The following is a 102,225-nucleotide window of genomic DNA, read 5'->3' as shown; positions in this document are numbered from 1 at the left end:
TTTCTGTGTTTCAAGTGTTATTTGAAAGCTTCCTCAGGATCTGTTGAAAATCCCCTTCTATGTTTGGAGCTACTGAGATACTGGCGCCGCGCTACCCCAAGCCATTAGGCCTACAGAACCAGTGGCCCTCCTCTGCCTGCTCAGAACTCCGCAGTTCCAGACAAGCTGGGCCTCAGGGACACTGTGCGCCCACCTGCCCCTTGGAAGCTCCACAGTTCTTCAATTGCAGCCGGGTTAGGGTACTCACCACAGGCCGCAGTGCTTCAGGAACCTGTGGACCCTCCCTGGTTGCAGAGATATCCACAGTCCTCCAGACACATGGAGAGGCCGATGCAGGCACCCCAAATCTGCCCAGCTCCTCCTCTGCAGACCAATGGCCAGGCGCGGCAGCTAAACAGGCTGGGCTAGGCTGGTAGTGTGGGCCAGCCCACCTATCGGGAGCTCAGCAGGTCTCCAAATGAAGCCGGGAATGGGGAGGCTGATGTGGAAGCCTCAAACCCACCTCTCCCCTTCACTGCACCTGGAAGCCTGAGGGAACTCCAGCAGTCTGGGTGCAGATATCCAGAGTCCTCCAGACACGCAAAGAGGCCGGTGAGGGCACCTCAGATCTGCCCAGCTCCTCCTCTGCAGGCCGATGGCCAGGCGTGGCAGCTAAACAGGCTGGGCTAGGCTGGTAGTGTGGGCCAGCCCACCTATGGGGAGCTCAGCAGGTCTCCAAGTGAAGCCAGGAATGGGGAGGCTGATGTGGAAGCCTCAAACCCACCTCTCTCCTTCACTGCACCTGGAAGCCTGAGGGAACTCCAGCAATCTGGGCGCAGATATCCAGAGTCCTCCAGACACGCAGAGAGGCCAGTGAGGGCACCCCAGATCTGCCCAGCTCCTCCTCTGCAGACCTATGGCCAGGCGCGGCAGCTAAACAGGCTGGGCTAGGCTGGTAGTGTGGGCCAGCCCACCTATCGGGAGCTCAGCAGGTCTCCAAATGAAGCCGGGAATGGGGAGGCTGATGTGGAAGCCTCAAACCCACCTCTCTCCTTCACTGCACCTGGAAGCCTGAGGGAACTCCAGCAGTCTGGGCGCAGATATCCAGAGTCCTCCAGACACGCAGAGAGGCCAGTGAGGGCACCCCAGATCTGCCCAGCTCCTCCTCTGCCTCTAACGCTATCTTGATGTGCAGAAGAATGAAACTAGGTCAGCATCTTTCATCATGTATTAAAATCAAATCAAAATGGATCAGAGATCTAGATATAAAAACAGAAATGATGAAACTGCTGGAAGATAACATAGGAGAAACACTTGAATACATAGGTAGAGGATTTTGTGAACAGAACTGCAGTAGCACAAGGACTAAAACCAAAAATCAACAAATGATATATTTTAAAAGTTTCTGCACAGGAAAGGAACATTAAACAGAGTAAAAAGACAATGGTTAAAATTTTTTGCAAGCTACTTCTGTATTAGAGAATTAATACCTAAAATTATATCCTGCAGTGTAATCACCCAATTTAAAAATGGGCCAAAAAACCAAGTGTGGTAGCTCATGCCTGTAATCCCAGCACTTGGGAGGCTGAGGCAGGAGGATGACCATGAGTTTGAGGCCAGCCTGGGCTGCATAGTGAGTTCAAGGCCAACATGAGCTAAAGTGAAACCCTGTGTTTAAAAAATAAATGGACCAAAGAAATGAATAGACACTTTCAAAAGAAGTATAAATATCCTGTCTGTACGTGAAAAAGTGCTCAACATCTTTAGTCATTAGGGAAATGCAAACTGAAACAAGTCCAGGGTTCTGTCACTACAGGAAGGCTATCAAGAACATAAAAAAGCAACAAGTGCTGGTGAGGTATGAGGGAAAGGAACTCTTCTACATATTGATAGGAATGGAAACTAGTGCTATGTTAAATAGAAGTTCAGAAACACCTTGTTTCATGAATGCTTCTGTTTGCAAACAATTTGCTTCCCAGTCAAAAGCATTCAGCAAGATTTTCCTTCCTTTCCTTTGCTAACTCCGCATCTAGTGACAAACAGGACCACAGCCATCTTCCCCAAAATCATAAACCGAAGTGTCACTGTAGATAAGAATTGGCATCTTTGTCTTACTCCTGCTTTGAAAGAATAGTTTACTTTTCTCCCCTGAGTCCAGCATCAGTTGTGGGTTTATCATATCTAGTCTGTATTATGTTGAAGTATGTTCTTACTGTACCTAATTTCTTTAGAATTTGTACCATGGAAGTATATTGAATATTGTCAAATTGTTATACCTGTATTGAGATGATCTTCTAGGATTTTTTTGGAGGGGTTCATTATTCTGTTAACTTTTTTGTCTCATTCTATTAATTTGTGTTACCACAATACAGTTGAGTATGTTAAATCATCCCTGCATTGCAAGGAAAAATCCTATTTCATCAAGAAGAATGATCCTTTCAATTTACATTGTTGAATTCAGTGTGCTGGTGTTTTGTTGAGTATTTTTTTTTTTTTTTAATCTGTGTTCATCAGGAGTATGGGTCTGTAACTTTCTTGTAGTATCCTTATCTGGGTTTGATATCAAGATGATGCTGGCCTCATGAGTTTGTATTTCCTCTTTAGTTTTTTTTGGAGTTGAGAAGCATTGAAATTCTTAAAATGTTTGGGAGAATTTCAGACATGAAACCATCAGGTCATGGACTGTTTTTTTTTTTTTTTGTTTTTTTTTTTTGGAACAGGGTGTCTCATAGTCCAGGCTGGCCTTGAATTCACTGTGTAGTCCTACTGGCCTTGAGCTCAGAGCAGTCCTCTTGCCTCAGTCTCCTAAGTGCTGGGATTATAGGCATGTGCCACACCACCAAACTTTCTGAGCTTTTCTTTTTTCTTTCTTTTTTTCTGAGCTTTTCTTTAATGGGAAAATTTATTATTGATCTAGTCTCTTATTTGTTACTGGTTCATTCTAATTCTGTTTCTTCATGATTGAGTCTTGGTAGGTTGCATCTAGGAATCTATCCATTTCTTTTAGGCTGTCTAGCTAGTTAGCATATATTTTTTCTCTTATTTTGTTTCTCTTATTTGATGTGTTTTTAAGATGTGTCTTTAGCCAGGTAAGGTGGCGTATTTCTATAATCCCAACTCAGGAGGTTGAGGCAGGATTGTTGCAAGTGTGTGGCCAGCCTGGGCTACAAAGTAAGTTCAAGACCAGCCTGAACTGCATAGGGAGACCCCATCTCAAAAAAGACAAAGGAAAAAAAAAAGATAGTTTCGCTGTGTAGTTCAGGGTGTCCTTGAACTCACTGTGTGGCCCAGGCTGGCCTCAACTTGCAGCAATTCTCCTGCCTCAGTCTTTTCAGGTTCTGGGATTACAAGCACGCACCACCAAGCTGGCTCTCATTTGATTATACTTGAGCCTTCTGTTGAGCTAAAGTTTTGTCAGTTTTGTTTATGTTCTCAAAAAACCATTAGTTCTGTTAATATATTTTTTCTAGTCTTTATTTCTGCTTTGATCTTTTTTATTGTATCTAATGTGCCTACTTTTCCTCACTTCTTAAGGAGTAACATTGGATTGCTTCCAGTCTTTCTTCATTTTTGATGTGTTAAAATGAAGGGGGATAAACTTGCAGAATCATTTTTTGTTATATGCCGTAAGTTCTAGTGTATAGCAACATCTATTTTTATTTGTGTCAAGACACATTCTGAGGGGCTGGGGCTGTGTAAGTGCCTGCCTGGAAAGCATGAGTTCATGAGTTCAATCCCTGGCACTGAAAAAAAAAAGACATTCTAAATTTCCCTTTTTGTTTCTTTAGCTGTTTAGAAACATGTTAATGTATATGTACATTTTAAATGCCTCCAGTTATAGAGTTATAGTTTGTATTACTGTGACTGGAAAACATACTTAATTTCAATTTTCTTAAATTTGTTGAGGCTTGTTTTATGACCCATCAAATGATCTGTCCTTGATAATGTTCTGTGGATGCTTGAGAAGAATACGTGTTCTGCTGGGCGTGGGGCAGGAGGGTCACTGTGAGTTCAGAGACAGCCTCGTGAGTTCAGAACCAGCCTGAACTACACAGACTTCCGGAAAGAATAATATAGAAAGGAGGTGTGTTCCATGACTGATGGGTGTGGGATGTCTCATAAATGTCTGATGAGCCCATTGGTCTACACAGTAGTTTTTAAGTCTGTTTCCTTTCTGATTTTCTATCTGGGTGCTCTATTCCATGTCTAACTTTTTTTTTTACTTAAAAGTCTTTTTAATATAAATACAGCTAAGCTACTCTTGTTGTCTTTTGTTTTCCATTATTTATAATTTCACTTATTATAGCAGTGTGAACAGACTAAGACAGCAGTAATAAGGAAACATTTTCTGTAGGTATGACTTCTGAATTGGGCTCTCTTCATGTCTGGACTCCCTTCCTCTGCCTGCAAATATATCTTGCATACTTTTTTGTTTATTTGGCCAGGGTCCCATCCTGGCCCACAGCAAAACTGAATAAATCTCTTTACCTGGCTCCTCAAGCCACTATTAATCTTCAAATTAAAAATATTCTACCATTGCTGGCTCCTCCTTTCTCTATATGGCATTTGTTATTGGGCTTTTCAAACTATTACTGCCTAATCGTGCCTGTGGAAACAGAGGCATTCCTTGACTTGTATCTTTGATTGCGAGATGGACTTCGTGTGTGTGTATGTATACATAATTTTTATATGACAAAGAATAATACCTAGGAGAATATATTAGTCATGATGGTCTCAATTATGGTTTTAAAAGCTCAAGTCAAACCAGTTTAAGCAAAAAATAAAAAAAACAAACTACTTCCTGTAACTTGTCAGTGTCTTGGGCTCCGCCCCCTTTTCCACTCAGCTTACCTTCTGTTTGTCACCTATAATGCATTCCTCTAAGCCCCTCCATGTGCCAGTGATATGACCACCACTAGCTGTGGAGTGTCACTTAGTAATTTGTCATCTCAGTCGGGCATGGTGGCACACACCTGTTACCCCAGTACTTGGGAGACTGAGGCAGGATTGCTGTGAGGTCAAGGTCAGCCTAAATGACATAGACTTTGTCTCAAAAAATAGTAATTTGTCATCTCAGAAATTATATACTGAGAACTAGTCGCTCAAATGACATTTTGGCACTGTTTCTTTTCCGGGAGGCACCTGGAATATGGAATACCCCACCTGGTTATAAAAACCAAGATTCCATTGGCTTAGGCAATTGTTAAATATCATTGTCACATTGAAGGGTGTGTAGTGCACCACAGCTCCTCTGCTGCTCACCAAGATCATCAACTCTGTACCAGTAAAGGATTAAAGATACGACGTTTAAGGAAAGGAAGACATTTTACTTGTCAATTTATTGGAAAGGGGGGGAAAGGAGATATATAGATACCCTGATGAATTAGAATGGGCTCCAATGAGACAGGGGACCTGCAGGCCCTTGGTTTTCAGGTGCTTTTATTGGATGGCAGAAAGAACGTTTCCCTCAGAGCTTGTCACAACCTGATTGGCTGCTCTGGGCCCTAATACCCTCCAGTCCAGTATCATCACTGAGTAATGTGCAGATTCCTAAGTAGGCTTTATTTGATTTGGGTTTTTTTTGGTCCTGTCGGGCCCTATCTCTGAAACTTACAAACTAATTAGAAGGCATCATACATACAATCGTTGAGTTAGCAGTTAAGGGAAATATAGTGAGGGGTGTGTGTGTGTGTCTAAGTGTGGGAATATATTTCAAATACTAAATAAAGGATGTCTTAGCCAGGGATGGTGCTGTAATCTCTGCAGTCAGGAGGCTGAGACAGGAAGATCACCACGAGTTTTAAAGCCAGACTCAACTATATAATGAGTTCACAACCAACCCAAACTTACCAGGCACTGTCTCAAAAAAAAACAAAAAAGAGCTATCTTTTTGGTTTATCAGCTATCTCATAAATTGCTCTGAGTTTTAACTCCTTCTGGTCAGGATTAGCCAGAAAGTACAATGAGATCCTTATTTTATATTTTTTAATGTCTAGATTCTTCTGCATCATGATCACAAACAGAATTTAAACTCAACTCATTTTTTTCACTTAAGCAAGTTACCATAAAGGTATAGCTAATATTTTTATTAATAGTTTTTAAAGTTTGCATCCCAAGAGCTGAGTCCTACATATTTAAAAACAGATTTGTGTAGTAAGTTTTATTTTATGGTATAATAAAACAAGTTACTGACATGACGGTAAAGTTTACAGTCCAATGTGATTCTGGTTATTTGGTCAGTATCCAGACTGGATGCCTGCTACTGTGCTGCTGCTTCAGGATGTTAAAATGTTACATGACTAGAAGCATGTCAGAATATATCTGTTTGGGAACCATTCAGTGTGTGTTACCTCTGCAGAATCTTACCTATATTATAGAGTGCTTTCTTCAGAGACTCACAGCACCCTGTTCATGGGACAGGCTTAGAGCTGGCCTCTAACTGGCTTGTTATTTGAAATTCAGTTAATACTTCAGTATCTTCAGGGAAGCAGTCAGTTTACTCATCTTGGTGCACAATCAGGCCTTTAAATTAAAAGACTTCTCATTGCAAGGTGAAACATCAGTGCTGCACTGGCCAAACCATGCGAGTACTAAAATCTACAGTTGTAGAGTAAGTTTTATCTGAACCACCTTAAGAACTTCAAAAAGGGCTGGCACTCTGCTAGGATGCTCTAACAAGAGATGGACATGGCCCACGGAGATCTACCAGCTGGTCTTCACATGTAGACATCAAGAAATACAATGACCAGTGTCTGGACATCAGTCAAAACCTGTCTCTTCATTCAGAATATATTAACCAAATGTCTTTTCTATTTCAAGGTCCATGCCTGACAATGACTTGACACCATATACCAGTTCAACAAGTGCTAAGTTTTTATTCTTTCAGCTTTAGTTTGCTTTCTTCCATGGGCTAAGAGAATTATTTACTTTTATCTAAATTAAATCATTTAAATAACTGAGGTTTTTCTCTTTTGAAATACATTTCCAGTAGATGTTTTATACTTTATATTGATATTCTTAAGGGGCCTCAAAGAAAATCATGTATCAAGAGGTAGGAAAAATCAGCTCTAAAACTTATGTAAATCCATTTTATTGCATGTTATGAATACGTTACCATTATCAAGCAACTACTGTATATCATGTATTTTTCTTACATTCTTTGAATTTTTAAAAGCCCTTCTGTTTTACAGATGAAGAAAACAAATAGAATTTAGGTAACTGGTAATTTTCTCTGGCTACTGGCCAGCAATATTGCTCATCAGATCAAGCAGAAATAAGGTGACTATAATCCGGAGATCAATGGGGTAACTGTTGTCCAGGGTTAACTGGTTGAGTAAAGGTGGCTCCAAATTGCCTTTAGATGTAAATAGGTCTTACTTGAAAGAGGTTATATTTGTTGAACATGAGATTAATATTCTAGGATCTCTGTAGCTTTTTTGATTAGGCCACTGATGGTCCTAATGCATTACAAACAACTAATCTGAATCTGTTCTAGGAAGAAGCTTAACTTGCTATTAAGCATGCAGATTAGAGATTCTTCTCCAAACTGAACTTAAAGTACTTTGGTCTGATGAAAATAACAAAACTCAAGACACTCATCTCGATGAGAGGAAAACCCCAAACTAAGCTCTCTGAAGCATCAGCAAATGTGTTAAGTAGAAAAGACAGCCAAATTAAACCACCTCATCGGTACCATCCCAGGAGCTAACTGAGAACAGTCTAAGCATTAAACACCAACTACTACTGGAAAATGGCTTGAGAGGACTATGGAAATGGTAGGTTAAGAACCAAACCAACAGAGAAGAGTTAAAACAAAATAAAAGAACAAAACTTCAGGACGTGCCGTGCCCTAATAAAAGCTGACTACTATAGTGTTATGATTACTGTGCTACACACTGTTATGAAGAAAACATGAGTATACATAACATATATGCTGATATAGTGAGTTATCTACACTTCATTTATCAGCAAAGAGGAACCAAAAAGAAGGGGAAGAATCAGGAGAGAATAAGCCAAAGGACAGTTCAAAAAAGGAATACAACAGGCTCAAAGTGGTAAAGAGACCAAATAAAGTACCAAGAAGTGTCAATAGCTACCAATCTTTGGTAGTTGAAAAGAACTATTTCAGTAGATTATTAAGGGCAAAACAGTGTATAATAGCTTTAGGAAGGAAAGAAGAAAAAACTTCAACTTTCAGTTCCTGCTAACATGTACTGAGTAACTATTATGTTTACTGGCAATTGGACAGGAGTATAGAGACAATTTTAAATTTTTCTTCAAGTACTGTGAGTTCTGTTGCCTTATAAAGTATTCAGTGCCACAATTCACTAGCATGCTTTGTATGTGCTACAGTACATGCTGTTTAAAACAAAGAGTGGCATAAAAGAGTTAACATAAATACTCAATACAGTATCAGCCTTATGGAAAATATTTTCACGAAGATAACAAGTAATCCATGGTTGTATCCACCGACTTATTTCTTTATTCCAAGTTATCAGTCCTGTAGCTAAAGAATGTAAGGTCATTTAGACATTTCTGTAGCATCAAATTCTATCTTCTTGAAAGGAAAGGCCTTCCACCTTGGGTACTGTTTCTGAAGTCCAGTGACAATATCCTCCACCACAAAACTTTCAATCTTTATGACTGGAATCTCAAATGTCTTGTACCTCACATGTATTCCCCAGTCATGTCCACAGTTTTGTCTGGCACAAAATATCTTTTCTTTCTTTTCAAAATTTCCATAGCTCAATGGTTTGGGGTGTGGTTTACTTACAAAGTGCTCCTTAAAAGCATCTCCAATCACAGTATAATGAGATTCCTAAGATGAAAAGATTAGACAACATAAAATGTTAGAAGTAATCTATAGGGGCTGGGGATTTAGCTCAGCGGCATAAGCGCCTGCCTTGCAAGCAGGCAGTCATGAGTTCAATCCCCGGTACCGATAAAAATGAAAAAGAAAAAGACAAAAAAAAAAAAAGAAGTAGTGCATAATTGTAACTTTAAAACATCTCACAGTAATCGGAATTGAAGAGCAAGTAGAATCCTTATTTTACAGTAAAGTAAATAATGGAGGCACCTGTAGTCAGATTAGGATCCATTTATAGTAAGTTCCCAACTTATGAATATTTGAGTTGCAAACTTTCACAAACACAAACAGACCTCGTATTACTAGCATTCATAGCTTCAAACATCACAAAGGTGACTCACATGTTGCAGAAGTAGCTCACATGTCTGCGGAACTGTCACACCTTTGCTGCTGTATGCTTAGTGCACAGTGTGTGTGTTTGGAATTTTTTTATGTTTTTCATTGTATGTTTGTGTCAAAGGTGTATAAGATACTTCATTGAACTTACAAAGGAACCCTTGTGACCTCTTATGCAGCAGGGAAAGGTAGTATTTATATACATTTGACTCAGTTTGCCAAAATACCAATGTCATACATGCCTTCGTATATTTGTTAAAACTACGAAGATAATATCTGTACATTACTAGCAACTAAATTACTGATTTTTCCACTAAAATATGTCTGTTGTAGGACCTAATCAAGGATACTACATTGCATACAGCATAACCATTATTTTTAATAATAATTTAAGTGGCAGCATTTTGTTTTGTTTTGTTTTATTGAGACAGGGTCTCACTATATAGTGCAAGCTGACCTTCAACTAAGTATCCCAGGCTGGCCTTGAACTCACACCGTTCCTCTTGCCTCAGCTTACCAAGTGCTAGGGTTACAGGCATGGGCTATCACACCCGGCTCATGGCAGTGTTTGTAAACTTTTTTTACTTATATCTTTAATTGACAAACAATTGTATTAAAGAATAGGGCATAATGTGATAATCTGGTATATGTATCCAGGAGGTGATGCTCAGAGTAATTAACACTTCCATTTCTTTAAACCTTTGTCATTTCTTTGTATGGTAAGTCTTCAAGCTCCTCATAGTACAGTTAGAGACAAAGGAGTTAAGGAAGTCACTCCCTTTCACCCATTTAATTTTAGCACCCTAGGGCCAGTCTTACTTCACTGTCCTGAGAGACAGAGCATCAGAGAACAGAAACCCAGGTTATCTCAGATCTTGTAGGTTAGCGCACGTAACCTAGCCTAGGTCTGGATCCTCTAGCCAGACCTTCAGTCACCTTCACCCTGCCTCAACCTTACTAAAAGCTTATGAATATGTATGGCCACTCATATATCTCATTAAGATCAGAGTGGATTCTGGGATAACAAGTGTGTTGAGAATCTGGAGATGACACAGCATGTTGTCAGTCAATAACACCTGGAGATTCAGGGGAGGCACCTAAGCACGCACTTTAAATTCCATCTGGAAGTGGGTGCTGGGCACGGGATCTGTATGCAGACTTACGTTTTCCAGTCATAGCAGCACCACTTCTCTTCATGCCACACTTTGATGATACGGACTTGCCCTATGCACACCTTTCCATGACCCTCAATACATGTAGCTGCCTTCTGCCTGCCATCTGGTGTGCGGGCAGTGGATTACTCATCATACGTAAGAGCCTGGGTTATACCTGCTAAATTCATCACATGATAATGTTCTCATTTAATGCTGCATAAAATATGTAAAAATTGTTGTGAACTACAGTTATCCACTGTGCTCAATAACTCCTAATAGTATTTTGGTACCTGTTATCTGGTCACTCTACTCCTTTCCTCACTACCATTTCTGGCCTCTAATGACCAATAGTCTATTCACTACTTCTGTAAGACCAACTTGCCTAGCTTCCATGTATCAGCAAGAACGTGGCACTTTTTAGGTAGACGGACCAGGGCCACAGTAAGTAATACTATTCTTATGTTTCACCAATAGACAGTAACAGTGCTAATAAGAAAAAAACAGGTATTCTGTATCAAAAGGCTGCTTACCTCTATCACCCGTATATCAGCTGTGTAGCATGCCAAGACTTTGCACTTCGCACAGAGCAGTCTTTTGTTTTCCTTATCAGGGACAAACTTTGATTTGGGCTGACTATCTCTGATGAATTTTTCTTGATTCTGTATATGGTAAATCTACATGCCAAAAGAAAAGCCTCAAAAGTAACTCAAGTAAAACCAGCATATACATTGATAAATGCATGCATACACACATATATACATACATAATCATTCATATATAACTTATGACCATATGATATCTATTTGTATTGTTTGTAAATATCTCATAGATAATTTTACTGGTTCTCCTAACTCATTATTCAATGCTTCTAATTAGTCTTGAATTGAACTCAGGACCTCATATTTTCAAGCAAGCACTGTGCCACTGAGCTATATCCCCAGCCCCTCCAATGAAGTCTTTCAATACCTTCCTCAAAGATGTCTATAACAAGACAGAAGGTGTTCATTAAACAGTTACATATGCTTTCTACAGTTGGCAAAACTTTAGAAATCCTTCACAAATAGCTACATAGTATGGACTATTTCAGGAATAATTATACCCACTGCAGGCATAAATCAAATGAGTGGAACAGGAAAAAAAAAGCCCCTACCATCTAAAATATTTTCTTTCTCCCTTTCAACCAAAAAAATACTGCTGAGTTCTTTATATATATATATATATATATATGCATATATTGTGACTTTTCTAAATCAAAATTTAGGCACTTGGCTAAGAACACCCAAGAACCCTGGAAATTATATATAAAAGACTTCAAGGGTGAAGCAGGGAAGGCAGGCCAGCCAGGAGACTTATAGTCCTGGGAATAAAACAGTGGTCACCTCCCTGGGTTTTCTCTTCACCTGATATATCCTAGACTTGGACATGAAGAACTTGGTGGCTTGAAATACTATACGTAAAGACAAAAAAGTTTCAACAAAAGCCTGCTTTTTCTTACCAAAGGACCAGAATAGTGGACAGCTTAGTGGACAGAAAACTTAAAAGACAATAACTGTTTTACTCCACAGGAAAAAAGAAAAGAAACCTGCCCAACCTCCCCCCACACATCAAGTGGGAACTTGATTTTCTACCTCTCCAAGCTGCAGTAAGGTAACCCAATATCTGGACATACAGGAAGCCAGGGCGTGCAGTGGGTTGACCAGTAGTGTAGCCCCCTTCGCCCTTCATCCATGGTGCCAGTAAGACCATCTAGGGAGATCAACTCCAGCCAGCAGTGACCAGCAGAATGCCCCACCTGCTGGTATCTGTAGGAGGCTGAGTAGAAACCTAGATTCCTACCTCTGTGTGCATGCAGTGATGATGTGTTTAAAAAAAAAAAAACAAAACAAAACCTAGTTAACACAGAAGATTAAATAGTATCTAGAGTCTTATAAAAAGTCTGGATTTTTTTTTAAATCAACACTCATAACAAGAAACATTAAGATCTAAAACTGAATGAAACAATGCAATCAATGGATGTCAGTACCAAAATGACCAAGATGTAAGTCTGAAAACGATGTTAAAACAGCCATAATAACACTTCAATGAGCAATCAAATATTCTTAAAACATGAAAAAGTATAAATGGTCTCAATAACCAAAATAAAAAGCTCAGTGGATCAGCTCACCAGAACAATGGAGGGGACAAGAAAAAATCAAATAGAAATGATCCAACCTGAATGAGAGAAGAAAAAAAAAGACTGAAAAAAAAGACAGAACTTTAGGGCCTATCAGACTATATAAAAAACAAACCAGTCTGGGCTTAGAGTGTACATCTATAATCCAGAGTATACAGCTATAATGCAGAAGGACTGCAAATTCTAGTCTAGAATGGGCAATTTAGGACCTTGTCTCAAAATAAAAAGATAAAGATCAATGGGGATGCGGCCAAGGGGCAGAGCACTTTGTTAGCATGCGTGAGGACCTCAGTCCAATCCTCAGGACCAGAAAGAAAAAAGCTAAGCCATGGGGACTGCAAGCTTGAGAACAGTTTAGGCGATTTAGTGAGACCCTATATCAAAATACAGAGGTGGGGATGCAGCTCACTGCAAAGGGTATTGTTTTAGTATTTCTGATTTCATGCTTCTGTGTTACAAAAGAAATTACAATATGATTAAGGTCGCCATGGAGCAGATAAGCCACTCAAGTAAACATTCTAGCACCTGTTCTGCGACCTGGGAGCTTTTCTCTGCCAACAGAGATTTAAGAAAAAGATGAAGAGCTGTGTCTTGCAGTACCACAGAGTGGTCCTCAAGATGAATTGTCAAATTAACAGCAAATATCTAGCTCAGTTTGACCATTAGATATAAAAACAGAACTTCATGTAATAGCCCTAAAATGTATTTTAATCCCATTAACACTTAAAATACTAATTTTAGCTAGAGTCATATAGCTCAATGGTCGATTGCTTATCTAACATGTGAAGCCCTGAGTTCAATTCCAGTACCACAGACAGACAGACAGACAGACACACACACACACACACACACACACACACAGAGTCAACAAATTTAAAATGTTCACTACAGCACAAAACTGTAAATATAAAGTTACTGTTCTAATACATTCTAAACAATATGCTAAAGTATACTAACCATGCTCATGTTCCCTATTCATGTTTATGATCAGATCCTAAAGGAGTAACAGACAGACTTACTCTTTTTTGAAATGTTACTTCATCCCACGTCTGAAGTCTTGAAATGGAGTCATTCATCATTTTCTCCTTGATTATGTTTATATGTTCTTTTTCAATTACATCAGCATTACTGCTCAGAAGATAGCATTTGCTGCCTTTTGCTCTTCCTCTGCCTACCAGGAAATAAATATTTTGTTTTTGACTTAAACTTGATACAATAAAAGAATAGATGAAAGAGATATTCCTAAAATTTAATTATGGTCAATGAATCCTGCTTCTTAGAGAAGTCAAACTGCTAAAAGGGTAGATCAAATGCAGGCATGTACCTGTATGCCACACACACAGATAAAGGAGCAGCCCACCTAAGGCTAACTTTCTTGGGCTATCCAGCATACGTAATCCACGTACTTGTGGCTCCTACTTGTGCCTCTACCATAAATAAAGACAAAAATGACAGACACACCGACACACGAAATGGGAGCCATGTCAGAAGGGCATCAAAGCTTCTCACCTCTAGTCTGGATCATTCGGATGACATTGCCTACATACTCGTACAGGATAACCAGATTGCACTGTGCAATGTCAATGCCTTCATCAGCAACGGAAGTAGCAATCAGAATGTTGTCTCCATTCGATCTGAATGTATCCAGTACACACTTCTGTGCTGGGAGGGTCATTCCTGTGTCAGAGTTAAGGGCATTAAACAACTCACCAGAGAAGGGAACTTCCCCTTGGAAAACCTGGCTATAATTATGGAATGCTTATCACAGGCTAGGTACTAGTGACTGCTTTACATTCATGATCTTCCAATAACCCTAGGCAGTAGAGTCCTTTCCTGTGGCTGTTTATCTTTAACAGCTGGGACTCGGTCATAATACCACCCTGAGCTCCAGTCTCAGTTCTGACACCTACTAGCAGCGTGTTTTTGGCCCTGTCATTCCAAAACAAATATTGAAATATTGACCATTTCATAAAAATATCAACATGATAATAGTGTAAATGTGTATGGGAGTTTACAGCTGACAGAACCTTTTCACAGCTGCTCAGTGCAACTTCACAAAGTCTTACGAGGTCAATGAGGCAAGTGTTTTGACTCCCCTTTATAAATAAGGGGCTTTAGATTCTGGAGGTGAGGTAAACTGACAAGCTAACAAGTGGAAGAATTGAGCCTTGAACTTAAGTCTATGACCCAAATAGTGTGTACTACTAGAGTATCTTCCCATCCTAGCCTATCCCAACATCCCTGCCTTTTTAAGTATCAGTGCTTGCCACACTCTCTGGGGTAAAACTAAGGGTGAATAAGGGCATGCAGTATTATGTTCTCTATCAAAGAACTGATACTATCTCTATTCGAAAAAACCCTATTTCTTTCTGCCCCTGGGAACAAAGCTGAGTTATAAATCCTAGCTTCTCCTGCGCTTAGATGGGGCAGAAATAATCCATGTTTCTTCCAAACCTGACCTGACCCTAGAATATTCTTATTCCTTATCTGTGGGTTAGAAAAAGTTACAGTAGAGGATCAGAACCCACTGAAATAACAAAGCCATCACAAAGAAGGAGCCTGAGTGCACAAATAAGAGGAGGTGCATGGAGCAAAGGTCCACACTCACTCCTCTAGTCTTGGACTATAATGGAAGCAAGCAGTCACTTGTATTGTTACATTCTTGGGGTTTGTTGGAGCATCAGATTACTCTGACTTAACTAAAGTCTGTTCGCCTGGCGAGAGCTACTGGGTTAAAACAAGCACTTGAACCACACTTAGTCTATCAGAGTTTCCCTCATAGAACCTGGAATTGAGATTTTGAGACAGGTAGTAAATCTGGAAGGTATGGGGAGTACATGAATGAAGAATCAGAGACAGCAACTTATAAAGGGAAAAGAGTGAAACAGATGAACAAATTCAGACAACCTCCCAATCTCAGTTGCAACTGTCCACAAAGCCCAAGTACAATTCCTGAGAGCAGGTTCTATGCAAATCTGACCAAATCTGAGCAGCTGGCTCTCCTTACTTGGATCAGGCCAAGTGGTTTCTGTTAATTGGAGGAAAGGACCTTGCATAAGATAGTCAGAAACTACTTTCTAATACCATATGATCCTGGAGATAATTTAAGTCATTCAAACATAGAGTGAAGTTAGGATGTAGTAATCTTCCAGTTCATTTGATTATGGCAGTACCCACAATGGTAACTCAAAGACACAGCTACATTTAAATATTTGTTGAATCACCTTATGATCTCCACTCTCCAAAGAGAAGACCTACCTTGGGCAGGAAGAGAGATTATATTACCTTCCTTTGCCTAGCTGGCAATGGGATCCCAGTTTTTTAAAAGACTCTTCCAAGTTTATAAAAATTCAAGTGCAGTCAGTTTTATTTTTAGAACGTTTCTTAAAAATAAATACTTGTATATTATTAATTTTACTTTGGAGTGTTCTTTAAAATTTGTGAAAGATGCAGATCTAGATTTCTTTTTGTTAAAGATGCGTACCTAGCATTCATTTCTTTTAAGTCCATGTATTCTCAGTAAAACCAAAATCAAACAACTGAATCACAGATACCATGTAAAAACTCTATATGTGACTAATGGCTAATGTTTAGCTTATATTGAGTACTCACCATGTGCCAGGCACTATTCTAGACTAGGAGTTGGCAAACTTTTCTTTAAAGGCTGGGCATTAAATACTTTTTGTTTTGTGAATTGGGCTGTCATAACTACTCAACACTGCCTTTGCAGCATGAAAGCAACCAGAAAACACATAAATGAATAAGCATAATTATGTCCCAACAAGACATTTAAATTAGAACTTCATGTATCATTCATATATCATAAAATATAATTTGCTTTTTTGAACCACTTAAAATGGAAAAATTCTTCTTAACTAGTAGGTCATGCAAAAGCACAGAGAAAGCTGAATTTTGCTATGCATTCACATTAGCCCTAGGAGCTAGATACTGTTACTATTTTTCCATTTTACAGATGAAGAAAATGAGGCACCGAGATTAGATAACTTGATTATTCACAAAACAGGAAACCTAAAGATGGCAACAGAAATAGGAATTTAAGAATGTTCAGATTTAGCAACTTTTGCATATTTGTTTGCAGCTTTTTGTAAAACTTCTCAGGGTTTTTTTTTTTGTTTTTTTTTTTTTTTTTTTTGTAAACATGAGATTAACATGATGTGAAAGGAAGAGGAATAGGCCAGAAAAAAAATTCAGGCAAAATTATTTTACTGCATCTATTCATGACCAAACATTTATTCAGCAACTGTAGATTACGGTTTGTCAGCTAACAATATTATACTTAAAGAACCCACTTTTACCCCAGCTCCTATTTTGTGAAAGAAATGGACTGGAGACCATGGCAGTGCGGAGAGTTCACAGAAGATGGCTGTTTGGAAGAGGCCTGTGCTGACCCAGAGAAGTCCCAAGTACATGTTGGATGTACAGGTGAACAAAGAAAGAAGAAAAATGTTTTCTGAATGCTCATTTGTAGGAAAATAACAAAGTCAGAAATCTAGTTGGACTCAACAGTGGAGTAAGATTCCGGAGAACTCTGAATTCTAATCATACCAACATGGTATTGAGCTTCATGTGGTAAAGCACATTTTCAGAAATCTGAGTCTGGAATTCATACTCATAAAGTTTATAGATTCTATGTGGGGAGGTACAGGTATGATGCCGCGGGCTAGGAGGGCAGGAAGAGGCAGGTGACCATTATAAATCAAACCAAGTAAGAGCAGCATGAGGCCCTGCATTGCAGGGCATAGATTACAGCATGAAATATTCTTCTTACGGGGTGGGGAACACAGCCATGTGGAAGTATGGATGAGGGCTGACCAAGGATCCTCCCAAATCTCAAGATTCTTTAATCATTCTAGCCAGATTTCAGAATTGTTTGTTTACACTTTTTAAACTGTATAATTTATATACTATACAGAAGAGTTGTGTATGTGCAGTTTAATAAAGAATAACAATACAATAGAAATAGAATGTTTCTATTTCCAGTTAATCTTACATCACTAGGTAGGTATAATCTATTCAGCTGAGCTTTTTAAAGATTTGGCTTTTCCTGAGCTCAGAGATTTCTAACAGCTCATGCTTGTAGGGTCCATCCTATTACTGATCTTTCCTTCCTCATTCCTTGCCCTACAGGTCTCAGGCTGCTTTGCGAGCCAAACTCTGTAAGTCAATATCTTTTAAGAAATCTCTGTGCACTCATGAATGTAGAAACATGTATAAATACCATATTTAGGCACAATATCTTACTGATTTTATTTCTCTGGGTTAAACCCTAACTGATAGAAGCATTTAATAAAGAATCTGACTATATTATATATTTATACATATTATACTAAATCTAATTAACTATATATAGTACCTGTTTTATTACTTGTTTTGCCACGTCCAGTTAATATGCCAGGCTTTAGAAAGTTAAGTGCAGAATTTTCTTCAATCCATTTTTTTAAAGCCTAAAAATGAAAAGTAATTATCAGTTTGCCACTACTTGTAAATCCTTCATATTAATTCAATATTGAAATATATATATAAAAGGGGCTGGGGATTTAGCTCAGCAGCATAAGCGCCTGCCTTGCAAGCAGGCAGTCGTGAGTTCGATCCCCGGTACCGATAAAAAGGAAAAAGACAAAAAAAAGAAGAAGAAGAAGAAGAAGAAATATATATAAAAAAGCAGTATTAATAAACAGATGGATTTTATACTGACAAACCTTGAACTTCAGACAATAATTAACTCTATGGTGTATATACCTTTGTGGCTCATTATGATTTAAATTTCAAGATATAGTGTAAATAAAAAAGCAAAGTTCATAGGAGTAAGTACAGAGAATTAGTAAGTCTGTTCAGCAAGGCTTCAGGAAACAGATCTGCAATGCAAAATCAACTGTATTTCTATGTATCAGCAACAAACAAATGCAATTTTAAAAGTACCATTCATAATAATGTTGGAAAAATTAAAATGTAGATATAAGCTTAAAAAATATAAAATCCCGGGGCTGGGGATTTAGCTCAGCGGCATAAGTGCCTGCCTTGCAAGCAAGCAGTCGTGAGTTCGATCCCTGGTACCGATAAAAAGGAAAAAGACAAAAAATATATATATATATATAAAATCCCTATGCTAAAAATTATGCAACATTTACAAAAGAAACTGAAGATGTGGTAGGTAGCCTCTAATGTAGCTTTCAAAGATCCCTACCTCTTGTATTCAAGTCACCATGCAATTCTCTCTCCTTGAATATAAACTGAACTTAGTAGCTTGCTTCTATTACAAACATTATGGAACATCAGTTGTGGGATGAAGTTATAAAATGTGTCTGGTTTCCAAGTTACACAATCTTTCACTCATCTCTCTTGAATCACTTACTGTAAGGAAATCTACCTGCCATGCTGGGAAGGAAAAGTTCACATCAGTGAACTTGGAAGCACATCTTATGAAGCCTCTCAATAGTCATGTTAAGGAAGCTTGGAAGTTAATCTTCCCCAACAGTCCCTAGGATGACTACAACCATGGCCAACACTTTGATTGCAGCCTCATAAGAAACCTCAAACCAGAAAAGCCCAGTTTAGTTATTTCCAGATTCCTGATGCTTGGATATTATAATATAGTAAATGTTTGTTGTCTTCTGACACTAAGTTTTGGGATAATCTGTTACTCAACAAGAGCTTAATTATATAGAAGCCCCATATAAAAGAAGATATATCCTGCAGTAATGGATGAGAAAACTCAATATTGTTAAGATGTTATTTCTCCCCAAATTAGTCTATAGATTCAAGGCAAACCCAAATATTAAGCAGATTTTTTTCACAAATATGAATATCTGATTTGAAAATGTATACAGGAAGGCAAGGGAACATGGCTAAAACAGCATAATAAAAAAGTTAAAGACCTCACACTACCTCATTTCAAGATTTCTACCTAAAAAGAGAAGATAACACAGTACTGGAAGAGAGTACAAAATCCTGATTTTTCATCTCTGTTCCCTAACTATAAATTGTGTGACTCTGGATCATGAACAATGGATGTAATATTACTAGTTTTTCTCAAATAGTCAAAACAAAAGACTATAAGTCACAGTAATCAAAACAGTATAGTATGGGCTGAAGGACAGATGTGTAGGTCAAAGGAACACAGTGAAAAATACAGAAAGAGTCATGCAAATATGGTCAAATGATTTTCTTTTTTAAAAATTACTAAGGTAGTTTCATTGAGAAAGAATAGTCTCGGCAACATATGATGCTATAAGAATTAGATGTGGATATTAAAAAAACAGCATCTCAATTCATCTGTCATACCAAAATTAATTCAAAATGAATTGTAGGCCTAAATATAAATTGTAAAATTATGAAATTTCTAAGTTGTTTAGAGAATACAAACTCGTAAAAAAAAAAAAAAAAAAGAAAGAAAGAAAGAAAGAAATTTCTAAGTCGTAACACAGAAAAATCTTTGTGACCTTAGGTAAGTAAAGGGCTCTGAGATGTAAAAATTACTGACACAATACAGAAAAAATTTATAAACTACAGTTTATCAAAACTTAACATCTTTCAATTTACAAAAGATACTGCTAAAATCACAGAAAACAGGCATGCCATGGCATGTAAGAAAATGTTTACAAATCACAGGGCTCACAAGACTTTTTAACAGAATAGAAAAAGAATATCCAGTGGGGGAAAGGGGAAAGGAAGAAAGGGAAATGGATAAAACATATGTGTACACAAGGGAGTTAAGATAGTTACATAGCTGGCTTCTCTTAGTCCCTTGAAAAGAAAGTTTGTGCAGTGAGACATGCTTTCTTGACCCATATAAGTGTTTTCAAGTTGTATTTTCATTTCAACTATCAAGCAAAGTTACAAACACTAAGCAGACTTTTTTTCCCAAACTTTGCTGTTGAAGTAGTGGAAAGTTTGAGCTTGGAGCTGTTTGACAACGGAGGTCTCGCTGTATGAGAAAATGAAGCAACAAAATGCCTCCAAAAACTCCCATTTTCTCCCAGCTGACTGATAGGACACTGATGAGGAAATCAAAAGTCAAATGGCTGAATTATAAAACTAGATAAATAGAACACAAAAACATACCCCAGATCAATAAGGTGCTCAGGGAGCTCACAGATGATACAACTATATAGAAAAAGGACAACGCAATGATCCAAACACTTAAATGACACCCTAATAAAAAGCTAGCTGAGCTTTAAAAATTGATATAAAACATGAATGAACAGTTCAGCAAAGAATTAGAAACCATGAAAGAGCACCGATTAAAAATTTTGTTGAAAGTATGCTCAGCGTAAGTGATCAACAGGAGGAAACAGTGTGAAAGACAGATCTCATACAGGTAATGCTATAGTCATAGATACCATAAAATTAACAAAAGATATGGAAAATGGACCCAGCTGCTGAAAGACAATGCAAAGAATGCAAAGAAGACTAACCTAAGATAAAATGGAGTTAGTAAAATCCTGGAAGATGGCATGAATGGCATAAAAAACATGTTTGTAGAAACTACAGCAGAAAACTTTCCAAGTATAGCAAAAGAATACAATATACAGATAAGTGACATATAAAGAACACCAAATAACCACAATCAGAAAAGAATATCCCCACATCATACTCAAACTCCCAGAAATCCAACACGATGATAGAATCTTTCTGTTAGAGAAAAAGAAAAACTCACAGACATAAAACTATAAGAATTACATTAGACTTTTAAAAACAAACTTTTACAGCCTGTAGAGCTTGTTGTAATAATGTGTTTCAAGCCCTAAAAGTAAACAGCTTCCAACCCAGATTATTATATCCTGTACAACAATATCAAGATTTATGGAGAAATAAGGCATTTTATAGCAAAGAACACCTAAAAAAAGTCAGGACCTGCAAACCACCTCTATAAAAAATTGTCATGGATATTTTAGAAAGACACAATAAAATCAATAATGCCAAAAAGTCTAGTGGAATGAATATATCTGGTAAGACGAATAGTTAAGCAGAATGGAGAAAAAGGGGAGCAACAGGAAAATAATACAAGTACAAGAGTAAGTCAGTAGCTTTCAGTAATACTTCTAAGTGAATGGTCTCAATTCCCCAATCAAAACACCTTTTGGCAAATTAATTAAAAAACAAAAACCAATACTACATAGAAATAAAATGTAATTATAAAAGAAATACACAGACAAAAAAAGCAAAGAATGGAAAACAGTATGTCATGCATGGAGAACCTAAAAAAAAAGCAGGAGTAATTATTAACTTTTAGAAAAAGTAGACAGTAAGGGAAAACTGTTCAAAAGAAGCAAATAAGGTCATCACATATTGGTTAAAGAAACATTTCAACAGGAAATTAATTATAAACATTAGTGTACCAAACTTCAAACAACAATGAGCAGATAAACATAATTGAGCAGATAAGTGAGAAAATAAACATAAACACAATTGTAATGGGGGACCTCAGAACCCCACAGCCACAAAAAGATCAATTAGATAAAAAAATCAGTAAATATACATCAGAGTTGAATCAAACCTTCCAGCTTAATAGACAGCTACATAATGTTCTACCCAATCATAACAGAATACACATTTTTTCTTAGCAGTGTAATGTAACTTTCTCCAAAATAGACCACATACTAGCCCATAAAGCATGTTTAGGTAAATACAAAATAATCAAAATTATCCTGAAAATATTATCAGATCATAGTTCCATGAAACTAGAAGTCAATAGCAAAAAAAAAAAAAAAAAACCCAAGGAAATTATGCAAACACATGGATAATAAACAATACACTTTATATAACAACCAGTTACAGAAGAAATTAAGAAAAAATTACTAGTTCCTAGATCAAATGATAATTCAAGTACAACATAGCAGAAATTATGGAACAATGAAACAAGTCCTAAGAGGGAAGTTTATAGCTGTGAATGCCCACATCAGGAAAAAAATGTAAATCCAAATAAATAACCTAATGATATACCTCTAAGGCCTAGAAAAACAAGAACAATCCAAATTCCAAGCTAGTACAAAGGAAGAAAGCATAAAGATCGAGCAGAAATTAATGAAATTGAGATAAAAAAAGGAATAAATGAAACAAGGAGCTGACTCCTTAAGACTAAACGAATAGAAAATTTCTATTCAGTCTTACCAAAAGAAAGAAAAGACCCATATCAATGCAATTAGAAATGAAAAAGGCAAAATCATATGAGACACTGCCAAAATTCATTAATATTACTAGTAATTATTTTGCAAATCTATACTCCAATAAACTAGAAAATCCAGAAGAAATGGGTATTTCCTAGGTACATATGAATTGCCAAAATTGAATTGAGAAGACACGAAAACCCTGAATTATTCAATAATAGGTAGTGAAACAGAAGCAGTAATTTATAAAAAAAAAAAACTTACCAACTAAGAAAAACTCAGGTCCAGATGCATTCATTTAGAGATCTAATACCAATACTCAAACGCTTTTAATGAAATTGAAAGGGAAGGAGTACTCCCCACATCCTTCTGAAAGATAGCATTACTTTGATTCTAAAACCAGACAAGGACTCAGCTAAAAACAAAACAAAATAAAACAAAACAAAAAACCAAAACTATAGGCCAATCTCTTTAACAGCTGTAGATAAAAAGCTCCTCACAAAATACTAGCAAATAATGCAACAAATCATTGCATTAAAAAGTTCATACATCAAGACTAAGTAGGCTTCATTCCGAGGAAGCAAGGATGGCTCAGAAATAAATGAATGTAATACATTACATTAAACAGAAGCAGAGACAGCAAGTATGTGATCATCTCAATACATAGAAAAAGTCCTTAACAAAATCCAACATATATTCATGATAAAAAGCCTGACGGGAGGAAGACCTTCTCTTAATCTGAATAAAGACATTTATGACAAATATATTGGCCACATCACATTAAATGGGGAAAACCCAAAAATTTTTCCTCAAAAATCTGGAATAAGAAAAGGATGTCCATTATCATCGCTCCTATTCAATATAGTACTCAACACTTTAGTCAGAGCAATCAAGTAAGAGAGATAAAACATAGATACAGGAAAAGAAGAAATCAACTATATTCACAGACATGACTCTTTACCTAGAAAACCGAAAAACTTCCACCAAAAGACTCCTAGAGGTAATACACAAAGTCAGCAAGATAGAAGGTTACAAAGTCAACACACAGAAGTCAAAAGTATTTCACTATACCAATAATGAATCCACCAAGAAAGAAATTTAAAAAACAATATCATTCTCAATAGTTTCAAGAAAAATTGAGTATCAGAATTAACTTAACCAAAGAAATGAAGGTCCTCTACAGCAAAAACTACAGTACTCTAAGAAAGAAGATTGATAGAACCAATATTGTTCTGGATAGGCAAAAGTAATATTGTCAAAATGGCAATACTATCAAAATTAATACATAGATTTAATGTAATCTCAATCAAAATAACAGTAAACAAACAAAAACCAACAGCATTCCATTTCCAAAACTAGAAAAAACAATATAGAACACAAGAGACCCAGAATAACAAAACTAATTCTGGACAATAAGAACAAAACAAAGGGCATCATTTTTTATTGTTGTTTTTTGGTTTTGTTTTGTTTTTGGTACCGGGGATCAAACTCACGACCTCCTGTTCACCAGGCCGACACTTATGCCACTGAGCCAAATCCCTAGCCTTCCAAGGGCATCATTATCCAATATTTCAAGCAGTATTACAAAACTTCAGTGATTAAAAACAGAATGGTACTGGCATAAAAACAGTCAGGTGAATCACTGGAACATAATAAATAATGCAGAAACAACATCAGGTATTTCAGCTATCTGACTTGACAAAGGAGTCAAAAACATACGTGGGGAAAAGGACAGCCTTTTTACCAAATGGTGCTGGAAAAACTGGCAGTCTATATTCAGAAGATTGAATTTAGATCTATATTTCTCACAGTGTAGCAAATTAAAACAAAAATGGATCAAAGAACATGTCAGAAACAATTTGCTAGAAGATAAAACTCTTAAACACATAGGCATAGGCAAGGACTTCTTGAACAAAACCCCAATTATACAAGAGTCAACAAATGGGATTATATCAAATTTGAAAAGAGTAAAGAGAAAACTGATAGAATATGAAAAAAATTGCAACTTACTACTCCTCGGCTAGAGAAACAATATCTAGAATATATAAAGAATTCAAATAATTAGAACTCCAAAATAAAAAGAACTAATCAAAAAATAGGCAACTGAAATGAACAGATTATTTCTCAGAAGTACGCATGGCCATTAAAAGTTCAACATCTCTTATCATTAGCAAATTAATACAAAAATGCAATTCCACCTACTCCAGAAAGAATGGCCATTATCAATAAGTCAAATAATAACAAATGCTAACAAGGCTTCAGGGAAGCAGGAACCCTCCTTTACTGTTGGTGGGAATACAAATTCATACAACTACTATGAATGTGAATATGAAGAATCCTCAAAAAACTAAAAACAAAAATTCTAGTCAACCTTCTAGATATCTTCCTGAAAGAAGTAAACACATATTATAATGATACATGCACACTCATGCTTATAGCAGTTCAACCCATGATAGCTAAATACATCCCCTTCAATAGTTGAATGGGCAAAGAAAATGTGGTATTTATATATAATGTAATACTGTCTATATTATTTTTAATGTAATATATATAATGCTCTGCCACAAATAAAGATAAATTTGAGTCGATATACCTTGAGACCATAATGTTAACAGAAATAACTGCATGGTTTGTTTTATGTGAGAAACTCAGAGCACAATAAAAGACTCTAATAGGAAACAGATAAGTCCTTTGCAAATAGGTAGGGACCAAGAAATTGAAGGAGGGTAGAGAAAGGGGAGGAGAAGGGAAGAAAAAAAAATTAAGATGTATATATAAAAATTTACACAAAAAAGTTTGACTAAAGTTTATAAAAGCATGAAGCACTTACTTTAAAAGTATCAAGATTTACAATCTGAGGCAATTAAGACAGTAAGTTATTATGTAACAATAAATAGATAACTAAAACAGAATAGAGAACCCAGGAAAAGTCCCACGTACGTAGGAATGCTTCGATTGCAAAGAAGTGAGGAAAGAAGAATCTTTGAAATAAATGGTACTGGGTCAAATTCTATCTACAAGAAAAAAGCAGCTTACATCCACAAGCGCTCTAGTTTTCACAAAAAGAATGGTTCTTGTCTCTGGGTTTAGGTGGTACTCCTCTTGTAAGATTAAGTGGAGTTCTCTGAGTTTAGGGTTCTCATTGCTGGGATCCATGGAAACACGTTCTAGTTCCGGCAACTTTTCTGTAAAAGGGAAACACTTTACAAATGACTTATAAATTCTAAAAATGTAGAACAAATACACGGTGATCCTTAATTCAAATAATCAATCTCAATCTTTGGCCAGAATTTTCTGAACCATAACTACCATTTTAAATTGGTACAATCTTTTAGGAGTATATAGTTGGCATTATATATCAAAACATAAAACTGATGCATCCTTTGATAACAGATTTTATATCTAAGAATTTGAGATATGGTTTTATTTACAAAACTAGGGAAGAGATATCCAGGGATATTCACAGTACTATGGTTTAGAATATAAAAGAAAAGCAGAAAATGACCTAAGTAGCACAAATGGGAGCCTTTATAAGTTATACATTTGTCTTTACTATGATTGTTAAATTAATAAGGAGTAATATATATGTTTATATGGAAAGATCTTAGACATATTTTAAGTTAAAAAAAATCAAAGTACAAGACAGTATGTCTAGTATTACACATAGTATTACCTCCATTCACATACACTTCTGTTTTTCTGTTTGCAAACAATTCAAATGAAAGCATTTGGTAAGATTGTGCTGCCATTTGTAAACTCTGCATTGAGTGACAAACACAACACAGCCATCTTCCCCACACAAACACAAACACAGTCATCTCCCCAAAATCACAAAACAAGTTCATAAGCATATATATGGTGTGTGTGTGTGTGCACGCACATCAGGTGTGCATGAGCCACAACACACCAGACTAGTGATAATGAACAACTATGAAATTTTTGAATTATATGAGCCTGTTTTAAAAACAATCACTATTAAAAAATCAATTTTATAAATTTTCAACATATATTACAAGCAAAAGTAACAAATAGTTCACACTCATTTCCTACTCATTTCATTATTTTTTTACTATTACCTAGTCTCTTGAGTTATTTACATCTCTTATATTTGTATGGTAGAAATACAGAATCATGAGTTACTGTTCATCTTTTTACAATAGTTCAATGGCGCTATATTGGTGGCTTGAAACTAATTATAATGGAAATATTTATGTCAAGGAAATTGAGCAGATATTAAAAATAAGTTGTATCTATTGTTTGATGACAGTTTAAACTTACATAAAAAAGTAACGCAGCTCAAATTTAGCCATTAAATTGTAAATAGCAACCAAAAAGAGAGGAAATAGTCTTCAGGTATTTGAAAAACTATCAGCCAGTTTAGCAAACAAAGCTGCCTGCCTCATTTACAAACAAATAAAGCTCCACTATACATCTCTGTGGTTTCACTTTTACCTTACTCTGACTTTAGTAAAAAGTATATACTGACATTCATATTAGTTCATATCAGAACTATGGTTGTTTGTTCACTACAATTACTGATTGGCTATAGACACAATATTCTGCAAAATCACTAACGCATTCTATACAAGCCAATTATATAGAATTTACAATAAATAATCCTGTATTTACTATTATTTGTAACTTGTGTACTATAGGAATTATGAACATCCAAAAAAAATCAGTAAAACTTATAATACACTACTGCATATGTATGTATACATTTTTCCTACAGAACTAATTGTTTAAATGTTTACCAGTACACAACTAGTTACACATGTGTATACTAAATAGTGGCACAGATCAAAAAAATTTTAACATTCCGTTAAAGGAACTGAAAAGATAGAGGACAAAACTTACTTTTAATGTCTTTTTGTATTTTTGGTAATAATATCAGAACAATAGACAGTAAGTCATTTTGATTTACTCTTTATATCTTCTTAAACCCAAGACAACTGCCTGAGCATGACTCCAAAGGCTTCCTGTTCTGAAAACATCCCTCACCTTCAAACCTCCGAGTGAGATCTTGCTCAATGTCATCAAAAGCTGCTGTTCGGACATTGCTAAAGAAATCCTTCAGGTAATTCAAAGCGTCTTTCATTTGTGCATCCTCGCTGATAATGAGGGTATCATTATATTTCTGTTTAAATGAAAACTGAATTTCAGTATGTTTTCAACATCCTACTCATTATCTGTACCTGATAAGTAATTACTTTAAGAAAATGTTCAAGTGTATTTCAACTGAGTTTTTTAAGATGAATGACCCCTATTGGTTCTACAATAAAACTTTTGAGCTCTATAGTACTCTTTTTAAAAGTCTCAGTTAGGTAGAAACATTAATGAGAATCACTTTTTAGAATTTCAACTTGGAAATAAGAAAACTTCATGAAAAACATAATATAAAAAGCAGTAACAAAGCAGATGAACTTCTACCATAAAACTGTGTGATAATTAAGCCATTGAACTAAATTTCCAGTCATCACTAAACTGTAAAAGGACGACCCACAATGAAATTCAACTAAGACAAATACATGCTAATTGAATCATTTTTAAGAATTTTCAATGGCATAAAAAGAATGGTTGGGCCAGGCAAGATGTCCAGGCCAGCCTGAACTACATAAGATGTTGTTAAAAAAAAAAAAAAGTCGGGTTTAGCTCAGTGGTACGAGCACCTGCCTGGCAAGCACAAGATCATGAGTTCAATCCCCAGTACCAAAAAAAAAAAAAAAAAAAAAAGTTACTACAGCCCTGGTTAATCACACACCTTGGATATCTGAGCATAGAGTTTACCAAAAGAAAGCACATGCTTCAGGCAATCATGATGGCAGGACCCACTTAAAAGTTCTTAAGTGAGCTCTTGGTGACAGAATGAGAAGCTGATATTCTTTTCTCAATGCCAGGAGATGCTATAACTAAAACATCTTTTCAAAATAAATAACATACCCGCAAATGTGAAGTGTACAAATACATTGCTTTACAGATCCTGCTCTCTTCTTCTTTGTCTGGCATCTGAAACAACCTGCACGCTTTATGAACTGCAACGATCCATTGTTCATATTTCTGTGTTCCAAATACTCTATCTTGAATTTGAAATAAGTAGCCTGGGGAAGAAAAAAGCTTTTCATTATGCCATATGGTCAATCATTTAAGGCTCTAACATGCCTTATGTTTTCATGGATATCACTATATAAACACATCTTCTAAGAAAAGCCTCAGCTGCTTGGTTGAAACTGGGTGTTTGCTGTGATCCAGACTGTACAGATGAGAGAGACATAGGTGAGCCAGACAAACAAGTTGTTAGGCAGAGAGGTTGCAACTGACATCAACCTCTAAAGTGTATAAATAAATGGGCTGCAGTCACATTTATGTAGTCAATTCCTTTTCTCCCATCAAGAGAGAGACTGCCATCTGACCTCAGCTTCCTTCATTTTCACTCTTGTCTTTGTTTCTTTATCCTCCAACATCCTCCTCCTGGGAAATTCAAGAGCTACACTGGATGCAGCATTTTAGCACCTGAACAGGGACCTGGGGCTCAAGGAAACTTGTCATACAGCAGGTGAGAGGACACCTCCAAGTGCGGGCATCAACAAAACAGGCTCATAAAAAGCATAGGGGAGAGAGGTGTATTGATACTATCAATATTGATTTTATCAGGTGTAAAACATAGGGCAAACAGGTTCTCAAGCACAACAGATATGTATGAAAATGCTTGTTTTAGTACTAATCCCCATCTTTATCTTTTTGCTGTGGACCTGGACCGGGAGTGCTTTGATGATCACATGCCTACTGAGATGACCACAGAGGATTTGGCATGGAGAGTATCCTAAAACTAAGTCCCACCCAGAAAAAGCATAAGTGGAGCAGCAGCTCCCCTGATAAGAGTTTGAACCCTCTAGCTTTGCTCAATCATATTAAAAAAAAGAAGCTGGTGGAGAGAGACCTTCACCACCAGAGGAATGTTTTGCTGCAATTTCCATTTCACAGTCGCCCAAAGTAAAAGCCACAGCCTTAACTACGCCACAAGTGGCTATTTTCACTTTCTCAGTTCAGAAAGATTTTACTGCATCACAGGCTGAGACTTCTAGCCTTCATAGAACAGAGTCATCCTTTCTCTCCCTTGCAAGTGGTGCTAAAAGAAACCAGGGAGACAAGGGAATCCCGGAGAGTTTTCAACATGTCTACTCTGGCGCCGAACTCCAAAATTCCAATAATCTGGGACAAGTTACACATCTCCATGAAGCTATATTCTTTAAGACCTTAAAAAAAAAAAAACCCACTGTTACCTGTGGCCCCACAACTCCTTTTACCTTGGGTTTTGTAGAGCTCATAAGACAACAGGTTGTGGTCCAGCATGACTGGAGAGGACTAGCTGGCACATGTTTAAGTTAGGGGCATTATTTATCATGAAAGGGAAATTTTTTGACTTGTGCATGGATCAAGCTGCTCACAATGCTGTTCACACCACAGCCACTGCAAAAGACTTATTAACTGGAGAAGGTGCCATAGGAGGGGAGTCACTCAAATCTTTTGGAGTTCACAGTCTGCCACAGATTGCTTCACATGCTGGGCATGGAACTACAGGACTTAATGTTTGCCCTGGAAGATTTTGGACTTGTTTTGGTCCCAATCCTTTGTGTTCCCCTATCTGTAACTTTGGAATGAAAATGTTTATCTTGTGCCATTGAATGCTAGAAGTGTTTAACTTTTCACTTGTATAGGAGCTTGCGGCTAAGAGTTTGCCTTACATCTTGGAGGAGTATTGGGACTTGGACAACAATGATGAAACTGCTAGGACTTCGGCACCTCTTGAAGATGAACTAAATGCATTTTACATACAGGGATGTGCATGAGTCTCTGGACAATAGAAGGAACTCATTCCAGTATTTACATAGGATTGAGGGTATGCTTTTGTCTTTCCAGAGAACACTGAATGGTTTATCTGAGTGCCAGAGCATGCTGTCTGGCAGTCTCTGGACAGTTTTTCTACTTTTCAAGAAGCTGTTGTTCAGTCCTGTGGCAGTGATGCTTTGGCGACCACTCCACAGCCAACAGACAAGGATACAGTTAGCCTCAGCCTGGGCATTTCATTAATGAGAGGCCCCAATGATCTCAATCTCCACATCCTTATGGTAGATACCCCAATAAATGTTATTAAAAATACATTATTGTGATACGTTTACACTGGTCATTGTCAAAAGATTAAGTTTTCTAAAAATGAGGTTTTCTGATTTAAAGATACTCTGATATAAAACTAGATTAAAAAACAAAAGTTCTTATTGGCTATGACAATTGACTTTTATTAATTTTGCTGTGTTAAATGTATTCATGCCTTCAGATGCACAAGTCTTTCAAAATGTAAAACAGAATTGTTTATGGTGATTGACTTTTCTTTCAGAGTCAGACATCTGTCTTTAACAAAACTCATGTGGTATATATGCTATATATTTGCCACTATACTTGGAGATGTCTACACATTAAATAGTCCAAACAATGCCACAAATTTCTTCAATGACATACCATAAAAGGTCAACAAGTTATGTAAAAGCTTCTTATGTACTAGATAAAGATGATTCACTAAAAAGGCTATTTTATATCAAAATGCAGATTCAGGAGTGTTACAAGAATGTCATTATAGTTGTCATGCTACAATATTATGCATGGCTTTTGATTTTAAATTTTCTTTGTAAAACTTATAACCACTGTCTGTTAACATTCTACAGGGATTCAACTACTAGAACATCCATGGTTGGCAGGAAATAATGATTCTACATTGCATTTCAAAGTCCTTGCTTTTCAGATAAAATTATAACATTAAGCTCACTGTTCCGATTACAATGTAATGTCACTAACTTTCTCTTCTGGATGTCAACAACTGAAGTTTAGAGACCAAAAACTAGAAAGACAGATGGGCTAAGAGGACAGCGAGTATTTTGGTCCTGGCCTCCAAGGTCAACAAGGACCCAGGACATAAGAGAACGTCTGCTTTGACATCCTATCACTTGGTACCCCCTCAGTCTTTTCACCAAGGAGATTGTTGGACCACAGAGGAAGGAAATCAATGGCTTCTGAATAACCTACAATCAAGAAAGCCCACATCTGGGTATGGTCTGAACTCAAGCAAAGCAAAAGAGACCCCAGTGAACAATATATGGTTATTGTCAAGAGGATAGGATAAAAAATATGAGATTTGTCTCACTAAGAATTATAGCAGAACTCACCAAGTTCCTCAGAGATACTCTTTGCCAGATACTCTGTCTCCTTCATCAGCTCACATAAAATCAGTTTAAATTTGTTGGTAGTCCGTGGTTCTACTTTCCTGGAAACTAGAACCATCAAAGGAAAATGAGTTTGTTTTGGAAAGGACAGCTCATTGCTCAATGTAGAAACCTCCAAACTCTTCTCTGCTTTTGTTATTTCCTCTGGAGAACCAGAGGTCCCAGGCTCACTGGCAGGTGGTCCAAACAATACAATAAATGCTGTAAACTTTGCAGCCATTCCTAACTCATTACTACACTGCTAACAGCATTTGTCTTTTATGGCCTGGTGCTAACCCAGCTTCTCCTTCTGGTTTTCCTGTTACCTCTACTCTGACAAGTCAAACAGCCCTCTTGTTCATGTAACTACCACACTCCAAGCCGATTTTTATGTTTTCTGATTCTTTCTTCCCACCCAAACCCCAATTGATCTTTTTTATTCATTATTAATCCTGTCATTGATTACTGTGTTATTTCAGCAAAACTCACTAATTGCCTATCATGTGCCATGCTCTAGCAGTAGAGAATTGAAAAGAACACACTCCATGTTCCAGAGGGCTGCATTCTTACAGGAGAGAAAAGGAGGTAGCCAAACAATAACATCAGAGTTCTATAGTGTAAATACTGTGTGTACAAGGGGTCACAGAGCACAGAAAGAGGAACATCTCGTCTTCCAAGGGGGAATCAGTGGCATAAATATGAGAAAAAGAAAGACGAAAGCAAGAGCGGTCATGGGAAAATAATCAGTCATATACCAAGGGCAGCAAGGGAAAATAATCAGAGAGGAAGCACGTGCTATGCCTGAGGAAGTCAGAGGAAGGCAACACTGTTAGGGTTATCTGCGAGGAGAAGAAGCTCAGAAGGCTGGAGGCAGCAGATTACAAAATTCATGTGTGATGCCAGAAAGACTGGTTACCCTTGCTGAACTTCTCACAGATAACTCCTCAGAAGGGACTTTCTTCCTTCCCCATTTAGTGTATAATTATATAGTCACATGCCCCTCAGACAGTAAAGATAAAATCATGTATTCCTTGATCTCTCACAGGGCTAGTATAATAATAAAGTCAATAAATACTTGCTACATGATTGTATTTTAAAAATCATTTTCTGATCTTTTGAGGCGAGATATAATAAAACTAGATAATCTTAACTATAATTGTCTAATGCATGGTCAAACAGTGCTGATCACACAGTGCTCACCGCAGCCCTGGAGCCCGGGCTCAGCCTTGGCCTCCACATGCTTAGACTTTCTCATCACCTCTTTTATCTTGCTAGTACCTTTAAAAAGGTCATGTGGAACAGAAGTGTAGGAATGGTTGTTCCTTATGCATCTGTTCACCCATTAGCAGAAAAGAGTTCATTTAAGGAGAGAGACTAGCAATGTGACTATTTCCTAAGTTTGGGTTTAAATATTTTCTACTGAACAGATAATGGGTCAAAAATCAGTGCTTATCAAAAGGGAGCTGAACTTGGTGGGGTTAGCCGAGAGTAATGAAGTTCCAAAGGTTTGTCACTGGGTACCCACTTACTTTTCTGGGGCTTATAAACAACTTGCTCCAGTTCCTCCAAGTTTTCTTTAACTGTTGCTATCACTGATGCATCAAGAGAAGCACACAGTTTGCAGATGTAGGCCATGGCTTCCTCTATATTTTTGGCATCGCCAACACCAACTGATGCCGTCAGTCCAATGACCTGTAAAGAGTAATCTGATGTTAATTTTTTTCTAATATTCCCTGTACTTGCAAAAAGAAAGGTCCCATTAGGCAAAGCACTGAATAAATGCAAGACTCATATCTCATCAACTAAATACTAATCAGCATAGAAACTGTGACAGGAGCCCATCAAGGCAGGGTTTCTCTTTTCTATACCATTGTATTCACTATGACTTAGAGACTATCATACCGAAAAGGAAAAGGATTGAAATCAGACACATCCATTCCAATCTCAATCATGTCATATTGGTTGAATGTCCTTGGAAAAGTACCTTCAACTTTCTGTTAATGTGGGGAACGGCATCTATTTAAAAAGGTAGCAGTGTAGCATCATTAAGGTAATTCCCACTAACAGCCACTCAATAATTACTGAATAATCAGTCCATCAACAAGGAATCCACTTAACATCAAAATTATTGTGAGTGAACATGACTATAATACAAAAGAAATTTTTGTCTATGGGCACTGTACTAAATTTAATTTGCACTTTCTAAATGGGTCATTAATAAGGCTGCAGAACTTTACACCTATGTGCAGACACATGTACCATAAATTCATGGTTTCCATCATCAGCCATGCATCAGCCATGTTAATTCTTCAGTATTCCCTGTCAGTTCTCCCTCCAATTTGAGTTCTTCCTCTAATTTAAAATCTTCTCCACCCTCTACCCCTTCTCTCATCATTATGTTGGAATTCTCAGCAAATCTTATCTCTACAACATGCCATCACAATAAACTGTGATATAGTTTTCGTGTGTCTGGCTCTCCATAAAAAATGTAGCTGTTTGAGGGCTAGGGCTATGTCTTTTTTTCTATTTACACCATGTAAGGCACACATCTGCAGAACAACTAACAATGGGTCAAGAATATTTTTTAAAAATTTTTTATAGGTATAGAGCATGTATGAACTTTTTTCTTTGTCATTATTTCCTAAACAATACAGTATAACAATTACATTTATATCACATTTACAATATATTAAGTATTATAAATTATCTAAAGATTATATAAAGTATATAGGTGAATGTACAGGTTATATGCAAATACAGTGACATTTTAAGGAAACTTGAGTACCCTGCTATCTACAGGGTACCAATGGACAATCATTTGTTAAGTGAATAAATGATGGATGAGTGAAAAACTGATCAACAAGCTACAATACTATGGATTGATTAACTGAGAAGGACACTCTTAATGTGCCACAAGAGTAAGTATATATGATTCAGGAAGATAATAGGTCTTCTGAGTAATCTGCCTGACTGTGAAGGTACCTGAGGCAATGGATCTGAAGATTCTCCAAGTTTCTGATCTAGATAATTGAACATGATCATATTGTATGGGTGGTGTTTACTCGTGTTGTGGCATTCATCAAATATCATCAAGGTAAAGACAGACAGTGATGGAATGGTTCCGTTTTTAAGATTGTTCACAAGAATCTGTGGTGTTAGCACAATGATGTCATTGTTCTCAATAGTCTCTGCCACTGGGACTTTCTCAGCTGTTGCTCCAGAAATGCCTGTAACGCTGTACCTGGAAAACAAATGAAATTCCCTGGTACTCACTGTGATGTGAACAAGAAGACACAAACATTAGATCAGAATAGCAGTTGATGAAGTTCTTTCTAAGGGATACATGTGGAGACCAGTTAAGTCCTTAGCACAAAACCTGACACACAGCAAGTGACTAACAAATGCAGGCTAGTTATAATTCACAGCAACATAAATATGTAAGGTTTATTTAGGATATAAATGATTTTTTTAGTAAAAGGGGAAGGTGAGAGAGATGACAATCCCCTTGGAATAATTCACAAAAGCTACTTTATGATTTCCAATTAGTTAACTTCATTTCAAAACTATTTCTAACCACAAGGAATAATTTTTCTTCTTCTTCTCCTCCTCCTCCTCCTCCTCCTCTTCCTCCTCCTCCTCCTTCTTCTTCTCCTTCTTGGAGGGAGGTTTTTTGAGACAGTGTCTCACTATGTAGTCAGGCTACCTTGAACTCACTGTGCAGTCCAGGCCAGGCTTCAACTTGTGGCAATCCTGCTGCTTTAGCCTCCTGCGTGCTGGGATTATAGATATGAGCCACCATGCCCAGGTCAAACAAGGATTTTCATTTTTATTTTTCCAGTATAAAAAAGTTACCTTGATGGGATATTATAATGCAATACTAATTGCTTGTCATGTAGTTAAATATCAGTATTCAAATATACCCATTAGCTGCTACCTTTTAGACATGAACAAATGCTTACCCATGCATGTACATTGTGCTTTGTTACATCATACATTGCAACTAATAAACCAAGGAGTAACATACATTAGGTGTGTATACTGAGAAAACTAAGAATGATAAATTATCAATATAGTTTAGTATTTGCTAACTGCACTACACTCTTTTGTGAAGTATATGTTGGAAAGTATAGGAATTATAAATTCAATGAGCAAGGTTTAAAACTATACGTTTCATGATAATGAGCCCTTAATATGCATTAATCTGTATTTTCTAAAGAGAATTGCAAGAGTTTTATTTTTCTAACATTAAAACTTACTTAATAAAGACTTCTTCCCAATTAAAAAAAAATGAAGCTCCACATGGTGGTGAATGCCTATAATCCAAGCACTTGGGAGGCTGAGGCAGGAGGATCACCATGAGCTGGAGGCCAGCCTGAGCTACACAGTGAGTACAAGCCATAGTGAGTACATAATGAGACCCTATCTCAAAAAAACCAAATAAACAAACAAACAAACAACGTTTTTAAGACAACTTTTCTAGTCACTGAGAAAAAGAGTACTCAAAAGAGAAGTATCATATACATTTAAAATCCATTTAAGTAATAACTTAGTCCATTAAGTCATTTACTTAACCTTATAAGATCAAACCAAGAGGGTTTAGAGTTTGTTGTATTTCTAACAAAGATTTGAATTCATAAAAGAATTGTATCTAGATAATGTTAAAAGTTGGATTTGTTATGAAATTTTTTAAATTATAGCTTTTAAAAAACAAAACAGAAAACAAATTACTTACATGAAGCTAGGGGGGAAAAGTTGAAGTAACTGTTACACCTACCCAAGTCTTTCAAAATATCTTGAGAACACAGTCTTCTGCTGTTCATATACAGGGACATGGTTAGCAAAAAAGACAACTTTCCCTTTCCGTCCTTGTGGAAACTTTAGAAGATGATGTTCACATATAAGAAGTGAAACAAAGGTTTTCCCACAACCTTTTAATATATAAAGAAAAAGAAAACAACTAATATTATTTTAGTATTTCTGTAGAAACATTTATTTTAGCTCTTCTAACACTATCGGGTTGACAAGTAAATTGATCATTTAGATGGATTAATAACTGCAGAATTTAAACTATTAGCAAAAAAAAATCACAACTTCTTAAGGAAGATATACTCAAGTAGCTAGGGCCCAAAGCAAGCTTAAAAAGTGTTTTTCTTTCAATGTTCATGTCTTTTCAAATATATTGGGACTACATTTTCAAGATAGTTTTCTCAAACATAAATGAAACAGGAAAAAATTTGAAATTTTTGTTCAATGGAAGAAAAAGGAAGAAAGAAACTACACAGGAATGGCGATTGGCTTACCAGTAGGAGCACATATTATTGTGTTTTTTCCTTCCTTAGCAGGTAAAGCAAGCTCTAGTTGGTAATTTCTTGCTTTCAGTGGGCTGCACAAATTAGTATGAGACACTTCTGTAAGGCAAAAGAAACAGAATTCCCCAATAGTTACTACTCTGAGGAATCACTGCAATAGCTATAGTCTAATGAATGTGAATTCTGAATCCAGTCCAAAGGACCTTATTTGAGGTTTAAAATCTTGTCTCTTATTAATCATTTCAGCTTCTTCTCTGATATAAAGAACAGAATTCTCACTCAATGAAAAAGTATTAATGACAAGAAGAGGGGAAAAACAGTGGATTCTTTCTTAATCATATAAGCCTAATAAAGTTAAGCAAAATGGTCTAATTTAGGGAAAAAGAGATAATCACCATGTATAGAGATTATTGTTTGGAACAAAACATCCTTCTAAGACTGAAGAAGAAAATCATATTAATATTGGATTTTCAAAGCAATTTCTTACTAAGTCGTAACCATGCTTTGTAAATCTTCAGGCTCTCAAATAATTATTTTCTCTCAATATAAACAGAAATTTTAAAAAATACTTAGAATCTTTATCTCACCAACAAGTATGTATATAAAATGTTAAGTGGTAGGGAAAACTTTGGAAATCATTTAGTAAGTTGAACCAACTCACTTTAAAGAGAAATCTTCTACAAGGTTAAGACAATAAATTTCACTTCAGACTTATAAAAATCTTTACATGGTAGAAATAAAGCAACAAGGCTGGGGATTCAGCTCAGCGGCATAAGCGTCTGCCTGGTTGTAAGTTTGATCCCCAGTATCAAAAAAAAAAAAAAAAAAAAGAAAGAAAGCAGCACATTCATTGATATTATTATAGAATGACAAACAAATCTGTATCACCCAGTTGCAGTGAAACATCTATAAATTATCTTTTAATTATATATCCTAAAAACCTTGTTTTTTCCTAACACTATTCATTATTAATCTTAGTTTCCCTTTTATAAGTGTCATATTATGCAACCATCAGAACTCTTCATGAAACAGTCATGAAAATATGAATGCTTCAAGAAACATATGGGGACCTCACAGGATCACATTAACTTTGAAACCGCCTTGTGAGAATGAAAAGAAGAAGCTCGTCAAACGACACAAGTGCTCCATACATAGTTTTACAAACAGCAGAAACTACATGTCAGCAATGCACATTTGTGTATTACACACACATTCCTGATCAACTGGTAAAGCAACCTTGGAATCTAGAAGAAAACTGAGCAAGTAGCTCACAAATGTATGTTTTTAGAAACAAAGGCTGCTTTTGGATTTCACAGACATTAAGGTTCTAGGAGAACTCTGAATTTGCAATGTAGACATGTACATATTTGCTTAGTGAAAAAATAAGACTTAAGAAAAGATAAAAGTAGAAGCAATGGCCATGAAAAGAGAAACTGATATTTCTAGTTATAAAGTATCTCTTTAACTAAATTCTCTTTTCTTTCTAAATTTTCCTTAAAAAGCCTTTCCATAAGGCTGTAACTTGAGGCACTGCAAAAATTATGCCCACACAAAACACAAAAAGAGCATCATTATAGAACAAAATGCCAAGTACCTGAAGGTGGACAGGAGTTCTGACTAAGATTTTGGTCTTCTGGATCTTCCTGGTAGAAAATCTGTATGTCAGAATGTTCCATTCTATTATCCTCAAGTTCTTCACTTTCTACATCTTTCATACCTTTTAGGATAAAAAAAAAATCTTAGAATATTAATGCAACCTGATTACAACTTTGATTGCGAAAGCCTCACAAAGCTGAAACATTAAAATTTTAAAATTCTAAGACTATTTCTCACAATCACACCCTTCACTTCTTAAAACAATTAAAAGAATCATTTGAAGTCTTAATTTGGTAGTTGAATTCCAATATCATTTAGAACTGTATTAAAGTGTAAAACATTGGTAGCAGTAACTTTAGGAACTTGTTCAAAATATGAATCTGAGCTCCTATGAATCAGAATCTGTATTTTAACAAGATTTCTAAGGCACTCCTATTTACACTAAAGAAAAGACCATGACCAAACAGACATTCATATCTGCTCCCTCTGACACCCTAGGAAATGAATCCAGGGCACTGTCTTGCACATGCTAGGCAACTGCTCTACCACTGAGCAGGATCCTCACTTTGTGTGTGTGTATGTGTGTGTGTGTGTGTGTGTGTGTGTGTGTGTGTGTGTGCGCACGCGTGCACGCTCGCACCTGTGCTGACAGACAAGGTCTTGCTACATCCCTGAGGCTGGGCTTGAATTTGTGGTCCTCTTGTCTCAGCCTCCCAAGTTGTTGGAATTATAGGCATGTACTACTGCACTAGGCTAAAGAAACATCTAAAGAAGCCTAAGTAAAGCTAATGCTAAGACAGATGTTTTTCAGACACAGCCTTTAAAAAAGAAAAAGACAAAAAAAAAAAATTAAAAAAAAAAAAAAACAAGATTCTGACATGACGTTAGCTTCAAAAAGCCAAATGAGGGTTCAGATACTAAGCAAAGTCTTCTTTCACCCTTGCTCTCTTCAGTTCCAAATGGCTTCCAGGCAAAATGTATCATGATTCTACCCTGAAAAGTGAGTAAGTCGTGGAGTTCTCTGATAACTTAAACTAAGGCTGGAAACTTAGAACTGGGCCTTTCCTAAATTTGGGGGGTCATATGGACTAATTTTGGGTAACAACAGTCTTTCCTGACCCATTTTTAGAAGCCATACACAACCAAAGTAATTCCACAGTCAAGTAGCTACCTCCCTCCCAAAACCTAACTTCATGTGGGTCTCTCACTAGAGAGACCTTATCAAAACCCATGAGTCTGAAGGAAAAGTGCTTTTGAAGTTCAGTAAAAATGGGTAGAATGAGGAAGGCCCACGTAGAACCATGAGGTTTCTAACCCTTTTCCTTCACCCCTTCAGAACTCTTATAGGAATCCTTTACCTTCATCTATAATCCACAGGTCATTGAAGATGTTCCCATCTTTCTCCAAAGCAAGTTTCAGAGTCTTGGGCCAGCTCCCTTTGTCTGACCTGAGAAGGCACTCAGCCAATTTCTCGGCTCCTGCCATAGGCCCCTTAGTGGTGCAAACCTGTTCACAGCAAATGCAGATTCTGATCACTTATCGTAGTATTTCCTTCTATGCGTTCACTGTAGAAAAATCAGCTCAAATACAATTTGGTTTAAAAAACCATTGGGGGGGGGGGCCCTGGGGATTTAGCTCAGCCACATAAGCGCCTGCCTTGTAAGCAGGCAGTCGTGAGTTCAATCCCCGGTACCGATAAAAAGGAAAAAGACAAAAAAAAAAAAAAAAAAAAAAATCATTGGGGGCTGGAGGTTTAGCTCAGCAGCATAAGCACCTGCCTTGCAAGCAGGCAGTCGTGAGTTTGATCCCCAGTACCGATAAAAAAGAAAAAGACAAAAAAAAAAATTGTAAATTATGGTTCAGTAGGTATTAGCTATCATTTTTGTCCCATTTAACACTGTCTTGTCTCTTGTTTTGTGTGTGACACTAAAGACTGAACCGAGGGCCATTGTACCAACCCCTCTCCTAGCCTTTTATGTTTTTGACAGGGTGTCTCTCAGTGTGTTGCCCAAGCAGGGCTCTGTCCTTCATCTTTGTTCTTCACGTGTGATAATTTTACATCAAGCCAAGCCTTCTCACCTCCTCTTAGTTCTTAAATCTAACATCATCAGCAATATTAGGAAAATAATCTATTTGACAACCATTCACATTATGGATGTATTACCAAAGATGGATATTGTAAGGATACGACAAAATGTTAGGTGGTTTTCTCAGGGTACAGGAATTAACATGAATTTTATTATTAATCATAATGACTAAAACTTGTGCAATTATTATGTTCCAGGCTTTCTATGCAGGCATTTCATACATACTTTTCATTTAAACCTTATGAAATTATCATATTAATGTGCCATAATTATTTGCGTTTTATGCATAAAGACACAGATGCTTAAAGAAGGTAGGAGAATTGCCCAGGATCACATTACTAGTAAGTGGCTAAGCTAGGATTATAACAAAATTTTAGGCAAGGGCCTAAAATTTTAACTGCTAGTCTATACCCATTTTTCTTTCTATGTGGTGAATGTAAAATTTTGTTTAAATGTGAATAAAACATTCAGAAAATAAAGTATTTTTAACTGAAATAATTCCAGGTAATTTACTCCTTAGATATGACAGCATTGCTCTTCCTTTGGTGTAAACAGGATATTTCCCATATTCTTATTATTTCCTCCAAACTTAGTATTTCATGCTAACTTACCTGCCAAATTTCTTCACAATCCTGAGTAATTAAACAATCAGCTATTTCAGGGAGGATTTCTGTTGGAATAATTCTGGCTTTAAATTCTGGTTCTAAACGTCTCAAAAGTGTTCTGTAATCCTCTAACTTTTCAAGGTTTTGAAAATCCCAATTTTCAATGGCTTCATAAAGCCCAGAATAGCCTGAAAAGAAAGGAAATGAGGACTTTTATAAGATGCTTTGACATTGATATCAAAAACTCATGCTTAAAAAAGTTACTTCAGTTACCAATACTTTTCAAAAATAAAACAATATTCACTTTAGGTACCCAACGTTTTAGGTCTTCTAACAATGTTTATTATCTTTTAGGCCAAAGTAATAATGACAAATTTGAAGTTTTATATTTGATCTTTGTATAAAATCTTCCAAATTATCCCATTAACTTCTCCTGTAACCTGATTTGCCTTTCAGTATGACAAATTCACCAGGTTTACCTACTGTGAAAAGCAATAAAGACAACAGAAAATTATGAATTTCAATTCCTGTCCTCAAAGAACTTTCAATTTACATTATTCTAAGAAAAGAATATTAAGTAAATGAAGCCAGATGTTGTAGTACACACCTGGAATCCTGGCATATGAGAGACTAAAGCAGGAAGATTGTCAGTTGAAGGCCAGAGGGATATAGGGAATTTAAAAAAAGATGAAACCAACAAGTAAAATTTAAAATGAATAGTAAATGGGAAATTTGAAGAGGAAAAAATAATTCCAATTTCAATAATCCAATAATGTCTCACTCTGAGGTTCTGTGACAGAATCACCAGGCTTGTCTCTCATTTCACAACTGTAAGAAGACAATGAGGTTATTTTATAAGTAGAGCAAACATGAAGCTTCTGTGTGAGGAGATCATTTAGAGATGAGAAAACCCCTGGATTCTATTAAAAGAATCTCAATCTAACACCTGCTCTGCCTTCTGTATACAGACACAAAACAAAAAAATACAATAAATATGCTGGAACCCATAGTCAGCAAAAAGTATCACTAATGATAATATGTTTAATGAACAGCAACTGTGTATCATCTCTTTTCTTTTCTTTTCTTTTCTTTTCTTTTCTTTTCTTTTCTTTTCTTTTCTGTCTTTTTCATTTTTATTGGTTCTGGGGATCGAACTCATGACCGCCTGCTTGCAAGGCAGGTGCTTATGCCGCTGAGCTAAATCCCCAGCCCCATATCATCTATTTTCAGAAACGTCAACTGTCTCTCATAGTGAAAGTTTAGTATTTATATAACTTTTAGAATATTGTTCATTATAACTGAAGTTTATTATACATATGGCTAAAGGCATTTCCTTAAATGTCATACTTAGGAAGTTCAGGGAAAATAGTATTGGCCAGTAACTAAGGAAAATGCTCAAGTTCATTCATATTTTTATTGGGACTAAAAAACAACATAAATTTACTATCTTAGCCAGTTTTTAATGTGCAATTCAGTAGTGTTAAGTAAAGTCACTTTTGTGAGACAGAGTCTAGAATTTTTATCTTGCAAAAATTGAAATGCCATCCACACTAATACAATAATTCTTCTTTCTCCCTTCCCACAACTCCTGGTAACTACCTCTTTCTGTTTGTATGCCCCTGACTACCTTAGATTACTTATAAAGATTGAATTATACAATGTTTGCGTCTTGGTGACTGGTTTACTTAATTTAGCATCATGTCCTCAAGATTCATCTATATTGTAGCATATGGTAGGATTTCCTTCCCTCTTAAAGCTGAATAATACTCCATTAGATGTACATATTATGTGTCTTACTTTCTTACTGCTGAAACAAAATACCAAATACCCACAAGTTAAAGAAGAAAAGGTTTATTTAAGATTACAGTTTTTAGAAACTTCAGTCCATACTCAGCTGATTCCAAGGCAGGGCAGCATGACAGAAGCACGTGGCAAAAGAAAAGCAATTCATGGTGTGGTAAGCAGGAGGCAACAAGCGGTTAGCCTTCCTTTCCCTCTTTATTCCACTCAGCTTACAAGCTCATTGGCTTATGCCACCCATATGAAGGGTGGGCCTTTCCATTATCCACATTTTTGGAACTATGCTGAATCAATCAGTGGAGTAATCCAGTTATCACACCCATAATTCAGTATCATACACTCATGCTACAGTCAGTTTCCAAAAGCTACACAGTGCATGAAGCCTCAGAAAGACACCTAGCTAAAAGCCATAACACATTCTATTTCTTACTTTTTCTTTTTGTGGAGTTAAGGGTCAAACACTAAGCAATTACTAAGCTACTGAGCTACATCACTGCCCAACACCATATTTTGTTTACCCATTCATCTAGTACTAGACATAGGAGTTTCTCCTACCTTTTAGCTTCTGTAACTAATGCTGATACAAAATAAGGGTTAATATATCTTTCCAAGATCCTGCTTTCAATTGTCTTGGAACATCCCAAAAATGGGGTTGCTGGATCATACAATTCAATTTTTAATTTTCTGAGGGAAGTCCATACTGTTTTCCATGTAAGTACACTGTCTTACAATTCTACCAACAGTACACAAAGGTTCCAGTTTCTCCACATTTCCACTAGTACTTGTTACTGATTTTTTGTTTGTGTGATACAAGCTATTGGAATACTATATAGTGATATCTCATTGTTTGATTTGTCTTTCTTTGTTGATTATAATGTTTAGCATATTTCCATGTTTGCTGGCCATTTTCATGTTGCATTTGCAGAAACAGCATGCCCTTTGCCTATTTTTTAATTGGGCTATTGGATTTTTGTTGTTGTGCAGGTATAGACATTCTTTATATATTCTGGATGCTAATTCCTTATCAAAATACATGAGTTGCAAACAAAAAAATGGGAGATCAGCCCATTTGGTTGACTCTATGCTTTGAGACACCTAAGATTTTGGGTTTGATGAACTCCCATTTGTCTATCTGCTTTTGTTGCCTATGCTTTTGGTATGAAATCAAAAATCACTGCAAAGTCCAATGTTATGTTGTTTTTTCTGTTTTTTTCTAGGAGTTTTACAGTTCTGTCTTATGTTCAGAAATGTTTAACCCATTTTGAGTTAATTTTTAATACACTATGTGAGATTAATTTGATATGTCAATTTGACTGGGCTAAGAGATGACCAGATAGCTGCCAAATACTATTTCTTTGTGTGTCTATCAAAGTATTTTCAGACTGGAAATATAGCTCAGAGACACAGGGCCTGCATGGGAAGTGCAAGTACTCCCAGTACCAAAAAAAAAAAATTTTTTTCCAGAAAAAAGTGAGCATTTGAATAAGTGACCTGAGTAAAGACCCTCACAAATGTGAGTGGGTCTCATGAAATCCACTTAGAGTCCGGACAAATAGAGCTTTAGGACTTAACAAGAACAGCTCCCTGGTTCTTAGACCTTCAGACTCAGACTGACTTATACCATCAGCTTTCCTGGTTCTTCAGCTAGCCGGGGGCAAAGGACATGGACTGTCAGCTTCCATAATTGTTTGAAGTAATTCCTATGGTATATAAGTACATTTGTAACATATACGCCATTACACACATGCACTGGCATGCCTATCTCCTATTGGTTCTGTTTCTCTAGAGAACTCTGACAAATACTTTAGTGTTCAACTTCATTGTTTATGTACAGACATTTGTTTTGGTGCTATTATAAATAGAATTATATACTTTAAAGCATTATAAAATTATCTGTTGTTAAAAAATAGGCAAGTAGGGGCTGGGATTTAGCTCAGCGGCATAAGTGCCTGCCTTGCGAGCAGGCAGTCATGAGTTCGATCCCCGGTACTGATAAAAAAAAAAAAAAAATAGGCAAGCAACTGACTTTTCAATGCTCATTTTTGTATCCTGAAACTTCTTTCAATTCATTTATTTTTGTTAGTTTTCTAAATAATCCTATCATTTGTGAACAGAGACAGCTGATTTGTTTCTTTCCAATTTATCTTTTATTTACTTTCCTTACCTAATTGTTTTGGCTAGAATATCCACTACTAAATGCCATTTAGTTTTTAGAGTAAAAATAGAAATGCCATTTTTAACTGAAAGGTTGATAAGAATTTAAGTAATTTGTAATACCCAGATTAATGGTATCCTAAAAATGGAGAAACAACAGTTTCTCTGAGTAAGTATACGTAACAGGTAGGGAAGACTTTCATTACCTTTAAAAAATTTGTTCAGAATAAATCAGCGCATGTTATAGCACTAGAAATTTAGAGATAGAGTAGGGTATGAATAAGTCAACTATTATCCTCAAGGTAGAAGCAGAAAACAAACAGAAGATTTAAACCCTCTCACCTACAACGTTTTGAAAAATAAAACCATATTATTTTTCATAAAACAACTGAGCATGGTGGCTCACCCCTGTAATCCCAGCATTTGGGAGGCTGAGGCAGGAGGAACGTTATGAGCTTTCGGCCAGCCTGGACTACATAGTAAGCTAAACACCAGCCTGAATTACACAGGGAGACTCCCATCTTAAAAAGAGAAACCCACACAAGTGTAATCATACTATATGTACAGGCCTCCTGAGAAATTCTAAATGTAAAAAGGTAGCTTTTTATATTATGTTAATTTAATATATCTGTGTTACAGTATGATGACACCAGTGATGGTAGATGCCCATCATCAGAATCTTTTTCCTGTAGTGATATAAATTTTCCTTAATTTGTCCATCTTTAAATTGCACTAGTATAATGAAAACAATAATGTTAAGATAATGGCTACAGTGAGGGCCCCTTATCTACACTGAACTAGCTTCTGTATACATGTTCTCTAACTTACTGTTTACCACACTGAAAGAAAAGCATCCTTTGGCTTCTCTGACAGGTGAATAAGCTGGAGCACCAACAAGGCAACATTACTTGGTTAAAATTTAGGAGTAACTAAGTGAGTTAGAATTGAAACTCAATTTCTGACTGCTCATTCAAATGCCTCTACAGCAATTATCCTCCAAAAGAAATGCCATCAGTGGGTCCACATTTTCTATTAATTAGCTATATATCTCAGCACACCCTTTTCTACCCTTAGTTTTCCTATGTACAGAAAAAGCCATGTTAGACTAAGTCATTTCTAAGATGCCTTTCATCTTTAAATGAAACTAACTTTATATATAGATGACAGAGATCAAAGAACACTGTAGTACTGAAAAGAAATTTTAAAATTATGCAACAGTTGACCACATGACAGAATATTTGTAACACATATATAAAGTTGCCTAACAAAATGTACACATCTGCACTTACTATTCTTAAAAGCTAAAATATTCCAACACTTTTGAATGCCTTCTCTTTCTTACCCTAACTTGCTTACCCAAACATACCACTATCTGTATTTGATCACCACTCCTTTGATTTTTTTTGAAGATAGTTGCATGGTATAGGTTTGTTTCTGATAGGCTTGTATGAGACTTTATATATTTTATATCCTATGATATGTGCTTCTATGACTTTTAAAAATTTAATACTGCATCTCTAAAATCTTTCTTTTTGTTAGAGACGGGATCTGTCATGTAGTCCAGGCTGGTCTTGAACTCACTACGTAACCCAGGCTGGCCTCAAACTTGCAGCAATCCTCCTGCCTCAGCCTCCTGAGTGCGGTGATTCCAGGCGTGTATCACCATGCCTGGCTAGATATTCCCATACTTCCATTGTAATACAGTGGACCAACCTGTGAACATCACAAGTTATTCTCCTCTTGAAGGATTTTGGAGTTGCCTCAGTCTTACTGCTTCCTTGTTTTATTTATTATAAGCAATTATACTGTGAACATTCTTGTGTATGTATTACAAAATGTATGAGGTTTTCTAGGGTACAGACTCAATAGTGAAGCCTGGAAAGGATACCTGAGAGTTGAATTCTATAATATGATGTCAAAATATTTTTTAAAATAGTTGTGAGTTTATATTCTACAAAGTGACGTTTAAGGCCTTCCATTACTAAATATTCTCCTAAGCTTTAACACTGTTTAACTTCTTAACTTTTGCTCTATGACAGGTGTAAAATGATGTCTCATTGTATTTCTAACTTGTAGCTCCCTAATTACTAATTAGGCTGAAAATATTTTCATGTATTTATTCACAAATGTTAGTCTATGAAATGTCTGTTCACATCTTTTGCTCAGTAGCTGTTTTCTTTCTTTTTCCAAATGATTTTAAAACCTTTTTAATATATTCTGAGTATTATTCCCATGATAATTGTATATTTTGCAAATATGCACTCCCACTTTATGACTTGTTTTTTTCAATTTCTTTATAATGTTTTTTGATAAACATGTTAATTTTAATGTTACCAAATTTATTCAGCTTTTTTATGGTAAATGCTTTCATGTCTTATTTCACAAATCCTATCATGCTCCAATATTGTAACAATACTATTCTGTATTGTTTTTAAAACTATTATAATTAAGTTTAAATTCTTCTGAATTTATTGTGTGTGGAATGAGATAAGGAATACAAATTTACTTCTATGCACGTATATATGAAAGTTAGGATTTATTCAGTCTGTAACATTATCATATTTCTAATAGTCCATTGCTGCTTATTGAATAGTGCCTCATTTCCCAATGACTCTCTAATATGTCAGGTTTCCATAAGTATATGTGTCTAACTGGAGGCTTGCTAGTCAATTTCACTTGTCAGTTTGTTGATAGCAGGACCAACAACATCACACTGTCTCAATGCTAGTGTGTGTGTGTGTGTGTGTGTGTGTGTGTGACAGATTCTTGTTATGCTGCCTAGGCTGGCCTCAAACTTGCAAGCTTCCTGTCTCAGCCTATCAAGTAGCTGGGATTATCAGGGCATGCCTCACGCCCAGCTTTATATTAAATATTAGCATCTAGAAGGGATACTTCTGATTATTCTTAAGTTACAGTTCTTTGGCTTTCAAATTCATTGAAAAGGCATACGGGATTTTTATTAAAATTGCATTAAATGTATGGATCAATGTAAGGAGAGCTGAAATTTGTATGCTATCAAGTCTCTCCTCTATGTGCATGGATGTATCTCTCCACTTTGGAGATATTTACTATTTCTCACTTTTTATTATTTTTATCATTTAGACTTTATACATGTCAGACTTATTCTTCAATGTTACATTGTTGTTGCCATGATAAATGGTATTTCATTTTGTATTACATTTTGTTTGCTTTCAGTGAGCAAAAATGCTACTGGTCTTACAGCCAAAAATCTTGCTAACTTCCTCCATTAGTTACAATAATCTTCCTGTACATTCACCTTCCTATTTCAGGTGGACAAAATTATATTATCTGTGTAAAAACAAACTTTACAGTGCCTCAGCATAGCAGATTTGAACTATATGTGGATAGCTAAGAATTGACAGCTTTTCCCTTTTATGGTACTCCAATACTTTTGAGAGTAAGCAGCATGAACTAACCTGCATGGTTTAGGGCATCCAAAAAGCCACGGAACCAGCCTTCCACCTGGAGCTCCAACAGGAGCCTGAGAAAAAGTGAGGCAGCCTCCATTGGACCCTTGTTGTTTTTCTCAGCCTGGATAGATTGCACTTCATCTACAGAGAGAAGAAAGAATGATTCATCAAACTGCAAAACTACCACTTACTAGAAGAAAATCTGAAAAGGGCAACCAGACTTCCTAGAAGAGGGAGAGGTCACGAAGTTGAAAGAAACTCCAGGAAGCTGATTCCCCTAGCCACGGCTGACTGTGCCATTCTTCACCAACCTACCCTTTCCATCCTTGGTAGAAACTTCATATTTAGTATGGAATTCTTAAGAGTACACTCTAGATAAAGTCAGTCTGTCTGTCTGTTCCTCCCTCTTTCTTTTTCCACTGGGGACTTGAACTCAGGTCTTCACACAGGGATACATCCTTAGTTCTCCTGTTCTCAGTTCTTTTCTTTTTCTTTTCTTTTCTTTTCTTGAGAACAAAACCAAACAAAATAAAACAGAATAAAGACAATCAAAAGAAAACAGTAAAAGAAATACAGGACCTCAAACAGGATAACTGGAAATCAACAACTACCTTAGTTCTTTATGTTTTTTTTTTTAAGTGTTTTAAAAAATTTGAGTTAGGGTCTTATTAAGGCACTGAAGTTGCCCAGGCTGGGCTTGAACTTGCGCTCCTGACTCAGCCTCCCAGACTGCCAAGATTTGGGCATGGGCAACCATCTGGCTAGGAGTTTTTCTAAGAGATTTGAAAAGTCTTCCCCACAAGGGGGAAATGGTAGCAACACTGGGTTAGAAGTAAAAGCAAAGACTTCTTTTTTTCAAAAGGTTGAAGCAATTGCTAGACTAAAAGTTTTCAAGGGCATGATCCTTCCATGGCATCAGTACTACGATAGTGGGCTCAGCAGGTAGTTCAAAATGTAAGCCAGGTGTGGTAGTGCATGCCCGCGGTCCCAGTACTTGGGAGGGGGAGGCAGGAAGGACTGCTGAGAGTTCAAGGCCCGTGTGAATTACACAGGAGACCCTGTCTCAAAAAACAAAAACAAAACAAAGCAAAAAGAGTCACAGGATCCTCTCTTGGTCCTTTTTTTAAGTTTTTGCTAAGAGGACAGGAAAAACAAGAGAAAAGAGAAAGAAAAATTGGAATACAGTGAGGCCAGTTATTCAAAAACTATCAAGTTGCTGGTGCTCACACAGCTTTTATACGCATAACTTCAAGCCTCAGGAACAGTAATCGCTGCTCAGTATAATCTCACCTTTGGTCATCTTCCATTTTTCCCTACTTAATGAAATTCAGATTCTAAGGGAATGACAAGCTGGCTGGCTGCTTGCCACCATCTTCTTACTAGAGATTAGAAGAGGATTTGCAAATGAGACACACCCAAAGATTGGCTAACTGGAGAGGAAGGAATGCCTAACTGTAGTTAGAAAAGATTTCTGTCAAAGTCTCTGTCTTGGTAACAATAAAATTAACTCTTGTAAAGTGTAAAATTCAATGGTTTTTAGAGCTGTGAATTCATTATTCCTACCTGACTAGTGCATTTTCATTAACATAAAAACAAATAGTATATGCATTAGCAGTCACTCAAAATTCTCCCTCCCTTTGGCTCTAGGTAATCAGTAGTCAATTTAAAATTTTATATATTCGCCTGTTCTTGACATGTCACATGCATGGCATCATACAGCATGTGATCTTTGACCGACTTCCTTCACACAGCATTTTGCAAGGTTCATCCATGTTGTAGCATCCATGCTGCATCATTCCTTCCTTTTTATTGCTAAGTAATATCCCACTGTATGGACATAACACATCTATCACCTCATCAGTTAACAGGCATTTGTACTGTAACCACCTTTTTGCTATGTAGAATGTAAATGCTATGAACATATGTGTACAACTATTTAAATGTCTATATATACAGGTGTGAGATTTCTGGGTCACATGATAACTCCATTTCTGACATTGTAAGGATTTATCAAACGTTTTTCCAAAGGAGTTGCACCATTTTACATTCCCACCAGCAAACTAGAGAGATTTCAATTTCTACACAGCTTTGTCAGTGCTATTTATCATTTTATTTAGCCATTTCTACAATTTCCTGTGGCTACAGTAACAAATTATCACAAACCAGGTAGATTAAAACAACAGAAATTTATTTTCTCTTCATTCTATAGGCTAAAATCATTCTAAAGGCTGAAATCAAGGTCTACCAAAGTCTCAAGAAGAGAATTCATTCCTAGCCCTTTCTAGATGCTCACGGCTGTTGGGATCCCTTAGCTTGTGACCTCTTCTTCAATCTATGCCTTTGTCTCCTTCTTCTTCTCTCTTCCTCCTTCTAAGACAAGGTCTTGCTGTGTAGTCCAGACTGGCCTTGAACTCATAGCAATCCTCCTGTGTCAGCCTTCTGAGTGCTTCTGCCTTCATACTGCCTTCTCTGTCTGGCTTGTGGCTGCATGACTCCGTATCTGTACCTGTCTTTATACAACGTTTCTGTCTCTTTGTGTCTGGTCATGGCTGCCTTCTTATAGAGATGCCAGTCATACTGGGTTAAGGGTCCCCCTTACTGCAACATGAGCTCATCTTAATTACATAAGTAAAGACTCTATGTACACATAAAATGACAGTCTAACGTACCAGAAATTATGACCTCTAAGTTATCTTTTGGGGGGATACAATTAAACTCATAACAGCAACATATTTTAACATTATCCCAGCTTTCCTGGGCTTACAGCCCTAACCATTCCTGTCAGTCAGTCCATCCCAAACTCAGTGTTTATGGCTGTGTCATCACTCCTTGCTACTTAAGTCTCCCCTTAAACATGTTACTAACCACCAGTGACACACTGCACGGAGGGCCAGATCTATCCTAGCCCTGCTGTGGCCTTCCCAGGTACATTACCTTGCCATACCAGCAGCAGTTTAGATTTACACTGTGTATGTTGTAAGGGCAATCCTCCTGCTAGTTACTGCTACAAGCCAGTGATAATTTTCTCAAAAGCACAGTGAGTTCAATACAGGAGAAAATCTTTGGGAAAAGTTAGTAATTCAGACTGTCTTTGCTGTCTCCCTCTCTAATGTCATACTCTGCTTCTCAAAGAATTCCTTGTTCTCTTCTTTATTCTCTTTAACAACGTCTAACTAAGGGATTTACATGGTAGTACACAGTAACTCTAGGCCTGTCTTTCCCCTTAGACTACAACAATGGATATTTTGTACACATCTCTGACCTTCATGTTTTAATCAACACAGTGCTTAGTTCACGCACGTGTCCAGAAGATGGCACCAAAGCAGTAGACAGTGAGAACACTGCCCCCTTATCTGTCAAAGGTTACTTTAAGGGCTAGCCTTTGACTTCACAAGAATAGTGAAAAATGTGTAACCCACACAGAGGTGTACCTTGAAACAATTCCTAAGTCACTTCCAAGTAAAAGTTAATGAGCATCATAATCACCCCAGCTCCCCAGACCCCAAGTGGGAATCTTGGGTTCACAAAAGTGTATCCAAACTCAAACTTGGCGCAGATGCCTTCATGGCACTGCCCATTTCTTGCTTGAAGGTATAACTCTCTATATATCTATTTTACAATAATCCTACCTATGCTTCTGCACAGCCCATGTGTCTAGACTACATTCTTGCATCAAGGGCACAAAGAACTGAGAACTGAGGACATGAGAACCCAGTTTCCTGGTAATACCATTGATTCCTCAGCTTAAAAAGTGACGCTTCCAGTTAGTTAATAGGTACTTAGTAAATTACTTCTAACCCTAATATAATGCCTGACACAAACTACATATTTTAATTCAATTAATCTACACTAGTACCCAAAAAATGACATTCACACTAGTTTTTTAATGCTTCATCCAAGGATTCCTAAGAGATCCCTTCCATAGACTTTTCCTGGATCTATGCTTATAATTTAAATGAAGATAATTAAGATGTTGTTTTATTACTATTCTCTGAGTATACCAGGAAAGTGATGGTTGACTTGTTGATTGTTGTTTTTTCACTCCTCACTCTGGTTTTGCAGGGCATTTAAACACTCAAGATAACTTATTTTGTCCTAATGCAATTTCCAAATAAAGGCGCCGGCAGACTGAAGGAACTGCCAGAGCTCCTCTCACCCAGCCTATTTCCAGGCACCATCTCTCTTTCTCCTCTTGGGGAAGCAAAGAACCATTCAACACGATTTACAAGTGGCTATTCCCATGGCCACGAGTCTGAAACGATAGATAAATACGCGCATTAGATCTGAGGAAAAGTCTTGCTCAGTTCCACTTGAGACCTGGCAGTTAGAAACTTCCTTTGAGTTGGTCAGCATTTTGTACGGTGATTATCTGTTCTAGCCCTCTATACCATCCCTCTCTCAAAAAAGCTGTAAAGTGTATTAAGCCTGAATTTTGGTTCTCCATCTCCGGTGCCAGTACGACGCTAATTAAAATATTTGCGAAATAAACGAAACAGACGAGTTGTGTCTTAAGTTTTGAACCTAAACAGATTTGCACCCCCAAGCAAGTGATTCCACCTCACTGGAACTGTTTTCCTCGGACAGTTCGTCTAAAACGCTGTCGGAATCTTGCCACAAACCCAGTGTTCCTTGGCGTTTGGTTACCCACACTGACTTAAAGGAAAGAAAAAAAGAGGAAGAAATAGGTCCCCGACAGGAGTCTTGCTTCAGCAGGGCGAGTGGAGACCCCTGGGCACCACTTACTCTCCGGAAGCCAGGGGGTCATGTAGCTAAGGATGTGAGTGGGGTCCAGACTCTTCCGGACATAGTCGCTGTAGGCTTGCAGGTTGTGCCTCTGCTCCGCCGTCATCTCTCACCTCCGCAGATGGCCTGGCCTGGCTGCACTGGAACTGAGGACGAGGCTAGGGTGGTCCCAAGAAATCCATCCCGAATAAGAGGCGGAGCTGCCTGGGAACTTGTAACTACAGAGGAGAAACCGAAACTGCAACTGGCCGCGGTGGCTGAAGAGCAGGGACTAGGCGCGCTCAGCCCGCAGCAGCACCGCCCAGTTTCGTTTCCTAACGAGCCCAGTGGGGGCGCTGACTCATGGGACTGCAGAGCGCTCCTGGGAACTGCACTTCGTTTTTGTCGTTTTGTTTGCTGTAACAGGAAAGTTTAGGGACAGTAACTTGCACAGTTTAAGTGTTCAATTCGAGGAATCTTGGAAGATGTTTAACACCTGTAATTACTACTGTACTCCGAAATGAGGACCCGTATGGTAAATGTGTGTTTTAACTTTATAGGAAGAAGTTGTTTTCTTAAATGGCCAGAGCAGTTTCCAGTTTCAGGCTCAGAAAATTCCAGTGCATACTGATTTGCTAGATCAACACACTTGGCAGTCTTACTATTGTTGCTAAACTTGCTTCTGGGTTAGTGTGAGTTACAGTGGTTTTAATTGCAAATTTCCCGCATAGCCATGATGTGGGGCACATTTTCATGTTCTTTTAGGGCACTCATATGACAACTCTTTGAAGCTTCTACTACTGTCTTTTGCCTGATTTTGGAGCTTTTTAAAATAAACTTATAGGACTTAATTACTGGGGATACAAAATTGTCAAATACACATACTCAAAATATCTTTTGCCAGTCTGTGGTTTACCATTTCATTTTTAGAAAGATGTCCTTTCTGTAGCAAGTTTATATCTCTGAAACTTAATTTATCAGGTTTTTTCTCTATGAGGTCATGAAGGTATTCTATAATTTGTTTTAAGAACGTATTTTAGCTTTTACTTCTAGGTCTACGACTAGCTCTAATTTTGTAATGGTACAACACACAGATCCTGGATCATTTTTTCAAAATTTCTAATTGCACCAGCACCATTTGTTGAAAATTTTTTGTTCTTCCACTGAATAGCCTTGGGACCTTTGAAGAAATCAATGTATCATGTGTAGTTCTATTCCTAACTATTGTCTTTCATTACATTATCTAATACCTGTAACAATACCACTCTCTTGATTCTTGTAGATTTCAGTAAATCTTCCAATCAGGTAGTATTGAATATTCCAAATTTGTTCCACATTGTTGTTACTACTGTATTGGCTACTCTAGGTTCTTCATATTTTCATATGAAATGAAGGATCAACTTCTCAATAAAAGAAAAAAAAACCTGTTGGAATTTTATCACTTTTGCATTGAATCTACAGATGAATTCCCAGAGAACTGATATTTTCATGATATTGCATCTTCTTATCCATAAGCATGGTATTCCTTTTGTTTACTTAGGTTGTTAATTTCTCTCACAATGTTTCATAGTTTTAAGAGTACAAAAAAAATTTTTTTTTTCATGGATTGAACCCAGGGCCTTACACTGAGGTACATCATCCCTTTTGTAACTTTTTGAGACAGTCTCACCAAATCCCTAAATTGCCCAGGTTGAGTGGGAACTTCCCATCCTCCTGCCTGGCCTCCTAGAGTTCTAGGGTTAAAGAGTACAGATCTTATATATATATTACAATTGATTTATCATTGGTCATTTTTTGATGCTACTGTAAGTGGAATTATTTTTAAAATTTCATTTTCAGATTGTGGCTACTATTTAGAAATCCAAGTGACTTTGTTTATTAAACTTTTATCATACAACATTACTAAAATCATATTAGTTCTAGTCATTTTTCTGTGGATTTCTTAAAATTTTTCTGGTTAAAAAAAATCGTGTCATTTGCAAATACAGTTTTGCTTCTTCCTTCCCAAGCTGATTTTCATCTGCTTTCCTGATAGTTTTACTTCTTTTCCAATCTTTATGTTTTTTGCTTCATTTTCATTCTTTATTGTATCACCCAGGGCATCCAATAGAAAGTTGAGTAAAAGTGATGAGAGTTGACATCCTTACCTTGTAATCTCAGTGGAAAAAATGATCATTGTTTCACCTAAGCTTTTCTTAGAGGCCCTTTATCAGATCAATGAAATTCTCTCATTATTCCTGTTTTGTTTTCCAAATTTTTGTATTAAAATTTTTTTCCTGTATCTATTGAGGTGATCATATATTCTACTAATTTCACTTATTTTTCTTCTTATGTGTTGGTGCTGGGATTAAACAGAATCTCATGCATCCTACGCAAGCACTCTACCGCTGAACTACATCTCCAACCCTTGTTTTTGATTTTTGAATGTTAAAAGCTAGCTAGCATTCCTGGAATAAATCCCACTTGGTCATGAAGTACCAACATTTTATGTATTTCTGGATTTAGGTTGCTAGTATTTTCATATGTCTTTGTGTGTCTATATTCATGCCAGACATCGATGTGTAATTTTCTTGTAATGTCTTTGTCAGGTTTTGATGTCAGGGTATAAACTAAGAGTTTATGGGACTGTTATCATTTCTCCCTAAAATGTTTAATAGAATTCACCTATAAACCATTTGAAGTAGTGATATATGTGCACCTATGTTTATAGCAGCACAATTTGTAATAGCTAAATCTTGCAAACAACCCAAATGTCCATCAACCACAGAGTGAATGAAAAAGATGTGGTATTTTTATACAATGTATTATTATTCAACTATAGGAAGGATGATCTTGAGGCTTTTATAGATAAATGGAAGCAACTTGAGACTATCCTCATATGTGAAATAAGACTCACATTTGTAAATATCACATCGTCTCTCTAGTGTAAAAAATAATAAAAACTGAAGGAGTAATCAGATCCAAAATGTATACTAGATTTTGTAGATGAAAAGGAAGTGCTCTAAAGGATATAACTGTATGTATAAGTGTGTAAGATAGAAAATATACTACTAAGTTTTTGTTGTTTATCAAACAGAATGGCTTGTACTGTAATTGTCCACTTTTTATTCTTTGATTTTATAACAAACTGTTTCTAAGATGACAATATGCAATTTATCAACTAGTGATTTCTTAGTGTTTTTTTTTTAAATTCTGTAATATTTCTACCTTTTTTGTTTTTTTCTCTAAATAAAAAAAACAAACCATTTGAAGCCAGGCATGGTGGCTGTAACCTCATTACTCAGAAGCCTGAGGCAAGAGGATCACTAGGTTCAAGGAGATTCAACAGGATCACTGAATTCAAGGAGTTCTTCATAATGTTGCAGGCAGCTGAGTTAGTTAGAAATATTATAGGCAATGAGACAGGGCTAGTGCATAAGCCCAGATACCTTGCAACTGTGGGGGAGACAGACATCTCCTGTGGGCCATGCCTCAAGACAAAGGATCAAACAAATGTATCCACATCCTATCACCCTTAAGGGATTTATTAATTTTAGTTTTTCTTTTCAAAGAACCAACATTTGCTTTGACAATTTTCTTCACTGTTATTCTACTTCCTATTTCATTGATTTCTGCTGTAGTGATTATTCTTTTCTCCTTGCCTTGGTAACATGAAGTTACCATTCTTTCACTAGCTTCTTAAAAACAGACACCTAGATCACTGAATGTATATACTTTCTATTCCAGTTTAAGCATTTAAGTCTGTAAATTTTCATTTTTTTAAGCCAAGATATTCTAGTGTCTCCTAAATTTCATCTATTGTGTTGTAATGTCTATTTGACATAGTTGCTAAAGCTCTTTGACTTCTTGAACTTGTAAATTACTTAGAAGTGTGCTTTAGCTTTTCAAATACTGAGAATCTTCTTAAAAAGCTTAAACAGGAGAGGGGCTTAGAGGTTAGAGAAAAAGCAATAACAAACAGGCTGAGATAACCAGATGAAAGAACTAATTAGCAAGCAGGAAGTTGTGAGTTTGATCCCTGGTACCGAGAAAATTAGAAAGAAAAAAAAAAGAACTAATTAGAATACAAAGACTTCAAAAACACTATTAGCAGCCAGGCCTGTTTGCACACACCTATAATTCCAACAATGGGAGGCTCAAGTAGGATTATTATTAACTTCTGATTTTAATCTGTTCTGGTCAGAGCTTACTTGCTGTGAAATTTCAATCTTTTATAATGTACCAAAACTCATGTTATAGCCTAGTATATGAACCATCTCGATATCATTTCAGATGCAAGTAAGAAGAAAGGGCATTCAGCAGTTCTTAGCTGTAGTATTATATTTCAATTATGTCTAAATGGTTTACAATTAGTTCAATCTTCTATATCTGTACTGATTTTATTTGTTCTGTCAAGTACTGAGAAGGAAGATTTAAAATCTCCAGCTTTCATTATTAATTTGTCCCTTTTGTTCTTAGTTTTTGCTTCATAATTTATAGCTGTCTTTATGAAGCAAGAAGATAGGATGTGACTAAAACTAGCTGGACACGGAGGTATAACAAGGTCCCAGAACACACACACAAAACAATTCTCAGGACCCTGCATGTGGATTTCTCGTGAGAACTCAAGCAGGTTTTTGATAGAATGACCTAGACATGACACCAGTGTGGGAATATAAAAAAAAGGGACAGTTACCATTAAGTCTTCACTGTCATGTCCCTTCATGGTAGCCTACCCTACGCTGTAGGGCGTGTCTTTGTTTTTTCCCCTTTTTCTTTTACTTGGCCCAAACTGACTCTGAAGTTATTTTCCTATCTCCAAATATGAAACTTTGCCACCACTTAATGCTTGTTTTGTTCAGTGTTTTGCAAAATTCCTAAGATGGAATCACTAATGCCCCTTAGGCTCCACCCCAAACCTAAACTACATGTATGCTCCCACTCCACGTGTCCCACAGAGATCGCCACCCCCGGGGGGCGGGGGAGAATGCCAGCCCTGGGGTACTATGCCGGACCCGTCGGGGGATCTCTCCCTGCATTCTTTTTTTTTTTTTTTTTTGTCTTTTTCGTTTTTACCGGTACCAGGGATCAAACTCATGACTGCCTGCTTACAAGGCAGGCACTTATGCCGCTGAGCTAAATCCCCAGCTCCCCTCCCTGCATTCTTAAAATAAAGGTCATTTATATTTCATACCTATCTTTTAAGCCGTGCCACAATTCTTTCACTTTATATATCTTTTTTTTTTTTTAAGAGGAAAAAAACACAAAACAAAACAAAGCGGTGTAAGGGTACACGTAATACAGAACTACCAAAAAAAAAAAAAAAAAAAAAAGTAACAGTAAGAAATCACCTGTTAGTAGATTACATATTATCATCTTGAAAATAGTTGTTCAAATCACAGTATCAAAGAATACAAGGTGGACATTCAAACAGGGAGACTGCAAACAGCTGTGTTCAATGATCCAAAAACATTGATATAGTCTCACTTTATATATCTATATTCTTTTTTCTTTTACAATGGACCTTATAGATACATTACACTTTACATTCTTTTATTCTCAGAAGTGTTGCTTTTTGTTCGGGCAAGTCACTAGGTGATCATTTTGAATTTATGATGTTCATTTACACATATGGTAGGTTCATTTCAGTTTTGCCCTAAATACAAGTTACATCCTTAGTCTTGGTTTACTGTCTTCTCTACTAAGATGTGAGCCTGTAGAAATTTCAGTGAAAAGTTCTATATGTTTCCTAATACATATTGGGGGGGGGAGGGTTCAGCCTCCAAAATCTCTTAGTGATACACAGCTGACAAAACTGCTGAGCTCTATCACCCTCCCACCTCCTATCTACAAGAAGTCTTTGGAATCTACCTGACACATAAAGATTTGGGAGACAGATAAAAGATTTCAGTAAATCTTGCTACTCTACAGCCCTTTTTAATTTATTTTTTGATATGGGCTTTCACTAATATGCTGAGCTGCCCAGGGTGGGCTTGAATTTGTGATCTACTGCCTCAACCTCCCAGACTTCTGGGATTACAGGAATGCACAACTGGCTGGTGAAACTTGTACATACAAATCTTCATGTTCTCCCTAAAAGATGTTTACCTAAGGTGCACATGGTTGTGTACATAAGCAGCCTACTTCATACTCCAGGAAAATGCTAAATATGAGTCGTTCTGCCCCCCCCCTTGTATCTATTATGTAAGTACATCATCCAATTGGTACACAGTTGCAGATTCTACAGGGAAGAATTTAGACTCAGCCCTTCAACCTAACTTGAGTCCCATTTTGTCTTTCATTCTCCTCCATTCCAAGTTCAATGGTATTTACCTCAAATATTTTTGAGTAAAGTAAGGAATTATTCATTTTTATGACATTACAATAAATCTCACTGCATTTTAAAATGGCCCTCGCCTACTTGTTTTCCATACTTTGATTCCTGTATTGACTAAAATTCCAAGATGAGGAAATAAATCATTGATTCAGCAAATTTTGTCTTTTCTGTGCAAGTGCCAGTTGCTACAAAGGAATGCAGAAACAGTTTAAAAGACAAGGTATAATACCCATGACATAACACCATGCTGTTCTCCAGTCTGTTTCTTCATGTAGAGGGTACTTAGCCTTGTACATCATTACCCTCAATTCGAATCAACTCTTTCCTGAACTCATTTCATTTTAGTCACTAATTTCTAGTTATGCCTAGAGTTAGACAATCTAAAATAATTTTTGTTTTCTTATTCCTGTCCCTATACCTACTTTAATCTCATTATCTCCAAGTATATTGGTCATATTATGGCTTCACTTCTTGCCTTGCACAGCCAAGACATCACGATACATCAACTCGGCTACTCAGAACAGTATCTCCTTCAACTCTTTTGCACATGTTCACTGTTCACATCCAGCAGAACTTCAACTGGATAATCCACCCATTTGTTTATTAATTCATATATAAATAGAGAATGGATACTATGCACTCAACATTTGTTTCTGCTTTTACTCCCCAGTAGTGAATACTACCAGGATAAAAAGAAATCATAAATCTATCTCACAAACATTCCATCTCAGAGGGAGCCTAAACACCAATCAGCAAATCTTAACTCCTCTCCACACCCTTCAAAGGATATTTTTTTACTGTTCTTAATCCTAATCCTACCCAGGATCCAGCATTCAAACTGGCATTCTTATTTCTTAAGAAAAAAAGGTAGGCTTTAGAGCATGTATTACCTCATCTTAATTCATTTACCTACAAATATTGCACTCTTTTGAGGAACAAAGCCCCTTGTCTCAATCTTTCCCTAACTTCTTCAACCTTATTCACTGAGATACACAGAACTGGCTATACTGAAACACATGTTCCTGTAATTGACCAAAAGAATGTGATCGAGTCCAGCCAAGGCCCAGTGAGCCTCTTTAACAGCAAAGTGCTATAATGTAGATGAGAATAGCCACTGCCCCCACCCCCATGTGGCAGATGGTTGGAATGGGGGATTGAGCAGCAGCCTGTGCAATTCTGGGGCTAAAACATGAGATTATGTTTCAGCAGACGCCATGAAACTCAGTTAAGAACTATACCTTGGGGCTGGGGATTTAGCTCAGTGGCATAAGTGCCTGCCTTGCAAGCAGGCTGTCTTGAGTTTGATCCCTGGTACCGATAAAAAGGAAAAAGACAAAAAAAACCAAAAAACAAAAAACTATACCTTTCTAGCAGTAAAGGTACCAGCCTTACATATGCAGGCAATGGTGAATTTGGTAACCTTAGCACCTATTTGGAAGATAATACACAATATAACCATCATTGTGGAATTCCTATCATCTTGTTTTGAAAACATGTATAGCTATAGTTGTTCTTTGTTGTTGCTGTTTTGTTTGTGTTTCTGGATTTTTCTTTTTTCTATTAAAACAGAAAGAGAGAGAGAGAGCGTGAGCATACAGATGTTCTCACTGGCTAACTTTGGAAAAATTTGAGCAGCAAAATAAATTCTTGTAACTCACTGAATAATACATGCCAGTGAATAAAATACAAATCTATGGGTCCAAACTAATAAAACAAAAAGTGAAAACTTCTCCTTACAGAAAACTGCCACCTAGTAAATATGAAAGTAATTAGAGTTAGAAAATTCCAATTATACAAGCAAGGTAAAAATAGAAGCAGGCAAGAACCATTAGCAGATGTTAAATTTAGTAAAGGGCTTATGAAGAACAGGATATTTACATGATTTACAATTGTTTCCCCAAATACTGGCTACAGAGGTATACAGTGATGAGATAGTGGAGAAACTGGACAAGCCAAACAAGTGACCAAATTTTGGTGTCACTGATATCACTAAGGTGCAAATGGACAGAAGCCTAGAGATATGATACTTGAAATTTATGACACTGTGTAGTATTCTAGCCCCAAATCCACAATGTAAATGTAACTGTAATCAGAAATTGAGTATCTACAAAAGTGTCTATATCATGAAAAAATAAAAGCTGAAGAACAGTTCCATATTAAGGGAGACTTTAAAAATAACAAAGTTCTTTCATGGGCTATATCTTATGGGGTGAAGGGAGCAACTGGTACAAAAGACGTGAGGAGTAATACTCATAAACTATACATTAGCTTATCAATATTAGATATCCTTGTTGATCATACTATTGTGAAGATCCTTGTTCTTTTAAAGTTCATGCTCAAATACTAAGGGATAAAGTGCTACTGTACATGTAACTTAAATGCCTAAGAAAAATACTGCCCACACTGATCAATATACTCTAAGTAAAATGTGACAATGTCAACATTTTTTGTAAATGTATAGTAATTTCAGAACAAATTAAAGCCCCAAAATAATAAAACTACCTTTAAAGGTCTATAAGATTGCTTGTAATATCAGAATGAGAATCTACAGTCAGCAAAAAGCAAACAAAAAATCACAAGAGCAAACACGTAGTAATCATAAAAGCCATTTTCTTTAGAAGAATCAAGTCGCTAGGCTAAGTATCCTATCCCATCCCATTCATAAAGCTGTACCTTTTGGAGTGAAGTTAGTTTGAGAACATACAGCTGATACTCTTCATTTCATGCTGAGAAGCAAGCTTGTGATTATGATTTAGCTTTCCAAGTATTCCTAAAGGTGTGCGCAATGGCATGCTTAGCCTCATAGTAACTAAATTATCATAGGAATTTAATCATTTAACATTTAATTGTATCTAGATATGAGCTCAAAATTAGAAATAAATCTATACTGTAAATCTTGTGGTTCATATTGAGAACACAACTCATCTCCCTCTACTTCTCATTCCTTGCCTCTCTTGGTAGGGAGGTTTAGTGCTGGCAACAGCTCATACCAAATCAAATTTGGGTTCCAGCAACCCAAGATGCTTCCTAAAAATCTTCCAAGTCCAGAGATGCACTACTGCAATTATTCCTAATGACTGTGAATCCCAGCATGGGCAAGTTGTCAGGTAAGTCTCCTGCACCTTTGTACACAATGCCCACTATTACTACAAATTGAATTGGCTATTGGTCCGTGGGCAAGCTAACCTATAAAGCTAAGAATCAAGTAATTTATACTAAGAAACATAGTACCAAGTCAGGTTGTAAACCTGGAGATCATTTATGAGCACTGGTAAAAGATTTTGATTGCAAAATTAAAAGCAAATCACCAGTTACAAGCACACACAAACTTACCACCTGAAATAAAATCATGGACACTTAATTCAGACAGACAAGTTAAAAGACTATTAGACAGGGGCTGGGGATTTAGCTCAGCGGCATAAGCGCCTGCCTTGCAAGCACGCAGTCGTGAGTTCGATCCCCAGTACTGATAAAAAGCAAAAAGACCAAAAAAAAAAAAAAAAAAAAAGACTATTAGACTAACAGTTTATAGTACAGACTGATGATTTTAAAGATGTAACAATGAAAGGGTATACCAATAGTTTGTCACAGAACTTTCAGGGATGGAAATTACTTTCTATTACCAAGTCAGATGGGCTCTTTGGACCCTAGGATGGTTCAAAAGCGATGATTAATGGGAAATGGGTATAGGAAGCACACTTTTAACAGTTTAGGCAGACAGTGTTCAATTCCCAGCAAAACAAAATTACCACAAGTGAAGGCTCTGATGCAGTAAGAAATACCATTTCCAAATGTCTGAAGAAGCCTATTGTGGCCAAATATGAAGGTGGGAGAAACACTTAAAATAGACCATAGTTTGATTGGGTGGAGATTTATAAAAATTATCTTGCATTTTTTTTAGTCTGCTATTAATACCCTAATAATGGGAAGCTCTGAAAGATCCAGGAACAAAAACTGTTTAAGAGCTTTTGAATGTTGCCTCAAGATGGAAGAGGTAGGCTTCATAGTACATTCCTGTAATCCCAGCACTCAAGAGGCTAAGGCAGGATTGCTGTTTGAGGTCCACCTGGTCTACATAAACAAGTTTAAGGTCAACTTGCACTAGAGTGAGACTGTCAAGAAAGGAAGAAAAGATGGGGGAGAGAAATGTGGAGCAACACCACATGAAGGTCTTAAGCAGTACAGGTGAGAATGTTACTGAGTCAGTGGTACATGCCCCCCAAATAGCAAAGATTTGGTGATTGGATGAAGGGACTACAGGAGAAGTAATCAAAGACAGGCATTTTGGGCTAAATGAAAGTATTTGAAAATTTTTAAATTTTCAAACTATAGTCCTGCCACTATTAAATATTTGAGCTTACTAAAACTTGTGAACATCAGTTTTAAATTCTTGTCGGTTTTCTACTGCCATTAAGATAAATTTAAACAGTCTACAAGTCTTGTTCCCACAGTTTGACTAATTCTGCCTTCTTCATATGTACTACACTCCCGTCTGCCTTAGGATCATTGCACATATTTTCTTAACCCTAATTACTATCTTAATATCAACTTGTTTTCTGGATTTCAACTGAGCCGTTATTTCCACCTGAGATTGTCATTATATTTTCTTACTCAGAAATCATACTCTTCAGAATCTAACAGTTTGTGGTTCCCATTATGTACTCTTAATAATTATACTTTCTCTTCAGAGAATACAGTAAAGTTATGTTTGCCTAAATACTTTATCTATCTTCAACAATCTGTATGTCATATGAGAGCAGGAAGCGCTCTACTACTAAAACCCTAATACAGACCAATCACACAGCAGGCATTCCAATTGAAGAATGAATAAAAATGGCAACCAAGAAAACTGAAGGCTGACTTCAGATGCAATTCAATCTCTGTTATTCACTAGCAGTCCTGTTATCAGGCTAATGTAGAGTAATTTTATCTTCTGTAAAACAGGATAAAAATAAACAGCCACTTTGTGTGAAAGAACACACAATTTAAAGTCTGGCAACAGCTTTTCCTTTTTAGCAAGTGAAATACTCCAAAACTGTTTTGCTGAAGATAGGAAGCAAATGAGATATTCCTCAAAATCAGACATAAAAATTGAAATAAGCACGGGAACTGTGAAGTATGTGTAAATGCTGATGACCTATTTTCAAGGTTTTGGCTCTAATACTATAAAACTTTTTTTAAGAACAATATTGCATAGGAAATTTTCTAAATCTTTTTTAAAGGTATTTTATTTTTCTGTTGTTGAATACACATTTGTCTTACTGGCAGACCAGATAAACAAGTATATAAAGGAAATACTAAATTTTTCTTCTGGCTGAAAGTCTTTAAACTATGCAGATTAAAATGTCTCGATTTAGCCTGAAGAAATGGTTTTGAGTCATACAAATCTTTTAGAAGAAAAATACTGTTCAAAGGGACTCTTTTAGCTTTTAACATATTTCCAGAATAACTCTCAAAAAAAATTCAAAAATACTCATTGACTACCTTAAAAATATGTCAATACATATGGCTTTATGAACTTCTAAAATTTATAATTTTTATTTTTAAAAAACCCCAAGTTTTAAATAAACTGCTAGCAATATCACTTTCTTCACTTTCAAAAGTGCATATTTCTGAGAGCAGAACATACATATGCTTTGAACAAATAATGATTTTCACAAATGAGAAAAAAAAAAACACAATATCTTAAGGGGGAAAAGTTTTCAACAAAAGTCATCTTTAAATATACTGTAGTTGGTGACAGTTTATTTTTTTGTCTTATACCATCTGAATTCCTATGAGATGCTTTGGCAGTTTTTAGACATACCACAGTCTCTATCAAGAGTCACTGACAATAATGTCCGTGGAGAGGGCAAATGGTTTGATGGCTCAGTCTGAATAGACACATTAACGGGCTGGTTCTCCAAATCAGAGGCATAGATGCACTCTTCTCTTACATCAAGAGTTTGTTCAACTGAAGCTGCCTGAGGTGGAATACTACCCACAATTTTGCTGGCATTATTCAAATTGTTAGTAAGTGTGGTTGTGCCACACTCCTTGTCCAGGATACCAAATTCATCTTCGATTGTAACTACATCTTTAGTTTCAGACAGTCCTAAGGAGGAAGCCAAAAATTCATTTTGCATAGAGTCTTGAGGACCCCTATTATCACATTCCAAATCTGCCTTTATCTCTGAATCCTTATCACTATCACTATCAATGGTAATAACAACTGGGGAATGTGTATTATCTTCATGGTGCTTCTTATGCTTCTTTTTGTGTTTTTTCTTCTTCTTTTTATGATGTTTAGTTGTATCAGTAGCTTTTCCTTCATAAACTATTTCCACGCTTAGACTCCGGGTCCTCTTTTTTCTTCTTTTGTGCTTTGTCTCTCTGTCTGATGATCGGCTGTCTGAAAAGCTGTCACTCTCATTTTTGTAGCTTCCATCAAATTTTGATGAAGATTTTTGGTAATGACTATCCTTTACTTTAGAAGCAAATTCCCGAGATGGTTGAGCCACTTCGTTAGCACCTTCCAAATGCCGTGTTTTATATTTTCGCTTTCCCCCAGGCTTTTCATTTCTCACCCGATCAGGTCCTGTAGATGCTGTCCTTGACCTGTTACTAGATAGGCTTCTTGATCTATGTCTTTCATAGTAGTAATATTTCCTTTCACTGTGATTATTCTTTTTCCTAGCATTTATTCTTTCAGAAAAAGACTGAACTCTAAATTCAGGACTTAAAGACTGTCTAGAAAAATGGGCTCTGGACAGAGTCCTCCTCCTATAAGACGATTCATAGCCATCCCTATCTTTGTTTCTACTGTAATAGGTATACTCCCACTTATATCTGCTACCATAATTATTCCTTAAGTAGTAACGATCTCTATTTCTGCTCTGTGATCTTCTTTTGCTGTGATCACTGCTCCGAGACCTTGATCTGCTTGTGCTTTCACTACTTAGAGAAAGTGTTTGGCTTCTTCGTGACCAACTGCTCTCTCTAGTTCTTGATCTCCTTTTATCTCTTCTCCCTCTAGGTCTGCTGCTCTCCCTACTTCTGGACCGTTTACTTTTCATTCTTTTCTTTCCATGGTGCTTTCGGTGATTCCTCCGATCATGCCCATTTCTACTCTGGGAACGTGAATCTGAACTTCTAGATCTTCCCCTCTTTCTGTGTCTATGGTTATATGGGGAATAGACTCTGTCTCCTCTCATAGATGAGCTCAGATCTCTGGTAGCTGACAAACGTTTCTCTTCCTTCTTTGATTTGATTCTTGTACTAGATTCACAATGACTTTTATTCATTTGCTCATCCTTTCCAAGGACAGAGTGTGGAGTTGAACCTCTACTAATATCACTATCAACAGAACTGTAAGATTGCTCTTGTTCTTGCATCTTCACTGTCTCCATTTTTCCGTAAGAGCCTAGCTCCTCAGAATCTGATGAGAGTTCAACAAGTTCTGGGGTCCTCTCAGCTAGTGGTTTAACAAACCCAACAATGACACAATTATCTGAAGAATCACTGTCGTTATTTAAGTCCTCATTGGTTTGTACATCTTGTAATCGAGATGGGGTTCTTCCTGTGACAACTTCTTCATCAGAACTGTCAGAAGTATTTAAAAGGGAAGACATGGCAACATGTACCTGCTCTGAGCTTGAGTAAGATGGTCCTGGAGTTTCATCATCCCACGGTGCCTGACTAACAGTGGCTACATTAATATCCAGCTCTTGGGTTTCAGTCTCATCTGGAGATATTGTTATTACTGAAGAATCAGAATGGCTGCCTTCTTCATATGGAGCAGGGCAATCATAATTAGCATGCTGGTCAAAAGCTGCCATATTAAAAGGAGACCGAGCAAAACTGACAAATTCATGTATAAAATGATCAGTTCGATTAAGTAAAAATGGTCTTAAGTCAGACACAAATGCTTGACTCTCCAAGTCATAGCGAGTAACATTACTCATGATGATATGCTGGACAATATTGACTAAAGACCCATGAGCTCCAAAAAGGACTGTAAGTTCACGTTTTAACCAAGGGACGAGTCTGTGAAGACAAGCTGGATTTCTACGGAAAAATTCAGCTGAAATATCCCTGTAGCGGCCACCATCTTCAATATTTCTAACTCGAGCACCAGCACGATACAGAGTTCGTCTAAAATTAATAATATCTTGTTCCTGAATTTTCCGCAAAGATCTCTCACCTGTAGTATGCTGTCGCATCATTGCAATCTGTCTCATAAATTGAGGAAATTCATCTCTAGATCTACCTAACCTCTCAAATACAACTCCACTATCTGGAGGAGTAGTAGTTCTTCTACTCAAAGTACTACTGCTAGCTGAATGCAGAGAAGCACTACGTTCTCTTGTCATAGTTGTTCGGTAGCGAAATCGTCGTGCATTCGGGGTATCAGAACTATTATATTGAGGCCTTAGGACATACTCCTTGAAGTCATCTTCTGCCCTCACAGAGTGGAAAATAGAGTCAAAGGGCTGTTTACACAGTGGACATTCAGCTTTGTTTTTTGACCACTCCTGTACACAGCGAAAACAGAACTTATGTAAGCAGCGATCTAAGTAAGACACATTATCAAATCTATCCAAGCATATAGGACACTTAGAATCAGGAGATGCATCAGCTGGTACTGTCTGTTGCAATTTGCTAGTGCCAGCTTTAGGTGAAAAGTTGTCCATTTTAAATTCCTTAGCGGCTGATGCCATTATCTGTAAAAGGGAAAGAAATATATCAGTAACCTGACAAGAATGACGACTAAAAAATCTGAACAAATTGCAAATCAAGACCTTGGAACATTGGTGAAAATATTTGAGTGATTCGTTTTTATTATAATATAAAGAGACAAAGTATCATAGTAACACAGTACTTATAAAAGCATAAATGGTAATAAGAGTTGAATTCCATTTTGCACTATCAGTGTTACTGTCTGTCTTGAATTTTATCTGTAGGTTAGTGATAACAGGTTCATAAAGATGAACCTCATAAGTTCATAAAGATGTCAAAAGGCATTAAAATGGTGCTTATACTGTATATATACTATATACATAAAATGGTGCATCCATACTAAAATGAGGTCTCAAATGTAACATTCTACTATTCTTTTTTTTTTTTTTTTTTTTTTTTTTTGTCTTTTTCCTTTTTATTGGTACCGGGGATTGAACTCATGACTGCCTGCTTGCAAGGCAGGTGCTTATGCCGCTGAGCTAAACCTCCAGCCCCTACATTCTACTATTCTTAAAAAACAATTTAGTTGAGAAGTATTTAGTATACACAAAAAAGGACAAAAAAAGACAAGTACTTATATATTCACCACTCACATTTAACAAATTTTTTTTTTTTGGTCTTTTTCTTTTTTATTGGTACCGGAGATCGAATTCACGACTGCCTGCTTACAAAACAGGCGCTTAGGGCTGGGGATTTAGCTCAGCGGCATAAGTGCCTGCCTTGCAAGCAGGGAATCGTGAGTTCGATCCCTGGTACCAATAAAAACGAAAAAGACAAAAAAAAAAAAAAAAAGCAGGCGCTTATGCTGCTGAGCTAAATCCCCAGCCCCACATTTAACAATTTTTAAACTGATTATCCCAAATGTTTTTAAATGTCCCTTATCTTCCATTCCTATTTCTCTCTGGGAGAAAAGGGAAATAAAAGGCAAACACCACAGTCTTTAGCCAATGATATTTCTATGTACAGTTGTATCTTTCATACCTACATACCCTTCTAACACTACTGATTCATTCACTTTATATGCTTAAATCAATTCTATGGTTTTCCATGATTCACAAAAACCCCCAACATCGTTTAGTGAAGATTAAATAAATGCAAAAGAATTCTAACAGTGCCTGGTTCATAGTAACTGAAGAGTAAAGGTAAGCCTATTATTACAACTATTATTATCACTATATTATATTGTAGTACTATTACTATACTATATCGTTAATTACTGATACATTTCCAAGCATTCCTTAGCTTTATTTAATCACTAAATACTAAAATTGTTGGTTAAATACAAATAAGGTAAAATTACTGTATAATCTAGCAATTCCACACATTTACCCATGAAAAATGAAAATGTCCAAAAAAACCCTTGCATGTAAATTTCACATTTCACAGAGTTAGTCATAATAGCTCAAAAGTGGAAACTGAAATCTCCATTAACTGAGGATGGCTCAAAGTGGCTTACACATAAAATGGACTGTCCAGCAATAAAAAGTAATGAATACATTTACATCATAACATGGACATATCTTTATATTCCACCAAATGAAAAAAAATAGTGACAAAGACCACATATTGTATAGCACTTATGTGAAATATAGCAATAGGCAAATTTATGAAGTTGGGCAGTACAGTGGCACTGACAATGAGGTTTCTGGGATTATGAAAATTTTTACAATTAGACTATGGTAGTAATTCTGCAACTATGTAAATATATTAAAAACCAATGACGTGTGGATTTAGCTCAGTGGCTTAAGTGCCTGCTTGGTTATGAGTTTGATCCCCAGTACCAAAATAATTTACACTACTTCAAAGATGTACGGTTTTTTGTTTTTGAGGCAGGGTCTTGCTATGTAGCCCTGGCTGGTCTCGAACTAATGGTGACTTCCCTGCCTACGCATCAAGATTGCTGGGATTACATATGTGTGCCACCACAACCTGCTCAAAGAGGTAAATTTTACAGGCAGAATATAGTTTTATCTCGACAAAGTTGTTAAAAAAAAAACAAAACACAAGTTAAGCCACAAAACAGGGGTGGTGAGAAGCATATTAAAATGTGAAGACCTGCAGGAGAGAATCTGCATTAGGTTGCAAAGACAAATCTGATGGTAAGCACAGTTAGGGCTTCAGATACTAAAAGCAATTTGTGTAAAGAGTTCCCTACCCTGGCAAGCTAGGAATTAGGAACACAGATTAACTTTCCACAAAGGAGAAAATTATTCGGTTCTTTCTGACACCACTTTCTAAACACACCCTCCCAAATCCAAATAAAATTTGTCATCTGTATAATTACCTGATTAAATCAAACCTTTCCTTTCTCAAATCTGTTAGTTTTAACAAGGTCTCATTATTTGAGAGAATTTCAGATAATCAACAGGTATACACATCTGGGGAAAATGGAGAATTGGGAGGATGAAATCTAAAGAAGACTATAGATCTGACATTTGAAAAACTGCCTAATAGTACAAATGCTGAAGTACATTTTTTATAAAACCACATCTCCTAAAAGTAATCTTCTATGGCATTTCTTAATTTATTATTTGGTATAAAATACAATCATTTGTGGATTATTTCTGAGTGATAATTATAATGCAGTGCCAATATCAGACTCACCACTTTTTATTGTTTTTGAGACAGGGTCTCACTTGTAATTTAGACTGGCCTTGTACTCACTATGAAGCCAAGGCCGGCCTTGAGGCAATCCTGCTGCCTCAGTCCCCCAAGTGCTGGGACTATAAGTATGTGCCACTACATCCAGCTTTCCATCACCTCTTCAACTGTGTGACATGGAGTTATTTCTTGAGACTTTAAATGTTCTCAATGTTTAAACCGACTAAGTAACAATTCCCGTTTTAACATGTGGTTGTGTGAAGGAATATATTCTAAGTACCTAAATATTCAGCACTGTGTTTGGTATACACTAAGAACACAAAATTGTTTTTCCTTCTTTAATTTCGGGTGATCAGTATTTATCTCAGCAATGAAAAAAGAACTAAGACAGACTGACTAGATTTTACCAAATTCAATTTCAATTTCAGCAATAAAAACTTCCCTCTGAAGCCACTAATTATGACTGAATGTAAATCTTCGCATTTCATAGACTAGAAACATAAAACCCTCCAAAACAGAAACACATCACTGTTAGCTTAACTTCTGAATAGTTGTTTCTTACCTTAAGTAACCTGGAAACTACCAGCCAAAAATTCTACTTAATTTTCTCGTAAGTCACAATGAGCTTTGTCTGAGCACTGCAATTCTGGCCTCGGCTGTCCACGAGGAAAGGTGCTCCAACTGGATAGTCGTTTAAGTCACAGGCAGACAGGCCTGGCCCAGAATGAGTTTATACAACTGCTTGCTTCGGCTGAGAACTGAGCCAGCCAGGATCTAAGGACCATGTGCATTATATAACTCCCACGAACGGACACAATGTCATTCCCATTTTACAGGCGGGCGCGCGGGGTTGAGGACCTCGCCAAGGTCACACTCCCAACCCATGCAGATGCGTCGATCCGGACTCGGTGGCCGTTTTCATTCTCCCAAAGCCCAAGCTCTGTCCAGTCCGCGGCTCCGTTCGCGCCCAGGGAGCGCAGCCTGGAAAGGCCTCCCTGACTGCCGAGCGCCGCTCCACAGGTGGGCCGGAGGCACCCCCACCCCGTGGCGGCAGCCCGGGTCTCCGTCCCGCTCGGGCGGGCGCGCCAGCTCGCCAGGTCCCCCGACCCCCGCGCCCATTGTTCCCGACCCGGCTCACCTCGGAAGACGCCGGCGCAGGCCCGGCCGAGGCGCTGGAGGAAAGCTCCCCGCGGCCCGGGAAGCTCGGTCGGTGACGGCAGCAGCCGCGAAGGCGGACCCGGCGACTCCTCCGCCTACCCCCAGCAACCGGAGAGGGCGAGGGCGCGTCCCCCTCCTCGCGAGACAGCGGGGACCCCGGCGGCGGCGGTTGGGACCCCTGTGACGGAAAACGCACATCACCAGGGGCGGTTGGGGGCAGGGCAGAAAACAGCACCCTCCCCCCGCCGCCAGCCTCGCGCGCGTCAAAACACAACCCACAACCTCTCCCCACCTGGCATGCGCAGTGGGGAGGCGCCGCGCTGGGGGCGGGGCGCAGTGCTTTAGGCCGAGGCTTGGCCCTTCCCTGGCCGCGCCCGGGTGGGGAGCAAAGTTCCTGATTTTTGGAAGGTTTGGATTTGTTTTGTTTGCCAGTATTGGGGATAGAACCTGGGGCCTTCGTACTGAGCTAACCCGGCCCTTTGCATTTTTTTGAGACAGAGTTTCGCTAAGGTGCCCGAGGTAGGCTTGAATTTGAGACCCTCCTCCCTCAGCCTCCCAGAGTGCAGTTACAGGTTTGCACACTAGGCCTAGCTTTAATCCTAGCTCTTCTAAAGCGCTTGGGCTACAGGACACAAGTTTAACGTCCGTTCCCCACTTACCATAAAATACAAAAAAAGGACCACAGTGTTAAAACCTCTCACCAAACTAGAAATTAACAATTATTTCCTGCACCTCCTGTTACACAGCTAGGAATTAACACTGGAATTCAAATGGAACCCAAATCCAGAGCCCAATTACTATCCTACAGTCTTCAGAGAGAGATCTATTCCAGTGAAAATCATCAGGGCCTGAACTCTTAGCCTGGTAACCTTTTAATCCCCAAAGACTGCTTTTCAAGCCAGGCACACATTGTGCAATTCCGGCACTCGAAAAGCTGAGGCAGGAGAATCACCACAAGGTCGAGGCCAGCCTGAACTGTATAGAAGACCCTGTCTCAAAACAACAAAAAACAAGCAAAAAATAGTCTGCTTTTTTTACCATCCCATTCCTCAAAGTTTTGATTAAAACTGTGCTAAACCGATACCAAAAAGTACACAAAAAGAACATCTGAGCCAACAGCAGTCCACGGTCAAGCTCTACCACAGATGGCTCAAAGGAAAAATCCCCAAGCCGCCCAATTTGGTAAACTGGCATGCCAAACTACCCTATTTTGGGCTTAATATCTCAAACATGTTGCAGTCCTAATAACAATAAACGCTTGCTGATTGGCTAACGTATTATGCCGCTAATGGGCACTAGGTAGCTCTTCTTAGAAATATCATTTACTGTATATATCAACGAAACTACAGTCAAGAACTTGTTGAAGCAACTCGATTAACGATTCCAACTATGATTCGTCAGCAGTATAAAATGGTATTCTTGTTTAAATTAAAGAGCAAAGTGTAAAGGTCCATACAGTATTGTGGTAACAAATGCGAAGCAATTGTTAATTCTTGCAGTCTTTAGCACAAGTGTTAAGATGTGGACTTTTCAAACTGTTAAAAGCACACGACAGCACATTATACTGCATTAGTACTGCACTTCAAGTGGCAATTTAAAAGTTGGAGGGCCACGTCTAGCTTTCTTTGGCGGCAAAAAAGTAAATTTAACCCTATTTTCTCAATCCCTCTATATCTTCCCTGAAAGGCGGGCTAGGACCGGGGTCACATGACCACGCCTCCAACTCCGGGCGGAAGAGCACAGTTGAGACAATGGGAAGCGTCCCGAAGGCGAGTGGGAGAGCGGCCGTGCCCGGCTGAAACATGGCTGCTGCCGCGGGGAAACCAGCGCCCGAGAGGTTACTCTAGAGCCTGCAGCTTTCGCCCGTTGCCGCCGACTGTCGCCTCCTTACCATGAAGCCTGTGAGCCGCCGTACTCTGGACTGGATTTATTCAGCGGTAGGTTCCCGACCTCGGGTGCTCCACAGTGCCAAGTCCCGTGTACTGCGGGCCTCCTATTCTTCACCGCCTAGAAACTCCAAAACCCATTCTAGAACCAAACGGTTCAGTCTCTCACCCGGACTCCGCCTCTTCCTGGAAGACCGTGTCTTCCGCTTCTTACGTAAAGGCTCCTGGGTCTCCTCTCCCTGGGTTTCCGAAATTTCTGCTTTAGCAAAAATTTATAATAACCTAGTGGGAGCAGGGAGCAATTACCACGCACATTCTTTTTTTCCCCCCAAGTTGCTGCTAGCAGTCGTTTTACTCTCCTGGGGATACGTCATCTACGCTTCAACAGTAGTTGCACAGCGACAGCTAAGGAAGAAATACCCAGACAAAATCTTCAGGATGAATGAAAATTTGTAACTTCTAGGTTTTTCACCAAATACAGTTCCCTCATGTTTATGTACTTTGTATACGTAAAATTTGTAATACAGAATTCCCAAATTTAGTTTTGTATATTCCTTTATCGTACTGCAAACGGGCTGGCTGTTGATGGGACAAAAATACCTGCCTTATGTAACTGAAGAGAGAAAAAAGTTTCTTTTGATCCAGGGTTTCAGAGGTTTCAACCCATGGTTAAGAGGCTCAAAGGCAGAAAACTTTCAGGTGTAAAAGGCCTGGTGCAGAAAACTGCTAAATTCATGACATCTGGGAAACAATAAGGGAAGACCTAGACAGAAACATAGACACAGTCCCCAGGGTCACACTTTCATGATACCCCGTGCGCATTTAACTAAGCATCTCTCAAACTCATCAAGTTGAAGATCAAAATTAATCATCACACAACTTTTTTAGATAGATCTAACAACTTGTGAGCATCACATCATAGATAAAAAGTCAAACTTTTAGCAGGGCGTGATGGTGCATGCTTGTAATCCTAGCACTAGGAAGGGTGAAACAAGTAGATCATTGGAGGTTCAAGGCCAGCCTGAACTGCATAGTGAGACTGTCTCAAAAAGACACACACACACACACAACGTTAAGCTTTTCAATCTGGTTTCTAAAATACTTTAAGAATATTTCAAAAAGACTTTTGTAAAAAGGCCAATTTGTTCTTATGTGTGTTGTGTTTTTTGCAATATTTCATTCTATTGCATACCCTCACAACAAAATATCATTCTGTTAGAAAAAAATTATCATGTAACTAATACATCCTATTTTCAAGTCAGGAATGGTCAGGAAATGTGGTTGCTTATATAATTAGTTGAGCACTTCTGTTTATACCTATTATCAAATTCAAAAAGTCCAAAGTTGTACAATGTTTGGGAAGAAATATGAAAACACTTTTCTTAGAGTAAACTTTATTAGTTACTTTTCCAGGAAACCTACTCAGTTAATATAAGAAGAAAAAAAAAACATGGCTTAAAAGCCTTTGACATTTTAAAATAATCTTCAATGATGTTGATCAGGAAATTCTTTCATTGGTGGAATTACTTCTCCAGTCTCCAAAATTGTATCACCCTAAGAAAACAAAGAAGGATTTAGTACAAAAACCTTAAATTTACATAGGTAGGTAGTTCACCTGTACTTCATGTTGGCCAGACCCTAAATAGAAAAGGTAGTTAAGCTCTCACATTGTCACCTAACCCTCACCTCCTTTTTTTCTTTTCAGACAGGAAACAAACTGCACTCTGTGCAGTTTAGGCTGGCCTTGAACTCACTATGTGCTCCAGGCTGGCCTCAAACTTGTGGCAATCCTCCTGTTTCAGCCTTCTAGGTGCTGGGCTTACATATATGTACTACCACACCAGGCTTGGCATTCACTTCACTTTAAAGAGGACCCAGGCAAAGCAGAACCCGTCTAAAGATAAGCAGTATTCACAATTTTAAAGTACTGAGGAAAAAAATAAGAAGTTTCACTCAAACACAATAACCAAAAGAGTTGTGTTTTTCAGGTGTTGAAAGGATAATCTTTTTGCATGATCCAAGAAATAGAAGCCCTAGAAAGAAGTTGCAAGGGCTCAATTCATTATAAGGAAGTAATGTATTCTCAGCAATTCAGTGTGAACCACTGATTTTCCACTGGGTTTACATGTAGGAAATAATGAATTTTTGGCTGGCAGCTGGTCCACGTGACTTTAAACCTAGGTACAGTGTGGTCACCGTGGGGATGGGTTTTGAAGCCAGAATCAAATAATGAGACTCCTAGAACCTCCCCTGACAAGCTGTATAACATTAAGCAAATCAGATAACTTCAGTTTTAGCTGTGTGTTTTAACAGATATTCAATCATCCTGCCAATCCCTGAATGACTACTTAGAGTAGAATTTGTTCAACTCCCAGCCCTTCCCCTGCCACTTCATGAGCTGGTACTACTTAGGACTGTTATCTGATGAAGAAATAGTTCTATATTTAAGCCCACTAAACATTTTGTGGTAAGCCACTAAACTGACAGTTATTACTGGAGCATTATTCTAACACAAAAAAGGCCTTAAAATGGGACTATTACTATTGTTATAAAAGGTAAGCTACATGGCACTGGCCTAGTAGTCCAGTGGCAAAGGCACAGGCAAATAAGGCAGTGGAAACTACTTAGCAAAATGTCTCCCATAATGGGAAGCTGAATGCCTAATGAAGTTAAAGTTTCTAGAAGTAACTTTTCAGAAAAAAGTTATATGCTTGGATCTTACTGGCTAGTTTGGTAATGTACTTGAAGAAACAGTAACTCTGACAAGTGACTGATTGGAGAGAAGAAATGTGAGAATCTAAAAATTCAGGGCTTAGTAGTATTGAAAAATCAGATGGCTTTCAAATTCCTAACAATAAGTCATAATATGAGCTTTTTAGCAACACAGTCCAATAAAAGTAAGCAGAAAGACTTAGTTCTATGGTAAAGATCAAAATGAAGGTAGCTCTTAAACTAAATTGTTTCAGATGTCCTCTACATAGCTGCCACAGGAAGACATATGAGGCCAAAAAAAAATGAGGGAACTTTCCCAGAGTCAAATGACTAGAAGTAAATGATTAGGTGCTTATTTTTCTTTGCTTGCTAAATGTTAAGGGAAATCTGTGGTCAAGGAAATCCAACATTCAGATTATAAAAGCCTGTGAGTGTTTGAAATTACAATTACTTGTGGGACTGAACCTATGAGCAGGAGGCAGAATTTGCAGGTTGTACAACTCTTAAGGACTACTTACCAATACCATTTAGCTGTGGTCTAAAAACATCCTGGACAGAGCGAGGGACCAGGAAAAACAATGGATAGAGGTGTTCCTTCCAGGAAATAAGATCAGCGCCCATTCAAGTAATTTTCTACACATGAGTCTTTACAATATTTGACTATTAAGACCTCAAAATTGTCAAGAAAAAGTGACTGCTCTGTTTCCCACATCCTACCACTGAACCATGGGTATGGGGGTGGGAGAGGCTACAATTAAATGTTTTGTCTTCCTAGTTCACTGGTCTTCAAATCAAGAGAAGTCATATTTGAATGTGACAGACACTACTGTGCATCACCTGGAGAGCTTGGATTGGGGGCTGACTACAGTTATGAAATGGTCTTTAGGATCTTTTTTCTCTAGGGGACAGACTGAGTGTTCTATGTGTAAGAAGAAGGAAGCAAAAAGCTACTGGTGCCTAGAAGGATGGACTGTGGCAAAGATTTCATGCACGGGAATCTCAAAAACTAGGAAAGAACCCATGAATATTTAGGATAGTGAGAATGAGTTCTGGCCAATAGGATGTCAGAAGTAATGTAAGATACTCAAATCATCTTTATACTTTAAAATCATCCAGAAATATTTAGCCTTTTCTTCCTCCCAACGCAATCTAGACTGTCTCACTCTAGAGTGATAGCTATAGAAGACTATAAAATATAGCCTGATTCACTTGTGATGTCAAAAAAAAAAGTTTTGTTAAGATTTGTGTGGTTCTTGGGGCTCAAGCGGGATTTAGCTCAGTGGTTCAAGCACTTGCCTAGTAAGCATGAGGTAGTTGAGTTCAATCCCCAATACCAAAAAAAGCAAACCAAAAAAAATTGTTTGAAAAGCCGGGTGTGGTGGCACAGTCCTATAATCCCAGCACTCAGAAAGCTAAGGCAGAAGGATCACTGTGAGTTTCAGACCAGCCTGGGTTACAAAGTGAGGCCAAGGCCAGCCTGAAACTCTGTCTCAAAAAGACACACACACACACCAAAAAAAAAAAGATTATGAGGTTTCTACTGCTTATCCTGTTGTAAAACAGGTATCCAAGTAGACATTCTTTAGTTTCTTACAAGGAGAAATTCTCAACAGGCTCAATGGCATAGAAAGAGAAAAGAACAGGAAGATTTAAAAAAAAAAAAAGCAGAAATTCTATAGAAGCACAAATGTGTTCTTCTAGAGAGTGCCCTCCTTTTTGTTTGAACAAAAATGGCAAAATACATAAAAACTAAGTAAACATAACTAGAATGAGTAAATGTCAATCACCCAGCTAACAAAATCAGCAAGAGAATTTCCTATTGTGAGACCATCTAGGTCCTGACACGTATCAATTATACACAAGGAAATAATAAAAGAAAAATCCTATTTATTTCCTAAAGCAAAATTACAATTGAGATGGTTAGCCAATTTCAATAGTTCTCTCTAACATTCTTACTGTAACAAATAATGGATTATTGTGACATGTATCATTTGATTAAAGTAAAAGTTAACCCTGAGTTTGGCTAGTTTTGTTTGGATACCATTAATACTATCTCCCTCTATATAATCTAGTTTAGCATCAAACTCACTATCCTGCTTTGCCTCAGCTTCCCAAGTGCTAGGATTGGAGGTATAAACCACCACACCCTGGGGAGTTTTTATAGTTTAGAATTTATACTTATGGTTGTTTACTGATTATCTGTGCTTAGAAATAAACCATAATGAGTATTTTACTGTACTAAACAATAATATCCACAACAGCTAATAAAACTGCCAACTGACCACTTAACAGTCTTAATGCTGAAAGAATTTTCAATTAGTATTAGCGCCTAATATTCACAGCATAAAATTTTAAATACATTAATGGGTTTTGTCTTCAGATGAAAAACTTCAGGTCAAACCATGAAAACGAGGCACAAAGCTACACAATGAGAGAAATCACAGAGAAAGCTGCTATCACCATGCTCAGGTGTCTGCTCAAGTTCAGAGCCTACATACATCACTCAACATGAGTCAGCACTAGGGAAAAACTGTTGCTACTGTCCGCTCACTTTAGGATAGTCAAGGTCATAAAAAAAGTTCAAAATTAATGTTTCCATTTCCCATTTTCAACTAATTGCTATCTCAAACTATTTCTTCCTTTTACTTTTTTTAAACAACACAAAAACAGGCACCTCAGCTAACATTTAAGAAGGAACATTTTAGACTAATGATCAATTGGGTCAGTATAATGAAAAAAGAAAAATGAGTTAACTTACTGGGAATATTCGGGGCTTCCTTTCAACGATGGCATATGGTTTTTTCTGCAATACAGATAATTCTGTGTCAATTATGATTTTAGAGTTTCTTCTGAAAATAAGTAGATCACATCCCAAATTTTAATTTAAGGCCCAAACTTACACATAATTCCAGACTCATGCACCCAACTATTTATTCAGTATCTCTACTTGACTATTAACAGGCATCTAAAACCCAGCTAGGTCTAACATTTACCTTCTCCCAGCTCCAAACTGCTTCTCATGTTCCCTGTCTTTTATTTCCCTCATTTCAAAGACCAAAATCATCAACTCCTCAGCAGATCCTGTTGAATCCACACTAATACTGTACCCTGTCTCCAAGTGCTTTTCCCCACCTCTAGGACAATCACCCTTGCCCAATCCTTTATCACTTTTTCACTTGAGCAGCTGCAATAGCAAGTACTGCTTGCCTCCCTGCTTCCATTGGTGACCTCCATAATGAAGGTAGACTAGGGTAATCCTTGTAAGGGGTGTACTTTTCTGCTCAAAATTTCATAATTATTAGAGAAAAATGCAAAAGTCCTTGCTCTGATCTGTAAGACCCTACAAAAGCTAGCCCTTGGCATCGTGTCTGATACTCTACCACTCTCTCCTTCACTCACTGTACTATAGCTACAGCTGTTCCCCAAGCTGTTAGTTCACTCAAGCTGGTTCTGTGCCTTTGTATTTACAGTTTTTTTCTTTGTATTTATTGATTCCTTTATCAGAAATGGTCTTCCAGATATCTGCTTGACCTAAAATCTCATTTAATTTATTTCAATTTTTAATTCCTCAAGTCTAAGTAAAAACCCTTGTCATTCTTTCTCTCTCTTTTTTTTTTTTTTTTGCTTTTTTGAGATAAGGTCTCACTCTGCAGTTCAGGCTGGCCTTGAGCTCATTTTGTAGCCCAGGCTGGACTCAAACTTGCAGTGATCCTCCTCCCTCACTCTTCCAAGTGCTAGAATTACAGGTGTGCACCACCATGCTGGGCCAAATCATTCTCTTATCTTTTAACCCTGCTTAATTTTTTTTTCTAGAGATACAACCACTTTCTTATGTTACATACCTGTTTACATAAAAACTATTGTAAATACCACAGGAAGGCAGAGATACAGTCTCCTTTGTTGTTGTTTCTCTGTGTGTAGTACACGGGGCTGGGGATTTAGCTCAGCAGCATAAACACCTGCCTTGCAAATGTGCAGTCATGAGTTCGCTCCCCAGTATCGATTAAAAAAAAAAAAAAAAAAAGGCATGCATGCGGAAAGGTCAAAATAAATTTGTTGAATAAATGTACTTTTAAAGCAAATGGACGGATGTCTAGATAGACAGATATACGATTTCCCACATACAAATATTTAAAACATTGGTATGATATAAAACATGGCATGCTATAAGACATGAATGTAAGACACAGGGAACTGGAATATGAGGAAAAACTCAATACAATTAGGACTTTACAATGAGGATATAAAGTGTTTTTATTTAAGAACTGGTCAGGCTAGGTGTGGTGGCATCTACCTGTAATCCCAGTTACTCTAGAAACTGAAGCAGGAGTATCCAAAGCTCATGGCCAGAACACTTATTGAAATCTTATCTCAAAACATTAAAGAAGAACTACAGATATAATTCAGTGCTCCCTTTTAAATCCCAAGAAAGGGAAGGGGGAGAAGACTTTCAAATGTTTTCAGAGAGACTATAATTGAATTAGGCATCAAAGGAGTTAGTGGAACTATATTTGGCTCTAATGTTATTAAAGGGGCCTACCCCACCTACCCAAATAAAAAAAGATAGAAAAAGAGTGTCAGTGAGTGGCCTTGGGATCTCAACTATGACTAAAGATACACCTGAAAGTGTGAATCCCTGAGATAAGTAACCCTACTAATGCCCTGTCAGCTGCAGCTTGTAAATCTGCCTCTCATGGAATGTATGTTATCTCTTGAATCCTAGAAAATTTCAGTGAAATATCAATTGTAAAGCAAGTTTAACCCAGTATATAAATAGAAAAATATTAACATTTGAAAATTCTGAAAACACTGACATAGTGTTTATAATGTTTAAGTTACTGTTACTAGTAGAGAGTCTTAAGAGATTAGGTTTAGGATTCTAATTAAAATGGATAATTGGTTTGGACTTGTAATTTTAAGTTCAAAAAATTTTGCTTCTTAGAATCAGAAATTCACCCTATAAAAATTTTACCCAATTCTTTACGAACAGAAAACGCACTCCTGGGTGTTACAAAAGACCCTGACAGGAAGTAATATTTTTGTTCTCTAGGGATTACATGCTAAACTACTGAAAAAATAACAGCTGTGTAACAATATGAAATGACCTTTGGCACTGGTGAACATAAAAATTTTTAAGCCCAACAGATATGTAAGCCATTATCTGACCCTTAGAGGTATTAATCTACTGTGTCCTAGTAATGATAGGATTTTAGCATGTAATCTGTTAACTTCTGGTGTTTCTTCTCCCTTTGTTTTTTGTTGCTGTTTTGTTTTGTTGCTGTTGGGTTTTGTTTTGTTTGAGACAGGCTCAATGTGTAGTCCAAGCTGGCCTAGAACTAGCAATCCTACCTCAGCCTTGAGTGCTGGGATCAGAGATGCACCACCATCCCCAGCTTCAAAAGTGTCTTTTGGCTTTTCTTCTTCTTCCCTGCTGTCTTCACCCTAATCAGACTAACTGATTAACATTACTACACCGCAAAAGGCTAATCTGCCTGGTATCTGACTTTGCTCCCTTTAGTTCACCTAGATATAAATGTTTTTCTACAGTTTTCCTCACATTCATCAATTCACTCTCATTTAAGAAAGCTGCTTACTGCCTATCATGTACAGCTCAACCTCTTCTGCCTAGTGTTCAGGACGTTCCACAAACTGGTCCCAGTCTACTGAGTCAACAGAGCCTTCCACTCTATTCATCACTTCATTCTTGGGCACATATGGCTATGTTCACTATTTACTCCATAGCTCTCCTAACCGGAGTAACATTTCTCTGGCATATTTTTACTCAAGTCGTATCTGTTATCTGACATTATACACGTTCCTTGAAGTCAAGAAATTTACTTTTGTAATTTTTTTCTATAGTAGTTCATACCTGTCATCCAATATTATATACATTCTTGAAGTCAGAAATTTATTTTTGTATCTTTTTCTGTACCAGTAAAGGAAAATGATATACTAGGCACCCCATTCTTACGATCAAGGGACATAATCTCTTAAGAACTAAGCAGAGAACTAAGATGATGTCAGAAATCAGAATTTTAAAGAGCCTATCAGTCAGCAAAGAACTAATCAATATTTAGAAGTAATTTTCTGAGATCTCCAAACAATTTTGATTATTTATTTCATGTTCCCTTCAACAAGCTAACAAAGAACATCAACTGAATTATCTAAAACTTGTTGGGCAATTCTTAGCTTTTATTTTGAAGTAATTGTAAACAAAGTTTTGTAAGAATAATAAAAAGATTTTTTTCTTGAATTGCTTTATAGTAAATTGCTGACTGGATAACTATTATGTCTATCCTACTGGAACAATATTCTTAAAATAATTATAACCACCAAGAGCAGTAGGTAAACACTGACACATTACTACCTCTATCTGGCCTAATGAATACTTTCATTTTACCAACCCTCTCAGTAATTGTTTGAACACCATTTACGTAACTTGCTCTCCACTGACTGAATAGGATCTTGAAAATCCTGCCTGTTCTTGTAATGAAGTCCACTATTTAAGAACTGTATTAGCAAAATGCTTGGTGGGAGGCAGTGTTGAGGATGGAACCTTGGCCTTACACACACTAGGCAAACACTCTACTGACGTATATCCCCAACCCTCAAGAATTATAGATAGATGGCACATCTCGTCAGTATTCTTCAATCTGGAATAATTCGGACATCATTTAACTTTCATGACCTTGACATTTTTGACAGTAACAAGCCAACAGTTATGTAGAACAGTCCCTCAGTTTGGGTTTGTTTCCTCATAACTGAATTCAGCTTATGTATTTTGGCAGGGATATCACAAAATTAATATTGTTTTATTCTTATTGTATCTTTTCAAGTAGCACATAATTTAAGTTTCTCCCATTAGTGACACTATTAAGGTCTTGACTGCCATTATTTATTTTAATGTTCATATTGTCACTATGAGAGTCCTTTCAACCTTATTCTATGTCTTTTTTTATATTCATATTATTCTTTGTTCATCCCTTTACTTTGTAGTTCAACAATATGTTCTAAGCTCTTCGTTTTGTACTTTTCCCAATGCAGCCTTGGAACCACCCATTTCCAAGGACCTCTTCATCCTTTTGGTGGAGAAATGTGGAGCACTGCTTCTTCAGGGCTTCTCAGTGGATAAAGATAGAGAATACATATATACAAGCCCACACATATAAACCCCTTTGTATCTATATTTCTGTATCTGTCTATGAACACAGAGTAAAAGCCATGAATTCACACCAATACTTCCAATTCCATTCCAGCACAAGGGTTGTTTTTTTTTTTTTTTTTCTTTTTCATATATGTAGCTCCCATTTCAAAGAGTGAAAATCTTGGATACTGTTATCAACGTATGTACTCATTTGAATCAATCACCCTCTATACATAACAGATCTCCTGTCAATACCACCATACCCCAATCTGTATAACCTCAGCCATTTAGGGTCTTACATCTTACTCTGGGTTGCCACCTCCAATACTGTCCCATAGCACCTTTCTCCAGATGTCCTACTCCCTCTGCTCAGATTCCAGTGTCTTATAGCAGGCTGCTGCCAATGCTACTCCTCCCTTTTGGAGAAATGCCTGATTCCAGGTCTGGGGCAGGAAAAGTTAAACTGAGTTTGGAAAATACTGTTGAGTTAGAAAATAAAGAAGTACCTAAGGATTGTTCACCTTCCTCCCTGGCAGTCCAATCAGGATCTATCATCCACATCGCTCATTGAGAGTAAGAATGCACTTGTAGCTCTGTGTACAACAGTCTACACAGGGCAGCCCCACCACTTCCTCTTCTATACCATTCTACAAATATGCATATGCCCTCCTCATTGTGGGATTCAGCATCACACCTCAGACTTTGCTAGCCCTGGTCTTTAAAATATGGCAGTTAGCTCTACTGAATCAGCTACTGTAAGATCTTTCCGTGAAAAATTCATTTTTGTACATCCAGGATTCTAAAGAAAGAAAATTATGAAAAACTCGATAAAAACAAAGAAAAGAGAAACAAAATGACAGCATAGATGCCACTTATCTATTTGAATTTTATACCATACTTACGATAAAAAAAAAAAAGACAAAAGTTGGTATATTTTCCCCTTTTATTCAAGATCCTGTGTTTACACTAGTATTATTAGCTCATTTACATTCTCACCATTTAAATATTACTTCTACTAGGAAAAGCATTTCAAATTGTGAACTAATATAAAGAGTAGTTTTTAAAATATTGTTTCTTTAAACCTTTTAACTAAGAGGACTCAAAGTGCTTCCAAGTCAGCAGTAAGTTATTAAGTGCAGGTTTTTTACACAAATATGGCATGCCCACATCAGAAATTAATTTGCATAATGTAAAAATAAATTCTGAAAATATAATTAAAACATACTTACAGCCATATGATACTTGACATAATAGTGAACAATCCAGGCTGGTATGAGTACATGAGTAACAGCAAAGATACTGCGCCAGTACACCTTATATATCTGAGGGAAAAACACACACAAAATAAAGATATCGTTTTTTATGTTTATCATGATTATTTTCCAAATTTCTAAAAAGAATTTACCTTTCTATAGTCTGTAGATGACCTCACCCCATACTACTTAGTAAAATGGAGGGTCTGTCACATGATACTGTACATACAGCCCAGGGTAAATAAGGCCTAAGACAAGTAACATTTTGGTATGGCACATTAGACTTTTTGTTTTCCACAAAGATTTCTGAAAGTATGTATCAATACTGTAAACTTGTCAAAGGTAAAACATGGCTCCTAAAAATTCACAGGGAAACACAAAAACCCCAGAATAGCTCCCCCGCAAAAAAACCTAACCAAAAGTAACAAAAGCAAAGGTATTGTTTGATTTCAAACTAAACCACAAAACCATAGTAATAAAACAGCATAGTCCTGGCATCAAAATAAGACATGTAGACCAATAAAACAGAATAAAAGACACAGAAACAAACCCATGTAATTATAGTCAGCTGATTCTGGACAAAAGCACCAAAAATATACACCAGAGAAAATACAGTACAGACTGTTAAGATTTGAAACTAGATCCCTGTCCCTCACCCTGTACAAAAATTAACTCAAAATAGATCGAAGACCTATATATAAACTTTTAAATTACTAAAAGAGAACCTAAGGGAAGCATTTGAAGCTGTAGGCACAGATAAAGACTTCCTGAATATCACCCCAATATCTCAATACATAATAGCAAAAATTGACAATTAGGAATATATCAAATTAAAATATTTCTGCACAGTAATAGAAATAACTAAGAACAGACAGCCCATATAATGGGAGAAAAATATTTTCTAGCTGTGTTTTGACAGATATTTTAATATTTTAAAATTCAAAAACACAAAAAATCAAAGATCTCAACCAATAAGTGGCAAATTAATTGAAGTCACTTTTCAAAAGAAGTACAAATGGCTAATAAATGTATGAAAAACACTCAACATCTTTAATCATTAAGGAAGTCCAACTTAAAACTATAGTGAAACTCAATTTCACCCCAATCGTAAAGGTTATGATTAGAGTACAAAAAATAGTAAATACCATCAGGATTGGGAACGAGGAACCCTTCTACACTGCTATTAGGAATGTAAATTAGCATAGCAACTAGGAAATCAATATGGACAGTCCTCAAAAACCTAAACACAAAGTTACCCATCCTCAATAAAGTTATAGAGCTACCCAGTTGTACCACTCCTCGGTGTATACCAAAAGCATTAAAGTCAGCATACTGTAGAGATACTGGATACCTACGTTGAAGACAATGTGCCGTGCACAATAGTCAAGATAAGAAACCAAGGTACCCAAAACACATGAATAAAGAAAATGTGGTACAGTACATAATGGAATATTACTAAATCATAAAGAACTGCCAAGTGTGGTAGCACGTGCCTATAGTCCCAGCACTTGGGAGGTTTCGGCAAATGGACTGCCAGGAGTTCAGTCTCACGCTGGACTACATAGTGAGTTCAAGGCCACCCTGAGCTACGTAGTGAGATAGTGTCTCAAAGTAAAACAAAATCATAAAGAATGAAATTTGTCATTTGCAGGAAAATGGTTGAATCTTAAGGTAGTGCTTTATATTACAAGCAGCCTAAAAATATCATGTTAGGGCTTATTTCCCACCTAGGTCTTATTTTGGGAGAAATATGGTAGTTATAAGTTAGCTGACATTAAGTGTGCCAATGCTTCAAAAACAATGTTTTACATACTGAGTTAGGGGTGTTCCAAACTCATTCTGACATACTATTTGTAAGAGAAAGACAAGCTGGGTGTGGTGACATATGCCTATAATCCCAGCACTGGGGAAGTTGAAGCAGGAGGACTGCCATGAATCTAAAAAAAAAAAGAGAGAGAGACAGACAGACGGAGAGAGGAAAGATGGAGAGAGGGAGAGCTCGAGCGAGGACTCAAGAGACAAAGGAGATACTAAAGTGTAACTTCATGGCAGCTAATTTGACTTAAACACACCTATTCTGCCAGGGAAAAGTCAAACTAGAGTCTAAATATTACTACAGATGTAATTACAGAAGAAAAATCAAAGTAAGGTAAGATGAAATTCAACAAATAATATTTACTCTTAAATTACTGGCCAATGAGTGAGATTTCAACTTTCAACCAGTGACTGTCAAAATCAACAGGAAGTATCAGGGATATATTGTGATAGGCTTTAATTAAAGAGTTCAATCTTACCACTATAAATCTCTCAGAAAAATTTACACCAATTCTCATGTACTGGACTCTGTAGCACAATAAAACTAGATAAGTGTGCTTTTCAACATGAACTTCAATTTGTACCTCTGTGTCCATGAGTAATTCATTGAATTTGTTGTAGGCCTGTCTTCGCAGGTTTAAAATGAGGCTTAAATCATTTTATACTATACAGGAGTAAAATGAAAATAATAAATGTAAAATCCTCAACAGAATGTTGCACATACATAATGCGCACCCAATGCACCTTATTAGAATTACTGTTATTTTTATTAGCCACTGTTGTGGGTAACAGAAAGCAATTCTGCTAGTGTTCACCTTCATAACTGTTGTGATTAACAGACTTCAGAGATACATCCAGCATGCTGAAAATAAAAACTTCAAGTGAGTGATTCGGTCTATCAAAATGTCATCTTACAGAATAACTTAAAAGTAAACAGTGGCAGTTTAGAATACGACTCCCTAAGCGTACAACAATACCTTGACTTTTTATTCCATAACACGGGCTGTATTACCAGCCAGGGGTCCTCTGGTGAATGGGTACAGTGTATAACTTCAACCTTAAAAGCAAGGCTACGGTCCCCAAATACTGAAATCACAGAAGTTTAATTCTACTGGATCCTTGGCTGTTGTTCTGGGAAGATTTCTACACCACACGTGCAGCATTCTATAAAACGCAAGATTCGCCCCAGTCTCACTTCAGTTGACAGGAATTGAGCATAGTTCTTCAAAGCCAGACGTACTTCTGGACTTCTGATTCCACAACAGGACTCTCAGGACAAGACAGTGTCCTCACTAAACCTAAGTACTTTTGAATCTGATTCTCTCTCGGCAACTCCGGAGACTTGCGGGCTCAGAATGTCAGTCCCTGTCATGGGCTGACGCCCAGTGGCCTGGCAAGGCGCCACAGAAAAGTGTGTACCGAGACGGGGACGCTCCCTCACTCACCATCTGCTTCCAAGGGGCCCTGTCCTGCAAAAATGTATTCCAGAACTGCTCCAGAGGCCACATCCTCCTGGGGGGGAGCACTGGCTCCCGAGCACTCAGCTCCTGGTCCTTCAGCCATCGTCTTCTCAACTCCCGCAGCTGCTGCAGCCGCAGTTTTTCATCTGGCGTGTACCCGGTCATCTAGCCGCTGACTGCAGGAGGAAAATTACTCGAACCTCACTTAGGAGCGCTCCCACTCCGCAAAGCGACCTTTAGAGGACGCCTGGGAGCCGCGCGCGTCATGACGTCACATCCTGAGTCCGCCTCCGTAGCGTCGCTGAGCGCCTAGAGGAGCAAGCGGATTCAAGCATGCGCAGAGCTCTCCACCTGCGTCTTATTTTGGCCTAGTATACAAAAGGAGGGTGGGTTGGTGATCCCTTAGTAATGGGAAGAGGAGGGTAGGGACAAGCAAGATTAAATTTATAAAAAGCAATCCCTAAAAATCCAGTCTAGAACGCCACATGTGGGTCAAACCGATATAATGGGTAGCATAATCTCAAAGAGACACACAATTCTAATAATCTTTAAGCCAGTTATTGCATATCCATAAAAATACTCCTCAAACACACGCAAAAAACAACTGCAGGAAAAAAAATCTTGGACTATTTTAAGCAGTTGTTGAGAATAGTCTTGGTGGTTGAAGTACTGTTACTATGACACTGAAAATAAATGTTAATGTTACTATTTTTGCTATAGGTGAAAGGATATTGTGTGTGTGTGTGTATATATATATACATATATATGTATATATAATGAGATTAATTTAAAATCCCATAGTCCTGAATTCTGAGTAGGAAAAATCAGTATGAATTTGTGATGTATTTTATTTTTAAAAAGAGGTATCATTTTGTCTTAGCCTGTTGATTAAAAAATGTTTAATGTTTAAAAAGTGGTCAGCCCTGTAATTAACCATCTTTGGTTCCCAAACTCAGCCACACACCAACTAGGCAAGCTTTTCCACTGAGCTACAACCCCAACCTTACCTCATTTTCCATCCAAAGGTGCAAAGCTCCTTGAAGGAACAGTCCTCCAATGCGTTGCTTACTCCAAAATCTTTAAACTCTTCAGAATTTTTGAAGACTCCAAGGAGCTTTTATGTGGATTGTATTCATTGATGTTTACTGTATTTAAAATTAGTACTTTTTTTTCTTGGTGCCAGAAATCAAACTTAGGACCTCAGGCTTGCCAGGCCTGAACTATGCCACTGAGCTATACCCCGGGTCCAAAATTAAAATATCATAAAAGTAATAATACACTCACCGAGAAAAATTATTTAATAAGAGGACTGCTGTTGTTTTACAGTTTTGTGCTTGCTTTTAATGTTTATTTTACTAAACGACAGCAGGAGTCTCATGACTACTTCTGTTTTCACTCACGTATCATGTAGCCTGTGGACTACTCTTTATACATTTGGAGAAAATAAGAGTTTTGAAAGGGAAAAGCATGTTGGTATTATTATGGAAAAAATTTTTGACCTCACAGACTCCATAAAAGGATCACAGACATTCCCTGCATTCTGTAAGCCATACTTTAAGATCTATCATTTTAGAGAAATAGCTAATTCCTGGTCTAGGTTAAGAAATACAAAAAAAAAAAAAAAAAGTCTGGGTCTTCTTGTTACACTAAACAGCAGAAAATTTTGAAGACTAATAGGGTCATGTTAAAAGGACTTTTAAGCCAGTTTCAGTTGGATCCCATTGCTCAGAGATTGAAAAATTTGAGCATCAATTAATAAATTTAGTGGGTTTTAAAATATGAAATACATGTGAATTCAGAATAGTTTTTTAAAACATTTGTTTCTTTTGTGTTATATTACGGAACCAGCTGGTTATTTTGAAATCTGATGAGAAAAAAAAGCCTTTTTTTGTACACTTGATAGAAATTGCATCTAAAAGTAACAAAATAGCTCAAATTTCTTCAAAGAAGCATAAAAATCTGGTTTAAAAAGGATTGGTAGTTAGAATATCACCATTTTGCAACCCTTTATTCATAAATCAATCAGTGTGATCATCATCAATGACTATAAATGTTTTAAAAAGAAAACAGTAGCACCCCTAGTATAAGGTTTACTTACCACAGTACTTATGAAATAGCTTTGCCAAAGAAATTGAACCTGAGTCTGGATGTGTTTCTAGAAGAAACTGTGCCTATAAAGGAAATGCAGGGGACAGAAGCACTCCTTATTCAACAGCAAAATGAAGCATGCAGGTAAATCTATGTTTTAAGGAATGCACACAAGAGACTGTTTCTTTTTTCATACATATTTGCAGTTCATGCCATTTACAATCATCTTGGGGAGGGGTTACATGTACATAACACAACTTGTTTCTTTTTAATCTCCTTCCCCTCCTCTCTTCACCTATTTTTCCCCAATATCTCTATCCCATTTTTCATTCTTGTTATTAATATTAGTTCATGTTATGATATATATTGTTTACATCAATTGAGGTTATTACAGTCCTGTACACACCATACCTTTATTCTATTTATTTCCCCTTCTGTTCCTCCTCACCTTTCCTTTTCCCTTGGACCACTTCTCTACTGCAAGAGATCCATCTCCTAATCTCTTTCTATCCACTATTATTATTCTCTTTGTACTTTGTCTTACTCAAATGACAGATATTGTATGGTATTTAAGCTTGTGTGTCTAATTTATTTCACTCACAATATATTTTTCAATGTATCCATTTTCCTATAAATATCTCAAATCTGTCATTCTTTTTTAGCAGAGTAGTACTCTATTAGATACATTACATATTGATACTACATTGTTTTTAGCCTGTCATTTATTCATGGATATGCAGGTTTATTTCCAGGATTCAGCTATTATAAGTTGTGTTGCTATAAAAAACAGTATGCATGTGTTGCTGTAGAATGATGTGGCTCTTCTTCTTAAACAAAGAAGTATGTTTACGGAAAAAGAGAAAAGACTATGTAGACTAAACAGGTAAAGAGGAAAATTTGAACACTATCTTGATATAATATTGAAACTGTTGTCAATTTTGAGATTTGTTTTTTTTTTTTTTTTGTCTTTTTCTTTTTTATCGGTACTGGGGATTGAACTTACGACCACACACTTGCAAGGCAGGCGCTTATGCCACTGAGCTAAATCCCCAACCCCAGTTTTGAGATTTTTTATATATGAAGATATTGTGGTTATGTTTTTAAAGGATAGCTCTAATTTTCCTATACATTGTTAAAGGATAGTTCTAATTTCTAATTAGAAACTTAGATAGCTTCTAATTATAGAATTATATATCTAATTCTACATATAACTAGTATATATAAGTATCTAATTATATAATTACAGTTATATAATTAGTTATATTTTTAAAGAAGGATAGTTCTAATTTCTAATTTTCATCTGTATCTTATAAGATACAGATGAAAAATATGGCTCTTGGAATTTACTTTGAAATAATTTTAGAGGGAGGAAAGAATTATGTAGGAAATAAGATTAGTAATGAGTTAGCAGTTATCAAAGCTCTGTGACAGGTAATGAAGCTCATTTTAGTCTTCTCTTTGTACTGTTTTTTGCATATTTGAAATTCGTTCAAATAAAAATTTTAAATGTATACCTTAAGTAAACTATGTATTTAAGCAATTTTTAACCTGCCTTCTTTCTTGTATCATCTATATTTTGTGTTATAATCTTGCAGCTTACCTGGGTTGGAGCCCTCAATTCTGTTATAATGAAATGCAAGCAATTAGTGCTGAGACAAGAATAAGTCTCTGAGTGTTTGGCCCAATGAGGTGTTTGATAATCCAAATAAATGTTTCTTTTGTAAGTGGAGCTAGATATGTCTAGCACTTTCTTTAGTCTGAAACCATTATTCTGGCTTACTCTGGGAAGTTCCTACAGTACCTCACTTCCTTCCACTACCATATTTGAAAAGAAAAAGAAATCACTATTGTTTAGAAAGACGGTTTTATACCCCTGATGACTGACTACCATAATCCACCCCTTTCCAATTACTAAGGCTATAAAATTCACAAGGCCGAGTAGAACAAAAATAAAGCGGTGAGAAAATGTGTTCAGCTTGGCACTGCTGGATAAGGTGAATTCCAATTCAGAGAAGCAGCGGTACAATTCAAGGTACCGCTGCTCCTAGACGTTCCCACAAGAGGGCACTCTAACCTGCAGAAAACTTGCACATAACAAAATCATCGGAAATCAGCTCCCAAAACGGAGAGAGATCTAAATTTTAGTGGGCAGGAAACAATGGGCCGGGAGATGAGATGAAAAATGTCTTCCATCAGTAAACCTCTTCAACTTTCTGTCTAGTAGAGGTCTACAGTTCCAGCTGTGTTTTCTAAACCCTGTAGGGAACCTGGCAGAGTGTACTAGTTAGCAAACACAGGAGGTCTTTAGTAAATGTCTTTACTAAATTGTCTTTAGTAAACACAGAGGCTAATCTAAGGCCACCAGACTGTCTGCAATCAGGAATTGAGCTAAGAGTTCCACAGGGATCCTTTTTGTCTTTTAGGCAATAATTTAAAAGTCTCATATTGTCTTCACTTGCATTACTTAACCCAAATCATTGAAAAAAATATTTAATTTCTCTAGAAATTGCTTGATCTCCATATGAGTATTACATTTGTTTTTAGCTTTAAAAAGCTGTATTGCCTTAACATACAAGGCATCATTATTTGCAAAATGACAAGGAGAAAAATTTATCCATGTTAATCAGAAAAGTCTGTAAAGATGTGTTAAGGGGCAATCTCCACTTTGAAACAGTGCTTTTGAAATATACAGAAACCAGTGTAATCAGCAACTTCTTAGTGAAATCTATTACTTACATAGGGAGAATTTTACTCTGTACTAGACATGAGTCTTGATTTGTACCCTCAGTTGGACTTTGGGAGCACAGCAGGCATGCCAATCACTGTCCTACTGTCGTCTGATCTCAGCTAAGCAAAGTAAATCACTTGCCTAATATCTTTTCTTGTTTTATTTTGTCTTGTTTTGTTACAGTGCCAGGAGTTGAGCTCAGGTTTTATACATGCTAGGCAGGCACTCTACCACTGAGGTATATTCCTAGCCCTTTTAAAATTTGTCTTAAAATACAGTTTCCCACGCTGACTTAGAACTTTTGATACTCCTTCTTCAGCTTCCCAAGTAGTTGGGGTTATATACCCAGGACACATATTTACTGATGGTTGGATTCTTACACTTTCAGTCAATGTCAACTTTAGAAGCAGAGACTGATTAAAATCACTAACAGAGAAAGTCTTCCATGTGTTTGCATCTCTACAATAATTTAAAAATTATAGTGTGATACCTAGGTCACTTGACTCACCACCTTATTACCAAACACTCAAATTTGTGTGTATTACAATTTTGTAGGAGCCAACTGGAGGACATGTGACGTGTTTGCACATTTTTTGAATGAAGGTTTTGCAATCATTCAGATGTGGGGAAGTGCTGAATAGTCACCCAGTGGTATGTTTCACGGAATACAGAGTAAGTAAAATAATTAACCAGCAAAAAGGAGCCTTCTCACTGTCTTTTTGTTGTGAAAAATATTTGCTACTATTGGAATTTGAGAGTTGCGATGAAATACAGCAGGTCATCAAAAACAATGATTGGTTCAAATTAATGTTATTACTATAAAGAAAAATGAAAACAAGGTTCAGTGATTCAGTAGATGGTCCAGCATGCTAAAAATCAAGGCAGAACCAGGCATAGTGAGCCTGGTTCACTATGAGAGAATGAGAGTGTAATCTCAGCACTCAGAAATTGAATCAGGAGGATCACTGTGAATTCGAGGGCAACCTGGGCACCATAGTGAACTAAAGGCCAGTCTGAACTACATAACAAGACACTCTCTCTCTCTCTCTCAAAAAAAAAAAAAAAAAGATCAAGGCAATACACAATGAAACATATAATCCCACTATTCAACTGAATCTATTGTTTTTGTGTTCTTAAAAATAGGCATTACTTGAATTTTATTAGTTTTATGTTTTTGTTTGTAATTAATTTGTAAATTAATTTCAGCTTTATAGTTGAAATAAACTGTGTACTGTGAGTTTATATGTAATTTGATGTTTGAGAATACATAAATGAAGGCATAATGAAAATAATTTAACACTGGAGATATATAAGAATTTGTCTTTCCTATAAAAGGGATTATTGTATTATCTAAATTAAAAAGAAATGCTATTATAACATCACACAATTTTGTTTTTTCTCTATAGAATTATTAACAATAAATATAGAATAAACTGCCAAAAATAGTGTATATAATTGTAAGCATAGCTGCACTATCTTTTGATGTATGGAGTGACAAATTTGTAAGACCTAGAATTTTTTTTCTTCTTACTTAAAATCATTTATATTATTTTAAATTTCAGATAACCATTGTATGTTTTTATGGAATTCAATGTCATGTTTTATATAAGAGGTGGAATTATTGAATTAAGCTATTTAATATACTCATCATCTCACTTATTTTTATGGTAAGACATTAGAAATTACTCTCAAAATTTTTCAAATATAGAATATATTACCTTTAATCGTCATTATATACTATAAACCTCTTACAATTATTCCTTCTGGTTAAGTGAAATATTGTGTCCTTTCATCGATGATTCCCTAACCTCTGTTTTTCTGGTAACCACCATTGTCTTCTCTGTGAGTTAAACTTTTTGGATTCTACATGTGAGATTGTGCAATATTCGTCCTGTGCCTGGCTTATTTCACTTAGCTTAATGTCCTCCAGACCCATCTATGTTACTGCAAATGATAAGATTTCCTTCTTTTTGCATGCTTAATAGCATGTCATTGTGTATATATAGCAATGGATGAACACTCCAGATGATTTTGCATCTTGACTGTTGTGAATAACATTGCCATGAGCATTAGAGTACAGATATCTCTTTAGCACACTGATTACATTTCCATTAGATATACCTAGAAGTGCAACTGGTGCATCAAATGATAATTCTACTTGTATTTTTAGCTTTTTGAAGAATGATCTGATATTCTTAAATATCTAAAAAAAAAACATTCCTTAGTTGCATTCTCATACACTACATTTCATACATGATATTCCCAAATATCAAGGCCAATGGATTGAAGCACAAAATTTTCTTACATGTTCCAGAAGGATAATTTTTCTTTCCTTTCTTCTTTCTTTCTTTTATCTCCCCCACTCTTTTTATAGATAACTAATTCTTTTTCCTCCTAGTTTTAGTTGATTATTTTGGATGGAAGATGGCTTTTGGAGGGAGACAGAACAAGGTCTGAATCATCCTCTTGATAGTGACACAAATTTACATAATAATTGATGCACTTTTTACTTAGATGTGATATAAGAATTTAGAAGTCCTTATTATTAAAAATATTGTTTAAATTATTTTAACTAAAATAAGATACTCCATCATTATATAAATGTTGCTGTCTTCTGTATGCATTTCTAAAATAATGTTTTTATCTCTTTGCTGCTTATAATTTTTTATCTACTATGAAAAACACATGGGTTCTGTGACTATTATGAGTAATAAGAGTATTCAAAAGACTTTGTTTTCTTATCTGTACTTAGACATTTCATTAGCATGATGATGCAGGTCATGAGCCTAAATAGTTATTATTCTCTTTACTTCCTTGCACGTGTACACACATACACATAAACACACAAACCATACTCTACCAACTTCAGATAATACAAGAATAGCTATCATCACTTTATTCACCTGACAAACTTAAAATACACCTACAATGGGCCAAACAAAATAGAGACTTGAATCAGAAATCTAGATAAAATATTTTCCTTAATATTTATTTCAGCCAGAATTATACCAATGCTTATTAGCATTGCTCAACTCATTGAATGCTTCTATTGTAACTTGAGCTTTAATACAAATATTTATTCAGTGAAACATGTATAGACATTTTGTGGATAAACTTTGATTACAGTACTTATTATTGGCATAGAGCTTTCCAATTTATAAATTACTTTTAGTATACAACTTATTATTGCTCATACTGAAAGCCTACATTTTTTCAATTCTACATTTTTTAGGGAAATTAAAGTCAGAAGAGGTTGTCTATTTTACTTCCTCCCAACACACTCTTGAGCAAATGGAAAACACTCTTAATATTAAGATCTTAAAATAGGAAATGAAGAAAGAAGCCTGTTTGGTTTAGTGGACCAAGAATGAAAAGAAACCACACACCTGGACATGTTCTGCTGATCTTTGATATGACTGGATGTAAATGCAAGATTGGCGATGTCACCTGGCTAAGATGGGAGTCACAATTTCACACTGGATTTGAAAGTATCATATAATTTAGTGGGACATATGCTTCTGTAGTCCCTGCCATGACTGGGCTTAGCACATTTACTCTTGTCTATCAAATAGAAGTCAGCTCTTTCCAGGCTCCTTTCCCCAAGGCTAATACATCAGAAGAATGGCTCACTTTATATTGTCCTGTTTACTCACAAGTTCAATTTAGAGAAGCCAGAGACTAATCATGATAGGTTCAGTTCAGTTTATCTTAGTCAGGTAGAAAATGTTTCAATATCATAAACCAAAATATTCCTGTGGCCAGTACAAAGTTTTTAGTAATTTCTTTATTTCAAACTGTATATCCCAAATATGTCCAATCATTTTCTTTCAAGTTTGCTTATAATGTGTGTATATGTAAGTACTCCTCTAGATATTGTTCAATTATAATAATGTAGAAATTTCCTTTACTGCTTTCCTTTCATGATCTCCTATCATCAAATCCTGATAATTTATGTGTTTATGCCAAGAATCATCCATTCACTCAGTAAATATTATACTTCACATTTTATGTAAATTAGACATTGAACTATGCTAATGATAAATTTATAAACAGGACTCAAGATTTTTTTACGTCAAATATAGAAGGACAAGTCAGGTGTGGTGGTACATGCCTATAAGCCCAGAAATCTGGGAGGCAGAGGCAGCAGCATCCCAAATTCAAACCCAACCCAGGCATTTTAGCAACTTAGCAAGATCTTATAAAAAAAAAGCAAAAACCAAAACAAACCAACATCTGGGGATGTAACACAGTGCTAAAGCCCTGGGTTCAGTCCTTAGTACTACAATCAATTAATCAACAAATGAAATATGAGCTAAAGGTCTTGTGTGAGAGCCAATTAAGTAATAAAAACTTGAAATCAGCACGAGATGGTAGAGACATATCTCTGCTACTGAATCTCTACAGGGAGGGAATGATCAGCTATCTAGGTGAAGCTTCATAGCAGAAAAGGTAAATAGAACTAGAAAGATATGGAAGAATGAGACACTGACATCAGGCAGATAAGGAGAAATGATCCTTAAGGAAGAGCATAAATAATACTTTTCATTATCTCTGAATGCTTAGATTTAGGATCAGGGTGTTCCATTATACCTACTTCCCATGAATGTGCTTTTAGCAGACAGAATGACAGCAGTTACTAGAACAAATGATGGAGTAGGTCTCTCTTGTTTATATATATTTGATTGATCTGGAAGTTCTGACTCATAGCTTTAAATTCTAATCCCAGGGTTGATTTGTAAGGTTCTTATCATTCTGACTTCATCTTAAGTATATTTCTCAACTTTAACCTTTTGGCTTAGCCCAGCAGTATACCCCAAGACCAAGCCTTTTTTTTTTTTTTTTTTTTGTCTATCAGCAGTGTCACCTTTTTTATTCCTATGTCTGTTTTTTGCCACCAGTCAAGCTTGGCTCTTTTCTGTCTGATAATACCCAGATTTACTCAAGTCCATTCTCCTCTGTAAACTTTGATCTGTGCAACACAGTGATTCTGGGCCCATCTAAAGCTTCCTTGTGTGTTAAGCCTGTGCTGAGTATGGATTCCACAAATGATTAAGATGAAAATTTTTTCTAATGTCTCATTGTCTTGATTTCTTTCTTGTCACTGGAACAAAATATCTGGTATCCATAACTTAAAGGAGGAAAGGTTTATTTTTGCTCATGGTTTCAGTTCCATGCTTAGCTAGCTTCGAGGCAGAAACAGGATGTCAGAGGGGCATGGTGAACAAAATGATACAAAAGAGAATAAAGGGAAGAATTAGAGAGAAGAACACACCCTTTCAGGTCATGCCCCTGGTGTTCCACCTCCAATTAGGCCCCACTTCCTTATGAACAACACATTCAGCTACCAAACTCATCAATTGATGAATTCACTAATGAGTGTATCATCCCCATGATCCAATCAAGTTCCAAACACATAAGGCTTGGAGACTATTTTTTGTCTAAATCATAATACCTAACTTTGTATATATGCCTGAGCACTTATTATATAGAAACAAGTACACATTATAACTCACAGTAATCATGGTACAGATTTTATTTAAAACTCTAGCTAGTATGAAACAAGACATGATAAGGTTAATAAACATCTGATGGATAACAAGACCTGCCCCAAATTTCCCACACTGGAGACATATCACAGTGTACTCACATGGCTACACTGTGGAAAGCATATTAACACATTTTGTCCTTCTCATCTACAGCCTGCTTTTCTAGCTCAACAAGGTCAAATTCTGTCGGGCAGCAATTGGCGGTTCAACTTCTGCTGTTCCCCTGTATGCTTTCAGTATTTATCAATCATGTGCTTACTCAGAAACCTTTAGAAGAATCAAAATGCTTACACATTTCTCTGAAGGAAAGTATTTCCTGCATCTCATATTATCTTCATTCTTTTCCTCCATTTTTCTCTTCTCTTTTTACTTGGGGTCATCAACAAAATCTCAGCTTAAAATAATAAAGCATGTTTCATGTTCACATGATAGTTCACTGCATGTTGTGAGAATTAGGGTAAAAAAATAGGCTCCACTTACATATTAAAAGTCCAAAGCCAACAGATGTTTCTCCTGGGTAATTAATTCACTTGATATGGGAAGAGGACACAAACAAAACATAGAGGAAGATGTGGAATATTTTAGGAGTCAGGCTTTTAAGAATTGTATGACTCTTCTACTACATCCCACTTGCTAGAACTCAATCACAGCTCCCCCTCCTTTCAGGAGATGCAGTAAGTGGAATTTGGTTCTTTCTAGGAACGTAATGAAATGAATTTTGTAAAAAAATGTTCTTTGAGCAGAGAACCTCAGGTACTCTGCTCTTTCTGGGATGACTAGGGAAATGTTTCCCAGGGTTCAGAAACACTGGCACTCATACAGCTCTGTAGCCATGTTTCAAGGGGACCTACATACTACTTTAACTGATGGAACACCTTGGGATTTGTCTGCATGGTCCTAGTTTTACAAGTATGTAGAATGAAAGAATTTTTTTTATTTTATATAAGAGGAAAAAGAGAAAAACACAAAACAAAACAAAGCGGTGTAAGGGTACACGTAATACAGAACTACAAAAAAAAAAAAACATAACAGTAAGAAATCACCTGTTAATAGATTACATATTATCATCTTGAAAATAGTTGCTCAAATCACAGTATCAAAGAATACAAAGTGGACATTCAAACAGGGAGACTGCAAACAGCTGTGTTCAATGATCCAAAAACATTGATATAGTCAGCTATTTAACACCCCTAAACACACTTGCTGTTATATCCGTTAGAGCTCTTTTTTTTCCCCTCTCTTTTTTACAACAAAATTTACACATTTTGGATTTTATTACTCCTTAGTTCTTATTACTTTTTGGGGGGGGGGGGAGAATACAGTCAAATATGCCAAAACAAAGCTGTCAGTCAAAACCAAGGATAGACATAGCACATGGTGTAGAACAGAGTACAAGGTTATCAACAATGGTTATCAACGTTGTCTCTTGTTTCCTTAAAAATAATTGCCTATAAAGTTGGACAAAACAGTAGAGAACAAGGCCAATAAAACTTAGGCATTGTAAACATTACAGGACTTCCAAAGAAGACAATAGTCAAACCAGAATGGGCATCTTAGTGAATCTTATTGCCTTCAAAGTAGTTGCCTATACCCTCAAACTTGATACTATCATACAGAATGGAACAGAGTCTAATCAGTCAAAACAAGATTGTGGGAGTATTACAGGACTTCAAAACAAGTTAATAGGAAATCAAAAAGAGTTACTATTATATATCCTAATTTTTTACCACAGTGATATATGTGCACCTATGTTTATAGCAGCACAATTTGTAATCGCCAGATCTTGGAAACAAACCAAGTGTCCATCAACTGAGGAATGGATAAAAAAGTTGTGGTATTTCTATACAATGGAGTATTATTCAGCTATAAAGAAGGATCACGATCAGCCGAGCCCAGCCTGTTGTACTGCCGCGCCTGGCCATCGGTGTGCAGAGGAGGAGCTGGGCAGATCTGGGGTGCCCTCATCGGCCTCTCTGCATGTCTGGAGGACTCTGGATATCTCCGCCCAGACTGTTGGAGTCCCACCAGGCTTCCAGGTGCAGTGAAGGGGCGAGGTGGGTTTGAGGCTTCCACATCAGCCTCCCCATTCCTGTTGCACTTGGAGAACTGCTGAGCTCCCGACGGGTGGGCGGGCCCACACTATCAGCGGAGCCCAGCCTGTTTTATGGCCACGCCTAGCCATCGGTGTACAGAGTAGGAGCTGGGTGGATCTGGGGTGCCTGCATTGGCCTCTCCGTGTGTCTGGAGGACTGCGGATATCTATGCAAGCAGGGAGGGACCACAGGTTCCTGAGGCACCGAGGCCTGTGGTGAGTACCCTAACCTGCAATTGAAGAACTGTGGAGCTTCCAAGGGGCAGGTGGGCGCACAGTGTCCCTGAGGCCCAGCTTGTCTGGAACTGCGGAGTTCTGAGCAGGCAGAGGAGGGCCACTGGTTCTGTAGGCCCAATGGCTTGGGGTAGCGTTGTGCCAGAGTCTCAGTAGCTGCAAACATAGAAGGGGATTTTCAACAGATCCTGAGGAAGCTTTCAAATAACACTTGAAACACAGAAATATAGGAAAATGACAAAACAAAAGACCAAATTACAACCTCAAACCTCCAGCCCATCTCAAGAAACCCTAGGAGTGATGTATATAGAAGAAAATATATCCCATCCACCTCATATATCGGACACAATAGCTACTGAAATTGACAAGCAACTCCAGGAAGCTTTAAAGAAATTCAAACTCAAAATAATCTCCCAGATAAAAGAAGAAATGATAAAAGAAATGAAAGAGATTCTAAATATATCTAAAGAAAACACAGATAAAAATTGGAGGAACTAAACAAAAAGATAGAATCCCTAGACGAGCAATATAAGAAACAAACAGAATACATAATGCAGATGCACAGAGATATACAGGAAATAAAAAACTCCACTGAAAGTTGTAAAAACCGCCTTAATGAAAGTGAAGATGGAATTTCAGACCTTGAAGACAGGATTGCAGCTAGTGAACAGGAAAGGAAAGATCTTTTGAGAATAACAAGGAATCAGGAAACAACAATTCAACAACTGCAAGACGATGCAAAGAAGAATAACATAAGAATGATAGGGATTAATGAAAGAGAGGGAGACAACATGAAGGATGTCAGGAGGATATTTAGAGAAGTAATAGCTGAAAATTTCCAATGCATGAGATCAGAAACTGACATCAGGATCAGTGAAGCATAT

At 37.0% G+C, this 102,225-nt stretch overlaps 4 protein-coding genes across 10 annotated transcripts; 1 reads left to right on the top strand and 3 right to left on the bottom strand.

Moving 5' to 3' along the window:
- Window positions 1–8,438: 8,438 nt before the first annotated feature.
- Window positions 8,439–74,407, bottom strand: Rigi (RNA sensor RIG-I). Of its 5 annotated transcripts, none has more exons than XM_063226782.1 (18): window positions 74,275–74,407; window positions 48,875–49,009; window positions 41,490–41,671; window positions 40,150–40,297; window positions 38,790–38,912; window positions 37,187–37,294; window positions 36,661–36,814; window positions 34,869–35,127; window positions 33,416–33,578; window positions 31,851–31,955; window positions 28,576–28,733; window positions 27,637–27,772; window positions 25,672–25,820; window positions 17,883–17,973; window positions 14,018–14,185; window positions 13,528–13,679; window positions 10,866–11,009; window positions 8,439–8,797 (listed from the first exon to the last, which is right to left on the bottom strand). In XM_063226782.1, exons 2-18 carry the CDS (start codon window positions 48,963–48,965, stop codon window positions 8,501–8,503), a joined length of 2,628 nt encoding a protein of 875 aa, XP_063082852.1. In that variant the 5' UTR covers window positions 48,966–49,009; window positions 74,275–74,407; the 3' UTR covers window positions 8,439–8,500. The 5 variants fall into 5 exon arrangements, with proteins under 5 accessions (XP_063082852.1, XP_063082841.1, XP_063082847.1 ...); XM_063226771.1 differs by lacking the exon at window positions 74,275–74,407 and adding an exon at window positions 53,612–53,872; XM_063226777.1 differs by lacking the exon at window positions 74,275–74,407 and adding an exon at window positions 53,725–53,872.
- On the bottom strand, window positions 65,117–74,430 carry Topors (TOP1 binding arginine/serine rich protein, E3 ubiquitin ligase). Of its 3 annotated transcripts, none has more exons than XM_003470669.4 (3): window positions 74,275–74,430; window positions 72,364–72,561; window positions 65,117–68,608 (listed from the first exon to the last, which is right to left on the bottom strand). In XM_003470669.4, exons 1-3 carry the CDS (start codon window positions 74,275–74,277, stop codon window positions 65,681–65,683), a joined length of 3,129 nt encoding a protein of 1,042 aa, XP_003470717.2. In that variant the 5' UTR covers window positions 74,278–74,430; the 3' UTR covers window positions 65,117–65,680. The 3 variants fall into 3 exon arrangements, with proteins under 3 accessions (XP_003470717.2, XP_063082833.1, XP_063082829.1); XM_063226763.1 differs by lacking the exon at window positions 74,275–74,430 and adding an exon at window positions 71,788–71,999 and having other exon boundaries at window positions 72,364–72,505; XM_063226759.1 differs by lacking the exon at window positions 72,364–72,561 and having other exon boundaries at window positions 74,275–74,410.
- On the top strand, window positions 73,866–74,810 carry Smim27 (small integral membrane protein 27). Its single transcript, XM_063226803.1, has 2 exons — window positions 73,866–74,320; window positions 74,603–74,810. Exons 1-2 carry the CDS (start codon window positions 74,276–74,278, stop codon window positions 74,723–74,725), a joined length of 168 nt encoding a protein of 55 aa, XP_063082873.1. The 5' UTR covers window positions 73,866–74,275; the 3' UTR covers window positions 74,726–74,810.
- An 836-nt stretch (window positions 74,811–75,646) lies between these two features.
- On the bottom strand, window positions 75,647–88,932 carry Ndufb6 (NADH:ubiquinone oxidoreductase subunit B6). The gene is made up of 4 exons (XM_003470823.5): window positions 88,639–88,932; window positions 85,355–85,447; window positions 79,740–79,784; window positions 75,647–75,823 (listed from the first exon to the last, which is right to left on the bottom strand). The coding sequence occupies exons 1-4, from the start codon at window positions 88,816–88,818 to the stop codon at window positions 75,755–75,757; spliced, it is 387 nt and encodes a 128-aa protein (XP_003470871.1). The 5' UTR covers window positions 88,819–88,932; the 3' UTR covers window positions 75,647–75,754.
- Between the last annotated feature and the right edge of the window lie 13,293 nt (window positions 88,933–102,225).

This window comes from Cavia porcellus, unplaced genomic scaffold, assembly GCF_034190915.1.
Source record: "Cavia porcellus strain 051 isolate PalLab524CR breed Dunkin Hartley unplaced genomic scaffold, mCavPor4.1 scaffold_1, whole genome shotgun sequence".
NCBI lineage: Eukaryota > Metazoa > Chordata > Mammalia > Rodentia > Caviidae > Cavia > Cavia porcellus.
This window is presented reverse-complemented; position numbering and strand designations above follow the sequence as displayed.

Coding starts and splice junctions, on each gene's coding strand:
- Rigi (XM_063226771.1), bottom strand. CDS start 53,717: ATGACGGCGGAGCAGAGGCACAACCTGCAAGCCTACAGCGACTATGTC. Junction 40,298..41,489: donor ATTGTGAAGAAATTTGGCAG/GTAAGTTAGCAT, acceptor TGCTGTGAACAG/GTTTGCACCACTAAGGGGCC. Junction 14,186..17,882: donor CAAAACAAGTAATAAAACAG/GTACTATATATA, acceptor ACTCTGACACAG/GAATGACCCTCCCAGCACAG.
- Smim27 (XM_063226803.1), top strand. CDS start 74,276: ATGAAGCCTGTGAGCCGCCGTACTCTGGACTGGATTTATTCAGCG. Junction 74,321..74,602: donor TGGACTGGATTTATTCAGCG/GTAGGTTCCCGA, acceptor TTTCCCCCCAAG/TTGCTGCTAGCAGTCGTTTT.
- Topors (XM_003470669.4), bottom strand. Junction 68,609..72,363: donor CTGCGCCGGCGTCTTCCGAG/GTGAGCCGGGTC, acceptor TCCCTTTTACAG/ATAATGGCATCAGCCGCTAA.
- Ndufb6 (XM_003470823.5), bottom strand. CDS start 88,818: ATGACCGGGTACACGCCAGATGAAAAACTGCGGCTGCAGCAGCTGCGG. Junction 85,448..88,638: donor GGGCCCCTTGGAAGCAGATG/GTGAGTGAGGGA, acceptor TTTTTCCCTCAG/ATATATAAGGTGTACTGGCG. Junction 79,785..85,354: donor ATGTCAAGTATCATATGGCT/GTAAGTATGTTT, acceptor TCTGTATTGCAG/AAAAAACCATATGCCATCGT.